Source organism: Cavia porcellus, unplaced genomic scaffold (genome assembly GCF_034190915.1).
Source record: "Cavia porcellus strain 051 isolate PalLab524CR breed Dunkin Hartley unplaced genomic scaffold, mCavPor4.1 scaffold_6, whole genome shotgun sequence".
NCBI classification, from domain to species: domain Eukaryota; kingdom Metazoa; phylum Chordata; class Mammalia; order Rodentia; family Caviidae; genus Cavia; species Cavia porcellus.
Window position 1 is genome coordinate 35574627 of NW_026947489.1, and position 123765 is coordinate 35698391.

Here is a 123765-nt window from a genome sequence, read left to right on the forward strand (position 1 = left end):
GTTACACTAACTGAGTACTTGTCATATACCTGAGAGCTTTGTGTACTTAAATACATTCACCTGTTTTATCCACCCTAGGAGGCAAATAATGTATCATTCCATTTCACACAGTGGTAGATTGAAGCACAAAATTAGATAGTTTGTACAAATATAGAAAATAAAAACTCTTGTTTAAACCCCTGAGTATCACTTCAGACATGTATTCAGGTGTGACTCACCGAAATAAAGGAAACAGGTGTTGTCCACCATAGTCCAGATGGGTGTGGACAAGAGTTTTATTTGTTCCAGTCCAGGACTGGACAGTGAGATCACACAGATCTTCTAGACTTATGCCACAGCTTCCTAGCAGCTACATGTGTGCAGTAGCAGTAAGGGACTGGTTTCCACTGCACTTTCCTAAGACGGGCTTCTGACAAGCAGCGATGCCTGCGACTCTTTCTCCCGCCTCCCTACGGGACTCTGCCCTTGACTTTCTAGCCCTGGACAATGTGAATGGCCCAGCTGTAAACCTCCAGGGCACCAAACACAGGGAACGTGGGAGATTGTGAGATGACAAAATGATGATCCTGGTGATCTGTTCTTTTGGAAATGAAACAGCTTTTAGTTTTTTGCTTTCCAAAAAAATTAAAACAAAACAAAACTGAAAGGGTTGCTGGCCCAGACCGGACACTATAGCCAGAAAGGCTTCAGCCGGAATTAGGGAGCTCCTGCCTCCCCCGCCCCTAGAGATTTACCTGTAACCCTATACCCCCACCCTTCAAAACCTGCCTCTGGCACCAAATGTGTGCCAATGAAATACCTGTGCATCTCTAATGGCCTTAGGGCACTGCCCTAAGCTTAGGTTACTTATATTCCCCCACGCCACATGTCCGCCCGGGAGAGATGCCACGCCCCAGTGGGTCGGGGGTGTCTCTCCCTGCATTCCCAAAATAAAGATTACTTATATTTTATACTTCTTATCTTTTCAGCCACCGCTGCCAGTCCTCTCCTCTTCTTCCCCTTCACAGATCTATCAAAAACAAAAACCATGGCTGGGGTTGTGTAACTCAGTGCCATAGGGCCTTCTGGGCAAACACAAACTTAAGTTTTATTCTAAGTGTAAAAAAAAGAAACAAAAGAACAATGTAGCTGATGGAATACTGAAAATAACTTTGTTGTTGTTTTAGTAAATAATTATTGTACATATATCTGTGGTACCATGTGATACTTTAATACATGTACACACCATGTAATATTTAAATCAGGGTAAACTTATCTATCTCCTCAAGTTTTCCTCATTATTCTTTGAAAGAGAAATTCAAACTCCTTGTACTTTTTGAAATATACAGTACATTGTCGTGTGCTGTAGTCTCCTTGAGGCGGGAAATTAGGGTGGGGCCAGCTGGCTGGACAAGTGGGTGTGACTTGCCAATCATAGAGATCCAGGAGATGCGCACCAAGCCCTGCCCCTGGCGCTAACGAGAAAGTGCTATTTTTAATTCTTCTCAGGAGGATTCAAGCAGGTTTTTGATAAGACAGCATAGACTGGACATTAGCCTGAGGAAAGAAAAAGATATTTGCCATTGACCCTGTGTCCACTGTGCTCTCCCTTTAACAGTGATCCCCTCCAAGGAGTGTACTTCTTTTTCTACTTTTAATTGGCTTGCACTCAACTCTGTAGAATGTTTCTCTTCCTATCTTGAATAAATATAAAACCTTGCTACCTTTTACACACATCACCCAATTCTTTGTTCTGGCAAAGAGCCTGAAAAGAATTTCTAGAAGGAGTTTGCAGCATCCCAGAACCCTGGTAACAGTATTGAGTACTTACACAGGGCCTTTGCACTGAGCTATATCCCCAGCCTATTTTATTTTTCATTTTGAGACAGGGTTTTTATAAGCTGCTCAATTGCCTAGACAGAGATTTACTATAATTACATTATTTACTAATGAGATGCACACCGTTACACACTGTGCAGCTTTTCAAGACTAGGAATAAGGTTGGACACCAGCATTTCCATCTCCTGTTTCATGCTGACTTTGTATTAGACTTGCTTTTTAATCACAGCGACTTCCAAAACCTAGCTTTGTAAAAATACAACAAGATCAAAGGCATAAAATGTGATGCATGTTGCCCCTGTGAAAACTTCCAAATATTTGTTGCTGACCGGAAACTCAAAGTATCTTAAGACGTGGCTGTGGGACTTCACTCATCTGAGTAAATGGTTTGGAAAACAAAGACTTAGACCCTTAGGTTCACAGGAAAACTAAGCCTTTCTGAAAGTTTTCACTTCACTTAAATCTTATGACAGAAAATTACTGTATAATTAATAAAATTTAGAAGTATAAAATACATTACAAAGGAATAAGAGTCCATGGGAAAATGGAAATGTACTTTGTTCATGTATTTTTTTTTTAAGAATGATGTTAGGTATTTGTTATGGAATTTAAATATTTTGGGATACATTTAAGAGAATGACATGTTTTATTTTTAAATGTATTTACTTTAAAATATCAATGTTAATCCTGTGCCAGACTCCATATCCTTCACCACTATCTAAATTTATGATGAAGCATTTATATGTCAACTGTAAGAATGTGTGTGAAGAGGTCATAATTTTTTCAAAGTAATTTTAGTGCAATGCTTCTCAACTGTGACGGTATTGGCACATGAGGCTAGGTAATTTTATGCCGTGGGATGCTGCCTTGTGCATTGTAGGATATACAGTAGCATCTCTGGCCCCCATACACTAATGCCAGGATTATTTTCTTCCCGATGATGACAAGCAAAATTGTCTCCAGGTATTAACAAATGTCCTTGGGGAACAAAAATCACCTCCTGTCAAGTAGCACTGTTTTAAAGATATTTGACCAAATACATACAAGCAAGACTTATGAGCAAGCAATAACATACAATGCTTAGGAAGTTGAGTTTTAGAATTTCTGGTCCTATTTTTGTTCCTCTTGGGCAAGGCAGCAAATTTCTCTAAGCGTGTCTCTTCATCTTTAATGGGAATAAACTTTATTATCATTCTAGAGAGTTGTGAGCCTTAGATGAGAATACATATATGGGATCCTTAGCAGAATCAGACTCTTTGTGAGCTGTTAGTTAAATGTAGGCATTGTTAAAATATTATTCCCAGGGACTGAGGAGATAGCTCAGCAGCACAAGCACTTGCCTGGCAAGGTTGTGAGTTTGATCCTAGGTACAAATAAAAAAGTTATTCCCAACAATTCCTCAGGAATGTTCATCTTGACAGAGGTTTCTTGCCTATTGTATCATCTGCTAAATTTGTCTATCTGTTGTTTAGACTTTTATAATCTATCACCACACTATCTAGTTAAAATATTCAGCTCTGATAAGAAAGGGATTAAATACCAGGTTTAAAGTTACGCAGTCTGAGTTTTCTAAGTCTACTCTATCATCTGTCAACAAAGATCTGTGGGATCCACATGAGGGGAGAGGGAAGGAGTGAGAGAGAGAGAAAGAGAGAGATTGGAACTCAGGAACTGTCACTTAAACTTTAGAGGAAAAAAAGAAAGATAAATCTGTAGATTGCAAAATGAAATTCTTTTCTAGAGATGCAGGTCTTGTACTCTGGCCTTTGGGTGGACTGTTCTCTGGCCCGCTTGACCTATTCTGATTCCTTCCAGGCCGGTTTAAATTCCTCCTCCTCCTCTCTTAAACCAGCTCCGCTCACGCAGCCCACACGGCTGTCTCTCACGTCTCCAAACTTCTTTACCACCCACAGTCTGTGTCACAGAGCTTGTTTTTATTTTTAATTTTCTTGTCTGTACTTGTGATTCAGGGGATCACATCCAGGTCCTCACACATGTTGGGCAAATGCTGTGCTACAGAGCTAAAACCCCAACCCCTGCACCACAGTTTAGCAAGTAAACATAAACTGTGTGGCCACAGTAGTCATCATTTGACATCTGTGTACAACACGTGGCTCCATTGATACAGGCAGCTGAGATTGACATATAGGCAGTCAGACAAGGCTGGCCCCTCAAAGGAGCCGTGAAGAAGACCAGTTACCTTGCAACGGTGGGAGAAACAGACACCTGTAGAGTGGCCAGGCCTCAAGATAAAAGATAAAACAAATGTACCCACAAACTTTGACAGGATAAAGATCAGGGATTGATATTCTAAATAGGTCTCTATCGCAAGTCACTAACTCAACCCCCCATAGGGAGAGTCACTGGTCTTTAGGCATGCCTGCCTGCTAGTGACTCACTTCTCCACTTGTCCTCAATTTAATCAATTTTACCTGAGGAATTTATCTCATTGGTGAGCTATAGTTCTGTCCCATCTCATGCTCACCTTGTGAGTTCCCATGTTTTCCCCACCTTAGACCTTTCTCACTTTGTGGTTTTGCCCTCCAAATGTTCCTAGAAAAGACAGTCTTTGGCAATCCATTCAGGACTGCTTCTGTTTCTTAGACAGAAGCCTTTTTTCTCTCAGTAAATATATTCTGCTCTTAACCTCTGTTGTTTCTAAAATTTATTCTTTGGTTTTAGAGAACATGAACTCGTACTGGACATCTAGTAGGCTGGGAGATTTTCCCCCATATCACCATAAAGATGACAACCTCTTTAGGGCAGAGGGTACCCCACGTCTTTTTCTGGTATGTGTGTATCACACACAAACTACATAACACAGTAGAGATGCAGTCTAATCAAACAGCTCATTGTGTGAATCATCATAATTTGGAGTGTGCTACTTATAAGGTGTGTGTTCTACAAAAAAACTGGAATTTTCCCTAAAAAATAACACATGATTTGAAAACACAAGCGTATTTTCATATAAGCTAATCAGGGAGGGCCATCTCATGAAAATTCCCCAGCTGTCTCACACTTAACATGCCTGTCAGTGACTGACAGTGATGGGAGGGACAGGGACCGTTAGGCCCAAGCTACTCCTACTCATGTACTCTTACGGGCTCTTAGCGTGGCCTCCTAAGTAATTCCCTCAACTCTGGTTCATTAACAGATGTTAACAATCCCCTCCTGGCATTAATTAATCACCTTGCTTTGGAGTTAAAGGGGAGACTGGTTGTCAAGGGCATTATTTGCTCAATTACCCAAAAGCCATAGATAATATCTGTAATGAGTTGGAAGATGGAACAGTAGCCTCTTACAGTCCCACAACCATAAAATTCCATTCTGTTCTCAAGGTGTGTGACAGCTGCCCTTAAAAAGAGGTCACCTTTGCAGGAGCACTAAATGAAATAAGAGGATGAGATCTCTCCATTTTCCTTCTAGCAGAAAAACTAAAATTCCACGTTAGTGATAAGATTCAGCTTTCTAGATAATTCAAGGACTGGTTACTGAGACCTCTAGCTTTTCTTTCATCATTTACCTCTCCTCAGAGCTTGCTTTTTGACCATTTTGACACTATTTCACAGCTGATTTCACCACAGGTTTGTTATTCCTAGATGCTAATATTAGATTTCAGCTTAGAGGGCTTCTGTGATAAAACTTTATGTTTCTTTTTAAACACTTTACTTATGTTTCTTTAAAAAAAAAAACATGTTCTACCAGGATTGAGTTTTCTTCTTTAAAGAAATAATCTTCATTAGAGAAAAGTTGAAATTCATCTTATGTGAGATAGTTGCTAAGGAGACAATTGGTGTCACATTGGAAAAAACAAATTTTTCATGCAGTAAAGAGCTCAGGTTAAGGGAAATAAATCAGAGGTCAAGGCACTATCTCTTCTCTAGTGGGAAAAAGAAATCAAAGCATTTTTTGTTGATGCACTTACATATGTGACTGAGATATTTTTCTTTTTACTTGAACCATGGGAATAGAATGCGCATCTTTCTAATATAATCGAAAGTGATCAGTAGTTTGTGGCTTCCTCTGATGACTATAACAAATTTTGAACTAACACAGGCTCGCAGTCTCAGAACTATGATATTTCCAGGGTCTATAGTGAGATGGGAGGCCAGGGATGGATAGTATTAAGCAGTGGTTGCAAATCACTTTGGAACTCACATCACTTGAAATGTTCTAACTGGGTATCATTTCTTAACATAATTGAAAATTTTTTTCTTTAGAATTGTCTGGTGTGTATTACAGTAGAAGCATATCAACTTTGATTCACAAATGAAAAAGTCCTCTTTGGGTGTATGTTTGTGTGGTATGGGTAACTGTATGATTGGTATATTAGCATGTTGTGCATCTCAGTGTGTGTATGCATATGGTGTGCATAATGTGTGCTGCTAGTGGTAGAGGAGAGTGTGTGTGTTAGTGTGACTGTGTACATATGTGAGTAGATAGCATCACTGTATGTGATTATTCTGTGTGTAGTGCATGAGTGAGGTATATATATGTATGTGATTGACATGTGGCACGTCTGAGTGTTTGTGTATGTGTGTAAGTGATGTGAGCTTCACTCAGAAAGTACTTCTTTGGCTGCATCTTGAAGGAGCGATATGCCAGCAGACTAGCAAGGGTACATCAGGCAGAATAAACAGCCATCACAGCACACCCAGCAAACGGTGTCCAGTCCTGATCTAGCATAGCATGCATGCAAAAGATGAGGCTGGACATGGGACTCCAAGTCAAGTCCCAGTGGTTTGTATGTCCATCCTTACTCAATTTATACTTCACTGGAGGAAAAAACATATTTGCTTTTGTTTTTGAGCAGCCATTGAAATGGCAGTGTGGAACTTGCCCTTCAGTGTTGAAGCAGGGAAATAGCCGTAGACAGATCTGCTTCCTGTTCCCTCCCTGGTGTCCTTAATCACAGATACGTTTAGACTCAAAAGATTCAAACTTTAGTCCATTTACTTGGTTCACTTGTTTTCTACCACTTTGGCAGATGCTGGCTCTGCCTGGTGACCCTGAATTTGCTTCTTTTCAGCTGAAAAGCACATCTGGATTCTTCTTTAGAATATCTGAATTCCAGGTCATTCCCTGTGTGATACCACATGTATCTTTTCAATTAGGGTTCATTTCAGATGGTCTTTTTAGCTCATAATGTAAACCTTCCATGCCTCTACCTACCTATTTGAGTAAGAAGATTTAAAGGCACATACGCAAGCACATACATACATACATACACACAGAGATATAAAACTCTGTTCTCTGCCATCACTACCAATCAATCCCATTTGGTTGTTTAGATCAAAAGATCTCATCGGAATTCTCTCACTCTTCATTAGTCATGGTTTGATACATTCCTTCTTGAACAGAGAAGGACGAATTGCAAACCTATGAATGTTTAATTCCTAGATTAAATTATCTGCCGCTGATAAATACTATTCACAACAAAAGCTAAAAAAATATTTATTTCATTATTTGTTTTCAAATATTTGATTCCTGTAACTCACCATTCTGTGACAGAGGAAGCCATGTTGACATCATCTCTTACAGGGAGAAGGAAATGTCACCAGGAGCTCCACTGCATCAGCCCCGAGGATGACCGATGCAGACACACTGGCTGTATAGCAACACCATCAGCCCAGAATGTTTTCTCAGGGTTTCCTCACCATGAACTGTAATGAAATCAGACAGATGCATTCAGTCTGCATTCAGTCTTGAGTATTACATTCTGAGGTGATTTTTGTCTCCTAGTTCACCTTGATTGGGTTTCAGAACCTTGCTCAGTTTTGATGACATTCCTATCATCCTTGGAGGCATGTAGCACCTCATTGTCCAGATCAATCCATGTACCTGAAATCTGAGAAAGATCAGGCCTATAACATGATGGGCTTGAAGTGGCTTATCATTCATGAGTAGTTTGCAGGAGACCATTCATCTGTTTTGAGCTTTGTGGGTGCAGGATAAAGTCACATAGGGAAAAATTCCCTACTACCCTTTATGGTAGTAACTCCATCCATCTCCAGTGTCTCTGTCTCTGTCTGTTTGTCTGTCTTTCTGTCTGTCTGTCTGTCTCTCTCTCTCATACACACACACACATACACACACAGCCATGAGACATAAATTTATGTCGCTTACATCACCCATCTATGGTACAATATTCACGCATTCTGAAAAATTAATGTTAGGCAATTTGTTGTGAAAATGTCACAAAGGGTACTTACGCAAACCTAGACAATACAGCTTCCATTTGGCCGGCATAGCAATTCAGGATGACATCTCAGAAGAGGAGCTGGGGCACAGGGTCTTCTTATTGCTCTTGTAGTACATTGGCAATGTATGTTACTTATTTATTTCTTTTGATAATGCTTGAAGTTCCAGGAGTTCTCATTGCCAAACCAAAAGTTTTCAATACTGTTCACAGACAAAATTTTTCTCTTATTTATAACACTCTTTGAACCTGGCATTTATTTGTGTTCTTATGGATGAAAGTCCTTCCAGGCATCAATTTCTAGAATAGAGAGGCTTCATTATTAGTGAAAACTTGCTCTGAAAAGTAATTTTTCACCACTATTTAAGGTTTCCAAGGAATACTTTAGCTGGTTTATATCAGCACACTTGGACTCACCACTCACTGTCATATTATGTAATGAATAATGATTACTGAATCATTTAAACCACACAGAGACAGCAATAAATTCAACTGAATAGCTGGCTCCAGCCACTTTTTTCAGCATGATAAACAGAACTCTGCTTTTGCCGTGATAACCATTTCACTCAGGAGGATACACTTCTGTGTCTAGTCTTCAATACAGGTCATTAGAAGTGACTGTATGTCTGACGTAGGCCCTTTTCCATGTTTGTTCATGTCCTTGCCTTCAGTAGAGAAGATCCTTTAACAGTTTCCATCATGTTGTTCTTGTTTAGTACCACAGCTGTGATAGAACAGGTCATGCTTGGCTGGTGAGCAATGACCGTCACAGATTTTCCATCATCGCAATCCTTAATCACCTTTAATTTCCTTTCCAGGAAAACAATACATTATGACAGCCATTGCTGATTTAGTATCATCTTGCTTTGAAGTCCTACCATGCTTTTGTTCTTCTGTTTCCATTGGTTCTATCATGTTGTATCTTATTGGATTTTAATATGTGGGATAGTATAAATACATTTTTTATAGAAAATGAGATAATATAGTAGCCATTGTTTGTTTTCTGTTATTTGGTTCTGAATGCCCTGTAATACTTTCATTCTCTCCAAGCTTTTATACTATTTTGTTATGTTTGATACTATTGTATGTGAAGGTATGCTCAACTATTTCAAAGAAAGAGACATTATGTTAATATCTAGTTGTCTTGTGGTGAAGTACTGTGCTGCTTACATTGTTCTGTTCTAATCTTTGTTCTGTCCTCTTTTGGTTTAATCTCTTTAAAATAAAAAAAAATTTTTTAAATTTCCTTTCCAGGTCCATCACTCAGTGTGTGCCCTTATTGGCAGCATTAGCAGTACATTTTGCATTCTTAGGGGCCGTAACAAACAACAGCAACAACAACAACAAACCCAGGAGATTATATCAAGGGTCAGAGAAAATTATGCAATTGAGAGACATAGAAAATATCAAGCATAGGCCACAGCAGCTGGAATAACATGGCAACTGCTTTACCTTTTTTTTTTCCTAAAGTAGGAGTACACTCTAAAATAAACATGAAAATAATATTACAGTAAAACACAAGCAGTAACATAGTCATGTATGGTCATTACTAAGTATCATGTTCTGTATATAATTATGTGTGTTAAAATTTGATACTGTAAGGACCATCGTCGCAGGGAAGAAGACCCCAAGGACTCAGCTCATAGTGAGGAGTAAAAAGTTTATTTCCATGCGCATGGGGTCCCCCAGGCAAACAAGTGCGGAGGGCCCCGAGGGGGAATTGTGCAGGGCTTTTAAGGGCGCAAGCGGGAGGCAAGCAAGTTTACAGAAGCAGATTGCATTGGTTAATTTTGAGCAGCATAGGACTTGGCAGAAGTTGATTGGAGGGGTTTGGGGTTGAGTAACCATGGAGACTGGGGGTCCTAGCCCAGTCACTATGTGCCCAGAACAGAACAGTTACTTGTCTTACTTATCTCGTTGAGACAGAACAACCTTGCAGGTGCATTCTTTTTTTTTTTTTTTTTTTCTCTGCTCTGATAGCTCTGGGGAGTTAGGCATTTCTTTCTGCTCTGCTCTGATAGCTCTGGGGAGTTAGGGAGTTAACCCTTTCATTCCCCCCCCTTCTTCTTGTAAATGGCCTTTAGGAAGTTAAAACTTAACCTAGTTGGATTTGAAGGGAGAAGGGGAGGGGAAGCAGCAGATAGAACGAGCTTTCTTGGTCTCTTCATTCCCCCCCTTTTTTTGGATGACCTCTAATCTTAGAGGTTTGTTGTAGCTAGGGGTTCATATTGGTGACGTATGACCATTACTTTGACCTGAGAGACTTGTCTCCTTATGAATTGGGTAATCCAGTTAATGAGGCAAGGGGCAATGGCTAGGATTAGGATTAAGGTCACTAATGGTCCTATCAAGGGAAGGAGATAGGGGAGAATTCTGTTTTACATTTTTTAAAGAGGGCTCCTATACAAAGATCTTTAACAATTGTTTTTTTTGCTTACAGGGGGACCAAAGCTGCTGTGCAAGGTCAGCATCAATGTTATTAAAATCAAAACAAGCAAGCTAAAACAGTTTATGACCAGCATAATCTAACTATACTTTAGTCAATTTTTAACTTTAAGGGTTACCAGTCTGTTGTGTAGTCCACTGAGTATGTCCCTCGTTGTCTGCTGTTTCCAGTGGCTTTACATGAGTATAGTGAATCCACGCAGTTTTTCCTGCTACCTTGATGGCAGTGGGGGTACTGAGCACCACGGTGAAAGGTCTTTCCCAGTGGGGTTCGAGGGAGTCATGGTGATGACATCAAACCAAGACTGGAGTCCTTGAGGCCTTGGTCTCTGAAGGCAGGTCCAAGTGTTTTTGTCTAAACAGCTGGTGGATCCAGGCCAACACAGGTTGGAGTGTCTGCAGGGACTTAAGATCTCAATTAGTAATTTTAGCTAATTTGTCTTCTGACAATCTTGGAACTAATGGCGGGGGCCTCCCAAACATGGCTTTAAAGGGGGAAATTTTAGAAACATATGGGGTATATCTAGCTCTTAACAGTGCAAAGGGAAGAAGGCTCATCCAATTATCGCCAGTTTTTGAAAACAGCTTAGCTAAAATGTCCTTGAGACTTTGGTTTATATGTTCTATTTGCCCTGAGCTTTGTGGCTGATAGGCACAGTGGAGTTTTAATTAATCTTTAATGCCTGGGCTAACTTTTGGGTGACTCGGGCTATGAAAGCCAGGCCATTATCGGACCCCATTGATAATGGGAGGCCAAATCAAGGTATGATCTCATGCAATAGCCTTTTAATTACCACTAAGGCTGACTCAGACTTAGTAGGGAAAGCCTCTACCCAGCCAGTAAAAGTGTTTATTAATATCAAGAGATAGCGGTGTCCCTGTAAATTAAGTTTTACCATGTCCATAACGTCTACTTTCCAATGTTTTCCTGGAACAATTCCTTGATGTCGGGTGGTCTCCAGCGTAGAGCTCTTGGCTGAGTTGACTAACAAGCACTGTGGGCATCTAGAGCTCGAAGAGGTGGTCAGTTTGTAGAGTTTTGGAATAAAATACTGAGTTCTGGACAAATCCATAAGTTTAGTTTTTTCTAAATGAGTAGTCTGGCGAGCCCGGTATAACAGCAGCAAAATGTGGGTAAAGTTGTTTTGATGGATATAGTTAGGCAACAGAAATTTTTCAGGTACATTAAATTTTATGGACCCACATTTGTATTTTCTTTCTATCATTGACCAAAGTTTATCTAAAGGACTTGGGAGTCTCCCACTAGCAAAGGCAGAACAATTTGTGCATCGATAAGGTGAAGAGGAACAGACTGAATTGATAAATCCACAAGTTCACAATGCTACTAATCACAAAAACAGAGCAACAATAATAGAATCTTCTTAGCCACCTTTGGCAGGTACTAGGGAATGAAATAATTGGCTTAAAAACTGGTATATAGGGGGAATAAGAATATATATTCTGCCTCATGAGCTGAAGAAAAGTTTCTTTGGGGGACATATAAAGCTAATATGTAAAGAGGTACTAATGGATCCCCTTATCTGGAAATTACTAATGATTATAATTAGGACAAAGATTACCAGTGGTTGCTAGTCATACAAAGAGAGACAGTGGAATACTATGTGTCTTGGATGGAATGCCAACATGACATATTACTGCCAAAAATACAAACTTGCATTTGATTAAGTATCTGAACCTGCACTTCGGCATACAAGGGTGAATTAAGTGCTGAGCATGATGGACACACCTGTAATCCCAGCACCCAGCAGGTGGAGGAAAGAAGTTTCAGGCCAGCCTGGGCTATGTAGTAAGACCCTGTCCCAAACAGCCAAAAACAAAAAACAAAAAATAAATAAAACAACAGTGAACTATTATTTCTTACAGTTCTGTGGGATGGATGGATAGGGCCAAGTGTTGGTTCCTCTGCAGTCCTTATGGAGAGTCATGCACGCGCTGCAATGAATTGGGGTGTCTGTTGAGCCCATAATGTACCTGCTTCAAATGTACGTCTGATAGGTGATGGTGGCTGTCAGCTGTGGCTTCTTCGTTTATCTTCCTATAGCCTTAAAGAGAGAAACAGAAGCTACAAAATCTCAAACTGACTTTGACGTTAAATAGCATATTTCTGTGTTCTTCTGATCAAAGAGAATCATAGAGTCACTCCAGATTCAAGGACAAGGGAGAGAAAGTCTGCGAATTTGAAATACCCCCCAAACCCCATGTGACATCTGGAGGTCTAGCTCAGTGATGGAAGTGTGGGCTAGCAAGGATGAAGCCCTCAGTTCAAGCCACAGCACCAGCAAAAAAGAAAACAAAATCATACAGGCAGGGAGAGGTCATGATATCTATTACGGTTTGAATAAGTTCCTCAAAGTTCAGTGTTGCAAACTTAGTCCCGCACAGCAGTGCAGAGAGGGGGATCTAATAAGAAGTGACCGGGTTGGAGAGCTCTGCCCTCATGAATGAGTTGATGGAATTATCAGAGGTGTGGGTCTATTATGAAAGCCAGGGCAGCCACTGCCTGCCTCCATGCACTTTCAGTCTCTTGCCCTTCCACCTTCCGCAGGAGGCACTGCGGCACACAGCTTTCCTCAGACGCTGAGCATATGCTGGCGCCGTGCCCTCTTGCTTCTGCACTGCCAGAACTGAGTCACACTCATCTCTCTTCTTTATCAACTACCCAGTCTGCACTCTTTTGTAGTTGTACAAAACAGATTTAATGCCAACCACAGAAACAATCTTTGGCTTCACTTTTAATTCTTTAAGATTTTATCAAGCTTCTAGATGTCACTAACTCACTTCTGCTGTTGAATGGCTATTTAGATATTAGAAATGTCTTCATTACTTTGCAGTACAATCTACCTGTCTTCACCTCTAGTCTTTCCCCCTTGCAGTATTCTCAATGCAGCACAAACTTTTTAAAAGGCTCTGACAGCTGCCTGTCCTCCGCTCTCCAAGGGCAGGTGTCCACGCCCTGCCCCATGCTACGGCTGCTCTTTTCTCTCTAGCTGAGCTCAGCTGTGTCACTGCATAAAATGCAGTTGGTGCCTGATCAGAACAGAGTGAAGTTAGAATTTGCAATAATCTGGAAATCTCCAATCAAGCAAAATGGTCTAAAGCTATGGATTATTTTGGCAGCTGCACCATTCTTTCGGTTAAATATTTGGCCACTAAAACAGAAGCCAACTTTTACTTTGTGCGAGTGTGATTGAAATACATATTTCTGCCAGGCAACCTGCCATACATAGCTCTTCTTTATAAGCTGATCTACATGAATACTTTTTTTTGTTTGTTTGTTTTAGAGACAGAAATCTCACTATGGCGTGCAGGCTGGCTTCAAACTTCTCCTCTCAAGTGATCCCCCTGCTTTGGCCTCCCAAATATACCACCATGCACACAGTGTGGGAAACCTACTTTAAAAGCACATCTTCTGACTACTTTGTTCAGGACCTTAAACATGCAAGATGTCACACATAAACAGGTTGACTAACCTTTTCAACTAAACAGAAATTTTAACAAAATGGAGCTCTCGAGTCAAACAGTTATTATCTAAAATTGTGAAATGAACAATTTAAGACTATAAAAAATACATGCTATCAGTCTCGTACCAACATCTGCTTGGTAATGAATTAGAGGCTCAGAAAGGTTGAATAACCATACCATCATCTCAGGGCAGCCCTAATTTGCCCAGGAGAAATGGAGTAAGCATAGACATCATGCTGACTGCATTACTGTTCTCTCCTGTGTACTGCTGTGTTTTTCTCAGCATTCCAAATTCTCTACAGTATTCCGATACTGGAAAAGTGAAGCCTTTCCCATGTCCCTTTGTGACCTCTGTGACTGCTCTGAATTCAACAAAACTCCAGAACCAAGAACACTTCCTGCGCTAGATTCCCCTTTAATAAATACGATCGGTTATTTGTTTCTTTTTTTATTTGAATTCAAGAACAGAGACAAGTTTTTACAGCATAAAATCACCCCTAAAATTTTGTGACAAGAATAAGTGGAAAGAAATTGAAGAAAGTTATGGGTCTGAAAAGGCCTCACTTGAGAAGAGAAGCTAGACAACTCATGAGCTATTCAGACTGTTGAGGGAGGAGTCTAATGACCCATAGGGGGTCAAGGTAAGGCAACCCACCCTTTCCACGTGAATGATGGGTGAAGAAAAGATATTGGTAGTGAAAAGTTTTAAGAAACATATCAGAACCAGGTGTGGTGGTGCACTCCTGTAATCCCAGCGCTTGGGAGGCTGAGGCAGGAGAATCGTTTGCAAATTCAAGAGCAGCCTGGGCTACAAAGTGAAACCAAGGTCAGCCTGAATTGCAAAGTGAGACCCTGGCTCCAAAAAAAAAAAGAAAGGAAGGAAAAGAAAAGCAAAGAAGAATATCAGAAAGTAGCATCTTTTAGACATGCAAATGAATGAAGATGGAGGTACCATAGGAAAACTGCAATGAAATTATTAGTCTTGTTACATCTAGCTAATTTAAACAAACACCACACCAGTACTCTTTCCCTCTGGGGCCTGTTGGCATAGCTTGCTGTGTTTTCTTTCCATGATACTACACACCTGTCTCTCTCCTGTTCAAACGCCAGTCATGGCTGTATTGCCTATGACTAGTCTCTCAAAAAGTCACAAAGCTCACTTAAGGGTCTCCTTAGTGTGACCTCCCTCTACTCTTTCAATAATATTTATCTTTTGATACAGCATTTTCTCGTAGAGGGTTATTTGTTATCTCCTGTCTATCATTCTTGTTGCTTCTTCTGGACCATTTGTCTTTTGAGATCCAGAAAGCCCTTTTGGGCCTTCCTTTGAGACCCAGTACTGGCTTCTTCTCCACGGAACCTCCCTGACCATCTATCTAGTCCAGGCCAGTCTTATATTTCTCATATGTGAACTCACAGTCTATCCCATCCAGGACAAAAATGAAAGCTTTTTAGTTCTTGCAAGACCACTGCATTGCTCTTCTCACCTAGATTATAAAGTGACTTAAGAATGTAACCTGTACACACTGAAGCTTCACAGTGTCCAAATTAAGTGCTAATGATTGGAATTCTAAACGGACTAAGGACCTGCCACAGGATGATGTCCTGTGAGGCAGGAAAGGCCAGAGGTGTAGTGACTTGAAAGAATGGAGTAACTCTAACAGACAATTGTTAATAAGCCAGGTGCTTGGATGAACAAAACTAGTGTCTTTTTGAAGCTATCATATGAAGCAGATTAGAATGCCCTGGTGATTGTATAGTTTTAAACTTGTTGCCAGAGTACTTGGGGGAAAGAATACATATTCAATTCCCCAAACTCAGTTGAGCTGTTTCCAGGGTCCAGACAAATACTACTATTTGGGTTAACTGGTATCCATATGAAGCCCCTGTTTTCACTTGCTATGGATAAGGTATTGTCTGTTTATTCTCTTCAGGGCCAGTTTGGCTCTGAAATGTATCCTGCTATCTATGATAAATCTTTTATTACCCTTCAGTTAAGTAAATTGGGATAATGTGCTTAACTACAAGAAATCATTTTTGGCTGGGAACAGAAATCAAGCACCAGGTTTCCAGGATGCTATACTAAAGAAAAGGAGCCTGGCATCAGTGGTTGTGTATCAAACTCACACCAAAAACAGGCAAGCAAACAAACAAAGGCAAGGTTTAATACATTGTTACAGCATTTATGTTACATACAAATACATGTTGAGCATGAAGATCTTTTACTTTCTCTAGATCTAAGTGTGGCCTCCATGCCTGGCCTCTTCTTGCAAATCCTAGTAAAGCATTTTCAAGAGTTTTGAGCCTTTACAATTTCTTCCACTAAGAGTCATTTTTAAAGGACTTCACTTATACTTGCTGCCACGTGCATAAATATATGTGAGCCCAGAGAGGAGACTCTCACAGGGTGATGGGTCCGATCACCTCTATTTCTGCCTCTCCACAAAGGGAAAAGAATGTTTCCCCTTCTCCCCAGTAAACTTGCTGACAGCACAGGATACAAAATGAAATTCAAAAGGAGCAGCAATAATGAGGAAGACGGTCAGAAAGCAATAGCAGCTCAAGGAAAAATAAAATCTTTATAGGAAGTAACAGGAATGTAGGGAAGGGGGCTCCCAGATGCTATTTTTATTTTTAGCATTTCAGGGTAACACAGATTGAGTTAATGATGTTTTCCTATAGCTCCAAGGCAATTCAGAAATGGCAGGATTGGGACCAACAGAGATACACATCCTGCAGATTTGGGAGGGATGAAGGCTCAGGTCTGGGGGTGAAGTATTCCCCTAGATACGGATACAGAGGTGTATGGTCGCATATAGGGGTTTTCTATTTCTCCCTCGGCATGTGGCAGTTTGCACAGATCCTTTCCTTGTCAGCTTCACCACCGTGAATCAACTGCTCCATTTCAGTGGTTAAGAGGCTTTTATATTGAAGTAACCCCAGAGGTTCAATGATGTAAAACGAGCCTTCTTGTTAGGATAGGGAATCACTGAAGAATCCTGAACTCCAATTTGCCCCTGCTGTTTATGTTTTCTGTGGGAGAGATAAAAGCATGTAAGCTCAGGAAAAGGAAATTTCTGAAATCCATCTGGGACTATTTGAGATGTTTCCTGCTATTAACGGATGGTTAAAAACCAAAGAATCAAATCAAACTGGGGTTTAGTTTTGTTTTTTGAAGAATGGGTGGTTGTTTTTTGGAGGTTTTATGTTAACTTTTTTTAAGTCAAAGAAGTCAAGAATGGAGTCTCAGGATAAGCACTTGTATGTGTTCACACATGCCCACATGTTCACATGCACGGATACCCGTTAGACAACTCTCTGTAAATCTTCTAGATAATTGCATGGTGCCCATACTCTTTGAACTATAAGCTTCAAGAATACTTCTCTGATGTCTATTAATATTGAATTTCAATACCTGGAAATTTTAAAGCACGGCCATCCTGAAAATGGTAAAAGGCATGTATTTCCCTGAAAAATGAAATAAATATTTTTAGTTATTCATACCATATTGTATAGATTATCCCTCACTTATGATGGTTCAACTTTCAATTTCTTGGCTCTGTGATGGTGAAAAAGTGATAGATGTGCAGTTAAAATGGTACTTCATGTTTTGAATTTTGATCTTTTTCCAGGCTAGCAGTGTTGATACTCCCTCAAGATGCTGGACAGTAGCAGCAAGCTGCAGCTCACAGTCAGTCAGCGATCACAAGGGTAAACAGCTGTAAACTATTCGGTGTTCTGCTGCAAAGTTATGAGGTCCAGTTGGTGTGTTAGCTTCTTTTCCATTACTGGGTCAAAACCCTTGACAACACAAGTTAAAGGAGGACAGATTTGCTTGGCTCACAGTTTACAGTGGTTTCAGTGCACAGTCAGCCAAGTCAGGGTAGCTTAGCAGAGAGGCATCACAGAGAAGAAATTGTCTATGTCAGGGCAGCAAAGGGCAGCAAGTAGCCTGCTTGTCTTCTTTCTGTCCTTCTATGTCCCATTCAGGCTACAAGCCCATTGATTAGAGCCACCCACACCCAGGTTGGGGCTCCCTTTATCCACACCCAGAACTGTGCTGAACAAATTTAGTTATCATACCCTTAGTTCCAATATCACACACCGATTATTCAGGCACCTCCCCAAAGCCCCACTGTGAGAGTGTGAGGCTTTGGAGGGATATCTAGGTATAAGCCATAACAGCAGAATAGATGCATCAAATGAGTTTAAATATGGTGGTGGGTTTACCTAGATATAAATACGGTATAAATCAAGGGGCAATTGTAATTTATATTGTTATATATTATATTATATATTTATATATTACACAGTCTTTTTAGCAAAAGAAAGCATTCAAAATAGATCTATAAAAACATCTAGCCTGATATGGCCTATAAAGACATAAATCATGGCTGTGTTCTTTCCACACAGCCTTCCATCTCTATTCAGTGTATATTTCATGTCTAATGCACAGCCTGCTGTGCTGTTAACGATTTTTCAAATTATGATTAAAAAGACACAAAACGTAAATTTATCACCTCCAACATTTTTTAAGTGCACAGATCAGTAGTACTAAGTATATTCACATTGTTACATTCCAATCTCTAGAACATTTTCATCTCGTAAAACTGAAACTTTATACCCATTAAATAACACTTTTCATGTAACTCTGGTAGCTCAGTGATAAGGTGTTTGCCTAGCATGTGTAAGGTCCTGGATTCAATTCCCAGAACCACACAAAAACAAAGCATGTCCCATTTCCTTCTATTCCTCAGACCCTGGCAATCACCTATTTCCTTTCCATTAATTTGACACTTCAGATACATCAGATAAGTGGAATTAAGCAATATTTCTTTCTTAATGATTGACTTATTTCACTCAGTATAAAATCCTCAAGGTTAATCTATGTTACAGTAATGTAAAGCAATTTCCATCCTTTTCAGGAAAGAATAATATGCATACACACACACACACACACACACACACACACACAGTGTTATGTAAGATTTGAGTAAATTAGGGCTGTTAATGTAGGACCATACTCAGGGATGTTAATATATGAACATACTCAGAAGACACTTAGGTTGCATTATGATCTCTATGAGTCAGTTGATACAGCTCATAATGGAAGATGAGGAATACAGAGTGACTGTAGATTTTGATCTGAGGGTGGATGGTGATCCCAGTAGATGGTGGTGACAGTAACTAAAATTATAAAACCCAAGAACAAAAATCAGATTGTTGGGGTATAGGCACCAAGAGGATGACAAGAAGATAGAAGAAATTGTCAAGTACCTACAAAATACCCAAAGAGATATAGATAGGAGCATTAGAAGACTAGGCCTGGATCCCCAGAACGTGAAGCTGCTCTGATAAATAAATGAAGTCATGGGGGACTGACATGACTCAGGCAGGGTGGGAGGAGAAGACTGAGGACAGACCCTGGGGAAACCCAACATTTGCAGGGTGAGCAACACAGGAAGAAGTTGGCAGGAAGTCAAGGGGAAAGTGTTCTCTAGTTAGCCAGAGAAGTGAGACTGAAAATATGCACTGACCTTGGCCATCAGACAGTTGGTCCTTTGACAAGAACATTGTCAGTAGACTGATAACTGTGGGGCCTGGCCCACAGTGGCCTGAGCATGTTGAAGAACTGAAAACCATCAGTGAGTAATATTCTGTCAAAACTTTTGTAAAAGAAGTGGGGTGGGGAGGATGTTGGACTTGAGAACTAAAGGAAAGTTTCTATTTTTACTTTTTTTTTTTACTGGGATGAGTACTTTTATAAGCTGAGAGAAGGAACCAACAAAGAAAAACTGGTAATGGAAGAAATAGGGAAAATTGAAACAAAATCCTGAAAGGAAAAACAGATGGGCTCACAAGAACAATTAGAACACTATCGCTGAGCAGGAAGAGGGTTCCCTCTCCTCCAAGGCAATAGGTAGGAGCAGGGGTTCATGGTGCGCACCTCTCTTTGTAAGTGAATTACTCTTTGTTGCGTGTTAGAAGTCTCTTAAATAAAGAATCAACAGCTTTCTCTACTATTAAAACAACAGAAACATGAATCCTATTGCCTATATTTCTGCTCCTCACTTATGTGAATGTAAATCAAGTCTTTTCTAAAACTCAGCTCTCATTTGAATGAACCAACCACTCTAGAAGTCTCCTAGGCATTGCTCCTTAGGATTTCCCATCCAGATGAGTTCCTTGATTGCGGGGCTGCTAAGCAATCATATCACTGTCTAACATCATATGCCAAAATAGCCTGAAACAGGAAATAATTTTAATGTACATATTACCCCATACTTTGCTTTATTCTGTCTCCTCCTATAAATTTGGTGTTCTTCAGAAAAAGGAAACTCTGGACATACCACTGTCCCTCAGACTTGAGACATGTAACTTCCTGCAGCTGTTTGATATACCTACACTTATAAATTAAGAGTGTGAGAGAACAAAACCTACTACAGCTACTCCCAGGTTTATGAGTTAGGTACAACACAATTTGCTCTCTTTGTTCTGTGCTTTCTAACAGGGCATCCTTCAATTCTGGAAGACTAAGTGACATTTACTCCATAAGCTCTCATATTATTCTTAACTCAAATACTTTCTAATATTTTACACCACCTTCTCTCACCTAGCCTGCTTCTTTCTTTCTTTTTTTTTCCTTTACCCCCTTTTAATTAACTAATTGTTACTTTTTTTTCCAAGTCCAGTCCACATTCTGTCTTCTCCATCAACAGTCCCCCAACAGTCCCCAAATGCCCTGTGGTCTGGTGCGCTGATCTAAGGCCTGGGTGTGGTCTGATGTGCTGGTGGCCTGGTGTGGTCTGGTGTGTTGATCTAAGGCATTACTGAGACCAATAACGAATCAGGACTATTTTATCAATTGACAACACATTCGGGAACCATCATGTGTCAAACAATAAGTTATCAAGTCTTCCTGTAGCTACTTGATCTTCTGGGACTGCAAAACATCCGTATAAATTAAACAACTTCAAAGCTGCCAAGGTTGGTAGATAACAATGTATATGGTCTAGTTGTTAAAGCAAAGAGAATATTTCTTCTAAATCCTGCATAGAAAAAAATCAACAAAAGTAGTATTGAACAGTGAACATTTCACTGAATTAAAATCTAAACTGACATTTGTCTTCTTTGACATATCAGAGTAGAATTTTCTAATAAGAGCATAAAACTTTGGATACCACTTTACAAGAATTATGAATTCAATGTAAGGGTGGAGTTGGAATAATTTTGTTAGCTATTGAAGCTCTGGTCTGTTTGTGATGAGTCGTCCTCTTTCCATGAAATACCTCACTGCACAATGTATTCTCTTTTGTGTCTTCAACAGGACAAGGCAATGGCCTTTTCTCTATCTTTTCAACTGTAATCTAGCATAGATTATTTCAGGTGGTCAACAGTCATTGTTGTGCTCTATTCTCTCTATGCATGGCTTCATTCATCTTAAAGTCACCTTTTATTAAGACCTAAGAGATTTTAGAACACTTTTTCACTAGCATCCGTCTATAAGTTAGTGACTGAATTATGGTGTATGTGTGGGCAGGTGTGTGTGTGTGTGTGTGCATCTGTGTGTAAACATCTGCCACATACTGAACATCTCTTCTTCATCTAAAGTGAAGACTGTATGTCTGAGTTTTACTACTTCATTATTTTCCGAGACAGGATCTCACTTTATACAAGAAGGCTTTCAACTCAGTAAGTAGCTGAGTCCAAAAACTCACAGTGGTCTTCCTGCCTCAGCTTCCTGGGTGTTAGGACTACAAGGTACACACCACCAAGCCCGGCTCTGAGTTATTGTTTGTAAGAGTCAGATTTTCATCCACAATTATGCAGAGTGAAATGGGTACCATGATATACACCCACAATCCCAGGACTCAAGACGATGGTGACTTGAAGGTCAGCCTGGGCTACACAGGGAGCCTTTGTCTCAAATAAGCAAATAAACAGCAACAACCACAATAAAAAGCTCACAGTGATACGGAGTAACATTTAACATGCATGTTACTAGAATTTCAACATTAATGAGCTTAAAATAGGCATGGAAAAATAAGAAAATAAACCATTTCGGCATCACAAAACTAATTTCCCTACAATCTCAAGGCACATGGAAATTAAAACTTGAAAGTGGGGAAACTTGGCCATAAAAATGAACTGAAATAGTTTATTCTTCCTCTTTCTTATAATTTCTGATCAAAAGTCAATGGGCTTGACCTTGGAGCTGTTTGTTTGCCCTCTATTGCAGGCAGTGCTGTTGATGAAATTTAATGTGCTCACATGGATAAACTGCCTAATAATAAATAAATACGTCAAGCACAGATCTGAGGACTTTGCTGCCCTGTCCATGCACAGAAACTTCCCTAAAATGAAAGTTGTTCTGTGTTTCTCTACTCCCCTCTGCTGGTAAATATCAATATAGTTCTTCATTAAAAAAAAAAAGTGATGTTGATAGGAACCATTTAGTATGTTTTTAAAATAGAAAAGAAAATAACATTTAATATAATGAAAATTATATTCAACCTTTTCCTAAAATGAATCTATTTCAACCACCATGACAATGCTCTGTGTCACATTCAGATTCCGGTATGGCAATTTCTGTTAACTAAAACTTTTTAGTGTGTCCTCATCCACCTTAATTACTGGATCAGGCACCATGCGACTTCTAGCTCTTCCTCAAAATCAACATGACTGTGAAAGTGAAACATTTTGAATCAATTCAGACATCAAGACAGCTATAACACTCAACTAAAGAAAGCGAATTTCCAGAACTGCTTCAGAAAGTGGCAAGAATAGTTAAGTGTTGTTTGAACAGAGCGAGCTTGATGGCAATGTGTCTTTTACTGTAATATTTTTTAATGTATTGAAAACATTCACTGTGTTTTTAAAATCATACTTCATACATTTCTGTCCACTTTCTTCCTTATCTATGAAGGCAGTTTCTCATTCAAGCTAGTCAACGTTCGAGACCAATGGACCAGATGTCTACTATCCCTGAGAAATCTTCAGCACTATCTCGCCTACCATTTTACATGCATCCTGTTATGCTCCAGTGTATGAAGATGCCTCACCAGCTAGTTCTACCATCAGCCATCACGTGTCTCTCCTTGTGTCTTAGGGAAGAACAGCTCCCCATCTCACTGAGTCTCATAGAGACAGGATTCCATGAATACAAAAGAAAGTTCATTGAATTAAGACTGCTGACAGGGGTTAAGTGGATCCACCCTTGATTTAACTTGAGTCATAAAAGTGCTTTGAAGTAGTTCATTCTTTTTTTAAAATAATTAAATAAATATTTTTTTAATGAATCAGGGGGATATTGAGATAAAAGAGGACATAACAACATAACAAAACAGGTCAAAGCGTGACAATTTCAGCAACCTAGTGCTTCATCACCAAATGACCCGACTTCATAGTAGTTACCATAGTGTCTTTTTCCTTGAAATATTTGAATATAACTTCGTATACTATAGCAACAAACATATCAAGACAGTGTGAAACCATTCAAGTGGATGAAAGTATTACAGGGTATTTAGAACCAGCTAACGGGAAATGAACAGTGGTTTCTATATTATTTCTTTGCCTATAAAAATTTTTGTTTATACTATCACATATAATAAAATCCAGTAAGATACAACATGATAAAACCAATGGAGACAGAAGAGCAACAGTTTGGTGGGGCTTCAAAACAAGATGCTATTAAATCAGCACTAGCTATTATGATGTCTTCTTTTCTTCAAAATAGCTGTTCATTTCATCACAGGCAATAATATCAAGCAGCCCAGAATAAAGCCATTCCAATTAATGAGTGAAAACTTTATAAGGCTTCAAGGCCACATAATGGGGAATCATGATTACCACATACTTTTATGTATTTGAATCATTTCTTACACTAGGGAAACTATTCAGTATTCACACATGTGAGTTTGATTTAGTTTACTTATGAGTATGGTCTCAAGCTGCGCCCATTTATTTATAAATGTCTCAATGTGATCCTTCTTTATAGCTGAGTAGTACTCCATTGTATAAAAATACCATAACTTTTTTATCCATTCCTCAATTGATGGACACTTGGGTTGTTTTCAAGATCTGGCTATTACAAATTGTGCTGCTATAAACATAGGTGAACATGTATCACTGTAGTATGATGCTTTCAGTTCTTCTGGGAATATTCCTAGAAGTGGAATAGCTGGAACAAATGGGACTTCCAATCCCAGCTTTTTGAGAAATCTCCAGACTGACCTCCACAGTGGTTGTACCAGTCTACACACCCACCAACAGTGCAGGAGAGTTCCTTTTTCCCCACAACCTCTCCAGAATTTGTTGTTGTTGGTTTTCTTGATCCTGGCCGTTCTTTCAGGAGTGAGATGGAATCTCAGTGTGGTTTTAATTTGCATTTCTCTTATGACTAATTATGATGAACATTTTTTCATGTATTTATTTGCCATTTGTATTTCTTCATCTGAGAAGTGTGTATTCATCTCAGATGTCCATTTTTGGATTGGATCTTTGAATTTTAGGGGTATGAGTTTTTTTAATTCTTGATATGTTTTAGACAAAAGTCCCTTGTCTGAGGGAGAGTTCACTAAGATTTTTTTCCCAGTTTGTGGGCTTTCTTTTCAGTATGCTGGAGATTTTTTTTGACATATAGAAACTTTTTAATAAGAGGTGGTCCCAGTTATTGATTCAGGGAAGTATTTCCCATGTGGTTTGAGTCCTGTTCATGAATTCTCTACCTACCCCTATGTCTTCAAGGTTTCTACCCAATTTGTCTTCCAATAGATTTAGTGTTTCTGTTTTAATATTCAGATCTTTGATCAATTTAGATTTTAATTTGGTACATGGTGATAGACATGGGTCTAGTTTTAGTTTTCGGCAAATGGAGAGCCAGTTTTTCCAACACCATTTATTAAAGAGACTGTCGTTCTTCCAGTGAACCTGTGTGTTTGTAGTTGGGGTTGTATGTTCTAATCTATTCCATTGATCTTCGGCTCTGTTTTGATTCCAGTACCATGTTGATTTTACTACAGTTGCTTTGTAATATAACTTCAAGTCAGGGATTGTGTTGCCTCCTAGCTTGCCTTTGCTGCTTAGGACTGTCTTTGCTATTCTATGTCTCTTCTCACTCCAGATGAATTTTAGGAGTGATTTCTCTAGATCTATCAGGTATGTTGATGATATTTTTTATCGGGATTGCACTGAATCTGTATAAGAATTTTGGGAGAATGGCCATTTTCACAATGTTTATTCTTCCTATCCATGAGCAAGGGATGTCTTTCTATTTTCTGAGATCATCTTCAACTTCTTTTTCAGTGTGTTTTAATTTTCCCTGTATAGGTCTTTCACTTTTTTTGTAAGAGTAATTGCTAAATATTTCATTTTTTTGGTGGCTAGTGTGAAGAGTGTGGCTTCTCTTATTTCTCTTTTTGTGATTTTGTTGTTAGTGTATAAGAATGCTATTGATTTTGTATCCAGCTATATTGCTGAATGTATTTATTATATCTAAAAGTCTTGCAATGGAGTTTAGGGAGTCTTCTATGTAGAGTATCATGTCATCTGCAAATAATGATAATTTAACTTCTTCTTTTCCTATCTTTACCCCTTTTATTTCTCTCTCTTGTCTAATTGCTCTGGCTAGTTTTTCCAGTACTATATGAAAGAGAAGTTGTCATAAAGGACATCCTTGTGTTGTGCCTGATTTTAAAGTAAAGGCCTTCAGTTTTTGGCCATTTAGTATGATACTGGCTGTTGGTTTGTCATAGATGGCCTTTATTATATTGAGGTAAAGACCATCTATTCCAATTTTCTGTAAAGTTCTTATCATGAATGAATGTTGGACCTTATAGAAAGCTTTTTCTGCATCTATAGAAATGATCATGTGATTCTTACTTTTGGCTTTATTGATACGGTGTATTACATTTATTGATTTATGTATGTTGAACCATCCCTGCATGCAAGTGGAATGAATCCCACTTGCTCATGGTGTATAATGTTCTTGATGATTTGCTGCATCCTATTTGGCAATATTTTATTGACGGTTTTTGTATCTGTGTTCATTAGGGAAATTGATCTATAGTTCTCTTTTTTAGTTGGGTCTTTCTCAGGTTTTGGTACTAGAGTAATATTTGCTTCCAGGAATGACTTAGGAAAGATTGCTTCCCTTTCAATTTCATTGAATAGTTTGAGGAGTGTCGGCATTAGGTCTTCTTTGTATTTCTTATAGAATTCTGCGGTGAATCCATCTGGGCCTGGGCTCTTCTTTGTAGGTAAGGACTTAATTAAATTTTCAATTTCATTAATAGAGATTGGGTTATTCAGCAGTTTACATCCTCTTGATCTAGCTTTGGTACTTCATATGTTTCTAGGAATCTATCTATTTCTTCTGTGTTATCAAACCTTTGAGAGTAGAGGTTTTCGAAATAGGTGTTGATGAGCTTCTGTATTTCTATAGAATCTGTAGTGATTTCACCTTTTTCCTTTCTTATTGCATGAATTTGAGCTTTTTCTTCCCTTTTTAAAATAAGGTTGGCTAGGGACTTATCAATGTTACTTATTCTTTTAAAGAACCAACTCTGATTCATTGATTCTTTGGATTGTTTTTTTACTCTTTATTGTGCTGATTTTTGCTCTAATTTTTATAATTTCCTCTCTTCTTTTGGCTTTGAGCTTGACTTGCTCTTCTTTTTCTAGCTGTTTGAGGTGTAGCATCAGGTTATTTATTTGTATTCGTTCTGTTTTCCTGATGTGGGAACTCAGTGCAATAAATTTTCCTCTGAGGACGGATTTCATTGCATCCCACAGATTCCAGTAAGTTGTATCTGTATTTTCATTTTCTTGTAGGTATGGTTTAATTTCTTCTTTAATTTCCTCTGTGACCCACTGATTACTCGAGTGTGTTATTCAGTTTCCATGTGTTTGTGGAATTTTTGCAGTATCTTTTATCATTAATCACTAATTTCAGAGCACTATGATCTGACAACATGCAAGGGATAATTTCAATTCTTTTGCATTTATTTAAATATGTTCTGTGAGCTAATATATGGTCTGTTTTAGAGAATGACCTATGTACTGCTGAGAAGAATGTGTATTCTGATGTTGTTGGGTGGAACACTCTGTATATGTCTATCAAGTCCATTTGTTCACAGGTGTAATTCAGTTCTGTTATTTCTTTGCTGATTTTCTGTCTGGTTGATCGGTCCCTTGGTGTCAATGGTGTGTTAAGATCTCCTGTTACAATTGTGTTACTGATAATTTGAATTTTCATTTCTGTTAATACTTGTTTTATATAACTGGGTGCTCTGGAATTTGGTGCGTATATATTTAAGATAGTTTTCTCTTCCTCTTGGAGTTTTCCCCTAACAAGTATGTAGTGACCTTCTTTGTCTCTTCTGATCATTATTGGTTTAAAGTTCACATTGTCTACAAACAGAATAGCTATTCCTGCTTTTTTTTTTTTTTTTTTTTGGATTCCTGTTGTGTGAAGTATTGTTTTCCATCCTTTGACTTTCAGTCTGTAAGTATCCTTCTGTGTTAGAGGGGTTTCCTATAAACAGTATATGGTTGGATTTTGTTTTTTGATCCATTCTGCCAGTCTGTTTCTTTTAACTGGTGCATTGAGAGCATTTACATTAATGGTTATAACTGTTACATGTTGGTTTTTTGTTGACATGTTATCTTTCTGCTGTTGAAGTTTTATCTTTCTGTTCTGTTTAATTATATGCTTTACTTAGTGTTTTTTCCTTTGTGTATCTGAACTGTCTTTCAATATTTTTTGCAGGTTGGCTGGGTGATCATGAAGTTCTTCAGCTGTTCTTTTCATGGAAGTTATCTTATTTCACCATCAATTTTGAATGACAGTTTTTCAGGGTACATCAGTCTAGGTTGGAAATCATTTTCCTTTGGGATCTGGAATACTTCACTCCATGCTCTTCTTGACTTTATTGTTTGTGCTGAGGAGTCTGCTGTGATTCTGATAGGTTTTCCTTTATAAGTGATCTGTCTTTTCTCTCTCAGAGCTTTTAATAATCTATTCTTGTGTTGGATTTCTGGGATGGTGATTATTATATGTCTGGGTGTAGTTTTATTTTGATTATGACTGTTTGGAGTTCTATATGCTTCATTGAACCTGATGTCGGTTTCTGATCTCATGCTTGGGAAATTTTCACCTATACTTCTCTAAATGTCCTCTTGACGTCCTCTATGTTGTCCCCTTCTTTTTCATTAATCCCCATCAATCTTATGTTGTTTTTCTTTGCATCCTCTTGCAGTTGTAGAATTATTTTCTGATTCTTTGTTATTTTCAAAAGACCTTTCCTTTCCTGTTCACTAGCTGCAATCCGTCTTCAAGGTCTGAAATTCTATCTTCACTTTCATTGAGGTCGTTTTTACAGCTTTCAGTGGAATTTTTGATTTCCTATATACCTCTGTGCATCTGCTTTATATAGTCTGTTTGTTTCTTATATTGCCCGTCTAGGGATTCTATCTTTTTGTTTAGTTCCTCCAATTTTTTAACTGTATTTTCTTTAGATATGTTCAGCATCTCTTTAATTTCTTTTATCATTTCTTCTTTTACTGGGGAGATTATTTCTAGTTTGAATTCCTTTAAAGCTTCCCGGAGTTTCTTGTTTATTTCAGTTGCTATTATGTCTGATATTTGAGGTGTATGGCACATATTTTCTTCTATATACATCGCTCCTAGGGTTTCCTGAGATGGGCTGGAGGTTTGAGGTTGTAATTTGGTCTTTCATTTTGTCATTTTCCTATATTTTTCGTTTCCAGTGTTATTCAAAAGCTTCCTCAGGGTCTGTTGGAAATCCACTTCTATGCCCACAGCTCCTGGGACACTGGCACCCAGTTCCCCCAGGCCGCCGGGCCTCTGGAACCTGTAGCACTTGCCTGCTTGCTTAGACTCCGTAGTCCCAAACAAGCTGGGCTCAGGGAAAAGTGGGCACCTGCCTGCTTGCTTAGGACTCCACAGTTCTCCGAGCACAGCCAGAACGGGGAGGTGGATGTATGTGCCTCAGACCCGCACAGTGGTTCCAGTGCTCCCAGAAGGCTCGAGGGTCCTGAACAAGCTGGGCTGGGGGAAAGTGTGCGGGGCACTTACCTCTGGACGCTGGGCCTCTGGAACTTGTGATGCTCGTCTGCTTGCTTAGAAATCATAGTTCATTCTTTTCATCATCTATAAATTCTGATCAAAAATCAAGGCATTAAGATTAATACCTTGTAGATTTTGTGGATTATAGTGGTGTGCCTTACTGTGATGACCTTTTCAATAATCTGCAATTTGCTTGACTGACATAGAGACCTCTTCTGTTTGCAGCATTATTGACATCTTCAGGATACACACAAAATAAACAAATACACTAAATTCTGCAGGAGACTTTTGCAAACAGGGGATCTCACACTGACCACATAAGTCTAACAGGAGAATGTGGCAGCGTTTTCCTGGTATTAAGCATTTGGAGGTGAAGTTCAGCTGAGGTCTCTTCCGTTCGGAGAAGCAGGGAGAAAGGACCACATATGAAGTATTCCGGAGAAGGAGTTTTGGTAATGATGCAGAACACATAGTATAGCTCCACCCATTCAGCAATTCATCTAGCTGTCAAAATTCCCTGCAGGTGGAGACTTCTGACTCTGTGCCAAATATAAGTTTCTATAATAAAAATAGTTAATGTTTATTAGGGTCTTTGATATCCCAGGCAACGTGGCAATAATATTACTAGAGTCATATTATATTCGAAACAATTCTTTGGGGTGGATACCTTAATAATCTCCATTTCACATATGATGAATTTGATACTTAGACAAGTAAATATTAGAACTGGAATTCTAATCCAGGACACATGACTTCACCCTTCGGGATGCATATAAAAACGCACCACTCAGATTTTCTGCAGCAGAAAGTATAGTTGACTGACAGTGCCAGCCAAAGGCCCTCTGCTTCCCTCACTGCTTGTACCCTGGGCTGCTCCCAGCCAATGACTGAAAGTTACTAGTGCTCGCTCACTCCTGTAGGGCGCAGGGGTCCTTGAATATGTTACTTGGGATGAGGAACTTCCCATCAACCTATTCATATTTTCTTGAAATTGTGCTATAGTTGGAGGTGCTTCTGAAAGAATCTTGCCCTAGGCCGGACTCTGTAGCAGGTGAAGCCTTGGAGGCGAAATCAAGGATCTCTATCTTCCCCCACCCCTAGGAATTTACCTGTGGCGCCAAATGAATTCCAATGGGCTACCTGTGCATCACTAATGCCCCTTAGGCTCTACCCCAAACCTAAGTTACATGTTTGCCCCCACTCCACGTGTCCCACGGAGAGAATGCCATACCCCAGTGGGTTGGGGGGGGGTATCTCCCGCATTCTTAAAATAAAGGTCATTTATATTTCATATTTCTTTCCAATTCTATCAGCTTCCTATGCAATTCTTCCTCTCCCCTTCACCCGTGCCATTTTGTACATATCTAAACCACAGTCTAAAGTCTGTCTTTGTCAGCACCTGTTTTGGTCAGTATATTCTTCCCAGTACCTCCCTGCATCTGCTTGCTGGGGGACCTAAATACATATCACCCTATACTACCCTAAATTTGTCCTGGAGAATGGCATATAATTCTCTGTTCTTGTCTGTTTATGCAAGGGTCAAGCAAGAATTTCCAGTGACATTTTGGAATGGTAAAATATCTGTCAGTGGAAAACTTATGATGATCTCCAATTATTATTTCCCTCATTTCCATTTTATCCAACCCTCTCTCTTTCCAGGCAGGCTCTTGCTCTGTAGCTCTAACTGACCTCAAACTCATTATGTTGCCCATACTAACTTCAAACTTGTGATCCTCTTGCTTCTGCCTCCCAAGTGCGGGCTAGCTTCTCTTTTGATGAACAAACATATGTGATGTACAACTAAATATACGTTCCTTACAACTGAGAGCTCTCAGAAGCCTGTTTGACTAAACCTTGAGGATGCAGGAATGGGGAACTTAGGAAATTCCAGAGGAGCAGTACGGAAGGGTATTTTCCAAGGGTCTGCATGAACAAAGCACAGAGAACACCAAATCTCTTTTCCTAAACATCACCCACCAGAGTGCTTTGAAATAATTACAGGAAAAAAATTCATTCACCAAACACTAGAAAATGCAGCCTCTTTCCTCAAGTGTTGGAAGTCTCAAGGCACAGTAGTGTATTAAAGGCTCTTAGAGATGCAAAGCATGAAAACATTTAAATATTTACATTATTTGACAGTAATATTTGTAGCACCCTGCAAAACTGGGGATCAGAAGTAAGTGCACACACACTGGTCTATAGGTTCCTTTACTTTCTCTAATCTCAAATATAGAATCTTTTAATTTGCATCCTCAAGATGGTTTTCTGTTTGTTGCATTTTGTATGTTTGTTTATTCTCCAAAAGCTTTTCTTGCTAATATGAATTATTCATTTACACAAAAAAGATTCACCAGCAACTTCATTCAAAGTGTTAGAAATGAGCATAATCTGAACCTCTGCCTTCCCGAGGGACTTGGGACTGGGTGGAAAGGACTAATAGTAGGAGCCACTGCTCCTGACGAGGGCCCTAGAGTGTGCCTCACAACCACAGGGAGGGTTTTATAGAGGTCACATCTGCACTGGCCACCTAACTTACCTTTCTTCTTTGTAGCGCCAATTAATTTTCACAATGGAAATCACTTCATTTTATAATGATTATAAAATAACATGTGTCTATTAGTTACCCAGCATTACCATCACAACTTACCACAAGGTTGTGTAGCTTCAAACAGCTGATCTCCCAAGACTTATGTGGTCAGTATAGACCTGTAATCCCAGCACTTCAGGAGGCTGAGGCAGAAGGATTGCAAATTTGAGATCTGCCTGGGCAATTTAGCAATATCTTATCTAGAAATTAAAAATAAATAAATAAAAGGACTGGGGTACAGCTTAATGTGAAGACTCTGGGTTCAATTCACAATACAAGGAAAAAAATAAGAATCACTAGATAATTACAAACCTACAAGACTGAAATCCAAGTATCAACAGGACCAGTCTACTGAAGAGGTTTAATGTCTTTGTAGGTTCTAGTGGTGGTCGTCATCTCTTGTTCTCTAGCTAGTAGCAGATGCAACACTTTAAATCTCTTCTTCCATCATCACGTGGTGCTTTACCATCATGTGGCCGTGTCTCTGCTCTTTCTCTTACAAGGACTGTGTGTGTCAACTTTCTCTCATTACAACAAAATATTTGTAATTAACTTCTACAGAAGGAAAGGTTCATTCCGGCCATGGTTTCAGGGGTTTCAGGCCATGTTCACTTGCCTCCCCACTTTGGGCCAGTGACAACAAAGTGCTCCATGGCAGGAGTGGTGGAGACTTGCTCATCTTGTGGTGCCTGGAAGCAGAACAGAGAGCAAAAGAGGAAGGAGTTGGTGTCTCCAATCCCTTTTAAGGGCTCTCCTGCAGTGACCTAGCTTCTTTTCATTAGGCTGCACTTCCTAAATGTTCTACAACCTCCCAACAGCACTTCATGCTGGAGGCCACATCTTTAATCTACAGGCTTTTCGAAGACATTTGAGATCCAAGCCATAGCAAGGAAAGGATATGTCATACTAGATTAAAGGCCCACCCTTACTCCAGCATGATCTCAGTTTAACAGAACCAATTATACCTGTGAAGACTTCACTTCTAAAAAGGGTCACATTCTAAAATACTAAGGGTTAAGACTTCAATATATTTTTGGGAGACATAATTCAACCTACCACAATATGCTCATTTGCTCATGTTTAAAAAGCTTCAGATAGTAGCAAAAATAGGACAAAGAATATTGCAAAATTTCACTTGCAATGCTACCAATCAGAGATAATTGCTAGTACTATCTCTGCTTTTTTCTTTGCACATACATATATAATATACAGTAAATATATTGTACATGCAGTATTGTGGCTTATTTTTTCTCAAATTATATACTGGACATCTTCTAATAGATTATGCCCCATGTAATATCTAACCAAAACTACATTATTGTTTTTTTTAACCTACATTATTGTTAAAGACAATATTACACTGTCCATATATTAAAAGGTAGAAAAATGATCAATCTTGTATATATGTATAGTTTTTATTTCAATTATTTTTTGATTTCTCCTTTATTCCTCCACCAATGTAGCTTGTGTTTCTTCCTCCAGAATAGAAATTGATTTTTTAAAGAAAAATACAGAAATGATTCCAAGGGGGCTGTTACTACATGTTAGACACTGCTGCCAGCCATTTCAGAGCTGGCAATCCTGGCCTGCTTTTTGTGCATATACAAGGCAACCTCAAGAACAAGAGAAAACTCTGCGACCTGAGAGACAAATGGTTTGATCTGTTCATTAAGCTTCTCTTTTAAATGTCCTCATTTTTGTTTAATTTATATGTTAAAAAGCACAATATTGATTCTTTTTCCCACTTAGCCAAGGTAAGAAATATGTTTGAGTTCAGGCTATCAACTTTTGAGATTAGACCGGGGCACATCGCCTGGGGATGCAATAAAGTGCAGATTCTGATTCATCAGGTTTGGATGGGTAAGGTTGGGGTCACTTCTAACCAGTTTCAGGAAATGCAGTGCTGCTGAGTGAAGAACCATATTTCAGTAGCAAAGCTCTAGTTTGGAGCACTGTTTAGAGAAAACCATTGACCCTGTGTCTTCACTTGGGCAGCCTGAAACATAGAACTGAATTGGCAATCTTGCTAGAGCTCTTGGAAGAACTCAAGTAAAGGTATAAAAGAAACAGTATTGGGAAGGCCGAGAGGCTGACTATAATGCTTGCCACATAAATCTCAGCTGATCCTGAAGGAAGCACTCAAGTGGGGACTTTCTTCTGTTGTCTTGAGTTGAGGGAAGAGAGACACGTGTGGGCGTTTCCCCACAAATTCACTGCCAAAATAATATAGACTCTTCCTGGAAAGGTATTATCTGGGCTGAGGCAGCTCCTCTGCACAGAGAGCTCTGAGTTCTGGGGGACTGGGCTCTGAGCCATCGTCAGCCAACTCTGCTGTGAATGGGCACTGTGAGCTCCTCCAACCGGGGTGCGGGGGTAGAGCATTACAGTGTCCACTGCTGAGAAAATCACTCTCTGGTATTGTTTTCAAGTCCACCCATTTCCCCAAATGCTTGTTTGATTAACATATGGAGTCACATGTCTAGAATGCACCAGCCCCCAGAGACAGTGATTCTAGCAACAATTATTTTGGCTTTATGTTAGTTACTTTCTCATTCTAGAGTGTCAAATACCTGACACTCACAAGTTAAAGAAGGAAAAGTTTATTTTAGTGCACAGTTTCTAGAGGTTGCAGTCCAGAGTTGGCCGCTCCATGGTAGGGTAGCTTGGCAGAGGACCATCACAGAGGAGAAACAGTTCATGACGTGACAGGCAGGAAGCAGCAAGCGGCAACACCTTCCTTTCTCTTTTATCCCATCCAACATACAAACCTATTGGATGGTACAATTCACATCTAGAACTAAACTAATCTAATTGCTGAACTAATTTAGTTATCACAGCCCTGAACCCATATTTACATACTCTAAATGCAGCTACCTCCAAAAACCTGCACCTGTGAGCACATGAGGCTTTGGGTAGACATCTAGATACAAGCCATAACAGGATTTGTAAAGGAAAGTTTTGGACCTAGTTTGAAAGCTGAAAAAAAATCATCTGATTTCAAGTAGGGAGGGAAGCAAAAAAAACAAAACAAAAAAAAAAAACAAAAAAAACGTTCAGGGAAACCCTTTGGCAGGTGCTTCTTTCACTAAGTCACAAAGAACATGAGGTAAGATAACATCTAACGAAAATAATGTGTTCCACCTATTGACACTAAAAACAAAGCCTAAAACTACCTAAAGATGACTTGCTTTTTGATTCAAGAAATTCTGTGCAGGGTTTCAGTAAGTGTTTGGCTGGCTGTAGCGGTAGACGTTGTTCACTGAAGCGAGATTAAATGTCTAGGACTAGATAGCCACACGGGAAAAAGATAAGAATTGCATTCACTTTTTACTTTCTATACTGAATAAATTCCAAAGAGATGGAAGACGTAATATAAAACATGAAGCAGTACTACAAAATAGTTAGTACAGAAAAACCAGTACAAGCATTCACAGGGTGAACTCCTTTGTAAGTTGGGAATAGAAAAAAAACATTCCTTCCTATGATCAGAATCTAGAAATATTAAGGACACAGATTGTTAATCCTACTTTAAACAGAGAGAAAAAAGCAAAGCAAACAGTGCAAAATGTATGGAAACACATCACAGAGGACTGATAAAATGTTTCCAATTTTTTAAAAAGGAAGCTACCCTAAATTTTTTTTAATGCAAATAGTCCTTAAACAAATGAAAAGGCTGGTTCATGTATTTTAGCCTTTCCAGTTAAGGAGTGGCTTTTAGGTTTTATTTTGTATCTAAAGCATGTTGAAGGTTTACAGGGTTCTAAGTTCAAATTGTAAGACAAGACTTATTCTAAGACATCCACACTTGTTTTCTCCCTCCCCTGTTTTTACTCTGTCCTTTCTGGTGACCATTTTTATTGGAGTTTGGTTTCTCTTTCCACTATTTAGTTTTGAAAACATAAGCAAGTACATACAAGTATTTCTAATTCTCCTTATACAGAAGGTTACACACTGCACAATCTTTTGTACTCTGGTTTTTCCACCTTACTTCACAGCCGCATATCTTCTAGATTTCTTATCAGCTTCATAATACTTTATTGTATGCTCACACAATTTGAAAAATGCTACACCTCGATCATAAAGACAAATGTTAACCTATATTGAAATATCATTTTCCATTGATCAAATTAGCAAGAATTTAGTAGGAGTTTGACCATCTGCATAATTGGAAAGATTGTAGGGAAACAAGAACCCTCACACATTGCTACGGTGAGTATAAAAACTGTGCAACTCTTATGAAAGAGAACTTAGCACTGTCAAACAAAGCAACACGTTCTTTTATCCTTTGATCCAGCAATCTCATTTGTAGAAATTTACGCTAAAGATGCACTGATAAAAGGATATTATACATGCTCAAGGATCTTTTGAAATAGTAAAAGACTAGAAGTAGCCAACATATCCATAAATACAGGCCTGGATGAATAAGCTATAGTACATACACATGTAACCAATAAGAGTTATATCAAATTTATTTAAAACATAGTATTATGAGTATACATCCCTAGGGGAATACAGGTAAAGAAAAAAAGCAGCACATTAAAAAAATTATTCATCAGTCATAACTTAACATTGCTATTGTGGTTTAAAATTTTTTACAGTGAATATACGAACATCAAGAAAGCAAATAAGCAATTATATTGATATTATGAACCAATATCTTCTTTTTACTAGTACATGTTTGCAGTACATGCAATTTAAACTCATTTTGGGGAGTAGGTACATATACATAATACAACTTTTCTTCTTTTAATTCTCTTTGCTTTTCCTCCTTTAATTTCCTTTTCTCCATTTTCATTCTTGTTGATATTATTAGTCCAAGCACACGTTTATGGCATATGTTTACATTCCTTGAGGTTACTAGTTAAGAAACAATATTTTTATCATAAAAAAAAGCAGACAAAATACAAAATCAGAAAGCCCAGCTTTAGAAAAAGATTTATTTTTATTTTATTTTATTTTATTTTTAGCGCTGTACCAGGGATGGAACTCACGACCTCACACTTGCCAGGCAAGTGCTTATGCTCCTGAGTAAACCCCCGGCCCAAGATTTAAATTTTTAAAAAGATATTTAATATGCAAGAGTGGACATGAGTTTTTAAGAAAAGAAAATCTGAGCCCTCTAAAACCCAGCACAATGTGCAGTTTGGAGGAGGGTTGAGGTTAAAGAAAACATAAGTTATTTTTAAGATTATGTCTAAAGCAAGAAAAAAGAAAAGGAATAAGTTCAATTTTACTGCAGATGCACTAGTTCTTGTAAAAGTTTCGCTTTTTCTGCGGGCCTTTGCCTTTTGAGTGCTGCTTCCATTCAACCATTTTACTTTCATTTAAAAAAAAGTTCTTGAAAATGTTATTAATTGCAGCGTATAATGATTATGGGGAGTTGATTTGAAAGGGTTAACTCTCTAACTCCCCAGAGCGGGGAATAAAAGAGTTAACTCTCTAACTCCCCAGAGCTATCAGAGCAGAGAAAAAAAAAAAAAAAAAAAAAAATGCACCTGCAAGGTCGTTCTGTCTCAACAAGATAAGTAAGACAAGTAACTGTTCTGTTCTGGGCACATAGTGACTGGGCTAGGACCCCCAGTCTCCATGGTTACTCAACCCCAAACCCCTCCAATCAATTTCTGCCAAATCCTATGCTGCTCAAAATTAACCAATGCGATTTGCTTCTGTAAACTTGCTTGCCTCCCGCTTGTACCCTTAAAAACCCTACACAAATTCCCCTCGGGGCCCCTCTGCACTTGTTTGCCTGGGGGACCCCATGCGCATGGAAATAAACTTTTTTCCCTCACCAAGAATTGAGTCCTTGGGGTCTCTTTCCCTGCGGCGTCGGCCCTAACAGATTCATGTACGTAGTATATCTTAAGTTATTTTAATTCCCCTTCTTGCCCTCCCCTCCCCATCTTAACTTTTGACAAGTTAATTTCTGCTGACTCTTCAGTCATTGACACGTTGCTCTCCCTTATCAAGGAAAAGATAACAGACTATGATCATTCCTTTCCCTAGTGCATGTCTCTCCATTAATAAATAAGTGACCCAAATTCCTCTACCCTAGGAGGTCTGAAAGTCTGCTAAACAATTTCAAAGTTAAAACAAAATGTTTGTCTTCCATTTGTTCCTATCTCTTCACTCAGAGACTTCTTAAATTGATGAGGATAGAGAGAGGACTTGAACTCCAAGAGTAAAATCCTTCTAAGAAAACATCACCTACTTAAATTCATTCATTGAGCAAATAACTCATTTAGCTCCTGGCAGTATGGTACTGGTCAGGGGCGACTAATACAGCAACACGTGAGGCAAAATTCCGCAGCTCTATTTAAATGGGTCCGTAATCTCAGCATTCGGGAGGCTGAGGCAGGATTACTGTTAGTTGGAGGCTAGCCTGCACTACAAAGCAAGATGCACTACAAAGTAATGAAGGAGTGAATGCAGGTTTCCCACTCAAAGAATTCCTAGAAAGGGGGTCCGCACGATAGGATTGCTAGTGTTTGGGAATAGAAAAGCAGCTGGGAAACAGGAGCTGGGCAGTGTTCAATGAGTGCTTCAGGTCAACCACAAGACCAAGGTTTCAGCAGCAGCAGGGGAGCGAGGGCTTCTTCTTGTTTTCTAAATCCACGGCGAAAACTGTTTCCCAGATTTTGCATTTCAGTACTCGACCCTCTCATGACAGATCGTCCCTGTTGTATTTGACTACCTATACAGGAAGACTTAAACACTGCCATCAGTTCCGAAATGAGAAGCAATTCTCGAGGTTTTGAAATTCAATGCCGCCGTCCCAGGTTAGATTTACCAAAACCAGAGTTTGTGAATGCTAACTCTATTTGACTCACCTCGGGCTCCGTAGAATCGATTTAATCTGAAAGAGGGCCCTCAATTTCTTCGGAGATTGAAAAAAAAAGGAACTGAGGTGTCTGTCATATTTCTCCGAATCTATTGTTTAACCCAGATAAATTGGAAAGCACTTTAACCGTATTTTTCGTCAAAAATATGACAACGAAGGAGCAAATGAAACTCACTTTTTATGTTTCTTAGGTTTATACCCCACAACCTTTGTGGGTCATCCACGCCCGAACCTTTTTAGACAGGCAGCCTCTAGCCACCCTTAGAGGGTCCTGATTTTGAAAAGAGGAGTTGACCAATCAGGTGCGGAGCACTGTTTGGCGCTGCCATTTGATCCTGGGTTGGAACAGCTGTGGGACGACCGGTTGCGGTGTACTGGGCGTCTGCGGAGGAGGAGGGGGCTGGCTGAGGCATGAGGAGAGTTGCCTGGCTTTAGTGGGATGTGTAGGCGGTGTGCCGCCGGCAGGCCGATGGGGGAGAGAAGAAGCACCCCGTAAAACGAGGTGACGACGGCGACCAGCCCGGGCGGGAACCGGGACTGGAAGAGCACCTGAGCAGCCGGCTGGTCCGGAGGCTGGGCGGGACCGAGAGGCTTAGGTCCAGCTGCTCCTGCCGAGGATACAGAGACAAAACAGAAGTTGTCTTTACATTTCAGAGAGCTGGAGCAGGCAAAGCGAAGTGTGAAGGGAAGGGGTCACTGGAAGTGGTCGGAAGTGGTGAAAGGCTGGCAGCAGGCGGTGGTGCAGGGTACCGAATCAGAGTCAGAGGGAGGTGTGTGTAGGTAACTGAAGGGATTAGAAGAGGAAAGAAGGTTAGTGTAAGTGCAAGAGTGAGGCGTGGCTGGATTCCAGGGTCTAGAGAAGAGGGCGTGTGTAAGTGCAGAGAAGGTAGAGGTAAATCCGTGGAAGTGGCTGGGGCCCGGAATCCGAGAGGTGGCAGACCTGGCCGGAAGGCAGAGGAGCGGAGCTCTAAACTTGAGAGTGTTGGGGAATTGGAAGACTTCGTGGCGAACAAGACTGCGGACTCAGATCTTGCCCCGGAGAGGGGACGGCGCGTCTGGCATGTGGGATCAGAGGCTGGTTAGGTTGGCGTTGCTGCAGCACCTTCGGGCTGCTTATGGTATTAAGGTCAAGGGTGGCCATGGGCAGTGCGATCGCAAGAAGCGCGAATCAACAGCCCCGGAAATTGGGGTAAGTTCTTGGGAAAGGGGATTTGAGTTAACGGCTGAAGTCACGCCCGGTACCATCACCCATTACAGTGTCATGCTACAGTGTGTGAATCCACTGTAAGTCAAAAAGAAATGTGGTTAGATGCGCCTAAATCAACCTATGCCATCACCTGTTATTTAAAACATAACCTTCTTGTCTCTTTTCAGGAACTTTTGATCATTGAGAAAAAGTGATAGGGTTTTCTAAGCTCAGCATTATTGAAATTTTGGACAAGATGATTGTTAAAAGCAGGGGCAAGTTCGGTGAACTGTAGGATGTTTACTAGCATCTGGCTTTAATGCGCGTTAACTAGCCAGATGCCAGGAGCATGTCTCTGTTGCTTCAATCAGAAACGTCTCTCTATATTGCTTTTTTACTTTGTGGTGCCAGGGGTGGAACCCAGGACCAAGCAACAGTCTCTAGGTCATACATTTTTTAGAAGTTCAAATGCGGGTATAAAAATGGTGGCAGGTTGTTTATACCAGACTGTGCAAGACGGCTCAGATTAACTAATGCAGATGCTTACTCTTGTGATCCTTAGTGTTTTAAAATTTGAATGTGCATTTCTAAAAATGAGTTTTAAGATGGCAAAACTGACTTAAATATTTACCCTGGGCCCCTCAGGATATAGTTTGAAAAGCACTCTTCCTTACAATGTGGAAAAGATATCAGATATAATAAAAGTCCTTTCTGTTGTTTCTTAAGAAGTAATCAGTGAGTGACAGGAATCAGTGCTTTAATTATCAACTGGCTAAATCTTTTTGCAAGTTAGTGTTTATGAAGTGACTAAAGGAAAATATATATGAGGACAGTGGGGGAACCTGTTGTGTTTTGGGGAAAATATTAATTTTTAGGCTAAATTTGGTTTAAGATCTTATTAAGCACGACTGAATTGATTTTCCATAGCCACTAGAGACAGAATCCACTGAATATTTTGAGGACCATGGCTTTATCTTGGCCACTTTTGTACACCAAACTTCTAGCAGAATGCCTAATAATGTAGTAGTTATTTGTTACCAAGTGTACTTGAAATAATTCTTTTGTTTTGACTGATAGCTTGCAGTTTATTTCTGATTTTATTTTTAAGGTTTTTAATTTGCCCAATGTTTAAGAAAATTCATTTTACACCTTATATTTGTGTTAAGGTAATTAAGTTTGTCGTTTCAGAGTAAAATATTTGGAGTCCCTTTTAATGCTTTGCCCAATTCTGTTGTACCAGAATATGGACACATTCCAAGGTAAGCACAGTTCAAAATGAAGAGTAAATAGTTCCAACTGGTTTTAGAGGGCTTAACAATAAATAGTGTAAAGTACCCATGGTTTAAAACTAGCAATTGATTTCATCTTTCAGTATAAACTAATGCAAAGATGAGATTTTGAATGTGTCAATTGTACTCACTTCCAGGACTGAATTTTAATGTCCAGTAATGAGTCTGTGTTTGAATATTAAATTAGTTTTGTTCAGTTAGAGTTTTCAACTCTTTACCAATTCTTTGGCCACAACTCAGATTTAAGTAATACACTAAATTGTAGTCAGATGCCGTGATGCATGCTGATAATCCCAGCACTCAGAAGGCTGAGACAGAAAGGCTGTCTCAAGTCTGAGGCCAACCATGGGTACATGAGAAATTCAAGGCAAGTCTGAACTACATAGCAAGATCGTGCCTCAAAAAATCAGGACTGAATTACCAATTCAGTAATAATTGATATTTTTGAGACATTAGATAAAAGAATATTTAACTTAAGAATATTTGTGAATAGTTCACAATATCTTATGTAGTGCTTTAACTTTCCTATGTCACTTGCTTTTTGTGAATAACTTTTTGACTAACTGCATCAGAAATTATTGGGCAAGTTTATGTTAACTATAAGTTAACTATAACTTTTATAACTTATAGTTAACTATAAAATGCATATAAAGGAACTTTCTTATCTCTTAATTTATTTTCCCTCTATGCAAAGTAGGGCTCCTTTTGTCTACTGCAGTCCAGTTACAGAGCTTTAAGTGATTTGTCAGCCAGAAGTGCTTATTGAACATTTTGCTTCCTGACTATGGTTTTCCTTCATTAATCCTTAGGATTAGATGCACGGTCTTTCTAAAACAACCACTTAATATTTAGCTTTTTTCGTGATTTACGAATGACTGCTTTTCCTGTTATGAAAACGTACAGTAGTTTCCAGCATTTGGAATTGCACAATCATATCCCTAGGAATAATGACTAATTTTTTGTTACAGGTTTTGACCTCATTAAAAAAACAAGCAAAAGAACCCAACTATGCATTACACTTTGTATGTTGGGTTGACATTTTGCCTCTATGATAGGCCCCACTACAACTTTTGTCGCTGGAATACATTCTAATTTGTTGGTACCAGTTGTTGAGTATCTTAAGTATCTAAGGCTAAGATAGTTTGAGATTATTGTTCAACATAAAGAAATTCAACACACAACCTCTAAGATGAGAAAAATTGTAAGGACTAGGATATATCTTAGTAGTTTGAGGAATGATGTTTGAGTGAGAAAAATTTATCTTATTTTCAAGCATATATAGAGTAGATGATAGATACTTAAAGCTATGTCTGCTGTACCAGGTAATCCATGGGGAGAGAGTAGATAAAAGAAGGCAGCCTTGGACAGAGCCCTGAGTCATTCCACTATCCTGAGAGATCTGGTAGAAAATGAGGGAGAAACAGAAAAGGAGCTTGAGAGAGGGATAGTGGAAAAATGGCAAAAGGAGTATTTGTGAGCAGGGAAGTGGTCAGCTGATGCACAAGGCAAGATGCTGCCTAAGCCCGGGTTTGGCAAGGCAGAGGCCTGTCTTGACTGATGAGAATTGTTTGCGGTAATGAGTGTGAGAGCTGATTGGAGAGGGGTGCATTGACAGAGACAGTCACTAACTGAACGCGAGCAGACAGATGGAGGATGATTGAAAAGGATGTGGAACTAAGCGGTCACACTGAAGTTGGCTGAGTAAAAAGATGCACTTGAAGAAGTTTCCAAGGAGCAAGAAAGATAACTGCAAGCCTTTGTCCCAAAGATTAAAGGGGTTTCTGACATTAGAACTTCTGAAAGGGGCATAGTACTTGGCCTGCTCATGATTTTGGAAGGAGGAGAGGATTTGGTATAGTGTGTATCTGGCCGCATGAACCAGTTTTCTCTTTCAGCTTTCTTGTGGAAGCTTGCACATCTTTAGAAGAACATATTCATACCGAAGGGCTTTTTAGGAAATCAGGATCTGTTATTCGCCTAAAGGCACTAAAGGTAAGCTTATTTTTGACCTATAATTTTTCATGTTTATCACTTTCTGATTTGGTTTCTTTGTGATTGAAGTATCTAGAACATAATTGAATAATTGACAGAAAATGAATTGGGAGGGTTTTTTGTTGTTTCCTGGCAGAGGAATCTTGAAAAGAAGTTTTATATCATTTGTATAATACTTCAAAAGTTTACTGAGTAACTTCAAATTCATAGCCCTTATAAAGTCCTACCTGAAATGAAAACTTTATAGTTTTATTTTTACCTTTCTGCAGAGGAGTAATAACTACTAAAACGAGAGAACTTTACAAAAACTCTTTAATGATAATGAGGATTAATTTATTTATAATGAATTCTGAAGCTGTGAAGATGCTCTCTATCATTTGTTTCAGAGTAAACTGGATAACGGTGAAGGTGGCCTGTCCTCTGCGCTTCCTTGTGACGTTGCAGGACTTCTTAAACAGTTCTTTAGGGAGTTGCCAGAGCCCATTCTTCCTGCTAATTTGCATGAAGCACTTTTCAAAGCGCAACATTTAGGATCAGAGGAGAAGAACACAGCCACATTGTTACTTTCCTGCCTTATGACTGACCATACAATTGATATATTAAGATATTTCTTTAACTTTCTCAGGAATGTTTCTCTTAGGTAAGTGATAATTACAAGTCTTTGGGAAATGATAGTGTAATTTCTCAACTACCTAGAGATTTTCCCTTGTGGGTAAGAAATTCCATTTCTAAATGGAAATTTTTCTTTAAAAGAAGTACACCTTATAATTTAGGAAAGACTGTATAATTGATTTCCTGTTTTATTGATGTCTTAGTGTTTTACAAGATTCCTTGTACATAGAAAGACTTGTGATTGCTGTGTTTTAAAAAATATTTGTCCTTTGCTTTTCTAATATGTTGCCTGTCCCTGCTGCCAGTCCACTGATTTTATACCTACTTGCCACCTTCTAATACTCTTAGTTTTCTATTTGTGACTTTGAAAATCAGACAAACATGTTTCATTTGTGTGGATTTTGGTTACCATGATTTTTATAATCTATGCTAATTATATGGAGATGATAATATATTTTGGTTGTCTCTTACGTTTTCTTTGTTGTTTTGATTTTTGATGCTGGGTATTGAACCCACAGGCTCCAAGGTGGTAGGTAAATCAATCTCTACCACTGAGCAGTCTTTGATCTAATATTTGGTTTGACTGGTCTATGACTGATAGATTAATAAATCTTCAACATGTGCTTAATATGCTACCTTAACTTTCTATACTGTTACCTGTTTCTCCGTCTAATGAAACCTGTTTTCTCATGTAAGGTCCAGTAAGAATAAGATGAATAGCAGCAATCTTGCTGTAATATTTGCACCAAATCTTCTTCAGACAAGTGAGGGACATGAAAAGATGTCTGCTAACACCGAAAAAAAGCTACGATTGCAGGCTGCAGTGGTACAGACCTTTATAGATTACGCCTCAGACATCGGTAAGCTGTGGCTCCGTCATTAATAGGATTTGATCAAATGTGGCAGTTCCTAAGTGCTTCCATATCTACTGTGAAAGCAACTACTAAAGAGTTGGATATTAGCTACACAGTGTTTGGAGGGGAGTGTGAAGGAAGGATAATAGTAATCTTATTTATGAAAACTTTTATTTAGGGCGAGTACCCGATTTTATCCTGGAAAAGATACCAGCTATGTTGGGTATTGATGGTCTCTGTGCCACTCCATCCTTGGAAGTCTTTGAAGATGGTGACCATGAAACCCCCAGTGAGTGCAAGAGAAAGCGAAGGCAAAGTGTTGGAGGTAAGTGGCAGTCTTGTTTTAGGGAGGTACTGCGATTTGCTTACTGGTGTGTCCCCTTTGGACATGAAGCATAAGCTGTAGGATGTGCCTTTTTGATACACAGTTGGAAACTGTTTGATATGCATGTGAAATACAGTGATTGCACAACATGGTATTGGGTACTGTATCTATAGTATAAGCATAAAATGTGTTCAAAGGAGAAAAATTCCCTGGGTAAAATGATCAGAGTCTGTCAAAGAGGAAGTCAAATTGGACTTCTTAAAGAGTGAGTGGAAAGGGGTTAGATGAAGGATCAGAAAATATGTTCTATACTAGAAAGATGCTATGAAGAAAGTTGTACGGGAAAAAGGTAATACATGTGTGTCTTATAATAAATCAGTGTGATTTGAGTGAGAGGTTCATTGTATGCACTAGAATAGCATGGTGAACTTGATGTTAGGCTGAAGAATTAGAATATTAACCTAGATGTAGGTTTTGAAGAGATAATGACCTGAGGCATAGAGTATTTTAGGAAATTATTTCATTGAAGGAAAGGTAGGAAGAACAGTTGAAAATATATGTTAAAGAAACTGTCTTCCCTTTGGCGTAAGTTTTTGAGCCCTTTGTCAAAGAGCAGGTACTGAATGTGCCTGGGATTGTTCTCACATCCTCTATTCTGTTCTGTTAATTCACATATATGTTTGTTTGTTGTAAATACCATCCCATTTTTGTTACTGTAGCTTTGTAGTATAATTTGGAGACCAAGATCATGGTGCTTCCTGCCTTGTTCTTATTGCCCAAGATTGGTTTGCTATTCTAGGTATCTTAGGTTCCATATGACTTTTAGGATTGTTTTCTATAATTCTAAGAGGAACGCTATTGATACTTGGTTAAGGTTGTGTTAAATCTGTGTATCAGTTTTGGAAGTATGGCCATTTTGACACTATTGATTCTGCCTGCCTAGGAATAAGAACCATTTTCTCAGGTCCTCCTTAATTTTCTTTTTTAAAGTTCTATAGTTTTCATTATAGAGGTCAATTCCTTGGTTAAAGTAACTCCTTGTAAGTGTTTAATTTTTCTTAATGTTATCATGAAAGGTATTAATTTCTTTAATTTCTTTTTCAGTGAGTTTATGATTGGTATATAGGATCATTATTGATTTTTATGAGTTTATGTATCCTACTGTGCCACTGAATTTGGTTAGTCTAGTATTCTTTTGGTCTATGTAGAGGATCATGTCATGAGCAAATAATAATTTCACTTCTTCCTTTCCTATACATAGACCTTTTCTTTCTCTTGCCTGATAACTCTGGCTAATGTTTCAAAAACTGGATTGAGCAGCAGTGGTGACAGACATCCTTGTCATATTCCTGATTTCACAAGGAAAACTTTCAGCTTCTTTAATATGATGTCCAGCCTTCTATATTTTAAGACAGGGAGGGTCTTGCTAAATTGCCCAGGCTAGACTTAAACTCATAATCCTCCTGCCTCAGCCTTCTGAGTAGTCAGTGTTACAGGTATGAGCTACCATGGCTAGCTCATCTCAACAATTGTGAAGTACTTTTCAGAAGTGATAAGTGTATTCACATTATTATATAACTCTCTAGACCTTTTGCTTTGATAAATATATTACATGAATTACTCTAGCTTAGTTTTATGCTATATATTAACAGCATTCAGTTGTCTTGCCTCAGAGACTACACAGGATCCCATGAGTAAGTTCTTATAAGCAGATTGATTTAATCTTGTAATTTTCCTGTTCTCTATGGTGCGAGCATGTGTGAGTACTGCTCGGTATTGTCATTGAGCTCACAAATATCTTTCATAGATACAGTGCTGAGCTGATTAACAATAATACCTTTGTTGATGTTGTATTTCCTGAAATGAAATAGAGACCAAAATGATGAGCCTATTACAGAGCCTGAGACTCCCGTTTCTCTTTATACTCTAGATCAATATTGGTAAACCTTTTAGAGATTAGTACCCAGACTGTAATCCAAAACACACTTAATTTATCACAGAGTACCCACAATGCAGTTAATCCTGAAAATGGAGATTTTGGTTTAGAAAGCCCAAATCCTGCATTAACATCTTTTGTCACAAATAACACGCATACTGAAATTTGCTACCATCACTCTAGGTGGTCTCAGTAATGTGTGTGTGGTCCATGATGCTATCGGGACAGTTTGGGGGTTTGGAAGGTGCCACATCTAGTGTAGGTCTCTGTTCCCAGGGAAAGGACAGCGAGAGGATGGGGAGATAAAGGTAAGAGATAGAGTACAGAAGGCTGAGGCCAGGTAGAGCCCTCTGTCCGCGTGAGAGGAAAGATACTACTCAGCCACTCAAAGCGTTTATGTATATATTTGTCATGTGACACCCCTTTGCTTAACCAATTGCATTTTAGGGCTGGAAAACCTGTCCATCTGGGCGCTCCATGCTCCCAGCTCTGCGTGTGTGAGCAGTTGTGTAAACGATCACTGGCTCAGTGAACAGGAAGGGACGTTTTGCTTTCCCATACTCCTGATTTTCCTGTGCTCTCCTAAGTGTGTGCTTTCTGCTGTGGCTGAATCTGTTGCTTGTTCTTTATTTTTTTGCTCTTGTTTCTCTTGTTTCTTTTTTCCTGTGATAGTGACCTTGTTTGTCTGCATTGGTACCATAAAGGTTGGCAGTTGGAGCATTGCCCATTTTGGACTTCTTGTGAGGTTTCAGTATTCTCTGATTTGTTCCTGCTTCACTGTCAGATGTAAGATTTGTCAGTAGTCTGAGAGGAGATTAAAACCACAGTGAAAGCATACATTTTAAAATTTATTGCAGTAAAAGGCAAGTCATTGCAAAGACACATTGCCATTGACCTACTTGAAAACAGTAGCTCCAAACACACTTACCCCTTCATTCTTAGCAGTGTCTTTTACTGTAGTAAAGGTTCTTGGGGCTGGGAATTTAGCTCAGTGGCATGAGCACCTGCCTTGCAAGCACGCAGTTGTGAGTTCCATCTCCGGTACAAAAAAAAAAGCCATAAGCAAATAAAGGTTCTTAAAAAACATTAAACATTTACTGTGTGTTGTTTTTGTTTTTGTTTTTTAATTCTCATGCCTTGGTCTCCCAAGTGCTGGGATTACAGGTCTGTGCCACTGTGCCTGCTTAGATTGGAAAGAATTTCAGCTAGCAAGAAACCTCTCAGAAAAATATAGGAAACTGCCATGTAACATTAATATACATTTACCAGTTCTTTTTTTTTTTTTTTTTTTTTTTTTTTTGTATTGGGCACTGGACCCAGGGTCTTCTCACTGAACTCTATAATCCTGGCCCTTTTATATATATATATATATATATATATATATATATATATTTTTTTTTTTTTTTTAAACTGGAGACAGGCTGTCACTAAATTACCCAGGAGAGACTGGAAAACCTGCAGCCCTCCTTGCCGTATGTTTTGATCATCCCTTGTATATTATTGAGCTGTTTCTGAACTTAAATGAATATTTAAGTGACATTTGGTGATTCGGAAGTCAAAGTAGCTAAATCTAAAATACATGGTTTAGGTCTGTATTAGTCAGTATCTCTGTGACTACTTGACTGTTTCCTTTTTGATACTTTGGTTTCTTTTCCTTTTTTTTTTTTTTTTTTTTTTTTTTTGTAATATTATATTGTCTTTCTTTCCCCATTTCTTTGGCCGTTTATTTTGTCTGATTTGTAGGATTTTTTTTCTGACCACCTCTTGAATATTTCATTCTTCCATCTTTGACCTTCTCACATTCATTCATATGCATCCTCCTTCAGAGATATGGTCTCACTGTAGTTTAGGCCGACTTTGAACTCACTGACAGAAGTTCTCCTGCCTCAGCATCCTGAATGCTAGGATCACAGGTGTGTGCATCACCACACCTGGCTTATGCATTAGAAATCTTTCTTAAGGGGTTCCGATAAAGATGGCAGATAGATAACAGCAGACTACAGAGGCTCCCTTAGATAGTCAAGTTAGATTTCAAAATAATACAGCGTGGGGAGTCCTGAAGAGAGGGAGATGAATATTCTCGATCCAGAAAGATACTAAGATGAGAAGAACGGATCAAACATACAGTCCTGGTGCTGCTACTGGAACAGCTAAAGGCCTGGTGCTCTCACTGCAGCGCCTCGGCAACCGGAACTTACGGAGCCACCTGAAATCCCGCCACTTCAACTCACTGGAGGCGCAGTCACACTGAGGTTGGGGGTTGGCAGGCCAAACAGAGAGCTGAGCTGGTGGGAAACCTGTATCGACCTGTGGTGAGTGCCATTTTTCTGTGGAATAAAACCATTCCACAGAAAAAGGGGCTCCAACAGAGGATATTGTGGGACCGGGCAGACTGGCAAGAACAAGGAGCAGCAGTGACTTCAGTCACTTGCTCCCTTCCAAAATGGGATTGGTGGGGTATGCTTGGCCTGGGTTATACCCCTGGCTGAGATCCAATAGGTTATCCCAAACCAATTCCCTATGCCCCCGACATACATTAATGCAGTGAAGGCCTCAGCAGGTTGACTGACCTGGAGGGGAGGAGCCAGTATACTTTGCACCTCAAGCACCCTGCAGTGGGCAGGCCCATCTAGCCAGCGCACTTCAGAAGAAGAATTATAACCAACAAAGAAGGAAACTGGAGCCTTCTATATATACCTGTATGGAAGAAATAAAAAATATGAGAAGAGGAAGCAACAAGAAAAAGTCCCCAGCCCCTAGCCCTGAGAACATTGTCCAGGAAAGGTAAATACAAAGGAGATGGAGGACAGCAAACATACAATATCAGTATCAGGACCTCATAGATGAGTTCAAAAGTGAAATATTTAACCAAGTTAAAGCAAGATATAAATAGATTAATAACAGAGATGCTAGGCACCTCTCAAGAAAACAAAGACAAGAATGGAGGAACACAAAAAAAGGGGAGAATCATTTGATGAAGAATATAAAGAACGCATAGAGTACATGAAGCAGGTTCAAAGAGATTATCAGGAAATTAAAAACTCCATTGAAAGCTGGCAAAACTGCTTGAAAGAAACTAAGGATTATCCAAACTGGAAGAGAGGTTTGCAATGTGGGATCATGAAAGGGAAAATTTCTCAACAATAACAAGGAAACAAGCAGTAACAATACAAAAGCTAAAAGACAACAAGAGGATCTATAATTTAAGAATAAAGAATGTGAATGAAGAAGCAGGGGTACAAGCAAAGGAACTACAAAGACTATTTGCAGAAATAACTAAGGAAAACTTCCCAAACATAGGAAAAGGAAATGATATTCAGATGTACGAGGCATACAGAACTCCAGCCACCTACAACCAAAACAGAACTATACCCAGACATATAATAACCAAGATTCCAGAAATCCAATATAAGAACAGAATATTAAAAGCTGTCAGAGACAAGAAACAGATTACTTACAAAGGAAAGCCCCATCAGAATAATGGCTGACTTCTTGGCACAAAGTATCAAATCGAGAAGAGAGTGGAGTCAAGTATTCCAAGCCCTGAAAGAAAATAACCTCCAGCCCAGATTGATATACTGTGCAAAACTATCTCTAGAAATTAATGGAGAAACAAGATACTTCCAAGACAAAGTGGAACTGGGGGAATTTGTGACCACCCGTGCAACACTATAGAGAATACTGCAGGACATTCTAAAGAGAGAGAAAAGTACCAGGATTCCAGGAACAGTGGCAGAGAGGCCTCAATGAATGGAGCAAAAGCGAAATGAAGAAGACAGACAACTAATGATGGAAAAAGCGCAGCTCAGAAATGAGGCAGAGAAGATTGGCTATAATCTCTAACATAGATGGCCTTGATACACTAAATTAAAAAAAAGAATCACAGGCAGAATAGATCAGGAGGTAGGGTCCACCGAGATGCTCTTTAGGAAATATAATCAACCTGAAAAAGGGTATATGGACTGAAAATCAAATATGAGAAAACAGTGCTCTGTGACAGGGAACCAGAGAGTAATAGGGGCAACTAGACTAGTATTTGAGGATAGGTGGGAAAGACAGGCTTTAATAGGTAAAGGAATACAAGATCAAGTTCAGGAGGGAGAAGATTTCAAACCACTTAGGTAAATAGCAGGTTGCCCTCCCCCCCCCCATTTAAACCGAGGGTGTTGGTGAGACCCAAAAATGCACAGTATTCCCTGGGAGAGTGAAAGGAGAGTAATAGTCTTATAAAAGACAGAAGAAGATACTGTTAATAGTGAATCAGGAATCAAAACCCATATTACTCGCACCGCTCTGCTTAGATAGAACTTATTCTGTCCCAGTTTGTCTACATGCACTAGATCTGAGGGCACAGACAGCTCTCCCAAAAACACTAAGATATAGCACAGTAATCATTTTTAATTTCCTATTAACTTAATCTGGAGTCCTGTATAAATTATACTGTTATGACTGATTTTAGTTAAATCTGGTTTGTTTGATTGCTGTTTGTTATGGACAGATTTTATTCAAAACTGTTATAATAGTATCAAGTCTGAGAGTATAGACAACTGTACTGAAAATGACAAGATTCACTATGAGACCCATTCTGGTTTGATTACTACCTGTTTTTGCAGTTTTATACTATCTACAAAGTCGTGTTTCTGTCAATACTGTTATGTACTGATACATTCAATTATACTATGTCGGATGATATAGACAATTCTATTGAAGATAACAAGAGACAACACAGTAACCATGGTAGAACTCCTTGTGCAGTGGTTTTATATGTCTTTTTCATTTTATGTACCTACAGGAATATGTTTTGTTCTGTCCTACTTAGTATTGTTTCACCCTCCAATATAGAAAGGATAGAAATACATGTTAAGACTCATGCATGCATAGAACCTATAAACAGTTTATGAGAACTGATCTTACAACACATGACGAAATGAACAAATACTTTCAAGGAAAAGACACTGCAGTACCCAGTGCTGATCCCAGAGTGTCATGATGTGAAGTCCAGCAATACTATTATTATTTGTCTAGAATGATTTTAGTCTGCTTTGGTTTGTTTAATTTCAACATAAATGAAGATAGAGATAATTGCATATATGTTTAAGTGTATAGGATTGATAACCATATTACTAAGTTTTGGTTGGATAGTTGAATAGAACTATTTGCAATCTCACTGTTTGAATTCCCACTTATATATTCCACTTTTGTATCTTGAACAATTATTTGTAAGAGGACAATATGTAAACATTAGTGATTTATTACTGTTTATTTTTTTCTTTGAAAGTATGTATTATATCTACCCATTTAGTGTCTTGTTTAGTCTTTCTTTAAATAAATAAATAAATAAATCTTTTTTAAGCTTCATATTCTTGTACTCATTCCTATTAAATGACCTCCTTTGCTTGCGTTTTTAAAATCTACCATTCCTGAACTAATAAATTGCAAATTGACTTCTCCAGCTCTGATCTTTCCCCAAAATGGATTCATATCCATTTCTTAGAGTTGTGCCGAATCCTTCTACTCCAAGTGTCCCTTTTCGTTTGGTGGCACCATTGTCTATTAGGATATGTGCATGTTTGTATCTTCTCTCTCCTAGTTCTCGCACCCTATCGTCACCAAATCTTGTCGCTGAACTCTCGTAAACATTTCCCTTTCTGCCTCCATTTCCACTGCTGCTACTTCAGCTCAGACTTTGTCTCTGGAACTATCAAAAAATGATGCCCTCTTTTGTACTGTCTGTAATTTGTACATTTTATCATTTTATTGTATATTTATACAAGTATGGGATTACATGGAGTGGAACAGAAATATATCTCTTAGTGTTTTTCTATGTTGAAATAATTATTTTATAATAACCTTAAATTTTAAAGTATCTAACCGGATACAAAGTTAGGTATTATAAGGCTACTAATCAAAATATGCATTACTGGTAGAAAAAAAAATAGGTGTTTTTACCGATTATATAATTATACATCCCTTGAATTTCAGATTTTGTTAATGGAGCACTAAATAAATTTAAATCCAACAGAACACCCTCTGTTACACCTCAGCAGGATGGAACTGGTAAGTATTGGTTAACTACTGAAGTGAAAATTTCTGTAGTAATATACAAAAACTAATTACAATAAAAATTACTTATTTTAGTTAATAGTCAAATTTAGTTTAAATAAAATTTTTATTGGAGATACTGTGTTTATATGATTTTGCAACTTTGTTGATTATATTAGGTATAATGAAGTCAAAATTGTGGATAAAAATTTCTTTTAGTCTGTTTATAGTACAGTTTTCTTAATCAGGATTTTTTTGCTGCTTGTAATTTAGAGTCTATTAAACATGGGGAATTAGTTCAACTTCATTTTTGTTTTAGAACCAGAAATTTATTATTGTATTTTCCAATATTTTATCCTCATTTGCTTGTTCACATGTCTGATCTATACCAGACAACCTGATCTTTTGATTTTAAGTGATGAAATAAACTGATTAATATTAGGTTAGGAAAAGCAAATATAATATTTAAATTAGTTGTTTTGACTTTTCTTTTGGTGGGGGTGGGTTATTTTCATTTTGTTGTTTGTTTGTTTTTGTTTTCTTGAGACAGGGTCTTGCTATGAGTCAGACTGGCCTTGAACTCATTATGTAACTGCAGGCTGGCCTCAAGCACTCGGCAATCCTCCTGCTTCAGCCTCCAGAGTTCTAAGATCACGGGTTGAAGATAATTTCTTTTCCTATGTTAATATTCTTTCATCTGTGTTATATGCATCTTTTATTCTTTTGAGTTTTAAGTTTTTGCTGCTTCTGAAGCCTTGCCACTTTTCAGCTTTGCTCTTCATTTGAAGTTTCTGCAATGTGTAGTTATATAACACGTCTAATAATGGCACTGTAACGCCCACATTTTTCGCTCTGAGTATTAATTTGTAAGAAGAAATTGTGTAAAGGTTTTGTATTGTACCTATTTTATGGGAGAAATAGCAAACTGGTTTTGTTTTGTTTTCAGCCCAGCTATCTGAATCCCCAGTGATTCTTACACCAAATGCTAAGCGTAAACTGCCCGTAGATTCTTCTCATGGTCTCTCAAGTAAGAAAATGAAGTCCATCAAGCACAGTTTTAACTTTGAGCTGTTGCCAAGTAATCTCTTCAGTGGCAGTTCTACACCAGTCTCAGGTAGCAAATGTGGTTTCTTTAACTGGGTTGTAGGCATTGAGCATTTACAGTTTACCTCAAGCAGGACCATTCTAACTAGTTGATTCTGATCTCCACAAGATGCTCACATATTTGTTTGGATTTTTTTTTTAAAAACTTTTGCATACTTTTTTATTTAGAACATTATATTTGCCTTTGATGTTTGTTTCCAGTGAAATCTAATAAGTTCTGATTATTTTGTTTTACTAATTTGTGTTTCTTTTATTTGTGAAAAATAACCCATCATTAGATAGAAGTTTTGTACTTCACCACAACTGAATGGTATTTTTTTACAGCATAAAATGGACATATTTGGGACTGAGACTGAATAGGACAGAAGTACCAAAAGATTTACAAAAGAAGAAACTGAAAAGGGAGGAAATAATAGCATAGCAGAGGGGAAAAGTGTTACAAAATGGAAAGACAAAAAAGATGTCACGATATAGAAATGATAGAATTTTATAAAGAGAGGAAACTAACATTATTTTAATGGCGGTCCATGAGTATAATTCTGTGGATGGTGTTGACAGAGTTGACTGGCATTTAACAAACTATCCTGCAATCAAAATGCTAGGGAAAAATATTATTTTAAAATATTTATGCACTTCTAGGCCAAACAATATGGAATTTGTTTGTTATATACTCAGAAAAGGAGTTCAATAAGTCATTTACAATTGAGATTAGGTCTAATAGACCAAATAAGAAATATGAGGTAATGAAACACCAAGTATAGGAAACTCCATCATCAGCGTCTTCACCATGATGTTTGGTAGTTAGACATTTCTTTGACATTATACCACCCACAAAAAAATAAGGAGAGGCCAACGTGACAGTGTAAAATACGTTATTCAAAGAAGGATAATAATGCAGAACGAATTTGGCTATATACACTGTCTAGATTGGAATATTGCATTGTGTGTTGAATGTTTTAAGATGTACCATACATAGTAAAATTATTAAATAAATTTGACAAAATTGTTCTTATATTTCCTGTTAGCTTATAAAATTAATTTTAAAAACATGAAATTTTTGGTCACCCTTTATTTAAATAATTGAACTGATAAGTGATTAATGTGAGTACCTATTCTTGACAAAGAACTATTTCAGATTAATACCATCCTTTGAAGCCAAAACTATTCTGTGTTTTATGGCATCTGTATTTTTATAAAGTCTCCCCTGTTAAAACAAACACTGACTCATTAAAATTTAATGATAAGAACCATGATGTTTATGTCTGCAGCTCTCGTAGTAGTTAAAGTTTGGAGACTTAAAACTCCTTAGTATTTTCTTAATATTTAAGAGCCATTCCAATTTGGAAGAGTTTTGCCAAAGAGCAAATGGAAATTGTAGTTTTATCAGGCCAGGGATTTAGCTCAATGACACAAGCCGCCTGCCTAGCAAGCACAAGGTTATAGGTTTGATTCTTGATACAAAAAATAAATAAATAAATAAATAAATAAAATTTAAAAAATAAATAAAAAGATAAATGTGGAGTTGTAGTTTTACCTGACTCTACTTAATCACATCAGAGCATCTTCCCCAAGAAACAAATTTATTTATTCCTTCTCCATGCTGCCTCCAAAAGCTTAAACACTATAGTGTTGTTTTAATCTTAGTTTGAGTCTGCATAATCAGTGTATTTTCTTTATAAAAACATTAAAAAGTTCAGCAGTTAGCTCCTTATTTTTAGTTTACTGTTTTTCTTGGATTGTACTTTCGCAGCTACAACTCAATAAATTCCATCTGTAAGATTGAAAATAAGTTGATTTCTAAGTCTGAGTTGTAACAAATCCCATACTTTTTTTTAATATGTAAAGGCAACATTAATCCACAATTCTTAGGTAAATGTAGATCGTGATTGATCACACGTGATTCTCACACGTGTGATAAACTTAAACATGCTTCCCGTGTGTGATCACTGCTGCACTTTCAGTATGACTGGCGTGTGGCTCTGGGGTAAAGCTACCTGTGTCACGTCAAATGTGTTATATATTGGCCTACAACATTTTCTTTAGCCTAATACACCCTAAAATCATTGTGCTGGTGGTATTTTTTCCATTTCCACAACCAAAACAAAATTTAAAAAATGGTTAACTCTTTATCAACAATGATGCAGACAGAAAGTTAGTGTTTATTGGATATATACTAGATAGGAGTCAAACATAAGTTAATTAAGTTGAATTTCTGTTGTAACCTTTATTTTTTTTGGTGCCAGCAATTGAACTCATGACCTCATGCTTGCCAGGTAGGCACCATGCCACAGAGCTATATTCCTAGCCCCTCAAACCATTTTTTTGCATGGAAATGGCAGTGCCAGAGGGACCTAGTCATGGTTATGGATAATTTTTGTTATGGGAAGGAAGTTTGGACAAGTTTCAGTCTCGAGTCAGGTGAATAGCAATTGGAAAAGCGGCTGTATCCCGAATATTCAGGCTCCAGCTCATTTTGGAAGTTTATTTTTTATGACAGTATAATTAGTATTCTATACTAGATACTATATTGGAAATTGTACAAAACTGTTGCTTATTCATTGTCTAGAGACATCATGCAAGTGGGTGAGCAAACTCGACTCTAGCTTTACTCACTGAATGACGGTGTCGTCCTTTTCATATTATTAAGTTTAAAGTGGAGGAAGTATGAGAGTAGTATTTGAAGTAACTTTTAGTGGGCAATATATATATATAAAATACTACTTCAAGTCAGTCATTTGACATGTAAACTTTCTAACCAGAAATTATGGTTTTTATTGTTGCTTGGGGGCAGAAATTAAAGCTTTAAATATAACTGTGTTGTTACTGTTTTATACTATGAAAATAAAATAAGTGTATGTGATGTATGTGGTTATGTTTTATAGTACATTGTGATACAAGTCCAGAAGGGTCATCTCAGAGTTCACTGTCTCCTGTCGCTGTCAGTGGAAACCATTTGGTCAGTGCAGGTGTGCTAAGGCGAAGTAAAAGAATTGCAGGCAAAAAAGTTTGCAGGTAATTTATCCAGGACATTTTATAGTCATTGGATTACTATTTCATATATACATATGTATTTTGCCATATGGTTCTTGGTAAAATATTGTGTCATTCTACCAAGACCAGATTTGAATAATAACTTTTGACCTTTCTTTTGGTGTCTTATTAATCAAGTACCTCCATATACCAACCCCCCAAAAATTCCTAATTTATGTCCACTTTGCTTGCTTAAAATCCTGTGTCAGTGGGTATAATTTTCCAGTTTCTTGTTAGTTTAAAAAGCTAGTCTATCATAAGTTGTGTGGTTATAAAAATGGAAACACATATATCACTGTGGTTTGATGTTTTTAGTTCTTTTTGGGAAGATACCCAGAAGGGAACTAGCTGGTTCAAATGGGACCTCTAATCCTAGTTCTCTGCAGAATCTCCACACTGATTTCCACAGTGATTGTACTAGTCTGCACTCCCACCAACAATGGACAAGGGTTACTTTTTCCCCACAGCCCTGCTAGCAGTTATTATTGATTGATTTCTTGGTAAAAAACCATATATTTTGGAGTGAGATGGAATCTCAGTGTTTTAATTTGCATTTCTTAAATGACCAATGATGTTGAACATTTTTTCATATGTGCTGTTTGTATATCTTCATCTGAGACCTGTGTATTCATCCCAGATGCCCATTTTTGGATTGGGACTTTGAATTTGGGACCTGTGATTCTTTTCAAATCTTGCCAGATTTCAAATGCCAGATAAAAGTCCTATGTCTGAGGGACAGTTGGCTAAAATTATTTCCAACTTCTGTGGTTGTCTTTTTCATATGTCCATCAGTCGAGGAATGGAAAAAAAAAAGATGTGGCTTTTTTATATAATGAAATACTACTCAGCCACAAAGAAAGACAAACTTGAGACCTTTATAGGTACATGGATGCAACTCAAGTGCATACTCACAAGTGAAATAAATCAGACCTACATGTGAAAAACTGAAAGAATAAATAAGATCAAAAATATACATAGATATTATGAATAGGGAAGAAACTGTATCAAAGAAAAGTGAAACTGCTGAGAGAAAGGGGAAAGGAAGGTAGGAAAACTGAAAGATACATATACACAAGATAGTGAGGACAGTGATGTGACTAGCCAATGTCTCTTAGTTCATTGGAAAGAAAATTTTGTGCTAATTCATTTTTGGACAGTATTTCATGCTTGTATCTTGTACTCTGAATAACTACTATTAATATAACAATACACAATGTATTAATTGTTTTTACTTTCCCACCAGCCTGTTTTGAAACTGTTTTATTGATATTTTTACTTGTTTCTGTTTTTAAAAAGACACAAATTAATATCATTTTAAGATTTTCTCCTTAAACTAATCCAAGGAATCAAATGATAACTGAAAAATGAAAAGTAAAAAAAGTGACTCTAAGGTAATGATTCTGATTTGTTTCCGCATTTTTATGATAAATACATCATTTTTATGTGCCATCACAGCGTGTTCATGTATGGTGTCTTGAAGCTTTAGTCTTTAAAAAGGAAGGAATTTAAAAAGGAACAAATTACTTCGTTCAATTATTAGTAATGTGATTTGCTTTGAACTTTTTCAAGTTTCATTTTATAACAATTTCTTCCATTTGTGCTGTAAACTGATCTTTTCCTGATTCTTTGTAGGGTGGAATCAGGAAAAGCAGGCTGTTTCTCTCCTAAAATTAGTCGCAAAGAAAAGGTTCGAAGATCTCTGCGTTTGAAATTTAGCCTGGGGAAAAGTAGAGATTCAGTAAGTGTCTTGTCATGTCCTCAGGGGGTTTGCGTTAGCATAAGCTGTAGACAGTACTAATAGAGTCCTTCTTCTCCTCTGGCTACCGAGCCATTCTGTTTTCTTTGTATCGAGACTTCTGTCCCCGCTAAAACTGAAACTGGCCACCAGTGAATTCAACATTACTCGAACCAGCAGTCCAAAATAAATTTTCACTCATCTTGTCCTGTCAGCATCTTGTCCTGTCAGGGGAGTCACGTGCTTGCCTTTGGTGTACTTTCTTCCCTTGCTTTTCACTGGTCACTTTTCAGATTCCCTTGGAATAGAGGGGCCGAAGCTTAGTCCGTGGACTTTTTCTGTTTACTCAAGGGAATAGTTAGGTTTAAACTCAGTATATTTACTTGAGACTCCCAAGCTTCAATTCTCCAGCTACTTCTTGATTCTGCTTTCTCATGCACGGCTAATCTATTACAGTATTCTGATCTCCAGGCACCAGTACCATGTTCCCATGTGTGCTGTCCTCAGCTGTGTCCTACGGCAAGCTCCAAGTAACAGGCCCCAGATTCTACCTTTGCTGCAGCCCTGCCGCCAAAGCATTCTTTGAGAACTAAGTTAGGTCGCATCCCTCTTCCGTTCAGAACCCTCCAATGATTCTTTTTCCACCCAAATTCACACTGGCCTGCGAGGTTCCACACATTCTGGTGCTAGCACACAGTTTTGGGCTCTGCTCCTGGCAGGCCCGTTCCTGGCTTGCTGATTCCACTCACTGATCTTGTTGTTGAACATGCCAGGTTCTGCTGCAGCTCCGGAGACCACACTGGGTCCTCTTTCTGCACGGCTCTTCCCCCTAAACCTTCATGGCTCTTCTCCTTACTGTTCTTGATTCAGAAATAGACCCCTCGTCACTATATTTAAAATTACACTCCCACCCTTCATCACTCCGAATCTTCCTTACCCTCTTCTTTATAACACCTTTTACTTTAGGTATTGGGTTTATGCAGTGTAATTTATTGTTTCTCTTGCTTTGATTGAAATCACATCTAAACTGTAAATTCCAAGAAGATAAGATTTTGATCTTTTTTTCTCTATTGTTTGTGAACAGGCCCTTACAGAGATAGTACAAATTTTATTTTTTTAAACAGTGAATATGTAAGATTGCTTTTATTTTGTAGCATAAAATATCAACTAATATATATAATTCTTATTAGCAGATAAGAATATTTGTGTTACAAAACGGTTTCCCAGTTATATATGTCTTCTTTACTGAGCTGTAGATTTTGATACCTACAAAATTACTGTCTTAATATTTCAAATTAATTAAGTTTACTTCTTAACCAATTTTTTAAAAATTATTCTTTTCTGTACAGAATGGATGTTCTGGTGTTAATAGATATGAAAATGTTGGTCGGAGACTTGCAAGTCAAGAAAGTTTAAAAAATAGGATTGAATCTGTAAAAACAGGACTGCTTTTTAGCCCCGATATTGATGAAAGATTACCAAAGAAAGGTACATTTATGCGGTACTGTTAGTTTTACCAAGAAAAACCTACTTTACTTTCTTTTAGTTGCTTTTTAATGATAAAATGAACTAAGCAATTTGCTGTTCTAGATAAAGTTTATGTTTGAATAAGAAAATATTTAAATTGGCAATGTATTTTTCTGTCAACAATTGGAGGATACTTACACATGAAGACATTTGGTATTTTTATATTAAAATTATGACTAATCTTTAATTTTTTGGAAGTGTTGAGTAACTTTAGTTGCCATGTGGTTGGATTATATTTCAAAAACGAGGTCAGATGTAAAGGATTAAAAGCACTGAACTGCTTCATTTTAGGTTCAGTAAAGATCAGTAAATCTGAGGAGAACTTAGTGACTCCAGAGCGACTGGATGGAAGAAGGTACCGGATGTCGTGGACAGGACTTAGCAATTCGAGTTTTCAAGAAGTGGATGCAGATGAAGCTTCTCCGGGAATGGGAAATCTTAAAGTACAGAACTTTTCTCTGGAGCCTGAAATTACAGTGGGAAAGTCACCTGATGTACCCTATAAATTCTCCCCTTCCACTTCACACAGCAAAACCAACAGCAGTGTAACAGAAAGCTCCCTTAGTGGGGATGAAAATAACCTGACCTCAGAGACTTTGGTGAAGATTCAGAAAGCTTTCTCTGAGTCTGGAAATAATCTTCATGCACTGATAAGTCATAGGCAATCATCAATAACTGATATGGAAAAAGAAAAAATGAGTGAAAATTCTTATGTAGAGTATAAATCAGAGGAAAATCTTGAAACTAATGATTTGACTGTGAGAGAATCAGAGAAAAATTGTGAAAACTCTGCTGTTAAAGATGAAAGTTGTTCTTCAGAAAGAGACTTACCACATCAAACTCAAAAGTTTGGTGGAGAAACAATTATAAAATGTTACTCAGCTCAGATGAAGGTAGAACACGATGGAGACATTCACTCAGATGTACAAAAAGATGATTTAGTACAGCAAGAGATCCCTATTGCTGAGCAAATGAAGGAAGGGCAGTCCCCGGAAGCTAAGCTACATACTCAGTCAGAGGAGAAGAATACATTCGATGAGAACTTAATGAAATGCACAGCTTCTGGGGAAGACGACCCTAAATCCTCTTCCCCTCAGCAGAATGCATGTAATATAACAAACCTGTCAAAATGTAGACCTGTGAGAATCGCCAAACAGCAGTCACTGGTGGAAACAGGCAATAAAACAGGTTCTGAAAGTGTATGTGTGACAGGGTATGGGAAGGTTTCAGACCACATACAGTGGTTTAATCAGCTTTCGTTAAATGAATCCAATAGAACAAAAGCTAAGTCACCCCTTAAGTTTCATCGTACTCCCGTCCGTCAGTCTGTGAGGAGAATTAATTCTTTGTTGGAGTATAGCCGAAAACCTGTAAGGCAGAAGTTGACTTACCTTGGTGACACAGCTTCTCCTCTGGTTAAATCAGTGAGTTGTGACAGTGCTCTTCCTTCTTGTGCAGAAAACACATCAAAAGAACCCCCTGTCTTTAGTACCAAACTAGGTCCTAGAGAACAGAAGTTTGTAAAGATGAAGAGGCATCCAGATTCTGGAAATGCTACTCTTGGGTCTGCTACAGTTTGTAAGCAGCAGGTGATACCTCATGGCCAAGTTAAAGTTCCCCTGGAGGACCTGACCAATTATGATACATTAGCATCTGCTGTGAAGAAGGATGTGGGCATTCCTCCTGGAATAAAAACCAGGGTCCTTAGGAAACCATCAGAAAGGGAAAGAGCTTGGTACAAAGGTTCTCCAAAAAATCCTATAGCAAAGGCTCAGCTACTGCCAACATGTAAACCTATAGATTTGTAACTGGCAAATGTTATTCTTGTCATGAGTATAAATAAAATCAGCAGTTGGTGATAGGACTTTGCAGAATAATGTACATGTTAAACTTGTAGTGTAGGATGATTACTAAGCAACCGGTTTTTTTTGAAGCATCTTCATTTCTCTACACATGTCATTACTTTGTTTTTCTTAATTATGGTAGTATTTAAACAAAATTTTTTGTGATTTCTTAAAGCAGAGGTTACAGAAATTGTTGGCTGGGTTTGTAAAAAAACTTTTTAAAAATATAGCATGGTTTTCATTTTGGATGTGTGAGAAAAAGTGAAGCCAATTTTGTCTATTTCTCCATATCATGTAAGGTTTCTTGTAAAACCTAGTGTGCAAAGGGAAAGAGTAAGCCCTGCCAGTCTTGCCTTGAATTAAATTAATGATTGGTGTATTTACCAAATCCCTAGGAACTAAAGTGCTTTAATAGTCTATGCATTACTCATGTTTGATGCAGAATAGTTTGGTGCAGATCTCCTGTGCCTGTATAGTGTGTCCGCTTGAAATAAACAATAGCTAAAGCAGAATGATCATGGAAATGTGCTTTTACAGTGTAGAACTAATTGATTACTTTTAAGCCATACTTTGTTCTTAAAGGTAATTTGCACAAATACATGTGTTTTTTTTTTTTTGTCTGTTATAGAAATGAAATTATTTAAGGAAAAACTTGAAAAAATAGTCAAGGTGATTTTTTTTTTTTTTCTGTGCAGATGCTTGACTTTAGAACTTGAATAGTTGATTCGTCTCTGTATATTGTACTCAGATAAAAAAATTAACGATGGTCTTGTGTGTAAATGTTATTTATTTAGTGAAGATATTAAAGATAACTTTCTGGAAAATGACCTGCCTGTGACTAATGAAATTCAAAATGCCATTTGTAACTTGAACCAAATGGTCAAGCTAATCTTTCTAAATTTATATTTTAAATTATTAGCTGCCACATGTTAGCTGTGCACAAACTAGAGTAGGATTGCACATACTTGGAGCAGTCAGACTTACAATGTACAGAATATATAGGAAGAATTTTAATGTTTGCTTTACTGACTTCTACTTGAGGATAGTGTGTCAATTTTATTTTAAAGCATTTTGCTGTTTTCTATATTCATAACCTGGGAATCAGTCCTTCCTCAAAACTGAGTACAGTAGTACCTTGGCTCGGGAACTTAATTTGTCCTATGATTTTGGAAAAGATGGCCACGTTTGTGCTCATGTGGGAGAGGAGGCGACCTGATGTTTTTGCAAACAAGTGTTCGTGAACTGAGGTACCACTGTGTTTGATTATATAGAGAGACTAAAAATCTGTAGTTATAATTTTCTTTATCAGATATCAAAACAGGTTTATTACTTAGACTGGATACACATTTCAGATATTTATGGCAATTTCCTCAGGAACTTTATTCATCCCTAATTTTTTTTTTCCTTAAATAATGCTAGGGATTGTGCCAAGGACTTAAATAAAGCATCCCTACTCAGAAGCTTCTTTTAGTACTAGAAAAGCCACAGTTCTAGAGAAGCTATGTCCCCAGCACTGTGCCTGCATTGGAGTATGATTTCTTTTCAGGCCAAAGTGGAATCTTGATGGTTGGTGTGGATGTTTAGAAATAACTCAGGAGATCAAGTGCTCAGAATCTGGTCCCTGCCTGGGGTTAGGGAACCATCTCCTGCTTTCCTTGAGGTGATGGCTGGCAGGTGAACTTTGCAGGTTTTCCTGAACTGCAGGGGAGGACACCCACTTCTGCAGGATCTCCTGGTGTCTTCGTAGGCCTGCACTGAAAGCCAGATCTTTGCTACTGTGCCTTCTTTTGGGTGCTCAGCACTGGAGCTGTCTCAGGACCATCTAAGCTTGTCTGTGGACGTATCACTGTTCCAGGTTGTAGAAAAATAAAAACTACATCAGGAAGAAATTCATTTCCTTCTGTTCCTCGGTGACATTAATGAGAGATTCTTAGGAGGTCTTAAAATTTCCCCAAAGAATCTTCCTAAAAAATAGAGCACCTAGGCAACCTGGATACCCCACCTTTAAAAAGGAGCCCCCCACCCCACCCTGTGTGTCTGCTCCCAAGTTCCACTGCCCACAGTCTCCTCTCCTGGATTTCTTTACTCTTTCATACACTCTCACCCCTTTCGACCCAGGTCTGCCCTCCAACTCCAGCTTTCACCCTGCCTTTCCAGACACTGCTTCCAAGTGTACTGCTGTGTGTTAACAAGGCCCAGACACTCACGGCCCTTTTGTCTTTAGGGTTGAGATGAGGCTGTGAATCACTGCAGCTGTGTTCTTGCATCTCGTCTGTAAGCAGGTCATCACCTTTTGAGAACAGTTTCGCGGTCTCCTGCTTAGTCTTCTTGATGATTACTTTAAAATCAACAAACTCCGGGAGCTGGACCATTGAGCACACCTGTCTGTTTAAGAAAACAAAAAGTGTATTTTTAAGCTTTATGGACAAATGTACATTTTTGTTGCTTTAATAAAAACGTAACAACAAGTTGACACTTGTGCTAATAGTCCTGGAGGTTTTCAAGTTATGACTTTTAACAAAAGTCTAGAGTCTTATGTTAAATCTCCCCAGTAATGGGCTGGGGATTTAGCTCAGCGGCATAAGCACCTGCCTTGCAAGCAGGCGGTCGTGAGTTCGATCCCTGGTACCGGTAAAAATGAAAAAGACCAAAAAAAAAAAAAAAAATCTCCCCAGTAAAAGGGCTCCTTGAAGCAGTACATACTACCACTGCTAGAAGTACTTACGACTTTATTTTTTAATCTTTTCCCTTTTAAGCTAAAAGATTTTAAATCAAAAGCCAAGCCGTTCTTTCTAGAATGTGACAATAAAAGGCGGTAGGGCACATTGTCTTGATAATTGCTTTATACAGAAGAGATGGCTTCCCGAATTGATAGAAGAGTGTATCCAGGTTTTACAGTCAAAAGGTTTACACCTCTTAAATGCGTGGGTTGAAGTAGCGGGTAACTCCCGTGGAGAGAACGCAGGCGCATCTGGGATGCTTTTTGCAGGGCTGTGGAGGCCACTTCCACCTGCTAGGGGCGGGGCGGGGCGGGGCTCCTGAAGAGGGAGGTGACGCAGGAGCTGTCCAGCTCCCAGCGTCCCCACAGCAGGCCCAGACCGCACCAGGCTCCCTGCAGCCCCGGTGAGTACCTTACACAGCCCCGGTGAGTACCTTACTAACGTGGGTTGGTCCCCTGCGCGCTCTGAAGCAAGCGTGGCCTTTGGGCGTGGGGGAGATGCCCTTCCAAAATCCTGGAGCTTGAAGCTTAGGTCAGACAAAGGAGGGGAGGGGGATTAAAGGACTAGGTATAAATGGAGGAAAGGAGTCTCTAGGAGGAAAATTGGGTAGCTGGTCAACTCAGATCCGCGTCAGCTGGGAGGAAAGGAAACATTTCTGCCTTCCAAGCTGTAGGAACGATGAGGTGGGGTGGAGGGGCCGCTGCCTGCCTCTGGCCTTTTCATCACAGTTGCAGATTCTGCTGTTGCAACAAAGAGCTGGTCTCAGTTCTTTGAGCAGCAAGGTTTTATGTCTGGGAGCAGCTTTTCTGTGCACAGAAAAGGCTTTTCTGTGCAGAAGTAATTGAATGCTGTGAATATTTCAGTCTCAGGAAAGAAAATCCGTGGTTTTGCCTCATTCTGCTCTGATTTAGCCCTAAGTAGACTGTTCGAAGGGGGGCTTTGCTTGGCTGTTGACTGAAGCGAAGCATGGCAGGGGTCTTAGGCCAGTTAACAGCTGCAGGGTTAGCTGCCAGAACATGAACTCGCTCCTTGGGGTTTGTTGTTTTGGTTTGGTTTTGGTTTTGGTTTGGTACCAGGGATCGAACTGGACCTCGCCCTCACTAGGCAGGTGCTTACACCGCTGAGCTGAATCCTCCCATGCTTGCCAGGCAAAAGCTTATACCTTTGAGCTAAATCACCAGCTCTTGCTCTGCAGGCAGAGCCATAGACATAGAACCCTCCTTCCCTTAGCCTGTCTTCTTTCTCACCACTACAGCATCCCCAACCCCTCTCTCCAGAACTACAAAGCGATATTACGAGCACCACCCTAGCTGTCCAGGGCTTCACTGTGTGCCAGCACAATCCTAAGCTTTTTTAGGTGTATTTGCACACTTAACCCTCACAACAACCCTGTAAGCCAACTGTTTGCATTACTCGCTTTTCACAAGAGACAGCGGAGGTGCTCACTTGTTCCTACCAGATCAAGTGCAGGGCCTGAGCTGTGCGGCTTTTCATTCCCCTCAGGATCTCAGTGGTGTTAGTTGTGAAGTAAAGACATCCCCTGTCACCATGGCCACCTAAACTTTCTGTGCTTTAGTGTTTGTGTCTTGCAAACTGCTTCTCATTAGCCTTTTTTTTCCTGAGACTGGGAAAACTCCTTTCTTTCCTGAGACTGGGCAAACTTGAAATTTGGCCCTCACTCAAAATTGGAAGAAGTTTTTGTTTGTTTTGATAAGCAAAGGAGAGTGGTGAAGTTAGAAGGAACACAACCTTTAGGAAGTTAAGGGACAGCGTGTGAGTGAGAACTGCCATTTCAGGATCCCGGATTTCTCAAGAATTTGAGAATGGAAAGAATCATATCTCAGACAGGTTTTTATTGTACATTACATGGACACTTGAGACAAAAGCAAACCTCCGGGTATTTTCACTGCTGTCTCTACAGGTGACCCTCAAGCAGCACCCTGTGGTGGTCACGTGATTGCATCATCACAGTTGTCAACTGTGATCAATCCATATAAATTTGGTCTTTCTTGCTAGGTTAAAAATGGTCTCCAGAATGGTCTCTACCGTGCTCTCTGGCCTACTGTGTTGGCTGGCATTTGGATGGACTCCAGCTTTCGCTTACAGCCCACGGACTCCTGACCGTGTCTCGGAAACAGATATCCAGAGGCTGCTTCATGGTGTGATGGAGCAGCTGGGCATTGCCAGGCCACGGGTAGAATATCCAGCTCACCAGGCCATGAATCTTGTGGGCCCGCAGAGTATCGAAGGTATTTGCTGAGTCCTGACTGTGAAGTTTTGACTTGTATCTTAAATACTCTTAATTAGTACTTGAGGCCTTCTGTTTTCCCTTATTACACAGTGCACGCATGCACTCTTCTTACACCCACATGAGAATAAATATCAGTGCTGAGAGCAGCAGCTGTCTGCACTTATTCACAGCTGCAGCCATAGCTCCCAGCACAAAGCCTGTTACATAACGGGTTGTTATGGTTCCTATCTCGATTTCCCCAAGAGCTTCACCTGCACACTGGTGAGGCTTTTGGAAGGTGATTGAATCATTGGGTGGGAGTGGGGAGGCCACTATAGCTACATGTGATGGCAGAAGCAGGGCCTGGTCAGAAGAGGCTCATCTCTGGGGGCTGAGACCTGGTGGGTTGCACTTTCTTTCCAGGCTGGTCCCTTTCCTCTGATTCCTGGCTGCAAGATGTGAGCAGCTTTCCTCTCCTAGTTTCCTCTACCATCTTGCCTTGAAACCTGCCAACTATGGATTAAAATTACGAACCAAAATAAACTCTCCTTCTTTGCATTGTGGGTGTCAAGTAATGTGTTCCAGCAATAGGAAAGTGACTAGGATATAGGCATTCAGGTAATATTTGTTGAGTGAATGAAGAAGCATCTTAGCATTACCCTAAGGAAAGTTTAGAAGCCAAACTTCATGTTTACCCCCACTGTGATTATTGAAACTGCAACCCCAGATACCTGGCTCTCTGAGCCATTGCCAGCCAGTACTTATGAAAGGTCCTCAAACTGGTACCACAGAATTTGACTTGGTTCCTAGGATGAGTCAGGACACCCAAGAGAGAGCCAAAAGACGTATTGATACTAAGAATTTAACTGTAGTCAATATTTTTCCTTTTTATTTTTTTCTTTTTTTCTTGCTATGCAGTTCAGACTGGTCTTGAACTCACTACAGAGCCCAGGCTGGCCTTGAACTTGTAGCAATCTTCCTGCCTCAGTCTCCTGAGTACTGGGATTACAGGCATGTGCCACCATACCTGCCTTCAAACACTTTAAAATATTTAAAACTACAATTTTATTGAATAAAAAGTTTAGTAATAAACAGTTTTAAAGTAGCAAAGTCATTTTTATTCTGAAGTTTTACACTTCTAAGTTTCTGGCAATGTGACTGTAAAACTTTTATCAGAAGGCTACAGTTCACTTATTTGTTATTTAACGATGAACATATAAAAAGAATCTTAGCCATACAAATGGGTTCTAAAGAAAAATATAAATTTGAGTTTTCTGAAGATAGCCAGAAAATACTATTCCCTGTGAACCAACTATGCATAATTTTGCTTGAGTCTGTATTTCCTAAAAGTGCTGTGTGCCTGGAGTTCTGTCAATACCATGAATATTGTTGTTATATGACTCATTTCTGTGTTGTTACCTGGTTTTAAGCTGTTGTGAAAAACTAATTCTGTGAGATTATTGTGTATTTAGGTTGACATTTGATTTTGGAAGTGGATTGACACTAATAATTTAAATTACGAAGCATGTAAATCTCACAGAGGGCTTAAATCAGAACAAATCAGGCAGGGCTGCCTGCTGTCCTTTTTGGGGGAGAAACTAAAATTTCAGCTGCTGCCGCCTGATATTTGAAGCACTTATTGATTTCAGGCATTTTTTTTTTTTCTGAGAGAGTAAATATCTGCCCTTTTACTGCAGGAAGTGCAGGAGTGGCCTGACACTGTCACAGTGGAGGCTCCGGGAGTTTCCATTGACACCTGCGTTTCCACTGCCGCCAGCTGTCCTCCCTGGACACCTAAGGCCTGGTTTACCCAGATTCCATTTATTCACTCAGTGTCTTCCTGTTTGGCACACACTCTGCAGGAGCCTGAGACCAGCCCCCGCTACAGACACACAGACATAGAAAAGTCATTGCATGCATCCCAGCAGGTGTTTTGTAGCTGTACAAATATCACTGCTGTGGAAGCAAAGAGTAGGAACAGGGCTCAGGAGTGGGTGGGATGGCTACAAGGAAGCCCTTCCTTCAAGAAGCAACGCTTGACTTGGGTTTGATATTGATATAGGAAATCCTCAAGGAACTGCCATGAAAAGGCATAGAAGTATGAACAGCATGGATTGAAATAATTTAGAATTTAAACATTTATTACCCTAGGGTGATGTATTTTCATGGTAAACATAAGTCTTTCTGATTCCTGACTGTATAAGGGGTGAATAAGGACTTGCATTTCAGTTCTTTACTACTGTGTAAAAACTATCGCATATTTAGCAGTTTAAGCTAAGATCTGTTTATTATTTCATAGTTTCTATTGGTCTGGAGTTGGCACCCGCTGCTTGGTCTCATCAGGTTGAAATCAGGTTTTTACCAGAGATACAGTCTCAGCTGGAGCTTGAGTGTCTTCTTCTAAACTTTTAAGGTAGTAGGAAGAATTCAGTTCCCTTTGTTTTGTAGGGCTGAGGTCTGTGGGTCAGTGCTTCTCTCTGCTCCTAGAAGTACTCTTAGGTTGTAAGCCACAACACAGAAATCTACTTCTGCAGAGCCAGGAAAGAGAGGTAGGAGCCTAGTTTTTGGGGACAGGCTACATAAAGGCTTTGGCTTTTCCTCTGAGTGTGGGTCTGAAGCTGCACTGGCTTTGACCAAAGTGTCGTGGCCAGCCTACCTTTAAGAAGAATTCCTCTGAGTACTGTGTTGAGAATATGCTGGTAAGGAGGGAGGAGTAGAATTAGGGAAATTGGTTAGAAGGCTACTGCAGTGATTCAGGACAGAGTATGATGGCTTTAGGTGTGATGAGACAGTCAGGCTGAAGTTAGTGCCAACAGGATTTGATAGTGGCTTGGAGATAAGGACTGAAAAAGAAGAGTTAAAGGTGACAATGAGATATTTGGCTTGAGGGACTGGAAGAGGAACAGTTTTCCACAAAAGGAGCAGGTTTTCAGAGGAAGTTGCAAAGTGCAGTTCTTCCTGTATTACTCATGAGATGCCTTTTACACGGATCATTCAAAGCCGAGAATCTGTGTCCTTTACTTGTACTGTCTAATTCTGTCCTACCCAGCCTCTTAGCAGCATTTATCACAGTTGACCATTCCCTTCAAACTCCTTTCTTGCTTAGTTGTGGTTCTAAGATGTCAAGATAAGTGAAGATGATCCATGGTTGAGTTTGTTCCTTCTTTCTGTTCTCATGGGTTCCATATCTGTGGGCTAAAACTACGAATTGAAAATATACAGCAAAAAAATTGCACCTGGGAAAGTATGGGCTTCTTCTCCTCGTCTTTATTACCTAACCAGTGAAGTGTCACAGCTATTGACAATATATTTGGTAACTTAGGAGTAATTTATATGGAAGGGCATTTGAAAGTTATATGGAAATACCATGCCATTTTATATAAAGAACTTGAGCATCTTTAGGCTTTGGTATCTGTGGAGGGTCCTGGAACCAGTCGCCCATAAATACCAGGAGATGACTGCAACCAGTTTTGCCCACTCTTCTGTTACAGCCTTTAGGTGTTGCATTGTCCAGGGATCAGTGCTGGACCCACTTTCTCATTGCAAGTTTTCTAGATGATCATTCTGTTGACTAATTTTGTTCCATTGCTGATGACTTTTTTGTATGTCCATAGGCTTCTATGTGTCATTAAATTACCATGTCCTCTCCATCACCAACTCCCAATTTTTAAAATTTCAAAATAAAGAGAACCCAGATTCTTTTCTTTTCTTTTCTTTCTTTCTTTTTTTTTTTTTTTTTTTTTTTTTTTGTCTTTTTCTTTTTCTTTTTTATCAGTACCAGGGATCGAACTCATGACTGCCTGCTTGCAAGGCAGGCGCTTATGCCACTGAGCTAAACCCCCAGCCCCCAGATTATTTTCTTATTAAGTGTCAAGAGAAGGGAGTCTATAAGATGGCCAGCTTGAAGAGGCAAGGAGTTACAGTGTCCAAGTGGACAGCCTTTAGCCTTGGTGAAGGGGGCTGCAGTATCTCTGCTGGGCCGCAGAGAGGCAATGGTTGCTTCCCATTCAGAGGTCAGAGGCAGGGAAAGCACACCTGGAGACATGATACTCTCTGGCTAGTCTTTCTGCAGTTGTGGGAAGGAGTAGGGCTGATTCTTGACTCAAATATCTTAACTAAAACTGTTTAAGGTAAATCCCACTGGTGCAGAAGTGATAAAACATTAGTGTACAGGCTGTCTTTGGGTAGAATCGGGCCTTTAGGCCAGCCCGTGTCCTTTGGGCTTGGCCTGAGCCCACCCTAAATTTACATCCTTCAGAAAGTCCCTGGATGGTATTCCATTTTGTGTGTCAAGTAACTGGGTGGCTAGAATAAGAGATAGTGTTTTTCTTGGAAGGGAGCAAGATAGCGAAAATGAAAATAATGGCTGATTTCATTTGTGTTTAAGAGTGCCTATGTACGGATGTCCAGAAGGCGGTTAGATGTGCATAGCACAGGAGAGATGTCTGGGGGAAAGGAGAGAATTTTCAAGCTATCCCCAGGCTGGTGGTGGCTGGTGTGATAGGAATGGATGAAGTTGCCCTATCCAGTAAGAAAAGTACAGGCCCTAGGAGAAAACCCAATACCTAATAGCCAGCTAGACAAAGAATCTGCAAAGGAAACAAGGAAGTTGAGAAGAAAGGAGAATTAGCAAGAACGCAAAGAAGACCAGGAAAGTGTTCCGAGGAGGGGCAGTGATCATCACTGTCAAAATGGGAGAATTATGATCATGTGAAGTAAGGTCCTGCATATAAAATATTTACTAGGGTAGCAACACTGAAGTTATTGGGAGCACCAACGCAGGCAAATTCTGTGGTGTAGTGGGGCCCAAAGCAATGTCAGGTCCGGGCTGATAATGAGCAGTAACTGCCATGGAAGAATTAGAGTAGATGATGTACATCTGAAAAGGTTTTCTTGGGGTCACTGTTTCAGGATATGAGAGATTTGAGCCTAAGTGAGTTGCCAAGAGTCAATGCAGAGAAAAAGCTAAAGATGCAGGGAAGAGAGCAGCAGGCCCAGAGGAGGGGAAGGGGATAAGAACGGGGGAGGCCCAGGAAAAAAGAGAGCAGCAGAGGAGCAGCAGGAGAGGAAACGTGTGGAGGTAGTGGCTTTAGCTATTGCAGACAGCACTATTTCTAGCTGCCTATTCAATTAAAATAATAATATAAAAGTGAAAAATAGTAATCATGCAAGGCCTTTTGACTCTGTTTTGGGGGGGAGGACAGGTTACACGTCTCATACACTACACCTTTCCTGTATCCTTCTTGATAATTTAGAATTTCAGATGAGACAGGTTTTAACTTCTTATCAGTATCATCAAACTACTAGTTACTAATTACAAGCTTTTTATATTTACATTTATAATGCTTCAGCAGCTTATAACATAAATTCAAAGTTAAAAGACGCAAGAGAGTCATCTTTGCCTATTTTCTGTTCATTGAAGAGAAATAAATGTTTTAGCAAGGTATAAACCCAGAACAATAAGGGAAAGTAATTCTAATGGGCTATTGGTGAATTTTCTGTGATCATTTTATGTATCTTTTCAACATTGCAATATAAAAACTTGGGAAATAACTACTACTAGAGACACAAAAAGTGAATTCTCTCAAAATATGACAAACAGCTTATCAGAGAATCACAGAATTCAAGGGAATAGGCATAACAGTATTTAGCAATACCTGTTGCATTTTAGCTAATAAGCTAATAAGCAGAAATCATCATTCTTGATAAGGATTATCCTTGCGTTATTTAAATTTTGAATGATATGAGATCTTTAGTTCATTCCTTAAAAGATTAAACAGAGACATAGAAAACTCACTCAACTACTGAAATTAAGCTTACTGTGTACCAACTGCTAGAACTGCTCTATCAGTTTTCTGACTCAAATCATTGTGAGGTATTCACTTCTATATTCATTGGATCCTAAACCAGTCTGAACCCCATGCATTTTCATGGAACTCAGTAGAACCCAGATGTATTAATTGGTGTTCTCTGAGAAACAGAAGCAATAGGCTGCTTGTATATAGGAAAGTAGAGATCTATTTTAAGGAATTGGCTTACATAATTGTGGCTAGCAGGTTGAAAACGTGCAGGGCATGCCTATAGGCTGGAGACAAAAGGAAAAGTTGATAATCTTGAGTCTAAAATGTCTGGAGGTAGAATTTCTTCCTCTGCAGAGAACTTCAGTCTTTTTTGCAGGCCTTTTACTGTTAAATGAGCCAACCACATCATGAAAACTGGGTAGGAGGGCTCTCTGGGGTCTTTCTTATTACCATCACGTTGGTTTCAACATAACAGCTTTGGGAAGGATACAGACATGCAGTACATGGTACAGCTAGTGTTTGTCTGGGGGTTCAAAGCCTGAGCTAGACCTAGTGTTTGTGCCTTCTCTTTTTCTCAACACCTCTTAGTGTGTCTTAGGATAATTAATCATAATTACAGATTCAGACAGAGCTAAGCTTAGACCAGTGTGTGAAATGGGTTTGCCTTCTAGAGTTTGCTCCTGAGCTCACTCTAGATTTTTTAATAAAGAAGCATAAAAGGATTTATTAAACAGGATTAAATTAAGAGAAATAGAGTATGGGCTCTTACAAAGAAAAGAAATGCCTTGTTGCCTTGAGTTAGGTTTGTTCACAAGGATTCGGGGGCATTCCTAAGATGGGCTATCTAGCATTTGCCTGTTGGTTGGATGTATTAAAATGCAAACCATTTACATGTGCTTGAAACTAAAATTCGCTGTCCTTTTTTTAAATTTTAAAGTGAGTAAAATTTTGAGTGATATGAGATCTTTAGTTCATTCCTTAAAAGGTTAAACAGAGACATAGAAAACTCACTCAACTACTGAAATTAAGCTTACTGTGTAACAACTGCTAAAATTGCTCTATCAGTTAAATTTTAAAGTGAGTAAAATTTTGAATGATATGAGATCTTTAGTTCATTCTTTAAAAGGTTAAACAAGGATTGGGGGGCACAACAAACAGAACATAAGAAAGCAATGTAAGAGACATAAATTTCAAAGCAAGAGATCTTCACTATCTATCATGTTGTCTCTTGTTTTCTTCCAAATAGTTGTCCATATCTTCACATACAGGGAATTCATATAAAACAACATAGTATAAAACTGATCTAAACAGGATGATGAAGGTATTTGAGGTCTTCAAGACCAGACAATAGGGAAGTCAACAATGGCTGTTATAGTGTCTCTAATTCTCTTTAAAATAGCTTTCCATACCTTCATGTATGTTGAAATTAAACAAAACAAAACAGACTAAAATCACTCTGAACAAATAATAATAATATTCGTGGAATTCACATCATGATGCTACAGAATCAGCACTGGATACTGTAGTATCTCTTTTTCTTGAAAGTAGTTGTTCATTTCATCATGTGTTATATAATCAGTTCTCATAAACTGTAAGTTATATGCATGCGTGAGTCTCTACATGTATATCTTTCCTTTCTGTATTAGAGGGAAAAACAAAATAAATTCCTAGAAAAACATGAAACAAAAAAGTCATATAAAACCACAACACAAGGTGATCTACAATGGTTACTATGATGTCTCTTGTTATCTTCAATAGAATTGTCTATATAATCAGGCATAGTATAATTGAATACAGCAGTACATAACAATATTAATAAAAATAAAACATTTTAGACATTCTATGACTTCAAAAGCAGGTAAAAATCAAACCAGAGTGGATATCCTAGTGAATCTTGTCATTTTCAGTGTAGTTGCCTGTACTCTCAGATTTGATACTATCAAACATAATAGATTCAAATAAAATCAGCCAATATAAAACAGCAATCTAACAAATCAGATTCAAATAAGATCAGTCATGATAAGACAGTGTAAGTTATACAGGACTTCAGATTAAGTTAATAGGAAATTAAGGATGATTACCATACTATATCCTGCTATTTTGGGAATAGCTGTCTGTGCCCTCAAATCTAGTATAAGTAGACAAACTGGAACAGAATATAATCCATCTAAGCAGAGTGGTGAGATTAATGTGGGTTTTAAATCCTGATACACTATTAGCAATATCCTCTGCCTTCATTTTTTGGACTCTTCCTACCCTTTCACTCCCACAGGGTGCACTGTGCATTTTAGGTCCCACCAGCTCCCTCAGTTTTTAGATTGGGGGGCAACCTGCTATATACCTAAGTGGTCCTGAACCTTCTCACTCCTGGACTTGATCTCAAGTTGTATTCCTTTACCTACAAAAGCCTCAAAGTTTTCCATTGTTATAGCTGAGTAGTTCTCTACCGCACAAAAGTATCATGTCTTTCCAACCTATCTGCAGGTGCTGGTCGAGTTGCCCCTATTTTCCCTGGTTCCCTGTCACATAGAGCATTGTTTTCTCATATTTGATTTTTGGTTCATAAACCCTCTTTCAGATTAATTATATTTCCTATAAAGCATCTTGATCGACTCTATCTGCTGATCTACTCTGCGTTTCTTTTTTTTTTTTGGTGTATCAAGGCCATTTTTGTTAGAGATTATAGCCAACCTTTTCTGCCTCATCTCTGCTGTGCTATTTTTCTGCCACTGGTTGTCTACTTTTCTTCTTCATTCCACTCTCTGCCCAGTTCACTGAAGCCTCTCTGCCACTGTTCCTGAAATCTTGATGGTTTTTTTTCTTCCTTTCTAGAATATCCTTAAGTATTTTTTGTAGGGTTGGAATGGTGGTCACGAACTCCCCCAGTTCTTCTTTTTCATGGAAGCATCTGATTTCTCCATTAATTTTGAGAGACAGTTTTGCAGAGTACATCAATCTGGGTTAGAGATATTTTCTTTCAGGGCTTGGAATACTTCACTACAAGCTCTTCTTGATTTGATGGTTTGTGTCGAGAAGTCTGCCGTGAGTTTGATGGGTTTTCCTTCATAGGTGATCTGTTTCTTTGTTCTGATGGCTTTAAATATTCTTTTCTTGTGATGAATTTCTGGGATCTTGATTATTATATGTTTAGGTGTAGCTCTGTTTTGGTTGTAGGTGGCAGGAGTTCTGTATGCCTCATACATCTGAATATCATTTCCTCTTCCTATGCTTGGGAAGTTTTCCTTAATTATTTCTGTGAATAGCCTTTGTATTTCCTTTGTGTTTACCCCTGCTTCTTCACTCACATTTTTTATTCTTAAGTTATAGATCCTTTTGTCATCTTCTAGCCTTTGTATTGTTACTGCCCGTATCCTTGTTATTTTTAAGAGATCTTTCCTTTCAGGATCAGACATTGCAAACCTACCTTCAAGTTTTGTTAATCTATCTCTAGTTTCTGTCAGACAATTTTTCCAGCTTTCCATGAAGCTTTTAATTTCCTGGTAATCTCTTTGAATCTGTTTCATGTATTCTAGGTTTTCTTTATATTCTTCATCGAACATTTCTCTTCTTTCCCTCTTTTTTTATGTTGCTCCATTCTTCTGTCTGTATCTTTTTGAGAGGCAACAAGCATTTCTTTTATTTAATCTACTTATATCTTGCTTTACTTGAATTAATATTTCAGTTTTGAACTCATCTATGATATCACAAAGATATCTCTTTATGTCCACTGATGCTGTGTCTGATATTGCATGTTTGCTGCCCTCAGTCTCTTCTGTATTTACCTCTCCTGGATCAATATTTGCAGGGTTGTGGCCTGGGGGCTTTTTCATACTTTTTTTTTTCTTGTCATATTTTTGGTTTCTTCCATATAAGTGTATAGTGGAGGTCCCCTTCCCTTTTCTTGTTGGTTATGGTTCTTCTGAAACGTGCTGGCTAGGGATTTCTGTCCTCTCTAGTTTGCTGTTGGTCACTGAGATGCAAGCAGAGGCAGTGTATGCTCACCCATCCCCTCCAAGCCAGTCAACTTGCAGGGACCTTCACTAAGTGTGTGCCCCACATTCAGAATCAATTCAGGACAACTTATTGGGTCCCAGCCAGGGGCGTGACCCAGGGCAAGCAGATCCCACCAATCTGCTGTAGGCAGGGAGCAACCAGCTGAAATCACTGCTGTTCCTTGTTCATGCCCGTCCTGCCTGATTCCAACATGTCGTCCAGTTAGTCGCCCCTTTCCCTTGGGAGGGTCTTATTCCAAGCGCTCACCCCGGGTTAGTGCAGGTCTCCATGCTGGCTCCATTCTCTGTTGCACTTGCCAACCTCCAACCTCAGCGGCGGGTGTGGCTCCAGCAGCGAGTGTGCCCTGACTGCGAGTTTGCGCAGCTCCAGTGAGTGTGCCACGGCCACCAATCTTAGCTGCTCTGATGGTGGTCCCAGGACTGCACATCTGACCTGGTCTTTTCCCTTTAGTTTCTTCCTGGGTTGAGAGAATCCATATCCCTCTGTCTGGTCCTCTCTAGGATGTTTTGTTCCGGCATCTGAGTTGTCTCTCTCAGGGAGGCTCTGTATTTTGATGCTTACTGATCCACCATCTTTAGCTCCACCCAATGTCCTTTAATAGTGTCCTTGCTGAGGAGGGCCATTGATAGGAGAAAGCCCAATGCACAGGTGAAAGAAATAGGCCAGAGCCCAGAGCCCACTTTCTGTGCTTGCTATCTTTATGACCCTTAGGAATTTTCCTGGTGGGGAAGAGGGGTGGAGGGGTGATGTTGAATGACTTTTGTGTTCTAAGGCTACAGTCTTTCTTAAAAAGTACAATTTTAATATTACAATTTTCATCATCTCCTCCTCTATCTATTCCTTCTACCCCCCCACCCTCCGCCACATTCACAGTTCAATCCTTCTTTTTGTGTGTGTGAAGCAGGAGACTGAACCCAGGGCTTTGTGCATACAAGGCAAGAGCTCTACCACTGAGCCACATCGCCAGCCCTCAGATTTCTTATTCTTGTGAGTTTCAAGACAGCCATTTTATAGCTGCTACAGACTGTGAAGGGCTGTTGAACCCACCTAGCGAGGGAGCAAAAGTCTCATTCTGACTGACTCAAAGGAGACATAGTAAGAGGGTTGTTATCAGCATGTCACTAAAGCTCAAGGCCAAATCTGGCACCGCATTCATTTGTGAACATACCATAGGTCTCGTAATATAGAAAATTTGCAGAGCTGTCAGAAATATATACACAGCAGTTTGTTTTGATAATAGTGCAGGTGAGCATCAGCTTGATGAGAATCTGGAGAATCCTGGAAGATATAATCTTCCAAGTATTCAAACAAACAGGGGCCAAAAATTACATGTAGAATAATCTTGAATTGTTTTTATTTTTAATCTTCACTTGTTTTGAGATATTTATCCAAGTACAACAGGTAGAACACAAGAGTATGTAAAGTCTTATTTTGTTAATAAGAAATCTAGTATGTATTTTAATTATAATATCACTGTCTTCAACCACAGCTGACAGCAGGCGCCGCTGAGCTACGGCAGCCTCGGTGTGTTCTGCTGTCATGGGAGCATTTAGTTGGGAAGGCAGCAGGAAATGCTCTCCAAGTTTACTGTGGTCTGAATGTCTGTGTTCCCTCAAATTAATACACTGGTGCCTATGTCTAATAATGTGAAGAAGTGATGACTTTCACAAAGATTACATCTGGATGGCTCATCCGTGGTGAGATTAGTAGCCTTGTAAAAGAGGTTCTAGTTTTCCCTTTCCACCATGCGAAGGCATATAGAAAGCAACATCTCTGAGAAAAGCATTTCCAGACATAGAATCTGCTGACACACTGATCTTGGACTTTCTAGCCTCTAGTACTAGGAGAAACAAATTTTGATTATTTATAAGGTGTCCACTATATAAGTCAATTTTGCATTGCTATAACCAAATACCTGAGGCAATATAGATTTATAAAGCAAGAAATTTAGGTAGCTCATTGTTTTGGTGGTTCAAGGACATACATTGGCATAGGCTTGGCTCTTGGAACACCATCTGTGAAGAAGAGATCACATCACTAAATGGGAAGCCAAAGCGAGAAAGCATGACTGGGTTCCACAATCCCTTCTGAAGATATGACCTCAGTTGACCTAAGGAATTCCCACTAGACTCTACCTCTTAAAGGTCCCCTTCCACCATCACCATTCAGGACCAAGCTCCCAACCCATGAATCCTCGAGGAACAAACAACATCCAAATTGTAGCACCAAGCTTATGGTATTTTGTTACCGCAGCCCAAGTGGTGTCTTGATGTCCTTAAATTCCAGTGAGATTTTCTAGAAAGGTAATATTTTTCCTAGCCACTTTCCAGCTTTCTCCCTTTCCATTCTTCCTGGAATTCCCAAGGGAGGTTGGACATGGTGACAAATATAAGCACTGGGCACTTAAAAAAGAATCTCTAAGGTATTACGTCTCCCTCCCTCACATTTGGCAGGCCCCAGATTCCTTTTACCTTTAGTATGAGCTTTCCCCAGGAGCTTTCTCAGTTCCTCATGTGCTCAGCTTCATTAGGTATCCTCTAGGGCATATCTGTGCAAAGACCAGAATATTCAAGCCAGGATCCTACTCATGTCACCTGAGACCCACTGTCTGGAAAAAAAGTGAGCAGCAAGAAGCATGCTGAGTCCCAAAAGAAGCCACCATGAACAGTTTTCCACAGATAACTGACTAAGTGGTCATGTACATGTAGGAAATGGAATAGCAGTAACTAAATTTTATGTGATATTTTATGGTTTGCAAAAGTATTTTTCCTATATCCATCTCATCTAATATAAAAAGATCTTAAAAGTTTAAATTTCCCACAGTTGTTTGAGCTGCACGAGTTAACTGGCAAGCCAGCTGTATGAGGTCTGAACGCATCTCTCCAACCTGCTATCTTCTATTCCTGTAGACTTGTATAATCCTGTGACACTTAGCTGAGGAACTATAATGATCCTGTGAGTTGTGGTAAACCACATGTGGATTTGGGTGCATGATATTTCAGGCACATGCAGCTTCAGGAAGGAAGTGTTCTAACAAACTGCCCTCTCGGAACAAATTGATACAAATACCTTGGGCACTGCAGCTCATGAAGAAAGTGACTGAAGCAGGCTGGAAGGATTTAGCATGCAGTACAGCTTGGCACATGATGAAACAGTGTGCAGTTTTGACCACTGATGAGCCATGTGGTTTTAGTAGAGGAAGGAGCATGTAGTGTGGTATGGTGAGGTGTGGCATGGTGTAGGGGTCGGGATGGGGATGGTTTGTATAGCAAACAAAGAGCCACAAGGCAGAAATTCCAGGGATTCAAGTATGACTCAGTCCAGCCCTACTGCACAAGTTTCTACTTGTGTGAAGTTTCACTTCCCAGTGCAAAAATGGGGACAAACTATGCAGTCTATCCCATAAGGTTGATATGGCAGCCAGATCAAGTAGTTTATATTAAGATGTTTGGGAAAACATAAAACATCACAAAACACAAAGCATCATTCTCATGGCCATTGCTTCTCTCCTCCTATCACATTTATTTCCAGTTGTAAATGACTTCAGGTTTGGGAAATGGTGTTATCTTTCCCCTAGATGTTCTGTTCCTTGTGGCCTCCTAAGGTTTGCCTGGGAAACTGACTCCCAGCAGACAGCTGTTAAAAGCACCCTTTCTCCTCCTGGCCTTATTAAGTGCTCTACTCCCTCTGCTGTTACCTTAGCAGTCAGGGATGTGAAACCACAGTAAGGATGGGCGCCTCCTGAAGCCTAGAAAACAGTGACTTTTCCTTACTCAGACTTGCTTTGTTCCATTTCTTGCCCCTGTGACTTTATAAATTCTATATTTTTCCTTGAAATAGATTATAGGAAGAGCTTTAATATCCAGAAAAGTAATCAGATGCCCAGCCAAGGGTGATGCACATTTGTGTGGCTGTAACTGATGGCGGTGGGAGGAACGTGTGCGGGTGAGTTGGAAAGTTGCGCACAGTGGTTTGAGAGCAGACTGTCCACTTGCTGGCCTGTCTGGCAGTGTAGGCTTCCTTGAACCAAATGTCCTATGGAAATATTATCTACTCCATTTCTACTCTTATTTACTCAATTAATTTTCAAATGCCTACTATTGCCAGTGACGTAGGCCTTGATGTGTTTCAAAACCAATGAACATGGTTCTAATTTGTTTACATAGGGTTTTCATAAAATGAATAGAGGCAGGCATTATTTTTTTTTTAACCTTTTAGTGGAAGTTAGCTATAAAGAGAGGAACTGAGCGGCTCTCAGTAAAATGCCGGAAGCAGAATGAGACTGCTTTCCATTCCCCTACTTTCTATTCCCTGGCAGCATTTTCCATTGGTATTTCAAGGCAGCAGCATGCAGTAAGAGTGACAAAACACAAGAAAGACTAATGATAGTGGACTTTGTTTTCACTCCAAGGAGGTGGGCTGGCTAGACGGGTGTGGCACAAACTGACAGTAGGGAGCAGCAGGCCTGTCTGTCATCTCCTAGTATGACTTGAAGCCCCACTTGAAGGAAGTGGAAGTCTAGGTAGGAGAAAAGGACATAAGAGTGTTAATGCACCTTTCCTGGGCAGAAGCTGAGAGCCTAGTGAGGGTCACACTGTCACCCCCAGAAGAGTTCTGTGGGGCAGAGCAGTGGCCCCAGAGAAGCTGTCTCAGGTCATTTGTACTTGAGCTGGGCTTCCTTGGAGATGTAGATCATGAGGACTCAGGTTCAGACAGAGGCAATGAAATAAAATCACAGTTTCAGGAAACCTGTGTTGAGTGCACAATGGTTATGGGGTGGAGACGGCAGGCAAATCTGGACACATTTAAGGCTGCATCAAGTTGCTCCACTTAAGAATTTCTGGGGAGAGGAGCACAATGTCTGGATCACTTATGCTCACCCAGGAAGGCCCCTGCATCCATAGTCTCCCTGTTCCTTGCCTGTAGAGTGTCCTTTAACATCTCTCCTTATGGACTAGAAAGATGCCCCAAATCTGGGTTCCTTCAATGGCAGCATGGCAGAAGTGGTGGTATTGGGTAGGAGGCTGTGTCGGGTGTTACTTTCTGTGCTGGTCAAGTATGATGTGGGATCACAGGGGATGGTAGCAGGTGTTTCTTCACCGCTCAACGCTGATGGCCATTACTCAGCACATGCTGAGTGATCTGTGAAAGGGGTCTTCTTCTATGAGATGCCCCTCTTCCCAGTGGTTCTTCACTTGGACACGTTTGATTAAAATCTCCCAGAGAGTCAGACACAGACCTTCGATAGCACTCCAGAGTATCCTCAGTACCTAGCGCGTGGTGGTTCTGCATGTAGTGGAAAAAGAAATTTTCTCCTGGCTTTTGATTTAACCCAGATGGAGCAGTACTTAATCAGGTACTGAAGTGACTGTGGCAGTGGGCCCTTCCAGAAGGACGACTGTTTATTTCCCTCAGTATCCTGGCCAACTTTTTCCTTGCATGAGGCAGGGATTACAGCTGAGGGGACAGCTAGTCCAGGATGTTGGTCTGCCCTGCAGAGACCTGGGGGACCTTTCTCAGGCCATCTTTCTGGTACGACAGCTCAGCAAGTTTGTGTCAAAAAAACTCTGCACAGCTAGGATAAAATATGAATGACTAACATTTTCCTCCCAGGCAGCCAGCAAGGAAGAGCCTGCTGAGAATTCCTTTGCTGCAGACCACTGAGGACGCCTGACTCCAGAATTGAGCCCAGGGGGACCTCGTTTGTCTATTAGCCCTCCTCCTCCTCCTCCTCCTTCTTTTTTTTAATCCTTGCGGATGATGGGAGGGACTATTTGCTGAGTTTGTCCGGACTCTGAAAGTCCTTGGTCCCTGAAGTATGTAAGAACATGGCATCAGCACAGGTGCTATTGTCTGAAAATGTTGCTGAAGGAAAGAGCAGTTATTCTGACAGTAAATGATACATTATGCTGTATTGGAAGGCTTTGGGTTTGTTTCTTGCATGTGCAGTCAATGAGTAGAATTTGGTAGTGGGCTCTCATTTAAATAAGTGTATATAGCATACTGGTGCCTAGTTAGCATCTCTAGTGGTTTGTTGTTGTTATTGTTGTTGTTCTTATTGTTTTTGGGTGGTTTTGTTCTTTTTTTTTTTTTCAGGCAGAGTTTTTGATATCTGGACATCTGGGCCATGCACAGGCAAGATGTGCCTGCAGGCAGGAGGAGTGTTAAATCCAAGGCTCTGACAGGCAGAAGTATCAGAATCTATGCAGCAGAAGTATCAGTGTCTCTGTAGCACCCTCCTGCAGCCTGCTACCCACTCAGGCCTCCTCCTGACCCTGCTCCAGCATGTCTGCACTTCAGGCAGGGCAGGTCACATCACCACCCTGACCCTCAGTAAGGACACTAAGGAGAGAGTAGATGTATGTGGTCACCAGCCTCTCTATATTCCGGCCTAAGGGATGAGAGGCAGCCAGCAGAAAATCCCAATGTTCTGCCAGGTAGCAACAGTGCTGCTGTGATGGAGAAGCAAGGAGCATGGTCTCTTGGGTTTTGAGTTCTGCTCTCACTGGTCCAGACTTCATATTTGGGGCCAGATGTATCAATAGAGCTCATTCAGGAGAGGAGGGATATGCAGGTAGATGAGTCCAGGTCCTTGAGAGGTAGCTGAGGTGGATGAGAAATGCCCACAAGACACCTCCCTTTGTGTCCTCTGGTGCCCTGCACATCCTCCGATGCTACGCTGTCAGCCATTTTTCTTACAGGGCAGAACTGGCTGAGCAGATCAGCTTTTCACTTATATTACTCCAAGTGCATATACCTTCTCGAGCTTTTGATAATCAATATTATAGAACCAGGAATTTGTTTTATCCTAACCCGGTATCAAAGCTCTAGAATCTGGGGAGAGTACATCAAAGCTTATCTGACTTCAAAATTATGTTTAAAATGGATAATTGAGATATAAGGAAAAGGGTTAAAAAGCATTGTGTATCATATTTTGCAAAAGAAAATACAGGGGGCTGGGGATTTAGCTCAGCGGCATAAGCGCCTGCCTTGCAAGCAGGCAGTCAAGTTCGATCCCGGTACTGATAAAAAAGAAAAAGACAAAAAAAAAAAAAAAAAAAAGCAAAAGAAAATACAAATTTGTGTAACAGTGTTCCAGGGGAAAGGAACTAATGTTTCTTTTGTCTCTATAATGTGATTCAAAATATGTTATTATTTTGACCCCAGAAATGCCATGTGGGTGACTCCACATTTATAATGAAAAGCTGAGGTTTAGAGAGGATAAACGCCTGCATAGATGGATAGGAAAAGGGCATGGGATCTGGATGTGAAGGGTATGTGTAGGACCGTAGAGCTAGGGTGATGCCCTCAGCACTGTGGACGTTCAGGCTGGATAGTTCTCTGTTGCAGGGGCTGCAGTCTTTGAGAGGCCAGTCTACTTCCCCAGTTGAGTCAACCAAAAATGCCTCCTGATATTTTCAAATCTCTCCAGGAGGTAAAAACCACTTTCTGTTTAGAATCCTTGCTCTGAGGGCTTTATTTATGCAACTTCGCATTCAGAGTGAAATTTCGGGGTATTTTTAAGGACAATATGGGTTAATTATGTTTAAGTCTTTTTCCCCACTATAAAAATAATAAAAGCCATTGTGAATCATTTAAGGAAAAATAAAGATTGTAATACTTTATCACCTAGAAATACTGACTTTTAACATTCTGTTCTGTTTTATTCCCATCTCTTTCTCTATACACTTATATGCAGGGGTTTGTTTGTTTGTTTGTTTCTCATTGTAAAAACATAGTTTCAAAGATCATATTGTAGCTGGGTGTGGTGGCTCACGCCTGTAATCCTACTCAGGAGGCTGAGGCAGGAGGATCTTTGTGAGTTCGAGACCAGCCTAGGATACAAAGTGAGCTCAATGCCAGCCTGAACTGCACAGTGAGACTCTGTCTCAAAAAGACAAAAAAATCATATTGTAGATATTTTTATGTGGATTTTATACTTAATATTATAAATATATTATTTCCTATAATCATAACAAATTAATGCAATTACTTTTAGTAACTACATTGTATCCTATTATATGTGTAGGCCACTGTTTACTTAAGTAGTCCTCTAATGTTGGACATTTAGAGTTTTTCCAGTTCATCCCTATCATAAACATTGTTTTAATGAACATATCTGTGCATAAACATTCATGTAATCTCCTGATAACATTGTCTAGGCTGTTTATTTCTACCAAAAAGTACTTGGGTCTAAGCTTTGCACATAAGTTTTTCAACTCCATTTATTGTCAAAATGCTCTCTGTAAGTGTTGAATCAGGATAGCTGCCTTTTCTCCTATTTGGTTCATGGGTTTCTTGTCTTACTCATCTAAAAGATGAAGAATATTTTTAAAAAGACTTTAGTTAGATAAGCAAACGCGATACTATCTTATATTTGTTTGACTACTAACAAAACTGAACATCTTGCCATCTATTATACAGCTATTTACTCATTCTCTTAAATAATTGTTAACAAGATGCATAATTTCTCAACTTTATTATGTCAAACTACTCCCAGATGTTCTACTCTGCCTTTTTACATGCAGACTTAGAACTGAAGTTCTTTTAGGTTTTTGTAGCAACAGTAGAGGGAGATTTGGGGGGAGACTTGGGACAGAGATGGAAGGATATTCTTTTGCATGAATGACAGCACCTGAACAGAGCCAACGGGAATGTGAAGCCAAAAATGGAGGGAAAAAATGGCTCATTTGTGAGACCCATGGTGAAAAGGGATCTGGTCGGGGACTTCCTGTGTTGGCCACCAGGTGGTACCATCGTCCCAGGATGGTTTTCTTTCTCTGCTGTGGGAGGGCTAAAGAAGGCTATTAATTAATAAATGGTCACAATCTGAGTAAAAGGCTCATTTGTCCATAGGAGCCCAAGTGCCATTGACACACACAGGACACTGGCTGGTTGGGCATTTGCATTTAACCTGCCAAGAATCATGAGTAGAGATGGTGCACCTGTGTGTCCATGTAGAGAAGAGAAAGGGAGGTCAGGGCTTTTCAGAAAAAATTATATAGGATGGCTTTATTGTGATACAGTTTATACACTGCAGAGTTCACCCAGTTGAAATATGCTGTTTCGTGGTTTTTAGTACGGTTGCATCACAACTATCAATTTTAAAGTATATTTATCACATCTAAAAAAGAAACACTATTTTCTTAAGCACCCCCAGCCCCAACTCTGCAACCTTTACCCCTCTCTCAGTCCCCTTTGCCCAAACTCTGGCAACTACTGATCTCCTTTTGCATCTATGGACTTACTTGCTCCAAGTGTTTCCTGTATATGGAATCAGCACCTGGCCAAAAGCATCAGGGTAGCTAAACAGACGGATTATTTCAGGGGATCTAGCATTTTTCAGGCTGTCGGGACAGAAATATGTCTATAACAGTGCTTCTCCTGCTTGGTGGGTCACCAGAATCACTTTCAATACTTTTAAAATGAAAGGTCCCTGGCCCCCAGTCTCTCCGGAGATTTAAATTTAGTAGTTCTACACCTTTACGGCTGCTTCATATTTTATTTTTGCCACATACGTGGTGATTCAAATGAGCACCTGGCTGTCAGCAGTGGGAGTCATGCAGTGGAGGACAGGAAAGCTGGTTTTTAATGGAGCTGTGAGAAGAAAGTGGCCTTTCCCTGCCCACCAGCTACAGCTCTAAACCCAGTGCGTCATATGCAGCTACAGCTGTAAACCCAGTGCGACTTGTGCAGGCTGCAATGCTGGTTCATGTCAGGCTGTCATCTTTGACTCAGCATAACAACAGTGCATATTTGAAAGCCGTCAAGCCCAGTGACATCAGCTTTATTTACTATTTGGCTGGCAAGTATCTCAGTGCGGTATAACAGCAAGAATACTTAATTTGAAGCTCACCAGACCATTCCACCGACTGATCGCTGGGGCTGTGGTGAGCATGTGGTAACAGTGAATGTGAGATATGACACTGCACAAATTGGTATATTAGAGCCAAGGACAAGATGAGACTTTGAAAGAGAATCTTGTTTGATTGCCTCACTTCACATTAAATTGAGGCCATGGGAGGATCTTTGCTAAAGGTCACATATTAGCTGTTATTAAAGCAGCCAGCAATGAGGCAGGAAGCACAAGGGGTGTCTCCCCTTTGTCACTGTATCTCACTTCACTGTCTTTGGGGGCCTGGGGAATCTAGATATCTAATCATTTTGCATTTCAAGAAATGAGAAAACCCAGGCTTCATTTGTCCATAGTAGTAAAGCTAATTGATTTGTATTTGCTTTAGATGAGTAGGAGTTAAAGTGGTGACTGCTAAAGAATCCAGGATGGCATTCATATACGGCTGTTAATAACAACACAAAGCAAATTAGAGTTTGATAAGACCTAGAACTCATACAGCTAGGAAACTCCCTTTAATAAAGTTAGTATAGGGCTGGGGAATTAGCTCAGTGATGTAAGCGCCTGCCTGGTGATTGTGAGGTCGTGAGCTTAATCTCTGGTACCAAAAAAAAGTTGGTATAAACTTACAAATATGGAATCAGGACACAGATTGTAGAAGTAGACTATGCAAAGAACAGGGCCTCATTCACTTCATGATGCAGTCTGCCTCCAGGAATCATAATAAGGAGGTTGTGGTCGTGTAAGTTCATTTGTATAAATAACTCTCGTCCTGCTGAGAACCATTTAGTCACCTGGTTCACAGAATGGAAACCATTTCATCAAATTTGTACTGAGCACCTGTTTCATATAAGGAATACAAGGAAGCCAGGGGTTCAGAAAGCTGCATCTAACTTGGAGAATGAGTTAGAAACTGAGGAAGTGAAGGCCGAGGTCAGCCTTGGACTCTGTTTGTGTCTCCAATTTTGATCTCAGAGAATCTTCCTTTCATTTTTTCTCTGCCTGTCTAACAGGGAGGCAGATATGACAGGTAAAACCCTTTTAGGGTTTAGAAGGAAAACTTTTCAAGATTTATGTGACATTTTTGTGATTGTATTAAATAAAAACCTTTAAGTCTTAAAATGAATGAAAAGTGTGTTAATATTTCAGGATTACTTTTCCCTAAAGAGTACCTACTGCTACTAAAACAGTTAGAAAAACACGGGTATTCTGAATAATTCATGTCTGTTGTAGAGAAAGTTATTTCCACTTTGGTAAAACAACATCTAAGCCTAGTTTCTGCCACTTTCTGAAAGATATAACAGGGAGATAGAGATAACCCTAGGCTCCAAGGAGGAACTGGTTTGAAAGGACTATTGTTACTTTTACTGTATTTCATTTTGTATTGTTACAGTTAGATTTATTGAACTCCTGTGGAGAAGAGTGTCAAAGATGCGAGGTCATAAATCCCTTCACATAAAACCAAGCACTGCTCTCAGATCAGACTCTCCTTCCATTGCTGGGACAGATGAGCAAGTTCTCTCTGTATCATTCTAGACTTACTGTTTTTGGTGGCAGTTTTACTGTCACTTGAAAATGAGCTTTCTGAAACCCTAAAGCACTGAGGGCATTAAACCCCACGGAGTTTACTGCGCCTCCCTGAAGTGCAGGGCAGAGGGTCCCAGCCCAGCAGTGGGAGGCCTGTTGTTCCTCATGTCATAACCAATCCTGTCACTTGGTGTCCCGCCCTGTTTGGAATCATGGATTTCAAACATCCTCAAAACCTCCTCTCTGGTAATTTAAAAACTCTTAACAAATCAATCCGAAGAAAAAATAAACAAATATGCAGAAGAGCAGCAGAGTATTTAGGGCATGGTTTTAATTAAAAATTGTAAGTTTTCTTTTTCAAAATCCCATATTCATTAAATATGAATTCATTAAATATGAATTTCTACCAGGAAAGTAATAAAGGCCATTATCATTAGAAATTTTGAAACTTCTAAAAAATTGCTCTTTTTTATTTTAAAGAGAAAAAACAAAAACAGCAATATAAAATTTCAAAAAAAGATAAAAGATTAGCAATAATTAATATATTGGGTATTGTTATCTTCAAAGTACTTGCTCAGATTACAAACTATAGGCATAAACATTGATCAGACAAAATAGGCACAAACCATTCTTTTCAATGAACTAGTAGAAATTAATACTATAATTATCTAAGCTGTCTTGTGTGCATCTCTATATATATGTCTTCTTTTCCCTTCATTGTTTTCTCCTTTCCCTCATCCCAGTAGTTCTTTCTTTTTGAGCGATTTCTTCCCTTTCCCAGTATATTTTGTATATTTTGGATCTTATTTACTCTTTCAGTTTCTTACACTAGGGAGATAATAAGATGTTTACACATGCGAGTCTGATTTATTGCATGTGTGAGTATGGTCTGGAGTTGCATCCATTTATCTATAAAAGCCTCAAGGTGGTCTTTCTTATAGCTAAGTAGTACTTCACTGTATAGAAACACCACATCTTTGTTATCCATTATCCAGTCTATGGGCATTTGTTTTCAAGATTTAGCTATTATAAATTTTTCTGCTGTAAACATGGGTGCACATATATCACTGTGGTATGATGTTTTTAATTCTTCTGGAAAAATACCCAGAAGGGGAATAGCTGGGTCCTAATTTTTTTTGGAATCTCCATGCTGATTTCCACAGTGATTGTACCAGTGTACACTCCCATCAGTGAAGAAGAGTTCCTTTTTTCCGCACAGCCCTGCCAGCATTTGTTATTGGTTGATTTCTTGATGATAGCCATTTTTTTCTGAAGTGAGATGGAATCTCAGTGTTGTTTTAATTTGCATTTCTCTAATGACCAATGATGTTGAACATTTTTTCATGTATTTAATGCCATTTGTATTTCTTCATCTGAAACCTGCATATTCATCTTTGGATTGGGTCTTTGAATTTAGGAGCCTTATTTTTTTCAGTTCTTTATATGTTCTAGATAGAAGTCCTTTGTCTGAAGAACAGTTGGCTAAAATCTTTTCCTAGTCTGTGGCTTTTCTTTTCACTCTTTAGTGATTTCTTTTGATATGCAAAAACTTTTTAATAAGATGAGATCCCAGTTGTTGATTCTTTGAAGTATTTGCCATGCAATTTGGGGTTTGTCCACGAACTCTGTGTTTACTCTTACGTCTTCAAGATTTCTACCTACTTTGTCTTCTAGTAGCTTTGGTATTTCTGTTTTAATATTTAGATCTTTGATCCTTTTTGACTTTTAATTTAACATGGTGATAGACATGGGTCTAGTTTTAGGCTTTGGTATGTGGAAAACCAGTTTTTCCAGCACTATTTATTAAAAAGCTATCTTTCTTCCACTGAATATGTTTGGCCCCTTTATCAAAGACAAAGTAGCTGAGTGTGTTTATAATTGTGTCTACATCTTCTAATCTGTTCCACTGATCCTCGAGTCTGTTTTGTCTTTTGCTACTACTATGCTTAAATTGGTCTTCTTTTTCCCAAGTTTTACTTCTTACTACCACAAGGAAATTAAATCATAGCTACAGTTTGTTTTTGTACCTGGGTTCGAACTCAAGACCTCATATTTGCTGGCAGGTACTTATGCTCCTGAGCTAAATCCCCGGCATAGCTACAATTTTGTAATGCTAACCATAAAATGCATAGGAATACATAGTATAACATGTCATTGCATGTGTTTCTCTTCCTGTGGGACCTTGAACCTGCTTGCAGTTATGGAGCTCCTAGTTAAGAGAGTAGAGAAGAAACTCATGGCAGAAGGTTAGGACTCTCTGGGTGCTTGGCTTCTCTGTAGTGACCTTGTGACTATCTATCTGGTTTAACATATTCAGGCCCCTTACCATTTTTCCCTTTCAGCTGGCCTTTGGACTTGAAACCAAGGGGGATAGAAGGAACATTTATTAAGTACTATGCTCGTACCATTTGATCTTCTCCCTGAAATATTGTTATTGTCCCTGCTTTGAAGAACTTGTTCTGGGGCAGAGGTCACCTCCACTGTCAGGGGCCTTGTGTTGATGTCATCTGCTAGCTCACCCCTGCACTGCTCTCCTTTATGTTCATTGGCTCAAGGTTGGCCTCTGATAGCTTACCTTGACTTTTGCCTGCCTCTGAGGAACATCACTGCCACCACCAATTCTTCACCTGAGCATTGGATGTGTTCCGCTTGTCTCTTTAGCTAGTAAACCAGGGGTCTGGAATTCCTGTTCAGTAATTCACTGCTTTAAAATCATTATCTCACAATGATCTATCACAACATGTGCTATTCTGCTCCTGTATAACATAGTTTATATTTCCTGGTGCAAATATATTGTAGAGGAGCAGAGTATCACATGTTAACTAGTACTCATTATCATGTTAGTAGACAACTCTCTCCAACAGAATGTGATCCAGGACTTGTCATGCCATTGAGCACAGAGGGCTCTGGGTAAAGGATGTCATCAGTTAAATGCAGTTACAGGAAGGGAGCTAGAGATGCATTCAGGGGCTTTAAATCATCCAAGTTAGTATGGCTGCCTGTAAAACAGTATACTAGAGGAACCAAATCCATATTAGACTTCCCCCCAATTCTGTCTGTGTCCTCACCTAAATCTAACCTTCACCACAATTTTGTTTCCCATTGTTTTGTCGATGATAACTGATATCTCTGGTCAAGCACTGCTCTGACTCCAAGCTGGCTCATGTAACTTCAGCAAGAATCATAGAATAAAGTCTTTAAAGAAGCAAAACCTCACTTCACTTCATTATAAATGAATGTGGAGACATACTTGGCCTCACAAAATTGACAAATTAAGACTTCATTTCAGGCAACAGAAGGTACATGAAGGAACTGAGAGCACTTTTGCAAATCAGTTATTCAAAATGGATATTTTCAAAACCTACCAAATGTATAGGTATCCTAAGAATGTGTCATTTGCAAATCACTATAGTTTATTCTTTGGATTTTGCATGCATTTATTGGGAAGGGGCCGGACTTGTAGCAGTAAATTAGTTGAATTCGTAGACTAAAATGTGAACTTTTTCAAATGAGTAAACAGCCAAAGGAAACACACTTTGGAAAAAAATACCCATTTTCTTCTTTTGAAAAGCGAGCAATGCCTAAGCAGAATACCTTAAAAGTGAACTAAAGAGCTTTTCTAAAATAAACAACTTTGCTTGTGATCCTAAATTGGGACCACATGTAAATGTGAAAGCTACAAGTGCAGTACAGCGAGACTGCGTTCCTGCCTTCACGCTTTGCGTGCCTTTGAGTAGATGATGATCATGTTGCCCTTGGTCCCCAAGGAGGCTGGATTTTTTTCAGTCTAGCATGAGGAAGGCAGAAGTGACAGGGAATGAAAACAAATGTTTTCAAAGGAAAGCACCTGAACCAGGAGTTCATCTTGCCTGCCTGCCCAGACTCAGGACAGTGCTGGTGATGGCAATTTGCTCCTGGGACCCTTGTCTTCACTTCTTGTGAAGGCTCAGGCTCAAACCCAGAGCAAAAGGATCCCACTAGCAAACTGCCTAGGCCAGGCCTGCCCTGAGGCAAATCGATCAACAAGCCAGTACAGCATAGATCAAATCATGCCTTTGTTTTTCTCAGTTGCCAAGCTCTGTGTGCTTTGGGGGTCACAAGTCATGAGTTTACAGAATGTGGAGATTGCAACATAAGCCCTCACAATTCTAAACTCTACATAGGAGGAGGAAAGGGAAGGTGATAATATCTGTGTTGAGAATAAAGGATTGGGGCTCATTGCCTCATCGCAGGCGACATACTTGTCTTTGCTCATGGGCCCCTGGTCTTTCCTACCCAACTGGCACTTACATCAGATATGTTTTATATGAACATATTTTGTCCCCTGTAACTGGAAGATGGACTCCTTGAGAGATTATGCCACTTGGTAGAGTAGGGGAGGCCATCCCCCCAAAGTGAGTAAAGTTAACTGAACTTTTCATTTAATTACTTAGTTTTAAATTGATAAGGGGGAACTGATGTTAGCAGAAAGTTCAACTGTCTTGTATTGTATTGTTGTTCAAGACCCCAGCTATCAGACTGATCTTCATAATGAGAATTAGGTAGTATTGTTAATTTGGGCTCTATGAATTGTTGTTAAGAAATAATGACTGGAAAGAGGGAGTGAAGGGTAGGGAAGAGAACAGGAAAAACAAGAGGAATCAAGATATATCATGTACAGGTACAAATTCCCTATGATGAATGGATTATTATGTATATCTAAATGGTACTTATGAACTTAATAATTTTTTAAAAAGAAATAATGACTGGACTGTAAAAGCAGCTAACATTTATTGAGAGCTTGCTACCTACGAGGCACAGGTGCAAGCATTTTCTATAACAATATCTGAGTTGTTTCACCTATAAGAATAACATCCTTAGATTAAAAGGGAGGAACCCAAGATTCAACAAGACTGGTAGGTTATCCGTATCATGCAGTGTGGCAGAAGCGGACTTGAAAACAAGGCCCTCACAGGAAGAAGCCATAACAGATCCTTTTGTACAAAAGGACTCTTTCATCTGTGGGTCCTCAGCAGATGAAAATAATCGCTCCTCATAAATTTTTGAATTATAGGACTCTCATTTCTCAGCAGGTAGGCAAGAACAAAATCTTTTTTTGGGGGGGAGGGCCAGGGATCGAACCTCGTGATTGCCAAGCAGGCACTTATACCACTGAGCTAAACCCCCAGCCCCAGAAAAAAATCTTAATATGCACAATTGATTTTGAAGGATAGATGTACAGAAATCACTTAGTTCTTTTTATTTCTTCCTATTGGCCCATTTGAATCACATGGTTAAGGGAAGCGGAGCCTTGATATTAAACATCTAAAATTTCAGTCTCACCCTTACAGTGGCCACAGCTTTCAGGCTTTTCCTCCACCGATGGGGCTAATGTGTTTTTCCAGCCCTCTCTCCCTGCTTCAGTCTTCTTTGCCTCAGTGGGGACAGCAATGTGGAAAACACGCCATACTGAGGAGAAACTGAGGCACAGGTTGTTCAGATGAGGCATTGTCAAGGCCTTTGATCATGGAGAAGTGATCGCACTTGTTCTGAAAGTGTATTCAGTCATGGAAAAAGTCAAACTTTCAGGGTCAGGGAGACGTTCCTCTATCACTCCTTCATGGAGTCCTGGGACCTGGACCCTCTGCATGGCCGGAAGTCTTCCAGTGCTGGCTCTGTCCCGTGTCCTCCTTTATCCTAGGGCTGCTCTGTGGCCTCTGAGGCAAGAGGTCAGATGCCTTGCCCACCATACTTTCCTCTGCCCTCCTCCTAGCTGTGAACTGGGATGCCTTTTCTGCCTCTCCCCTTTCTCTCCTTCACACATTAGCTCTGTCTGCTGGATCCCAGAGAAAGAATCAAGAGGGACAGGCTTTCTTTGGAATAACCTATCTGACTGCTCACGCCGCACAGATCACTAACAAAAGAAAAGTTGGCTGTCACTTTACAAACGATGTGTGGGTAGTCACCACAGGAGCAGGGACCAGACTGCAGTGTATTTTTAAAGACAGCTATTTGCGGGAACATAAGTGCACATGGCTGGATCCGTTCCTGCCCACTGAATGGCTGGCATTGAAGAGCATGTGCCCGCTCCCTGCCAGACTCCCCTCATGAACTCCTATTTTATGGGGTGGGTGGCTGGCTCCTTGGCACCAGACGGCCCCACCACAATCCTTCTTTATTGCCCAGGTCTGATGCCCAGTTGCATGACTCCATGGACAGCCTCAGCATGGGGTGAGGGCACTGATGAGACTCTACTGGCTGTGAGGGTGTTACCAAGTCATGAGGCACAGTCTGTAGGACAGGGGCTCTGTCTGGAAGCATGAAGCCTCTTGGCACAAGGTAGTGTGTTGAAGCCGAGGGGCACTGCTAGCACGGGCCACAGCTCGCTCATGTCTCCAAGTGGCTATGTTGGTGCCTGGCTCTGCACGGGGATGTGGAACCCCTAGTCACTGACACTTCAGGTCCTCAGAAAGAGCTAGAAAGAACAGAGAGCTCCCTGCTATCCTGCCAGTGAGGCTGCCAGTGGGACCTCTGGAGCTTGAGCTAGGAGTCTTGGAAAGATGAGAAGCCCTAGAGAGTATGGACAGGCCAGCTAAAGCCCCGGGGGCTCTCTTGGTGCCATTTAGAACCCCAGACTCCAACATACCACCACCTTGCTGAGTGACTCTATGCAACAAGGACTTACTTTCTAACTTACAGTTACAAGTGATCATTCCTGACCTCACTAGGACATCTTAAATGAGGATAGAAAAGTACTTTAAAACTATTAGAGCCATAACATTACAGAAAAAAGGGATCGAGGGTGGTCCAGGCCCCATTTATATTCCTTATTTTGGGTCAACCTAGACTTCCATCAAAATCCAGGAGAGGCTTGCATATGACAGTAGCTTGCCATTAACTCTTTTTTTTTTTTTTTTTTTTTTTTTGTCTTTTTCCTTTTTATCGGTACCAGGGATCAAACTCACGACTGCCTGCTTGCAAGGCAGGCACTTATGCCGCTGAGCTAAATCCCCAGCCCCTGCTGTTAGCTCCCTTAAGGACAGCCCTTGTGCCAGAGAATTTACCTGCACAGGACACATTTATTTCCAGTTCCCACAGGATGGGTGTGAATGAGAAACAGAGTGCAAGATGCTTTCCTTATAATGTGGGAGGGCTACCTCTCTCATCCAAGTAAGGCTTAAGCTAAAGGGCTGCCACTGTGACCATGGGTGCCTAATCTAAAATCTCAAGTGACTTATAAAGTGGCCACACCAACTGATGCAAATTCCCTTAAAGCAGAATCAACAGGTTGGGGTGCTCTCAGAGCAACTTAATCTAGTTTTATATATAGTTTAAATAAACTTGGCTCTTTTTTTTTTTTTTTTTTTTTTTGGTCTTCCCTGGTTACTGAAAGTACAGTCCAAGAACCAGTGGCGTCAGCATCACCTGAATCTGTTAGCTATGAAGAAACTCAAGTTCTACTCTTTTACTTCCTGAGTCAAAATCTGCTTTTTATAAGATTCACATATTTGTGGTAAAGCAAATCAAAGGAGAAGATTCACATCACAGGGCCTAGGCCAGTGGTTGTGACCCTATGGCACATGTGTTATTTTTCTTTTAAGACAGAAGACTTTAATGTATGATTTGTTTTTCTAATCTAATGCCTCAGCATTCAGGCTTAATTGCAGCGTTAGCACTTGGTGTAAGTGGGTTTTAGGTTGCAGTTTAGGTCCTCCCCTCTTAAAGATGCCATCACTGGCCGCAGCCCACTGTATTTATTTATATAATGTGTACTATTAGGCAAAGGGTGTGGTATCCCTAATGGCTTCTAAGGAGGGAAGAGTCATAGCGACTCTGGGAGGCTGAGGCAGAAGAATGCAAATTGAAGCCCAACCTGTGCAGTGTTTTGAGACCCTGTCTCAAAATGAAAAACAGCTGAGAATGGAGCTCAGGGTGAGGACCTGGGTTCAATCCCCAGTACTCCAAAAACAAAAAACGAAAAACCCACAGTAGCATGGCACCATTAATACAGTTCTACTGCCTGTTTCCTGTGATACACACAGCGTGCCACTGATACTCCAGATGACAGCCTCAGTTTCAATAAGAGGCAAAGTCACGGTCCACACTGCTGTTTGAAGAATTTACATAAAATTCATGATGAAGTTTTTCTTTTAAAATCATTAAATATCAATCTTAAAAGGAGTAAGTTTCCATCAAGTGGAGACTCTGTGAAAGACCACATTCTCCTGGAAAGAGTGAGGTGAAATACAGTAACTGGAAAGCTCACTTCAGATTTTGCACTAAATAAAGGTGCATCAAATTACAGCAAGATAAAGTGTGATACCAGAGAGATATTCCAAGGAGCAACTGAAAACTCAACCAGTACACTGGAAAATTCATGATCGTTCAGAGCTAGAAACAATTTTAGGGGGCCAGGTGGTATTCAATTTTCACATTTTTTATTTGCTAGGTACTGACAGCTATTAAGAATCACTGTAGTGAGAAAGTGGATTTGAAACTGAAGGATCTTCATTAATGAGAAACAGTCATGCCCTGATCTTTACACTTCAGTGATGGGAATCCTGGACTCTGGCTGGTGAGCTCAGGAGTGTTGCCAGGAGCTATGCCGAGAACAGACATTGATTGGTGCCAAAGAGAGAGCTGAGATTAGTCTGTTAGCCAAGACTAAGAGAGACTGAAACCAGCATCATCAGCTGCCCAGCTGAATGGTCAAGCTAAAAGGCATATGAAGGAGATGGAGACTCCAGCCCCCAAACAGGACGGGAAGATGTACGGAAGACAGCTGAGATGTGGTTGGGAGCTGGGAAGGTTTTTATGGAGGGCTCTTGCACAGGCCAAAAAGGAGAGTTAGACTAGACACAGTGACACTTGTTTGTAATGCCAGTGTCCTAGGACACTGAGGCAAAGGGATCCCAAGTTCAAGCCCAGAGACTTAGTGAGAGCCTATCTTGAAATAAAAAGCAGGAAAGAAAGCTCAGTGCAAAGGCTCTATCTGTGTTCCATCTCCAGAACTTAAAAAAAAAGATTTAATGGCTCTAACCCAGATTAAACTCAAAGTATCCCTTTGTTTTTCTCACCCCAACCCCACTGCCCTTGAACATTACAACTAAGAACAACTTTTATTTGCCACAAGAACCCAAAGAAAATCTACAACTAAACTGTTGAGAAACAAACTGCAAGTGGCACCACTTTTATCACATAAAGTTATGTAAACCTGACCTGGCTCAAAGCTCACTTGACAAGAGTGAAACTTTTCCGTTACTTGAGAAATATTTGCACAGCACGATGACCATGTGAATGTTGGAGGTGTTGGAAACAGAGAAATAAAGTAATTCCCTGAAAAATTTCCAAAGCTGTAAATAAAAGACCTTGTCTTTACCGATAGTAGTACTTTCTCAGCTCGTCAGGCCTGTAGACTTTGGGAACATCATAGACTTGTGACAGATTTCTCTGGGCGCATTGTTAGAATTGTCCATTTCTACTCATTCTGTGGTCACCCTAATCCCAGTCCTTGTCACTTCATGCTTGAGTTTCAGTAACAGTCTTGAAGCCAGCTGTAACTTCCTTCCTTCCTTCCTGCCTGCATGGTGGTGTGCTGTGTGTGTCACCGTCTATGGTGTACACCACACTCGAACTCCATGACAGGGTAGATCTATTATGCACCATGGCATGCTGAATCAGTCTTCAGCAAGCTCCTAGAGAGCAAGAACAATGTCTGTCATCTTTTAGTCTTCTATAGCAACCAGAAAAATCACTGATGTGTTACTTCTCACAGGAAGTCTTCCATTTTCTACACCTGGGCTCGATTTTTCTCCTCTATACAACTGTGACATCTTGCTGTACCTCAATTATGGGACAAAGTGTATTACAAGTGGCTGGATTATAAGTCCATGTCTTTTTTTTATCCTTATGTCCTGTAAACTCTATGAAATCAAGGTGCACACAATATGATTTATCATTAGCCTCCAGTGTTTGGTCCAGGAATTGATGTATAGATTGTGCTCAATAAATAATTTTTCAATTGATTAATAATTTTAAAAAATGTTTTGGTTTTTAATGCAGGAGACAGATATGAATTGACCAAATATATATCACCCATAATAGTATCATAACATTTTGGTTGATTTGATTTCAGATATAACAGATCAATATGATATAAACATGGTAATGAACCAGCATTTGCTTGGGCATGCAACTGTATACTTTTCAAATTATTTTCTATGTGTTTAGTTGTTTATAAAATTCCAGCTTTTCTAAAGTGAAAAGGAGAGCATTTCTTCTACATCTCTCCCAAAATTCCTACATTAGTGAATGTGTCTTGATTTGCTGTCATTAGATGTAGTTTGAAAAGAGCTTGTGTTCCAATATATCTACCTAGTTCTAAACATCTGTTCCTTCCTAACAAGTGCTGCATTCATTTTAATGGCACTGGTGCACCCAGGTAAACAGAGCCTTGGCAGGCCTTCCATAAGGGAAGCTGTGTTTGCTTCTTTCATTAATTACTAATGCAGCATTAAGACGTGTATTCCCCCTTGAGCCAAGTTGGATAATTCCTGGCACTTAATATGAGGGCGCTTTCAAAAGTTGAGACATGTATTGACACACTGGAGATCATGCCCTGTAGCACTCACAGTGGTGGCTGCGATGCCAAGGTTATACAAAGCTTCACATACATCAAGCCCAAGGGAACTGGTACAGCACTTTGACTTCTGCAGGTTTTGGTTAATGTAGAGTAGCAAATATGTGTTCATAGAGTACCTCTGAAAGCAACTACCACAAACCATCAAAAAAGATATAGAAAATTTAAAAATAAATGATAAACCAGCACAATAAAAGCAGCCAGCTAATAAAAGAAATATGAATGAAAAGATGGCCTATGAATTAGATATCATTTATTGGTCAATTACTAACATAATTAAAAATTTTATATCCTTGGACATGTCAACTTACATGATATCAAAGTGATAAAGTAAAAAGAGAAAGTAATATGAGACTAGCAGATACTTGTTGGTTATAGTAGATTTTAACATATAGCCACTGAATTATGATAAAATATGAAAAAGGACAAAAGAATACAATCAACAATGTTGAATAATTTGGTTATATTTGGACATTTATAGATTATATAAAATATTTTAAATATTTACATGAAAACAAAAAATGAGCTGTAGTCTATAAAGAAAATACCAATTTTGAATGCAGAAATTTTGCAGGCTACTCTCATCATAAAGCAATGAAATAAAATAAAAATATAAACAAAACAACAAACCTAGCCACATGGTGGTGTCTGAATTTGAAGACCAGAGGGAAAAAAGGCAAGATTTTCCCCCCACATTTTAATTTTAAGTATACTAAATGGAGAGTGGTACAAAGTCATTTCAGAGACAATATGATTCATATGACACTGAGATCTAGTCATGATCTTACTGAATGTATTTATTACCCCCCCCCCCCGAAAAACTGTCAATCTATAAGGGATTTGGTTTAACCAAAAATATGCAAACAAGTGCTGATTCTTATCCAGGGAGAGGGAGCCTCATCCAGCTGAACTTGGACAATCTGGCCAATGGGCAAGATCTTTTGTAAAAGTGAAATCATGGTGTTAGATTTACTGGTTTTGGTTCTAATTTTGTGCATCCAAAGTCACTTGCTGGCCTCTCCTACATACACCTGTGTACAAAGCAACTGCTCCTTAAGATAGCCCCATTCATGGAGCTGCTGTGTTCCAGTGGCACTGATAAACATAAATTCCTCTCAAGATGTGCTCGCCTGTGCTGCTAGAAAAGCTTCCAAAGTCTTATGAAATGTTGAAACTGTATGAAATGAAAAGGCCAGAAACTGGATGCACTTCTTATATATAGTAAATCAAATTATGTGATGTTGAGTGTCTGTACTCAGTTCTATGTCCTGAGAAGGGTTTGATGTGTGTCTTGGTTACATTTTTTTCATTGCTAGGACAAAATAACTGATACCCAAAATGAAGGAAGAAAAGATTTATTTTTCTTGCAGTTTTGGGAGGTTTCAATGCGTACTCGCTGGCTCCAAGGCAGAGTGGCATGGTTAAGGGTTAACCATTCACAGCAGCCACCAGTGACAGGAATGAAAAGAGCAAAAGGTAAAATGGGAAGAGCACGCCTCCTTCCCTCCTCTATATTATATGCTGGTCACCTGCCCCTGGGTGGGTGCAGCACTCACACCACCAATCCCGGCACCAGACAATGAACCAATCACAAACGCTAGATTCAGCCATCTCCATGACTGCATGAGGCTTTAGGGGCACATTTAAACACAAACCATAATAGTGTGTATGAGACTCTTGGACATTTGTTGGAGGAATGAGATAACTGAGAAAAAAACAGAATTATTTAGCAAATGCCAGTGGGATAATAGGTAAACTATTTTCCATACATTGAAATAAATACGTAAAGAGTTAATTTAAAAAATAGAAAAACTAAAAGAAATGCTCAAATGTTGGTAGTACCACTGAAGAGACAATTTTGCAAGTGTAGGACAAGATGAAATCACAAGAGAAAAAAGCAGTCTGACTGCAAATATTGAAAACTTGTGTTAGCAAAATAGTATACTATTGGATAAAAACTACCAGGATTAAAAGTCAACATGGGAAATACTTGCAAAAAATGTGAAGCCAAATGCCTGATATATTTATTATGTGAAATGCTTGTACAAATTGATAAGAGAAACATTATAATTCCAAAAGCATAAACAGACAAGTCATAAAAAAGAAATTAAATCTAGTCAATAAACAAAGGGAAAAATATTTGAGCTGGTAATCAAAGATATTCAAAACAGGAATTTCCAGAATTCATTGTTTTATTAAATTTTTCTAAATTTAAGTTAGCAAAAAATATACAATTTTATTTTTATAAAACCCAGTGCTAGTGAGGATGTTGTAAAAAATAGTGTTTTCATATTTTGTTGGTGATATTTTATAAATTAGTGCCTCCTTTTTGAAAAACATTTGGCAGAATAATATCATCAGCTATAAAAGTATTTATGGCTTTTGACCCAGTAATTTGACTTCTGGGAACTTATCCTGAGAAAGATTAATGCAAAATATGGAAAAAATTAAAGGCCTAAAATAAACTGGGAAACACTAACTGCTTCACAAGAGGGGAATAGTTAATATGTCGTGCTAGAGTGATTGGATAAAAACTATAGCAATTAGTAATTTGGGCATGAACAACTGCAGACAAATGGAAAGATTCTTGTACTTTAATATCAAATGAAAAAAGAATAAAGATTTGTGCATGAAAAGATACACAGAAGAAAAACACTTGTATGAAATACATTAAATTTTAAGTGACTGAGCTAGTGATCTCTCTCTCTCTCTCTCTCTCTCTCTCTCTCTCTCTCTCTCTCTCTCTCTCTCGTTTTTCAATATTGGGGGTTGAACCAGGGGTGTTCAACATCCCCCCTGTCTCTTTAGTTTTTATTTTGAGATAGGGTCTTGATAAATTGCCCAACCTAGCTTTGAACTTTTGATCTTCCTGCTTCAGGCCTCCAAGTAGCTAGGATTACAGTTGTCTGCCAAAGTGCTTGGCCCCTTGCCATTGTTTTCAGGATGTTCTTTCAGTCAGTTACTTTGATTATCATTGCTTCCCTGTCTGACCCCATCCCTCTCCCATCTCCTGTGTCAGTGCCATACAAGTTCCAATCAGTCAAGAAGTCCTTCCATCCCACCAGCCAAACTACATCTTTCCTCTTCCATGCCCCCAGAGTGTTAGACTGTCTTAACATTTCTGTTATGGCACGGATACAGACTGCTTTGTGTGTAAATGGTGTATGCACAGAATGTGCCTGTTTCTGCTGCTGAATTTCTAAACCCTTAGAGGGCGGGGAACTGTTTCATTCATTTTTCTCTGCCCACAGTATAGAGTACAGTGCTTTGCCTGTATGGTGTGAGTGCCTGACTGAATATGAGTTAAATGCATTTAACCACACTCCAGTGAATGTACTTCTGATTTCCTGGCAGGTGGAGCTCATGAAGGTCTGCAGCACTTGGGTCCTTTTGGCAACATCCCCAACATTGTGGCAGAGTTGACTGGTGACAACATTCCTAAGGACTTCAGTGAGGATCAGGGTTACCCTGACCCTCCAAATCCCTGTCCAGTTGGAAAAACAGGTAACAGGCATGCCATTGAGTCATGTAGACAGTAGAGGCTTTGGGAGGAAACTGGAAATTCTAATATGGACTGCAGCACAGTCTCTCTCTTCAGGAAGATGAGTCTATTATCATCTAAGGTGTGGCCTTCCCAAACTTCCATGGAGTCAGAGTAGCCGGATGGGACTAGCTAATGCGAGGTTGCTGCCCAAGAATGGCAGGAAAGCCTGAGTCACTGCCTGGCTTCAATTATTTCAGTCACATTTTACTTGCTAGTAGAGATTTGGATGGGTAGGAAAAAACACCAATTCAGTTTGGAGAACAGTCTCCGCAGGGGTCTACTTAGGTTGATTAGAATAGTGTAGTCCTGTGGTTCCCAAAGTGTGACCCAGCATGGTCTCAGCCAATAATTTACCAGCAAAGCAAAGCTTCAGGCCTTTCCCTAGATCACTGAATCAGAAACAGCACACATGTGGTAACCAGCCCTCCAAGTGATTCTGGTACATACTAGAGTTTGAGACCTGCTCTTATAAGACATGGAAAGAAACCCAGAATTTGAACCAAAAGATCTGACTCCTGCTGTTGTCCACAGCATATCCCTTCACTTCCTTGGGCCTCTGTGTCCTCATCTATCAAAGGATTGACATAATCAGTGCCTTAAAGAAACACATAGTGTAGTGTAGGCTGTCCTGAAAAAAAAGGAGAAAAAAGAATATAATCAACCTAGTTTTGTGTACCTAGGACTCTGAGAGGCAAGCAGTCTATGTGAGCTCATGGAGGTAGAGAGAATCCCCGCTCTGTTTGCATATTATCATTTCCTTTGCTGTCTTCCCACTAAGCTAACATATTTCCATTATTTGTTCTACCACAGTTGATAAAGTAACAGAAAAATAACTTGCAATATTTAGCCATTATTTGTGCAGAGTTGCTTGAGAAGACCTGACTCACAAGGAATCCTTTGTGACTCAGTACAAAGACCCTGTCTTGGCCTCAGGGCTTGGATGCGAACTCTAGAGCAAATATGTAGACTCCAGATCCTCAGGTCCCAGGGTAGTGTTTTGTCTCTAGATGTCTGTCTCAACCCACTTAGAAGTACCTGAGAAGGAATTATGAAAATATTGCAGATGGCCACATGCACGCTGCTGCCACTATCTTCTGCCCAGTATACCTTTCCTACATGTTGATTGCTTTAGATGAAAAAAGTAGAAATAGCTCGGTAAAAAGTGGGGAACCATCTTCAATGTCACTTTGGAGATTTGCTCAGAATGCTAAGGACTTCCACACTAGCTTCAGATTGCTAAGAGAGAGAGCTGCTTGCTTAAGACTTCTGGAAATCTCCAGTTCAGTCCCCAAACCAACATATCTTGACTAATTTTAAGTAGATTCCCTTTTAGTATTGATTTTAAGGCATTACTGTCCCTTTAAAAAGTAACCCTCTGGGGCTGCGGATTTAGCTCAGCAGCATAAGTGCCTGACTGGCAAGTGTGAGGTGGTGAGTTTGATCCCGGGTACCCAAAAAAGTAACCCTCTATCCATCCCTGCAACACTGCACAAAATTTACTTTCCCTTCTCTATCTTTTCCTTTTTCTTTCTTTCTTTACTTTTTTTTTTTTTTTTTTTTTTTTTGCAATACTGGGGATCAAACCCAAGAATGCTCTCCCATTGAGCTACACCCTGTTTAATTTTTGCTTTGAAAGAGCGTCTTGCTAAGTTACCCAGGCTAGGTTCACTATTGTGATCCTCAGGTGTCAACTTCCTAAGTAATGAGGATTACAAGAATGCACGAGTGTTCCAGGATCTCCTTCTTACTAAAACTGTTGTCTAAAGTATACTAGAATGATAAAAAGCACTCACTTTTAGGGTATCATACCTAATAAGATCTTTTGGCTAGGTCTTAGCTAAAAGCAGCATCCTAGCAGAGATAACCTTTTTTCTTTGATTTGGATTGAAAATATACTTTGTCAAAAAATGAAATCACATAATAAATTGTCATTTAATGGGAGATGGCAGAGAGGACTAACACTCATTGCAAACTTGCATGTCTGATGTTTCCTATATGATAGTCTCTTTTCCTCAAAGCAACTCTGTAGGTGTTTGATTATTTGCATCTGACATGCATAAGTAGCCATAGAGAACATAGGTTAACTTTCCCAAGGAGCTAACTGGACTTTGATCCTTGATCTGTGGTCTGACACCAAAGAGAAAGCCATTATATCAAGCTCTAAGGATTACTGTTCTTATTTTTATAATATACTTCCTTAAAGATTCTGAAGTGTTTTCTAAATAGTTTACCCAAGAGAAAACAGAGAATGATGTGGAATGGATGTATATTAGTTACAAAAATAATTGATGTAACAGATAAAATACTTTAGTGGCTCAACATAAAAGAAATTAATTTCTCACTTGTGTGGGTGAGGGGAAGGAAGGTGCATGGTTCAGCCCTCTAAACTCCCATCTCTCCAGTGACACTCACCTGGCCTTGAGGGGCACCGTGCAGCATGCAGACAGCAGATGAAGGGGAGGGGTAGGGGACAGAGCATCACAGGAAGTTTTTATGGACCAGGACCGGGAGTGGAATATATTGTTATCTGCCCACGTTCTGTTGGACCAAACTCAGGTGTATGACGACCTAAACACAAAGCAAGGTGGGAAAATTAGCCCAGTTGTATGACAAGAAGGAAAATGAAGTGGATTTAGTGGACAGCCAACAGGTCAGGTCTTTGCCACAGGAGCAGGAGCTGCGATAAACAATCTTACGTAAATAGGGAGATTGGTTTTCCAAGGGACAAGGACTTGAAGGGGCCGATAGGAAAACACTCGGACTTTTGTATGTCTAGATGTTTTTTGATGAATTAACTCTTAGAGTAATGATCGTTGCCTTGGCCATTTTTAAAATGTTGGCTGTTTGCAGCAGATGATGGATGTCTAGAAAACACCCCTGACACAGCAGAGTTCAGTCGAGAATTCCAGTTGCACCAGCACCTTTTTGATCCAGAACATGACTACCCAGGCTTGGGCAAGTGGGTAAGTCCAGACTCAGCTGCTGGTAGACTTGCATGTGGTTCTTTGGAGGTATTGATGGCAGAGATGAGCACTGTGGGTGGAGGGAGAGAAGAAAAAATATTTAAAGCTCAGTTTTCAAAAAATCTCTAGTTGAGAGGTACTTCAAGTAACTATCATCCTAAACCACACGAATGGCTCTAGGCAGCCATATACCAAAACCATCCAAAGAAAGCACAGCTTAAACAGTTCACATTCCTCTCCAGGCTCCAAAGGCTGCTACTCTGGGCTACCCTATACTCTGTGTTATAATACACCCTCACATTTCACCAGTTTTCACGTGCCCATAAGAGTTTGTCAAAGTGATTTTAAAGAAAAAGATACTGAGAAAACTTGCAAATTTGGTCTTTGGGCTCAGGGAGATGATATTCCTTTAGAAAAATGAAAAATCAAGGGAAAAGGATGTCACCGGTTAGAAACAGACATAACGTAATTCTGCTTCACAGAAAGAGAAAAGATTTCTACATGTGAAACAGTGAGCTTGTTGTCTGTCACAGGTAAGCGTGTATAGCAGTCAGTTAAAAGAGCTGTTTGTAAACACTGGGTAAGAGACATGGCCATTTGGCACTGACGTGCTAAAAACAAGTCTTGTCAACCTAGTTGTGTTCTTTTACCTGCCAGCATCATTCATTTACTTGCAAGCTAGATGAGAGAAGGAAATGGGCATGGTGCATTTGGACTTCAAAACTTATTTGGCAAGATCTTTTATGCTCTTCTCTTGGAAGAGGTAGAGTGATGTAGCATAGGCAACAGAATATCACCACAAGGGAGCTTGTTAAAGAATTCATGTCAACAGGGAGGGAGTTTTTGCATAGTGTCCTGTGTGTCTTAGTACTATCCCACTCCATATTTTTATCAATGCTTATAATAAAAATGTAGAGCATGTACTTACCAGATTCTCAGAGGATGGTACAAAGTTAGAAGGATAACACTAGATGACACAGTTGAAATTCAAGAAGATTCCAACAGGCTGAAACAATTAGCCAAACAAGATTAAAATCGAATGGGGATTGAATGGGATTCCTGTGGCGAGGCCTATTTAATCAAATGAGGAAACCATGTAGGAGAAGTGGGGAAAAACTTCAGAGTGTTAGTTCTCATATAAGAGTAGGTAGCCAATATGTCTGTAGAATGAAGGAATGGTGAGATAAACGAGTGTATAAGCAGATACTCCGATCTGCCTAAGACCTTCTGAAGGCCTCCATCCATTCTCAGCTCTGCAATCTCAAAAGGAAACTCCTGCCTTTTTTCCTTCAATGTCAGGGAAAATGTTAGTAAGAACTGAGTTGTGGAACCATCTTCAAGCCTACTAGCAGAGTGTAACATTTGGTACATTAAACAGAAAAATGCCTATAGTCTTTCAAATGGAGACTGTAATTGTGAAAGAGTTCTACAAAAGTTATCTTGATGACATATTAAAAGATGAAATAGAAAAAGAAGGAACTATGATCAGGAAGAAACTATGGGAAGCAATTCTAGTTATGATGGCTTTAATTATAGTAGAGAAAAGTGAGAATCCATGACATTTCAAGGCAGGGGGACTGAGGCCTACCCTGTGAACTCCACCTAGCTGTGCAACCTTGGTACCTTGTTCTGAATTTGGTAGGGCACTGCCAAGCATCCCCAAACAGCCAGAGAGCTTTGGTAGGTTGCTTGAGTCCTGTTGGCCCCTGCCCAGTGATCCCAAGTGTCAGAGGAACCTCTTGTACTGAGTGGCACGGGTGGAAGGCCTGCACAGCAAACTCCACCTAACCATGCAATCTTGGTAGCTCACTTGGAACCTATTAGGGCCCTACCCATTAACACCAAGCAGCTGGGGAGCTTAGGTATAACATGTGGCATGAGTTGAATGCCTGAACAACATATTCCATCTATCTTGTTCAGCCTTTGTACACCACTCAGACTCTGTTAGAGTCCCACCCAGCAACCTCAAGCAGCCAGGGAGATTTGGAGTATCACATGGAGTGTGCAGAAGGTCCACCCACAGATTTCCCACCATTTGAGGAGCCTTCAGTTGTCACTAAGGACCTGGGAAGTCCTGCCTAATGACCCCACTCACCTGGAGAAACTCCCTGCAGTATGGATAGACATTCTCAACCCAGGAAGCAACTGAGACCTTGCATTTGGCTTTCCCAAGGGAATACAGGAAAATGACAAAACTCTTGTGAGCAAAATGTAACCTCAAACTTCCAGCCTATGCCAAACAAGCCTAGAAGGTATGGGCATGGGAGAAAGTGTATGCCACATACCTGAAACTTCTGAAATTATAGCAACTGAAGTAAAGAAACAACTCCATGAAGCTGTAAAGGAAATTAGATCAGAAATAATCTCCCAGGTAAAAGAAGAAATAATAAATGCAATCGAAGAAATGTTGAACACATCTTAAAAAGACATAGTTAAAAACATTGAGGAACACTGCAAAAAGTTGGGAACTCTTAATGAACAATATAAAGAGAAATAGAATGCATGAAATAAATTCAAAGAGATGTCTAGGAAATCAAAAATTCCATCAAAAACTGGCAAAACCACATCAATGTACATGAACATAGACTTTCAGACCTCAAAGAGAAGATTGCAGCAAGTGAACAAAAAGCAAAGACCTTTTAAAAATAATAAGAAATCAGGAAATAACAATTCAACAGTTACAAGATGATGAAAAGAAAAACATTATAAGATTAATAGGTGTAAATGAAAAAAGTGAAAACACAAATGATATAGAGATCCCATTTTTAAAAACAAAAAACAACAGTTTTTGTTTTTTTGGTATCAGGGATTGAACTCATGACTTTGCACTTGCCAGGCAGGTGCTTATGCCACTGAGCTAAATCCCCAGACCAAACAAATTTACAGAAGTAATAGGTGAAAATTTCTCAAACATGGGAAAGGAAACTGACACAGAGATAAGTGAAGCATATAGAATTCCACTTAGCCATAACCAAAATAAATCTACATCGAGACATATAATAAGCAACATTCCAACATAAAAACAGAAGGATAAAAGCTGTTAGAGAAGAGAGACAGATTACCTACAATGAAAAGCCCAACAGAATCACGGAAGACTTCTCAATACAAAAAATGAGGTCAAGAAGACTATGGAGTGAAGTATTTCAAATCCTAAAGGCAAACAACTTCCAAGCCAGATTGATGTACCCTGCAAAACTGTCCTTCAAAATCAGTGGAAAATTAAGATACTTGCATGACAAAGAACAGCTGAAGAACTTCATGACCACCAAACCAATCCTGCAAAGAATACTGAAAGCTACTTTATATAGACATAAAAATAACTAAGACTTCCAGAACACCAATAGGAAAAAACCACCAAGCAAGGCAAGCAGTTAAACAAACTGGGAGAGGGTAAAGAACAAATAGCAGAAAGATAACATGACAAAAATAAGCTAATATATGTAACTTATAACCAATAATGTAAATGGCCTCAACTCACCAATTAAAAGAAACAGACTGGCAGAATGGATCAAGAAGCAATGTCCAGCCATATGCTATATACAAGAAACCCATCTAATCCACAATGAAATTCATAGACTGAAAGTCAAAGGATGGAAAACAATACTTCATGCAACAGGTACCCCCCCCCAAAAAAAAGGCACGGGTAGCTATTCTGTTTGCAGACAATGTGAATTTCAAACCAAGAATGATCAGAAGGGATGAAGTCACTACATAGTGATGAGGGAAAATTTTCAAGAGGAAGAAATAACAGTCATAAGTATATACGTACCAAATATGGGAGCACCCAGCTATTTAAAACAAATATTAATAGAAATGAAAAATCAGATAAGCAATAACACAATTATAACAGGAGACTTTAACACCCCATTGACACAAAGAGACAAATCAACAATGTAGAAAATCAGCAAAGAAATAACAGAACTGAATCAAACTTGTGAAGAAATGAATCAAACTTGTGAAAAAATGGACTTAATAGACGTGTACAGAGCATTCCACCCAACAACAACAGAATATGCATTCTTCTCAGCTTCACATGGGACATTTTCTAAAATAGAACATACACTATCACATAGAACATGCCTAAGTAAATGCAAAAGAACCAAAATTACCCCCTGCATATTATCTATGATAGTACTATGAAACTGGAAATTAATGACAAAAGAAACTGTAAAAACTCTATAAACACATGGAAATTAAGTAATACACTTCTGAACAATCAATGTGTCACAGAGGAAATTAAAGAAGAAATTAAACAATATCTACAAGCAAACAAAAGTGCAAATACAACTTACCAGAACCTGTGGATGCAATGAAAGCAGTCCTCAGAGGAAAATTTATTGTGGCAAATTCCCACATCAGGAAAAGGGAACAAACACAAAGAAATAACCTGATGCTATACCTCAAACAGAAGAAAAAAAAAGAGCAAGTCAAGCCTAAAGCCAAAAGAAGGGAGGAAATTATAAAGATCAAAGCAGAAATCAATGCAATAGAGACTAAGAAAACAATACAAAGAATCAATGAATCAAAGAGTTTGTTCTTTGCAAGAATAAAACTGATAAGCCTCTAGCCAACCTTATTTAAAAAAGGAAAGAAAAACTCAAATTTGTGCAATAAGGAATGAAAAGAGTGAAATCACTACAGATCCTGTGGAAATACAGAAGATCATCAATACCTACTTTGCAAACTTTTACTCTCATAAGTTCAGTAAGAAAGAAATGGACAGATTCCTAGAAACATATGAATTACCAAAGCTGGATCAAGAAAACATAAAACTGCCAAATAACACAAGTTCAGTTAATGAAATTGAAAATGCAGCTAGAAGCTTAACAACAAAGAAAAGCCCAGGTCCTAATGGATTCATAGCTGAATTCAAGAAAAATTTAATGCCAACACTCCTCAAACTCTTCAATGAAATTGAAAGGGAAGCAATTCTTCCTAACTCATTCCTGGAAGCAAGTATTACCCTAATAAAAAAAAAAACTAGAGAAAGACACAATTAAAAAAAGAGAACTCCCTAATGAACATAGATCCAAAAATTCTCAATAAAATACTGGGAAACAGAATGCAGCAAATCATCAAGAAGATAAATACACCATTACCAAGTGGGATTCATCCCGGGAATGCAAGGATGGTTCAATATATGAAAATCAGTAAATGTAACAAATCATATCAATAGAGCCAAAGACAAGATAAATAGATGCAGAAAAAGCTTTTGATAAAGCCCAACAGTCATTCTAAAAATTCTAGTGAAAACTGGAATACATGATATTTACCTCAATCTGATAAAAGCCACCTATGACAAACCATGGTCAAAAACTGAAAGCTTTCACTCTAATATCAGGAACGAGACAAGGCTGTACACTACCATCACTCCTATTCAGTATAATGCTAGAAATATTAGCCAGAGCAACTAGACAAAAGAGAGAAATAAAATAAGCAGAGGAAAGGAAGAAGTTAATCCCACCATACTCTACATAGAAGACCCTCACAGCTCCATTGAAAGATCTCTAGAGGTAGTAACCAAATTCATTAATGTATCTACATACAAAGTCAGCACTCAAAAATCAATAACATTCCTGTCCACAAACAATAAACTCACTGAGAGAGAAATAAAAGAAGCCACACCCTTTACAATAGCATCCAAAAAAATGAAGTACTTAGGAATCAACCTAACAAAGGAAGTAAAAGAAATCAAAGAGAGTTTCAGAAAATTACATTACTGTGGAAAAAGAAATCAAAGAGAGTTTCAGAAAATAGACTGACGTTCTTTCTTCATGGAGAGGGAAAGCAAATCTTGTGATAAGTGGCCGTTCTCCCAAAATTGTTACACAGGTTTAATGCAGCTTCAATCAAAATACCATTTGTGTGCCTCACAGATCTAGAGAAATCATTCCTAAAATTCATCTGTGACTAGAAGAGACCTAGAATAGCAAAGGCAATTCGAGGCAACAAAGGCAAGGCAGGAGGCATCACAATCCCTGACTTGAAATTAAACTACAAAGCTACTATGATAAAATCAGCATGGTACTGGAATAAAAACAGATCTAAAGGTCAATGGAATAGATTAGAAGATACAACCACAACTACAGACACACTCAGCCATCTTATTTTTGACAAGAGGGCCAAATATGTTCAGTGGAAGAACAATAGCCTCTTTAATAAGTGGTGCCAGAAAAACTGACTTTCCAAATGTCAAAAACTAAAAGTAGACCCATGTCTATCACCATGCATTAAACTAAAATCAAAATGGATCAAAGATCTAAATATTAAAACAGAAACACTAAATCTTCTGGAAGACAAAATATGTTAGAAACCTTGAAGACCTATGGGTAGGCAGAGAATTCATGAATAAAAATCAAACTACATGGGAAATACTTCCTAGTATCAACACCTGGGATCTCATCTTATTAAAAAGTTTTGCATGTCAAAAGAAATCTCCACCAGAGTGAAAAGAAAACCCACAGACTGGGAAAAAAATCTTAGTCTTGTCCCTCCAACAAAGGGCTCTTATCTAGAACATATAAAGAACTAAAAAAAATAAGGCCTCAAAATTCAAAGACCCAGTGCAAAAATAGGCATCTGAGATGAATACACAATTCTCAGATGAAGAAATACAAATGACAAATAGATACATAAAAAAATGTTCAACATCATTAGTCATTAGAGAAATACAAATTAAAACCACAGTGAGATTCCATCTTACTTCAGAAAGAATGGCCAGGATCAAGAAAACCACCAATAACAAATGCTGGAGAGGCTGTGGGGAAAAAGGAACTCTTCTGTACTTTTGGTGGGAATGTAGACTGGCAAAATCACTGTGGAAATCAATGTGGAGGTTCCTCAAAAAGTTGGGATTGGAGGTCCTATTTGATCCAGCTATGCAACTTCTGGGCATTTTCCCAGAAGAATTGAAAACATCATACCACAGTGATATATGTGCACCCATGTTTATAGCAGCACAATTTGCAATAGTCAAATCTTGCAAACAACCCAAATGCCCATCAACTGAGGAATGAATAAAAAGGATTTTTATACAATGGAGTACTACTCAGCCATAAAGAAGGATCACGCTGAGGCTTTTATAGGTAAAAGGATGTGATTTGAGACCATACTCATAAGTGAGATAAGTCAAACTCATGTGTGTAAATACCATATTATCTCCCTATTTTAAGGAACTGAAAGAGTAAATAGAATCTAAAATCTTCAATAAATTTTGTGAAAGGCTAAGAAATTGCTGATAGGGGAAAATAACTTGGATAAGGAAAAGGAGAAAGAAAAGGAAGAAGAAAAAAATATAAATTTGTATATTTACACTTAATATAGCTAAGATGATTGTGCTACTAACTCTATTAATTCTTGGAACAAAACAGTTAACACACCTAGGATTAGATCAATTTTGCATGTCTTTATCTGGTAATCCAAGTAACTCTTTTGAAGATAACTATGCAAAGTAACCTTTGTTAAATTCCTACTACCTTGTTTTGAAAGCCTATATTGTTATTGTTTTGAGATTTTTGTTATTGTTTATTTGCCTCTTTTGTTTCTTGTTTTTCATTTTGTTTTGTTTTTTCCTCTTTAAAATAAAAAAAGAGAACGGGCAGAGAATTGCCCAAGTGCTGAATCAAGGAGCAAATACTGAGCCTGTTCGGCAGGTGCAAGGGGAGGAGAAGCACTGCGCCTGCTTTGTGTGGGGATGGTGCGGTGCAGTCAGCTGACTGCGTTCATCAGGATGTGGTGCTGGGCTTTCCAGAGCCTGCAGTCTTGTGACTGAGATAAGCGGGATGGGAATCTCCTCAGTTACGGTTGGAGCTGTACTGCTCTGGCCAGGTGCAGTTTCTGAGAAACATGGAAGCCAAGGGGCAGGGAGAGCCAGGGCTGGGGGGCGTGGTGCCTGGTTGGTACCGGCTGCCAAGGAATCAAACACTAATAAGAGCAGTTCCACGTCTCAGCTGGGAATGTATCCAGCTTCACCGGAGGGAGGCTGAACCTGAGAAACGGTCCAAGTGAGGCAGACAGCCCAGTCCGCGTGGGGAGTGGGAGAGGTAGACCCTTCTCCCTTTCCAATTTTCTTACCTCTTTCTGAAAACCTTTACAGATTTCTCTCAGCAAGCTCCACGCACTCTCAGCACTGGTTAGACCATCCACCATCCCTCTCCTTATCAAAAGAATGACTTGAATTTCTCTTAGTCATTCTCATCTACATCAGAGCTGAAAATTAGAATCTGGGACCCTTTGAAAAAGACAATCACAGATCAGTGGTCAGACAAAGTTTACACACCGTTTATCACCTGTAATTATATGTTTGCTTCAACTTGTTTCCGTGTTTATTTTCTCACTGCCACCTAGTAGTGACACAGATTTGCTTGGTTTTCACATGGGAGTGTGGGCTGAGTTCGTCCCATTTTTTTCTAAGCTGAAATCCACAGCCTTCTTCTGTGTTTATATTAGAATGATCATTTCAAACTTGTCTTCAGCTCAACCATTTTTCAAGTTAACAAGGTAATTAATCATCTTTCAGATAGAACTGCACACAAGTCCCTGTTTCCTTATTTGCTGCTAACACTTCTCTGTTTTTGACATTAGCCAGAGCTGAGCTGTATCTTCAGCCATGATTCACATGTTATAAATATCAGGGTCTGTCATGTTTCTTGCATGTTAATGTATCAAGACACACTTATTAAATGTGCATCATATGCCTTCTGGGCTCTGTGTTAGATTACAGAAATATGCCAAGGAATAGTAATTGTGTTACACAATACAGTAGTAAACAGTTGTGTTTACCGAGCATGCACTATGTGCCAGACACTATGCTAAATACTTTACCTCAACTGTCTGGTTCAATCTTCCCATCCTCATCACTCTTGTCTTATGGATGAGGAATGTAGGGTTAGGGAGCTGAGTAACATACTCAGCAATTCAGGGTGCTGATTACCAGAGCTGAGAATTGAATCCAATCATCTGACTTCAGAGTTCTTTAAAAATTGAATAAGTTACCTTTTATGCAGCAGTTCTCTCAAAAGTTGTCTCAGATGGCAAATATTTCTCTTTTCAAATTGTTTTGCACACCTTTTCATCAACAGCTGATTATATCCAGGGCTCAAACCACAGGAAAAATTGGAGGCAGGCCCCTCGTTGGCAAACTTTGTCTTTCGTGACCTTAACATGATTAGACTTGTTATAATTTGAAAAATTGCTTTTAGTTGATATATAATAACGGTCCACATTTACGGGGCATAATATGACATTTTAATCTACATATACAATGTGCAATGACCAAATCAGGATAACTGGCATATCTATAATCTTAAGCATTGATCATTTATTTGCATCAGGAACCTTCAAAAATCCTCTCTGCCCCATGTTTTAAAATATACACTTGATCATTTTCAGATGTGGTTAAGCTTCTGCATACTAAAGCCTTCTTGGGTGAAGGCTTCTTGATATTTGTTCTTAGTACCTTTTTTGTACCAGGAACTGAATTTAGGACCTTGCACTTGCCAGGCAGACCTAGATTCACCTCCCTCATGCATCTATAAATGTGCTTATTTATCTGGAATCAATATGGACTCATGAATTTCTGTTGTTATTAATTCTGATATTCAAACTGTCCTAATTCAGCCAGTCAGAGTCCCTTCAGACTGCCTTTCCTTTCCCGCTGACATAACTCCATCATTTGTGGATCACTTTCTTTGCTTTCAGACCTGAGAGATTCCAGCCTCGCTCATCCTCACACTGCCCTACCCTAGCCCCAAATCAGATATTGCTCTGAGAAGCCCCTCACTCCTCCCACCCTGGTTCCATGAGGAATGGAATTTGAAACCAGGAACTGGGAAGCTGTCCAAAACCTTGATGGCACAATGGAAAGCCCTCGTCATGAATTTAAACCTGCTACTCACACAGAAAGCAGGCTCATTGCTCCCCAAGGGATCAGCAATGAACGGGTGTCAGAAGAGATGACTGGTTCCTCCTCATTTGTTTTGTGTACTTGTTTTAGACCCACACTATACTTGCCAACCCCAGAGAGAAATGGGGTTCATGGAGAATGCCCGGCCCCTTTGCTGTAGGGCTGAGGAAGCACTGATCTACTTATCCTGACCCTGGCTCTCAGCGTAATGCTAGGACCATCTTTGAGATGAAGACTTCCAGACCGTTTATATTTCTTTTTGAATGAAGGCTTTTATGAGTATAATCTGCTCCACAATCTAAAGAGGGTTAAAATGCTGCTATCTTTCCCCTGGTGGCCCAGAAGAAACTGTGCCGGGTGGTTGGCAGTCTACCCATGGCACCAGCTCCCAGGGCCCTCTGCACTCGGCCGGCTCAGGCAGCTGAACAGAACTGCGCACAGGAAGGGCCACTGTTCTCACCCCCTTTCCACACAGCTCCCTTCCCTGGCTCTGACACCAACACGCAGAGCCTTCTCTGTGCACTAGACGTTGTTTATGTTCACAGACTGGAAGGAACACGTCCAGTGGCAGTACCCCAGGCCTGCCCGCCTTGTCACCCCTGAGATATTCACTTGATCTGTTGTTCCTCAGCTGAGCACAGAAAAACCGCGGCCAGAGCTGCACTGCCAATTTGGGCAGTGGAGGCCCCTTCCCTGCTGGCACAGCCTCCCTGCGGAGTTACGGTCAGGTGAGGGATAAGTGACAGGCAGGGTAGAACTTAGTGACTGGGAATGTGATGAAGCTCACTCTGTACTTGACATTTTCCCTTTCACACTTGCAATTAAGAAAGGAAGAGTTAAAAAAAAAAACACCTTTATAACCTGGTAGCTCAGAGATACGAGTGCTATATAAACTTGTTCTTCACCGGAACTCTTTCTTTTTCAGTCAGTATCAAGTTACTTTCTTTAGAAGACATAGACACATCTCTTTCATACATTATTTCCCTTCTGATTAAAAAAATCAAACAACACAAGTAAAACAGTGCTTTCTGCCTTCAGGTTTAGCGTTCTGTCTTTTATAATCTCAATAAATGGGAAATGTGCTGAGCATGTGTCTGATGTTCTAGAGCTCACTTACGTCCACTGTGTGTTTGAAATGCAGCAATCTGTGGAAACGCTTATACAGACTGCGGGGTAACAGAGCCCTTTCCTCCCCCCACCAACAAAGCTCGCCTTTCTGCCAAGAAGTTTTTTGGCAGTTTTTAAAAAGTTTACTCTATTAAAAATGTTATAGACCAAATGGTTTTCCAATTGTCTTGAATGGGGGCCCTGACTTCAGCCCCAGAAGAGAGGGGTGCAGAAGTTCTAGGGTCTTGTTTATTTATGCAGAAGATTGTTGTTAATTTTCAGACCCTGCACTAGAGAACAGGGTGTGTGTACCGTTTATAAAAAGGGAGTTCGATATTGAGATAAAATTATTTATTTTAAACAAAGGCTGTTCAAAGTGAGGAGAGGGGTTGCCAGATCCCTTGTGTTTTATAAAATGCCATATTTTCCTGTTTATGTGATTGTTGATGACACTGTGTGCCTTGGGGCCCTGCAGAGGATTTTGTGAAAGCTGCACTTGTGGTCTATCTTCCTGACATGACATTCCTTTCATCTAGCTTTGTTTCCAAAATATGTGTATGCAAATATCCAAGGGACACACCAAGCGTTGCTTTTAAAATAGACATTCACCAAATTTGATCCATACTTCTGCTTATGTGTTTTCTTTTCTTTCTCCTCTAGAACAAGAAGCTCCTTTATGCGAAGATGAAGGGGGCACAGAGGCGGAAGCGAAGGGTAATGTGTACTGGCGGGACTGTCGTGGGGCCACACGAATGTCTGTTGAGTGGGGGATTTGACAAATGGGGCCTTCAGCTGTTGGGACACAGCAGAATACTGTCCCATGAAGTGCTAGGGGCTGAGCAGAGGTCCTGTGTGACTGGAGCCACACCTAAAACATCTGCCCTTGACTTCTAGGATAACGTCTCCTAGCACATAATTTTTGGTGGAGTGTCCAGGTTTGTGGTGATTCCTGCCTCCTTCCAGTCAGAGGATGCCTGCTATTTCCCTTACTTGGGTGGGGAGTATAGGTGATATCTAAGGGAATATCTGCAGGTCAGTAGACAAAACCAATGACACATCTGCATCAATTTCACAAAAACACAAGACAGGAGTGAGGCAGTGCCAAACTGTATGCTCCCAGCCATCATTACAAAGGAACACTGGGCAACAGACTAGGAAAATAAACCTCATTTCTCCTATATCTCTTTCCTCTTGACCCAGCCAGATTGATGTAGAATTCTCTCCATCTGTCGTATTTGTTTGCTGACTGCTGAGTTTACTAAAATAAGTTACTAATTATACCAGGGCTGTCCAAGGTGGACTGAGTCTGAGTGCTCTATCTTTTGGTTTAGAGCTGAATGCCAAATTTGATTTGAGTTTCTCAGTGCATTTTATGGCACTGAGACTTAATAAGTGATCCATGTCTGTTATGCTAACCCACTGATATTTTATAGACAGAAAAACCTGGACACTAGACCTTTCTCCTGACCCGATTGGAGGGGCTGGAGGAGAGGGAACCTCATTATTACACAGGAAATTATCATAAGATAGTAACTATTTTAGTTAAAACATACAAAGCAAAACCTATATCCAAGGCCACTGAACATTTATTCAGAATAGCAAGTACCTGAACCCTGGAAAAATTTGGGAATCTGGACAGTGGTAACATGTCCAGATCATCTGAATAGTTTTGCCAAATTTAAAGTGCTTTAAGAAGTATGGGTTTTAAGTCTTGACATTAGTCCTCTGGCCACTGTGCTGCCCAGCAATACCCAGAATACAAACAGCCAATTTCCTGCGTGAGAAGCAGCGCGTTGTTACATCTGGAAACAGATATTGTTTGGGAGAGTTAACAGGATTGTTAGGGATTTTCATTGGTGATTGCAGCTTCAAGTGGCAGATGGTGACAGGAAGAGTATAATATGTTTTTGACAGAACATCAAGAAATTCTATTCCAGGAGTTCAGAATACACATAATTTACCAGGAAGATGGCTTGTATATCTCCCCAAGGCACAAAGGGTACATTTCCAAATGAGACCAGGGGTTGACCCCAAATGAGTGGCTCCACATGGAGCTCTGCCTTTACTTCCTGATCCTCCACTCCTTGGGCTCCAACTCAGTGAACGACTGTGGGTCACAAGCTAGGTTGCTTTTCCATGAGACCAGTGATTACCAAAACTCAAAATTCTGGCTAAGACACATATTATAAAGGACTTTACTTTGGCCTCCACTCCCTTCACATAGGAAAGGCTTAGAATTTGGGAAAATAAAGGTCACATAGATCCCAAGGTATCAAATTCTTCCTGTTCTCAGGCATCTAAAAAGACCCGTTCTCAGGACATGAGCCATGAGCCTCTCAAGAATTGAGAGAACAGAAGTCGCCTCCCCGAACATCAGATCTTAGATGGTGCCCCATCTTGATTTGAAATCTTAGCCACCCCCTCAAAAACATGAAACAATATAAACAAATTGCAGGCTTGCTTTTTTCAGAAATCAACCCATTTAGGCTAATCATCGGAGGGTTTCTGGGAGACACCAAAGCAAATATCCATTCTGTGGATTCTTCCAGCTGTGTAAAGGGATGTTCTCTGTGTGAGCTAACTGGTCCTCACCTAAGTGAGGGAGAAGACAAATATACGTGCCCTGCCCTCTGGAGAACATGAAAACCAAGGCTCATTATTATTATGCTCAAGGGCTGGATTCAGTTTTGGATAAACAATTATGCAAAAAAGTTCAAGTAACTGTTAATTTTCTTTCCTTTACCCCCACCCTTTGACATTTTTGGGATCTGGACAGCAAGACTGTGTCCCGTGATATTTGGTATTTGGTAAACATGAGCATCTCCTAGTCCCTTTTAATATAATCGAATTATTAGAATAAATATTATCACTAAATAGAAATATATTTATGATATTAAATGTACTTTTTCAACCCACACTTCTGCCCACCCAGATATCCCAGGATAAGCCAGACGACTGTAGGTGACAATCCCCAAGAGGAAAAATATTCTTTTGAGTATTTCTGAAATGATGTGCTACTTTTTTAGCTATCTGAGGCCTTACTGATTTTGTAATTCTCACCTCGTGTGTGATGGAGTTTTGCAAGAGTGAGTTGTGTTTTCAACAATTCATACTTTTACCAGTCAGAATGTGGAAGGATATTTAGAAATACTGAGTTCAGATTTTACTCCTCTTTTGGAGAATTTTGCTAACCTTTCAAAAGTGCCACGGCCGGCCAGTGCCAGGAGCAAGAGATAGTCACCTGGGAATGAACTGCCTCCATCTGCTCGTGGGGGCTTGGCATGCAGCAGAATTGCTGGTCATCTGTTAACTACAGCCTTTTTTTAATATTTTTGTTCCATTACTGGAAGGCAACTTAAATAAACAAATATCTTCCAAATCTTTTGAATTTTTTTTTCTGCTTGCTAAACACTGTGTTGTAAAGCTTCAATTACTAGTTCAAATCCAAACCTCAAACAATAGGTATTAGAGAGGGAATAAAAAACCCTGACTCACACGTAAGATCACAGATGAAAGAGATTTCAGCATATGGAGTCCTGACCAAAACACAGTAGGCTTCCAGAAAATTTCCTTCTTTTCTTCAGCTTTTGAATTTGACTGAGGGAGGATGCAAATGGTCGCTCAAGTCCGTCCCTTAACGAATCTCTTTGGTGGATGCTGGCACAAAAGCCAGTTACAACCATAAGATGACTGGGAACCAGTTTTCAGATTCTAATTCTCACTTGGCCCTACTCTGTCACCTATTTTAGAACATTCTTCTTGTAAGAAATTTAATGTTCTTTAGATTCCCTCTGCCACCCAAACAGGGACATAGAATAATAATTCTCTTTCCTGTGTAGTATGGTATCTAAGTTAGTAGCAAGAACCGAGTTTAGCTGGTTCATATGAAATCTTTATGCCCAAAATAATAATTTTTGAAAAGCCATATTCCAATTAATAAAGAACTCTATGGTTGTATAAATGACACAGTTACTGACTTACATGCTTAAGCCACCGAAGCATTGATCAGTGCACTGGGTAATCCCTTGGCAGCTGGTTGATAACACCGTTACCTTGTCAGTAACCCAGTAGATAAGAAACAACGGTCCACTGCTTTTGTGAAGTGTCTGCATCTGGTAGTTACATGTAACACCAAACCATCATTGTTTTCAGAGTGTCAATCCATATCTACAAGGACAGAGGCTGGACAATGTTGTCGCAAAGAAGTCTGTCCCCCATTTTTCAGATGAGGATGAGGACCCAGAGTGAAGAGAAGATGCTGAGTGGAAACTCACGCCCCTCACCACCAATGTGCACGTGTCCCTAAATCCCGGCAAATGGCAGCATGTTTCTGACGTAGATAATTATGGGTGAAAAGCAGCTGTATGTCGTTGTCCTTTACACTGATCACTCGGCTTTCTGCTAAGTTAGAGTAAGAGCTCTTTTTGTTTCTGTTTTTTTTTATGTGGATCTTCAATGAATATTAACATTAAGATGTATATGTCAAGTACTATAAGAAACAAGACTAGGAAATGCTCAGATTTCTTGTTGTTTAAGTGGTGTTTGGGGCTGTGCTATTTTGGCCAAATCTGCAGAAAAGCTGGCATTTGATTTTGATTATGCAATGCACCCAGCCCTCAGGCCTTGTTACACACCAATAAAGAAGTCTGTGCTCACAAGGAGGACCTGACACATCTCTCTTGGCTGTATCTTAGTAAATGTTTATGCAAGCATTGGCGTGTGAGTGTGGATTGTTTTTTGGTTTTTTTTGGATCATTGGAGAGAACAATTTTCTTATTTACTAGAACAACCTGACATGCTGAAACGTAAGACATGTTCTTATATAATCCTAATAGTGTGGGTGTAGGAAGAGTACAAAGTAGATGGAGCAAGTATTATCCCCACTTTAATGATATAACTGAGAATGACTAACACACCATTAATATAATCAGCAAAACTCATATGGGAAGGCTTTACAGGGCAGGTAGCCTGGCTTTGTCAAGAGATAATGTTAGCTGGTGGAGGAATAATACAGATTTTACAAGACTTAAGGGACATAAGAGACACGAATGAAATATATATGTGAGGGTCATCTTGGTATCCTGACTCAAATAATTTTTTTTTTAAATTGACCAGTTAATTGGAGAGATTTGAGCAGTGACTGGATATTTGGGCCATTTAGTTGTTACATCATATTATGATATTTTTAGGATCCCTTATCTCTTAGGTTAAGCATTAAGTGATATAAGGATTAAAACGATATGATATTTTAGATTTTCTTTGAAACAATCCAGTGGTCACATTGGGCATAGATGGAGGGATGAGCCCAGATTGGCCATGAATTGAGCGTTATGGAAATTGGGTCATGTGTACTTGGGCATTCATTTTACTTCTGCCTCAATATTTATGTATATTTGAAATTTCCTACACTAGAACCACATGGAAAGATTAAAGTTAACAGTAGATTACCATAAACATTGACCTGGAAATAGCAGTGTAGGACAAAATAGAAAGCTTTATGGATAAGGTTATGGAAAACATGAAAAAGCCAAACAGAAGATTAATAAGACAGTTTTCCTGGGGCATCATGGAAGAAGTCACAGGGAGGTATATGGCATAGAAAATCTGGTGAGTGGCTTGGTCAACTGGATGACAGGCACAGGGTAGCTGGGACAAAAAGGTATTTTGTGGAAAACAGAAAGAATCATGGAGGCATACAGACCGGGGAGAAGGTTGCCACCATTGAAGAGCCAGGTCACACAGCAGAGTCCTGGCCACATCTACAGCAGAGACTCTGATTTTTCTTTGGGGTAGGAAGGATGTGTTACCTCCTATCAGTTTTCCACAGTGCTCCAGTCAAGGAGCTTTGAAATCGGAAGGTGGTTGAAGCCAGAGACCCAAGAAGAACAAAAGAAGAGCATATTTGACACACCGCTAAAATGTAAGGCACATAGGGATAGTGTTAGCTATTAATCCTCACTCAACTCCCACTGTGTGTCTAGTCTACTGGGAGCCCCAGGACACAGGTATTCTCAGAGAAGTTTGCAGTGGGGCCATTCTAGAAGAGAATTTCCTCTTTGTCTGGAGAGGAGACAGAAAACCAATAGGTTGTTGAGTGTTTTCAGCAGCCTGTGTTTGAAGCTACCCTCTGATCCTATTGCCTACCAAATAAGTCACCAGTTTTAGTTTTCTAGGGATGGCTGTTCAAAATGTGTTTGTCTAAACGAAGAAGAACATTTCAGGATCCACCTGAAATTCCTGAATAGCACAGTGCTCACCTAGAAGTGCTTTTTACCAGGGAGGTGCGGAGCTGTGCAGCTACCTGGAGGTGATGGGACCTCAGGAAACTGGAGTCATCTGCTTGATTAGCACACAGTGACTGCCACGTGAGAAGGGACGATGGCCACCCACTCTGCACTTCCCAATCTCCTGAAACAGAATTCTGGTTTTGCTCTGTTTACCTGGCTAGGGACAAAGGGCAGCACAAACATATTTTTTCTCTTCCTCTCTTTGAAAGCTTTCAGATATAAAAAGTTTCACTGAGACATGACACAGTTACTAGCCATGGCCATAAGCATATGGCCTGGGAAGAGAAATCTCTAAGTCCTCCATATCTGCCACAGAATTACATCATGATTACTAAGATGTAGGTATCTGCACCCGGAAAAATGGGTACTATGTTGGTTACTTTTCTCTCATTGCCAGAACAAAACACCCGACATCTAAAATAAAGGAAGGAAAGGTTTATTTAGCTCACTGTTTGTGGAGGTTTCAGTCCATACTCAGCTACCTACAAGGCAGGGCAGCATGGCACTGGGGCAACACTTCAAAGCAGCAGCCAGAGCAAAAAGGGGAACCAGCCTCTTCTCTTCCCTTATATTGCACACAGGCCCCCCCCACACACACACATACCCTCCAGGATGGGCGTAGCACTCACAAAATCTCTGTGCCCTCCTCTTGTACAGGTTGAAAATATTTATAAAGTAAGGATCCCTGCTGAGTCTCTCATTAAACTTCTAAACTTCTCAAGGTGATACAATATATCAACCGTAACAGGTACATTTACTTAAAATAGCAAATGCCAGTTAGATTATCAGTTATAGAAACTCAGTCCTCCCGGAAGGAGTATGAGAGCAGTGGATGGGTAGAGGTGGGTACTGTTAGTCATTGTGCCTACTGTTGGGCAGGTAAGCATGCACAGGACAGAAAATGAGAGAACACTGGGGCTGTAGGTTCTGTTTCTGGGGTTTCTTTATGAAATGAGTTATGGAAAACACTGATCCAGTTATGTATCTCTGTGTATTGGTGGAAGGCAATATAAAAAGATAAAGGAAAAGCAGCTGTGAATCTTAGTGATAAACTTAATGCAGTGTGTGCAGACAATCCCATACCCAGGTTTTGGGATGGCATTACAGATCAATTGCAGTGGCAAATAAATATATTGGGGTCTGAGGATTCATTATGGTAAGCATTGTTGATTTCCTATTATCTTGTTTTGAAGTCCTATATCACTTACGCTGTTTTGTTTTCATTGGCTTTATTCTGTTTTATTTTGCTTGGTTTTATTCTCT

At 39.5% G+C, this 123765-nt stretch overlaps 2 protein-coding genes across 3 annotated transcripts; both read left to right on the forward strand.

Annotated features, from left to right (window-relative positions):
- The first annotated feature begins 38775 nt into the window (after window positions 1-38775).
- On the forward strand, window positions 38776-62761 carry Arhgap11a (Rho GTPase activating protein 11A). Its single transcript, XM_003475662.4, has 12 exons — window positions 38776-39647; window positions 40833-40903; window positions 42829-42925; window positions 43312-43565; window positions 44234-44397; window positions 44570-44716; window positions 52635-52709; window positions 53641-53808; window positions 56681-56810; window positions 58461-58566; window positions 59913-60051; window positions 60382-62761. The coding sequence occupies exons 1-12, from the start codon at window positions 39519-39521 to the stop codon at window positions 61896-61898; spliced, it is 2997 nt and encodes a 998-aa protein (XP_003475710.1). The 5' UTR covers window positions 38776-39518; the 3' UTR covers window positions 61899-62761.
- A 2143-nt stretch (window positions 62762-64904) lies between these two features.
- On the forward strand, window positions 64905-120927 carry Scg5 (secretogranin V). 2 transcript variants are annotated; one of them, XM_003475661.5, is made up of 6 exons: window positions 64905-65057; window positions 66671-66903; window positions 102052-102201; window positions 105092-105204; window positions 116876-116929; window positions 120368-120927. In XM_003475661.5, exons 2-6 carry the CDS (start codon window positions 66678-66680, stop codon window positions 120461-120463), a joined length of 639 nt encoding a protein of 212 aa, XP_003475709.1. In that variant the 5' UTR covers window positions 64905-65057; window positions 66671-66677; the 3' UTR covers window positions 120464-120927. The 2 variants fall into 2 exon arrangements, with proteins under 2 accessions (XP_003475709.1, XP_005006253.1); XM_005006196.4 differs by having other exon boundaries at window positions 64906-65057; window positions 105095-105204.
- Window positions 120928-123765: the final 2838 nt, after the last annotated feature.

What these genes read in the sequence shown, in the direction of transcription:
- Arhgap11a (XM_003475662.4), top strand. Translation starts at nt 39,519, where the DNA reads ATGTGGGATCAGAGGCTGGTTAGGTTGGCGTTGCTGCAGCACCTTCGG. An exon ending in AGATTACGCCTCAGACATCG is followed by an intron (nt 44,398 to 44,569) that starts GTAAGCTGTGGC and finishes ACTTTTATTTAG; the next exon opens with GGCGAGTACCCGATTTTATC. An exon ending in GCGAAGGCAAAGTGTTGGAG is followed by an intron (nt 44,717 to 52,634) that starts GTAAGTGGCAGT and finishes CTTGAATTTCAG; the next exon opens with ATTTTGTTAATGGAGCACTA.
- Scg5 (XM_003475661.5), top strand. Translation starts at nt 66,678, where the DNA reads ATGGTCTCCAGAATGGTCTCTACCGTGCTCTCTGGCCTACTGTGTTGG. An exon ending in GGGCCCGCAGAGTATCGAAG is followed by an intron (nt 66,904 to 102,051) that starts GTATTTGCTGAG and finishes ATTTCCTGGCAG; the next exon opens with GTGGAGCTCATGAAGGTCTG. An exon ending in CTGTCCAGTTGGAAAAACAG is followed by an intron (nt 102,202 to 105,091) that starts GTAACAGGCATG and finishes GGCTGTTTGCAG; the next exon opens with CAGATGATGGATGTCTAGAA.